Source organism: Gorilla gorilla, chromosome 21 (genome assembly GCF_029281585.2).
Source record: "Gorilla gorilla gorilla isolate KB3781 chromosome 21, NHGRI_mGorGor1-v2.1_pri, whole genome shotgun sequence".
NCBI lineage: Eukaryota > Metazoa > Chordata > Mammalia > Primates > Hominidae > Gorilla > Gorilla gorilla.
This window is the reverse complement of record NC_073245.2, coordinates 57,701,436-57,839,476: the sequence shown is the minus strand read 5'-3', so window position 1 is coordinate 57,839,476 and position 138,041 is coordinate 57,701,436. Positions and strand designations below refer to the sequence as shown.

The window sequence follows — 138,041 nt, the reverse complement described above, 5'->3', positions numbered from 1 at the left end:
AGTTTATTATTTTAATCCATATTCCATTGACCATAATACAGTCATATGGTCCCACATATTTGCAAAGGAGATTGGGAAATGTAATCTAGCTGTTTTCTCAAGAAGAACAGAAAATGGGATTTGGCAAGTACTTGGCAATCTGTGACCTGTCTACTCATGCAAAGCCAGACTCCTCAACACAGACCCAAGACCCTGGCCTCCATTTCACCCTGTCCAATGAAATACATTTAATCAAATTGTTAAAAGCCTGGGTTAAGGAAGGAATTCTGAAAGCAGCAAGAGAAAAGCAACTCATCACATATAAGGGAACCCCCATACAATTATCAGTGGATTTCTCAGCAGATAACTTGCAGGCCAGGAGGGAGTAAGACAACATAATCAAAGTAGTGTGAGAAAAAACTTGCCAACTAAGATTACTATACCTAGCAAAATTATCCTTTAAAAATAAAGTACTGATAAAACATTTCCTAGACAAAAACTGAGGGAGTTTGTCACCACTAGCCTGCCTTATAAGAAATCTTTAGAGGGTTCTTGAAATTGAAATGAAAGGTTGGGCACAGTGGCTCACACCTACAGTCCCAGCACTTTTGGAGGCTGAGGTGGGAGGATTACTTGAGGTTAGGAGTTTGAGACCAGCCTGGCCGACATGGTGAAACCTCATCTCTACTAAAAAAAATACAAAAGTTAGCTGGGTATGATGGTGGGTGCCTGTAATCTCAGCTACTCTGGAGGCTGAGGCAGAAGAATCGCTTGAACCCAGGAAACGGAGTTTGCAGTGAGCTGAGATCGCACCACTGCAGTCCAGCCTGGGCGACAGAGCAAGACTTTGTCTCAGAAAACAAACAAACAAACAAAAACAAATTAAATGAAAAAGCACTGAATAGCAATGCAAAAGCATAAGGAAGCATAAACCTTACTGAGAAAGGTAAATATATAAATACAGAATAATGTAAAACTGTGAAGGTGATGCATGAATTACTTTGAACCTTAATATGAAAGTAAAAGATAAAAATTTGTTAATAAACACACAATATAAAAAGCAGCAAACGCTGACTACAGGTACTCAAAGTGGGTGGTTATGGGAGGAGTCAAAGTAAAGTTTTTGTTTGCAGTTGAAGTTACCAACTTAAAATAGGTGGTTATAACTACAAGATATTTTACACAAGCTGGGAGCTAACCACAAAGAAAATATCCTACAATAGATATAAAAGATAAAGAGAAATGAGTCAAAGCAAATCACTACAGGAAATCATCAAATAACAATGGAAGACAGAAAGAGAGGGAAAAGATAAAACAACCACAACACAGGCAGAATAAGTTCTCACCTTTCAGTAATTAACTTGAATGTAAATGCATTAAATTCTCCAACCAAAAACAGAGTGGCTGAACAATTATCTAAAAAAGATCCATCAATATGCTGTCTAAAATAGACTCACTTCAAATTGGCTAGAAGTAAAGGGATGGAAAAATATATTTCATGTAAATGATAATCAAATGAAAGTAAGGGTGGATATACTAATATCAGACAAAATAGACTTTAATCAAAAACTATCCCTAGAGACAAAGGAAGTCATTATATAATGATAAAAGAGTCAATTCAACAGGAATAAACAATTGTTAAGACATGTGCACTCAACATCAGCTTAAATATAAATATATAAATATATAAAGCAGATATTGACAGATTTCAAAGGAGAAATTGATAGCAATCCTGTAATAGGAAACTTCAATGCCCACTTTCAATGATGAATAGGATTTCCAGACAGGTAATCAATAAAGAAAGAGCTAACTGGAGCAACACTGTTTACCAGATGGACCTAACAGACATATACAGAACATTCTACCCAACAACAGCAGAATACATATTCTTCTCAAGAGCAAACAGATCTTTCTCCAAAATTGATTACATGTTAGATTAGAAAACAAATTTTGACAAATTTAAGAAGATTTAAATTATGTCAAGTGTCTTTTCAGACCACAGTAGAATGAAACTAGAAACCAACAGCAGAAACAAAACTAGAAAACTTTTAAAGATGTGAAAATTAAATAACATTCTCTTGAACAACCATTGCTTCAAGGAGGAATAATAAATACAATTAGAATATACCTTAAGACAAGTGAAAGGGAAAACACAGCATACCAAAACTTATGGAATGCAGCAAAAGCAGTACCAAGAGGGAAATTCATAGTAATAAACATCTACATTTAAAAAAGTACAAAGAGGCAGGGCTTGGTGGCTCATGCCTATAATCCCAGCACTTTGGGAGGCTGAGGTGGGTGGATCACCAGGTCAGGAGATCGAGACCATCCTGGCTAACATGGTGAAACCCTGTCTTTACTAAAAATACAAAAAGTTAGCTGGGCATGGTGGCGGGTGCCTGTAGTCCCAGCTACTCAAGAGGCTGAAGCAGGAGAATGGTGTGAACCTGGGAGGTGGAGCTTGCAGTGAGCTGAGATCACGCCACTGCACCCCAGTCTGGGTGACAGACCGAGACTCTGTCTCAAAAAAAAAAAAAAAGTACAAAGAGCTCAAATCAATAACCTAACTTTATACCTCAAAGAACTAGAAAAAGAAGAAAAACTAAGCCCACAGTTAGCAAAAATGATAAAATCAGAACAGACATAAACAAAATAGAGAATAGAAAAATAGTAAACATAAAGTCAATAAAACTAAGAATTGGATTTTTGAAAAGATAAACAAAATGGACAAATCCTTGGCCAGACTAAAAGAGAAAAAGGTAGAGAACATTCAAATAAGTGAGAAATGAAAGAGGAGACATTACAACTGGTGCCACAGAAATTTTTATTTAAATTGGCTAACCTAGAAGAAATGAATAAATTCTTAGAAACATACAATCCCCCAACAAAGAAAAAAATTCTCAACAAAGAAAAACCCAGAACCAGATGGTTTTACTGAATAATCCTACCAAACATTTAAAGAATAAGGAATATGAATCCTTCTCAACTTCTTCCAAAAAAGCAGAATCAGAGAAAACTTCCAAATTCATTATATGAGGTCAGCATTACCCTGATACCAATGCCAGACAAAGATACTACAAGAAAAGACTACAACCCATATCCCTGGTGAGTATCGATGCAAAAGTCCTTACCAAAATACTAGTAAACCGATTTTAACAGCACATTAAAAGGATTATATGCCACAACCAAGTGGGATTTATCACTGGGTTGCAAAGATAATTCAATACACACAAGTCAATAAATGTAATACACCATATTAATAGAATGAAGAAAAAAAATCATGACTATCATAATAGACATAGGAAAAGTATTTGACAAAATTAAATAACCTTTCCATGATAAAAACATTCAACAATATATTAATAAGAATAGAAAGAATTTCCTCAACATAATAAATTTCATACATGAAAAGCCATAACTAATATCATATGCCATAGTGAAAAACTGAAAGTTTTTTTCTAAGATCAGCAATAAGGCAAGGATGTCCAAACTCAGCACTTTTATTCTACATAGTACTGGAAGTCTTATCCAGAGCAATTAGACAAGGAAAATAAATAGAATGCATCTGAACTGGAAAAGAAGAAGTAGTAAAATTATCTCTGCAGATGACATGGTCTTATATGTAGAAAACTGTATATAAAAAAGACTCCATCAAAAATTATTAGACTAGCAAATTCAGTAAAGTTGCAGAATAGAACAAAATAAACACTCAAAAGTCAGTTGCATTTATATAGTAACAATGAACAATCCAAACAGATTTTTTTAAAATCGCATTTACAATAGTTAGGAATAAACTTAACCAACGACTTGTACACTGAAAACTACAAAACACTGCTGAAAAAAATTAAGAGAGAAAAACAATTGGAAAGATATCTTGTGTTCAAGGATTGGTAGACTTAATATTGTTAAAAATATTTACACTATCCAAAATAATGTACGAACTTAATGCAAACCCTATCAAAATCCAAATGGCATTTATTGTAGAAATAGGAAAAAAATTATAAAGTTCATATGAAATCTTAAAAGACTCCAAATAGCCAAAACAATCTTGAGAAAGAAGAATAAAGCTAGAGGCATCACCCTTCTTGATTTCAAAACATATTTCAAAAGTCACAGTAATCAAAACAGTATAACACTGACATAAAAACAGATATGTAGACTGATAGAACAGAATATAGAGTCCAGAAATAAGCCCTCATATACAAGGTCTAATGATCTTTAATAAGAGTTTCAAAACTGTACGTTGGGGAAAGGGTAGTTGCTTCAATAAATGTTGTTAGTATGGACCCTTATACCATATACAAAAATTAACTCAAAAAAGTTAATTTTTTATAAACATCTATATAACTCCCAGAAGAAAGCAATTAAAAAATCATGACATTGAAAAGGGAAATGGTTTTTTAGATATGATACCAAAGCACAGGCAACAAAAGCAGAAATAGAGAAATAGGGTGACATCAAACTAAAAAACTTATGAAATTGGAGAAAATATTTGCAAGGCAGATATTGGATAAGAGGTTAATATCTAGAATATATTTTAAAACTCCTTTAACTCAATAACAGCCCCCGAATAATAAATAATCAAATTTTAAAAATGAGCAAAGGATTAAACAGACATTTCTCCAAAGAAGATACACAAATGGCCATTTATTTGGAAAAATGCTTAAAATTATTAATCGTCAGGAAAATGCTAATCACAACCACCATGAGATATCATCTCATACATTAGGACTACCACTATTTCACGCACACACACACACACACACACACACACACACACACACACCTCCCATAAAACAAAAACAAAACAGAAGATAACAAGTGTTGGCAAGGACATGGGGAAATGGGAACCCTGTGCACTGTTGGTGGGAATGAAAATGGTGTAGTAGCTCTGGAAAATAGCATAGAGGTTCCAAACAAAATTAAACATAGAATTACCATGTGATTCAGCAGTCCTACTTCTTGATATATATCGATGAGAATTGAAAACAGGATCTTTTTTTTTTTTTCAAATAGTTGCAAATTTATTTAATTTAAATTGTCATTTTGTAAAAGTATTTTTAAACATATTTTTCATATTTTACTATACATGTGACAGTACATGTATAGTAGTTGAATATCTGCTGACATCTTTATTTTTACAAAAATAAATTCTACTTTCATTCAAGTACACAAATATGACCCAATAAATTTTCCTAATGTCTCTTTCTAGTTAATACCTCTCATTAATGAAGCAATCACTTTTCTCATATCTGCACAGTAGTTGTATCTGTTTTTGGAATTAAAACAGTGTGCACTAATTTCTGCCTGGCATCTTTTGGTTCAACATGTGTTTGAGATTAATTGTGTCATTGTGCGTATCAAAAGCTCATTAATTGTTAATTGATGAAAGGTAATCTCTCTTGTGTGATTATTTAAGATAGTCAAAAATTTGAAAAATTCTAAATGTCTGTCAAAGAAAAGTGAAAACAGGATCTTGAAGAGATATTTGTATGCCCCTGTTCATTTAAGCATTATGCAGAAACGCCAAGATGAGGAAGCAAACTAAATGTCCATTGATGGATGCATGGATTTTAAAATATGTGGTAAACACACACCCACATACATACACACTAGACTATTATTCAGCTTTCACCAAGATAGAAATAACAGCTCTATCAGTTGACACAACAAGAATGAACCTGGAGGACATTGTGCTAAGTAAAACAAACCAGATGCAGAAAGACAAATACCGCATGATCTCACTTATTTGTGGGATCTAATATAGTCAAACCCGTTGAAACAGATAGTAGAGTGGTGATAACCAGGAGCTGGAGGGAGGAAGAAGTAGGGAGAAGTTGTCAAAGGGGTATGAAGTTTTAGTTGTGCATAATCAATATTTTTTTGAGATCTAATGAATAGCAATGTGACTATAATTAACAATAATTTATTGTGTAGTTGAACTTTGGTAAGATAATGTATCTTAAGCATTCTCACCAAAAAAAAAAAGGAAAAAAAGCAAGAAAGGAATAAAGGGGAGAAAGAAAATGGTAACTATCTGAGATGATAGACAAATTATTGTGATTATTCCACAGTGTATATGTATATTAAATCATCAAATCGTGTACCTTAAATATATATATATTTAAAATATATACATTTAAATATATACATTTTAAAAAGTCAAATGTGCATTTAAAAATACATTTAAAAACTATATGTGAGGCAGAAACTGATGGAACTGCAAGGAGAAATAGATGAATCCATTACTGTAGTTGGAGACTTCAACATCCCTCAGTTATGAATGGGATCCAGCAGGCAGAAAATTAGTAAGGACACAGTTGAACTCAACAGCACCATCAATCAGTCGGATATACAGGCATACCTCATTTATTGCACCTTGTTTTATTATGCTTCACAGATATTGCATTTTTTAGAAATTGAAGGTTTGTGGCAACCTGCATTGAAGAAGTCTACCTGTGCCATTTTGCCAACAGCATGTCCTCACTTCATGTCTCTGTTTCACATTTTGATAATTCTCACAACAGTTCAAACATATCCATGGTAGTTTTAATAATCTTCCTACAGGGTGAATTCATTTGCAGGCATTGCAAATAAACCCAGGACACAGGTACAATCAGTTGTATACATCATGTCTCATGTCAGAGATGTTTATAATTGTCATTGTTGTGGTCATTTGAGCACTAGCATCCTGCCCTTCTCAGAGCCCAGAAAGTGTGAGACATACTAAAAGTCACACTTGGGACTGCCTTGGACTCTGAGAGTGGAAATACACTTGTCTTTTCTTCAATTATAGCAGATGAGGTGCATCTCATAACCACTTATGCTAATGAGAAACAAACATGGTAAACCCATTCTTTTCTGTTGTTACCAGAGGAGGAGACCCTAGAGAGAGGTTCTGAACCTGGCTAGGAGCAGTGTGGGGATGAAACATGAGTATGGGCCTGATACTGATGGTAAAAATATGATTAGGAAACCAAATGGGAGATTCCATAATTCCAACTGCTTGCTTAACCTTTGTGAACAGGTTAGCATAGGGTGGGAGCAAGACGGTGGAAGGAGAAGCTTGTCTGTGAATCTGAAAACATATTGCCTACTCCTCTTTGCAGAAGAACACAGAGTGTTTCCCAAGGAAAGTGGGAAACAGCGTGAACCGAGCTCCACTCCTAGGAATATACCAGGGGAAGAGCTGGTATGATGGGCTGGATTTGGCTAAATATAGAAACTTTAGTGTAGCTCAGTATAGTATACAGGTACACAAGTTGAGGGTGTTTAGAAAGGCCAGATTCAGGGGGAGAGAGAGAGGGAGAGGGAGGGAGGGAGGGAGAGAGGGAGAGGGAGGGAGGGAGGGAGAGAGGGAGAGAGAGAGAGGGAGAGAGAGAGAGAGAGAGAGAGAGAGGGAGAGAGAGGGAGAGAGAGGGAGAGAGAGGGAGAGAGAGGGAGAGAGAGGGAGAGAGAGGGAGAGAGAGGGAGAGAGAGGGAGAGAGAGGGAGAGGGGGAGAGAGAGAGAGAGAGAGGGGGAGAGAGAGAGAGAGAGGGAGGGAGGGAGAGAGAAGGAGGGAGGGAGAGAGAGGGAGGGAGGGAGAGAGAGAGAGAGAGAGAGAGAGACTGCTTTTACCAGAAGGAAAGCAAAGAGAGAGGCTTGGTGAAAGAAGAGAGAGAGAGGTATAGCAGTCAAAGACAGTGTAATATTTAGGAGAGATAAAGAGATGATTTTTAAGGGAATGTTACCATATGACAGTGATGTAACCTCCTCCTCCTATTTTAATTTTACCATCAGTAAAATTCCCAATATTTATAGAATTGGATTTATGTTTCTTTGTGAGTACAGCGATGTTTAACGGAGGGCCCATAAAAGATATTGTTTGGCACCACTAGGGAATGCCTAGTTGTGTGTAGGTCACACACACATACACACACACACAGACACACACACAGATACACAGACACACACAGAGACACACACACACACACCCCCCCCCCATGCAGATGCACCTACATGGAACATATACACCAAAATGATAACATGATAATTTCAGGGTCATTAAATTGCTGGTAATTTTGTATTTGCTTCTTATTGTTTTTCAGTTTTTGAAAAATTTTCTACAATAAATATGGATTGCTTTTGTAATCATAAAAAGAAAATAATGAGGAGTATATGGAGGAATGGGTAGAAAGCTCAGTCTAGTAGACACAAAAGCCCACAATTCTAAGCTTTCTCCACATGTACCTGCAAACCGTTGCCCCTTGGCCAATGCTTGGGTTCAGGTATATGCACACCAATGACAAGGTCCATTTTTTGGAAGATATACCTTAGGAAAAGCCTGCACAGGTCTGGAGATGGGCTTAGCGCCATTTGGAAAGGGTGTTCTTGGGTACTTGCTACCCATGGTAATCTAGAAGTGGCAGTGCAGTCTCCAGGTGAGCATCCTCTTGGTTCCATAAGCTTTTTGCTCTATGGGGAAATGACAGAGCTAGAGGAGGGGCCCTCAAAGAGAGGGCCTTCTTGTTTTGGTCTATGTGTGGCACAGCCTTCTCCATTTTTCCTCCCTTCTTCCTCACTATTCCAAGAGGCACCCATCACTAAGAGATGCACATATACTTAACATCATAAACCTCTAACTTCTATGACCCCTGGTTTGCTGTGATTCATACTAGATGACCCAAGCCTTGAGACCCCATGGGTGGTAAGGATAGGACCTGAAGGGGGGAGAGAAGGTGGTACATCCAATTTGCCTGGTGCTGAACTCACTGCTTTGATGAGTATTGCACCCTTTTCAAGCTTCATCCACAGACTTCCTTACAGACCACCTTCCAGACCTGTAAGAATTAACCGAGAAAGTTCCAGGAACTTTTGCTTACCTTTCCCCCCCAAAACAAAAGAAAACGTCAGGTCATCTGAAGTTGGGAAGGCTTTGGCATGGTGGGCACTGCCACTCAACTGATGTGTCAAGAGTTTGAGAACCACAAGCAGGCAAATCACTTGAGATCAGAAGTTCAAGACCAGCCTGGCCAACATGGTGAAATACCATCTCTACTAAAAATACAAAAATTAGCCAGGCATGGTGGTGCACGCCTGTAATCCCAGCTACTTGGGAGGCTGAGACAGAAGAATTGCTTGAGCCTGGGAGGTAGAGGTTGCAGTGAGTCAAGATCGAGCCATTGCACTCCAGCCTGGGTGACAGAGCAAGACTCTGTCTAAAACAAAAAGAATCTGAGAACCAGTTGTATGTAGCTTTGATCAATTCCAAGGGAGAAAAAAAATTTACTTATTTCTTAATGCATTCACTCTGTGCTGAAGAAAAGGGAGAAGAAGGTGAAGTCTGGATACTTATGATTTATGACACTAGTAATAGTGGAAAGGTCAAGAAGTTGGAAAGAAGGTTAAAGAAGGACTCTAGAAAGATGACTGGAGTGAGTGATTGACAGTGGAGAGAGAATAAGAGTCAGGGAGAGATAAGATATGGGTGAGAGTCTAGAGGAACTCTCAGGCTCTTTTGGGATCTCGAGTTCTATAAGTATGGATTTCACTGGATGACTTCATTAGAGTTTGGGATGATAAAAGTAGATTTCATTTTGGCCAAGGGGAAATAGGGAAGCTCCAGAGGCCAGCACACTGTGGATCCTGTGGGAGACTGCAGGAGCAGATCAGGCAAAGGGAGTTTAAGCAAACACAGGACTTGGAGAGTACAAAGAGGATGCTTTCTTAAGAAGCAGTTAAATCCATGGATTCTGAAGTCTAGAAGGGTTGTTAAGTTTGAAAAGGGTAGATTCTCAAGGTTCCTCAGCCTGTTGTACATACCTACCTACCCTGACACAATCCCAACAGGTGGATCATTATTCAGACACTTCCAAATGGATTCATATATGGATTTCTACATTGACCAGAGAGAGATGTGCCTGGACTGACAAGTAAATGGCCAAGGTTACCTGGCCTTCTGATCCATCAGTGGGGGATGGGAAAGGAAGAGAGGGAGACAGGGTTACCTCCTTGCTTCACCTGGACCCACTTCCATGGGAGAGAATATCCCTGCCTTGATATTCCAATCAAGCAGACCTAGGATTTCTGCTTCTACTACTCCATCTCCAGCACCCTTAGCTTCCCTCATTAAAGCCATGTACCTGACTCTTCTTTCTGTCCAAGAGCTTTGACTTCTTCACTGACTTCCCATCCCTGCCACTCATCACATAGCCACTTTTTCTCAACCAGGTCCCCAAAGACCTCTCCCTTCTAAATGTACCCAATATCTGTAGGAAGCAACCACCCGTATATGGGCATATTCCCATAACTGATCCACAGGTGCCCTCAACTTGATTCTCTATTTATCCTTACCCTCTTTTTTCCTTTCTTAAGACCATTACTCTGTTTCCTCTAGTTGTCCTTAATTTCATTCATGGAAGGATAGCCTTCAAAGTAGCAGTACTCAAAGGTACTATTACCTATTCCTCGGTTTAAGAAGGATTAGATTTGTCCTTTTTGCCTAGTTGATTTCATTTCCACTAGTGGTCATTTACTCTTTCAGGATCCACATAACCTGTAATAGGCTCATTTTAAAATTTAATAACTTCCATTAAGTAATCAACAGGAGGTTATAAAATTGCTACTGTGTGCCTGGGTTGATACCTCTCTATAGGAAAAGAGACTAGGTATTCATGCACAGATGGATAAGGTAGCTACATGCCTTTCAGCATTATAAGTTTTATAATATAGACAAGTCGAGTCCAGAGTAGAGCATGATAACAAAGCATAAGGGGACTCACAGTCAGTACCTATGAGTTAAGGGGAGAGGGTAGAGAGGAAGTTGATGGTGAGAGGTTCAGAGTAGGGTCCCTGGGGCATGCTAGATGTAAACATGGCCTTGAGAAACAGGAAAGGATTGGGGCCGGACACGGTGGCTCACATCTGTAATCCCAGCACTGTAGGAGGCTGAGGCGGGCAGACCACCTGAGGCCAGGAGTTCGAGACCAGCCTGACCAATATGGTGAAACCTCATCTTTACTAAAATACAAAAAGTAGCCAGGCGTGGTAGTGCATGCTTGTAATCCCAGCTACTTGGGAGGCTGAGGCAAGACAATCACTTGAACCTGGGAGGCGGAAGTTGCAGTGAGCGGAGATTGCGACACTGCACTCCAGCCTGGGTGGCAGAACGAGACTCCGTCTCAAAAAAAAAAAAAAAAAAAAAAGAAGGAATTGGGACACTTTTGAGTGTATATATATTTTTATTCTGGAGGAAATAGACCCAGCCCAGGCTCTCTCTGGACCCTGACAGAGAGGTAAGAAGAGAAGAGAAGGAATGAAATCCTGTTTTCTACTTTGACATCATGTGCTCTCCCTGGTCCCCAGTTCTGACATCACACTGGACTGTGAACTTGGTGTTCAACTTGGAATTTCTGTACTTTCTTTTTTCCTTTTGCTCCCTCTTATAATGGATATAAAAGGTCTGGATTCTTTTCTGGAGTCTAGAATTTCCCCATAGGTTCTTGCTCTGTCTCAAGTCAGAGGATCTCTTCTATTTTCACATAGTGCCCTGAAGAGTCTTTTTAGTCTAGGAGCCCTCCATCTGCAGTACTGTGGATTTTATCAGGAGCATTCCCCAGGGGGGGAAAAAATCTGTTTTGGCTTCTGTGGGAACATAGGAGTTTTTTTGTAATGGATAGATGAAGGTGGGGTAGGGTGTATCCCATGGGTATAGTAGGGGTAAGCAATAGATTTATTAGTTACAACTAACAACTATTGTTCCAAGCAACAACAATTATTAATAGTTGTTCAAAGAAACACTAATCTAGGCTGGTGTGTTTCAACCCAAATAAGCAGCAGCATGGCACCTGTCTCCTGGAACTATTTTGTTCCTTGTCAGTCTGCTCCAGACACTCCCCCTTTGTGCTAAGTGCAGAGGCCAAGAATCCAGAGCATCACTCCATGCCCTATTCCTACCCTCACTCGGATCAACCTCTGCCTAACTTATTGCTTTTGCTACCTGGGACACTGCATCATTGGAACATCACTAATGTCCCATCTGCATGGTTTGTGCCCAAACCAAGATGAGAACAGATCAGCAGTATCTCACATATGAGACATCCAGTGATGCTGTTGCATCAACAGAATAGTTAGGGAGCTGATCTCTGTGCCTAGGCCCTGCTGCTGGGTTTCATGCCAAGCAAAGGCAAGGTTGCTTGTGTCAACAGGGACAAAATGAGAAGGGCTTTCAGAAGTCCCCCCTAACTAAGGACAATTTTCCATTATCTGAATGCCCCACAATTAAAGCTTTATTCATTAGGGTTAATTTATTTATTTTTGAGATGGAGTCTCACTCTGTCGTCCAGGCTGGAGTGCAGTGGCACGATCTCAGCTCACTGCAACCTCTACCTCCCAGGTTCAGGCAATTCTCATGCCTCAGCCTCCCAAGTAGCTGGGATTACACGTGCATGCCACCATGTCTGGCTAATTTTTGTATATTTAGTAGAGATGGGGTTTCACCATGTTAGCCAGGTTGGTCTTCAACTCCTCACCTCAAGTGATCTGCCTGCCTTGGCCTCCCAAAGTGCTGGGTGGGGCCTCCCAGTGGGAATCTCAGTATCCCCAGCCAGGGGTTTATGGATGGGGCACTGATAACCCTGAGAGGACCTCCTAGGAGGAGGGACAGCTGTGGTATTGTGGATCAATTATCTGTCTTTTCTGCCTACTGGCTCTGGAGAGTCAGGGCAGCCCAGATGAGGGCGATTCCCCCAGTGTGGCACACCCTTCAAGGGGCAGAAACACTGCTTATTTAAGCAGGTCTCTGACCCTGCTCCTCCTGACTAAGTGAGACCTCTCAACAGGAGTCTCCACACACCTTATGCAGGAGTGTTTCAGCTGGCATCAGGCCAGTGCCCCTCTAAGACAGAGCTCTCAGAGGAAGGAGCAGCTTGGCATCTTTGCTGGTCTGCAGCCTCCACTGGTGATGACTCCAGGGATGGGAGGGACCCAGGCAAATAGGGACTGGAGTGGACCACAAGCAAACTGCAGCAGCCCTGCAGAAGAGGAGCCTGACTGCTAAAATAAAAGCAAACAGAATGCAACAGCATCAATGAAAAAGGCACCACAAAAAACTCCATTCAAATGTCACCAGCCTCAAAGATCAAAGGTAGATAAACCCATGAAGATGAGAAAAAATGCTGAAAACTCAAAAAGCCAGAGTGCCTCTTCTCCTTCAGAGAGTTGCAAAACGTCTCTAGCAAGGGCACAGAAATGGGCTGAGACTGAGATGGATGAATTGACAGAAGTAGGCTTAGGAAGATGGGTAATAATGAACTTCACCAAGCTAAAGGATTATGTTCTAACTCACAGCAAAGAAGCTAAGAACTATGATAAAACATCACAGGCGCTGTTAATCAGAATAACCACTTTAGAGAGGAACATAAATGATCTGATGGAGCTGAAAAACACAACATGAGAACTTCATAATGCAAACACAAGTATCAATAGCTGAATAGATCAAGTGGAAGAAAGGATATCAGAGCTTGAAGACTATCTTGCCGAAATAAGGCAGGCAGACAAGATTAGAGAAAAAAAGAATGAAAAGGAATGAACAAAACCTCCAAGAACTATGGGACTATGTTAAAAGACTGAACCTACAAATGATGGGGTACCTGAAAGAGACTGGGAGAATGAAACCAAGTAGGAAAATACACTTCAGTGTATCATCCAGGAAAACTCACCCAACCTAGCAAGACAGGCCAACATTCAAATTCAGGAAATCCAGAGAACCCCAGTAAAATACTCCATGAGAAGATCAGCCCTGACCACATAATCATCAGATTCTCCAAGGTCAAAATGAAAAAAAAAATGTTAACGGCAGCCAGAGAGAAGGGCCAGGTTACCTGTAAAGGGAAGCCCATCAGACTAACAGCAGACATCTCAGCAGAAACCCTACAAGCCAGAAGAGATCGGGGGCCAATTTTAAACACCCTTAAAGCAAATAATTTCCAACCTAGAATTTAATATTTGGCCCAGCTGAGCTTCCTAAGTGAAGGAGAAATAAAATCTTTTTCAGACAGCAAATGCTGAGGGAATTTGTCACCACCAGGTCTGCCTTCCAAGAGCTTCTGAAGGAAGCACTAAACATGGAAGGAAAAACCAATACCAGCCACTACAAAAAACACACTGAAACACACAGATGAGTGACACTATGAAGCAAATGCATAAACAGGTCTGCAAAATAACCAACAGGCATCATGATATCAGGATCAAATTCACACATAACAATATTAACTTTAAATGTAAATGGGTTAAATGCCCCCAATTTAAAGACACAGAGTGGCAAGCCAGATAGAGTCAAAATCCACCTGTGTGCTGTATTCAAGAGACTCATTATAATAAAAAAGAAAATAATCAAAATTCCAAAAATAAAAATACAATGATAAAAATAAAATAATCAGTGTATGCTATTTAGAGAAGCCTGGATCCAGCTGAAGAGAGGTTGATCAAACTGAAAGATAAGTTAGCAGAACATATCCAGACTAAAACAGGGAGAGGAAAATAATACTAAAAAGTATAGAAAAGAATGAATGTGACATATAGCATATAGTGAGAGAACTAACATATGTGTAATTGGAGATCCAGAAGGAGAAGAAAGACAGAATAGAGCAAAGAAAGGGAAAATGGCTGAGAATTTGGTAAACTGATATGAGACATCAAGCTACATATTAAAGAAGCCCCCTGAGACCAGTGAACACCTAGGCACATCACAGTAAAACCATATGTAGGTATATCTGTTTTAATTTTACTTGAAGCCAAAGCAAAGAGAAAAATCTTAAAATCTGACAGAAAAAAAGACATGCCTTTTTAAGAATAACAGTAAGACTGATAGCTGTCTTCCCAATGGAAATAATGAAAGGGAGAAGACGATGGAATGATATCTTCAACTTGCTGATGGAAAATAATGCTAACCTAGAATTCTATACCTAAGAAAAAAATCTTTCAAAAATAAGACCAGAACTAAGGTATTTTCAGAGAAAGACTGAGAAAATTCATCACCAGCACTTTCACATGGAAAGAAATATCAGGCCAGGCACAGTGGCTCACACCTGCAATCCCAGCACTTTGGGAGGCCAAGGCGGGTGTATCACTTGAGGTCAGGAGTTCAAGACCAGCCTGGCCAACATGGTGAAACCTCGTCTCTACTAAAATTACAAAAATTAGCTAGGTGTGGTGGCACATGCTTGTAGTCCCAGCTACATGGGAGGATGAGGCAGGAGAATTGCTTGAACCCAGGAGATGGAGGTTGCAGTGAGCCAGGATCACGCCACTGCTCTCCAGCCTGGGTGAGTGAGACTCTGTCTCAAAAAAAAAAAAAGAAAAGAAAAGAAAAGAAATGAAATATCAGAGATTTATGCAGGCAAATGATGAACAAGAAAATGGAAGAAGGAATGAAGAAAAACAGAAAGGGAAAATATGTGGGTAAATCTAATCTGTGGTTCCCAAGTCAGGACAATTGTGCCCACTAGGGGACATTTGGCAATGTTTGAAGACAGTTTTAATTGTCACAACTTGGGGGTTGGTGCTACTGACATCTAGTGGATAGAGACCAAGGATGCTGCTAAACATCCGTAATGCGTGGAACAGCCTTTTACAACAAATAATTATATGGCCCAAAACATCAACAGGGCCAAAACTGAGATATCTTTATTTAAGTTACTATTGATTATACAGTCAATAGTAATTTCCATGGAATTTAGATTTATGTATAATTATAGTACATTAAAAAAAACACAAAAGATGTGAGTACTTGGAAGTAAAATGTTTGAAAATTTTTGCATTGCCTGGGATGCAAATTTTATTTTACACCCTAATAAGGCCAAGATGAATTTCGTAATGTAAAAGAATAAATAACTAACAAGTCAATGATGGGGGCAGTGTTAATGAAATTATAGGAAAAAAGCTTGATTAATCCAAAGTGCAAGAAGGATAAAAAGAAAAATAGAACAGCTCTTGGACAATAGAAATTGCATAGTAATTGGTTGATACAAACCCAAATATATCATTTATTGCATTAAATACAAACAGACCTAATATTCCAAATAAAAGACAAAGACTGTCAGAGTGAATAAACAAAATGAATACAGCTTAAGACATCTATCTTAAATATAAGGTTTGAAAGATCTAACTTAAAGTTTGAAAGTTGAAGGATGTAAGCAAGTATACTATGCAAATGCTAACAAAAGACTGTGAGTATGAATATGTTAATATCAGACAAAGTAGCCTTTAAAGCAAGAAGCATTATTAGAGATAAAACTGGACATTTCATGATGATGAAATTGTCAACCCACCACAAACAAATAGTAGTTTGAAATGTGATTTATCTAGTAATACGGCATCAAATATATTAAGCAAAAATTGGCAGAACAAAAAAAAGAAATAAAAATCACAGTGGAAGTTAGAAGGAAGAAAATAATAAAAAGAAAAAAGTGAATGAAGTAAAAACATACATTTAAAGTATATATTTAAATCTGTAAGTTACACTATAGATTTAAATGTCAAAAATATAACGTAAGATGCTAGAAGATAACACAGAAGAATATCTTCATAACTTTGGGGCAGGAAATCCTTCTTAAGTGGGAAACAAAAATACTAACCATAGGGGAAAAGATGGATAAATTGAACTACATTAAAATAATAATTTCTGTTTATTAAAAAATAAATAAAAGAGAGTGAAAAAGCAAATTACAGAGTGAGAGAAGATATTTGTAATATACATATTTATCAAGGGACTCATATCCAGGGTATATAAGAATGCGTAATAAATAAGAAAAGGGCATAAAATTGAAAAATCAGCAAAAAGATTCAACCAGGCAATTTATAAAAGACAAGATCCAAATGTTCAATAAAAGGTAATAAAAAGGTGCCCAACTTGATTAGTTATCAGGAAAATGCAAATTCAAATCACAAAACACACACATAACAGAAGGGCTAAAATGAAAAAGATTTTTTAAGGCAGGGCGCGGTGGCTCACGCCTATAATCCCAGCACTTTGGGAGGCCGAGGCAGGTGGACCACGAGGTCAAGAGATCGAGACCATCCTGGCTAACATGGTGAAACCCTGTCTCTACTAAAAATACAAAAAATTAGCTGGGTGTGGTGGTGGGTGCCTGTAGTCCCAGCTACTTGGGAGGCTGAGGCAGGAGAATGGCGTGAACCCAGGAGGTGGAGCTTGCAGTGAGCCAAGATCACGCCACTGCACTCCAGCCTGGGCGACAGAGCAAGACTCCATCTAAAAAAAAAAAAAGATATTTTAAGAAACCTAAATGTTGCAGAAAAATCAGCATCACTGGAAGTCTCATATTCTGCTGATGAGAATGTATACTGATATAACCAATTTGGAAAACTGTTTGGCAGATCTCCTAAAACTGAACATATGCATATCCTATGACCCAAAAATTCCACTTCTAGGTATATACCCAACAGGAATATCTATATGTATGCCCAGTGCCATATATAAAAGTGGTCATAGAAACATTCATAAGACTCTAACTTGGAGACAATCCAAATATCTATCAAAAGTGGAATGGATTAAATATTATATTCGATGGAATATTATATAACAATGAAATTGAATGAACAACATCCACAATATAGACGGACTTTCCAAACATGATGTTCAGCAAAAGAAGCCAGACACAAAATAATACACATTATTCCATTTATTATAAATAAATTATATTATATTAATTATATATAAATTATATTATAAATATATTATTCCATTTATATAAAGTTTAAAATAGGCAAATCTAATTGATGGTGATAAAATTTAAAATAGCAATGACCTTTTCTTGGATGAGAGAAGAGGAATATTATTTGGTGATCTCTTTCTTGATCTGGGTGGTGTCTAGATGGGTATGTATGTAGTAAAAATCCACTAATGATTTATGTACTTGTGTGCAGTATACATAAAGAAAACAGTACTTGCTCCCAAAATCATTTTATAGAAAATAAATTATTTCTGCAATATTTGATTAAATGAAAAAAAGTTAGAAACAGCATGTATAATTTGAGGCAAATATGATGAAAAACACATATATATATAGATTATATATGAGTAGAGGTAAAGATTAGATATAAATTTAGATGATATATGTATTGATACAGTAAAAAAATCTGGACATGTAGTAAATTATCAACAGTTATTATCTCTAGGTAAGGAATAATTACTATCTCATTACTTCTCTTTGTTCTTTTCTGTTTTTCAAATGTATATTTTTTCAAATTTCAAAAATTAAAAAAAGTTGTGGAGAATTTATTTCTGGAATGAGAGGAGTATGAGCTATAAGAAAAAGGAAGTACTTTGTGAAAAGCCAGTGCCCACCCAGGGAGTGATGGCCAGAGGAGTGGAGGAGGCAGAACCAGATAAGGTAGTGAGAGTCGAGTCACACATTCTCCAAACTCTTCATCTGGAACCCTTTTCTACCCCCAGCAGAGCCTGGTAAAATCCTGAGTCTCCTGCCAGCTTTACTCAGATGTCCAATTGCTGATACTCCTTGGCATTGTGGTTCTGCCAGTGTCAGGAGAATGGAAAGAAAGAGTTTTTTCCTGTAATGGAATTTTCAGATTACTGTATGTATTCTGGCTGGGCTTCAAAATGAAGAGTGGGTGGAAAACAAAAAGACTTTTCCCAGTCCTATTGCAGAGAGGTGCCAGGGGCTGGCAACATAAAAACACGGCTTTTTAAAAAAGTCAGAATCCCTGAAGAAAACTAAATGTTTAGTTCTCAGGCTTGAGGATCTCCTGATGCTGCAAGTAATGCAATGTTTTTATCTGTGTTTGGGGGACTGTGGTGGCCTCACTGAGTTTTCGTCTAGGAGGACACTTACCAAGGAAGAGCTCCACCAGGTTCAGAGCCTGCATGGAGGGTTCCTAGCTCATAAACTGAGGAGGACATAAACTGAGGAGTTTATGTCCTCAGTTAAGAGTTCCAAAGAGGAACATCAAATCGGGAAAGGACTACTAATTATTTCTTGAAACATGCCCTTTTATTAGGATTGAATATTTCAAAACATTGGGCATAAAAAGGAGAAATAAAATGCATGCTTGATGGAGAGAAGTTTGGAGCCACTGGGATAACAAAAGTGAAATCTTCAGAAGAATTGAAGGTAAGGTGGTGAGTAGATATTGCATGATGAATATGGGTAGGGAAGAGCTGAGTCTTTCAGGGCCATTTCAGCCAGAAGTGGAGAGGTGAAGGTGGAAGGAAAGTTTTTTCCCTACTTTGAGATTCAATTCTTCCCACCCTGTAAAATGGGGGACTAGAAAGTGCCTCAGAACTAGTTGCTCTAAGAACTGAACTCAGGTTCTGTGAGTTTAAATTTCATAGGGGTGAGGTCGTAGCGGCTGAGTTGTTGAAGGGAGGATGATTGGGGACTGGAACTTTACTCCAGAAGCCAACAACAACAACAACAAAAAAGAAAACCACCCAGATCCTTGAGCTGGGGAGAGGAAGAAGGGAAATCAATGGAGTGGGTCCTGGAGCATTGGAGGGGCTGATAATAGTGAGAAACACCCTCCTGGGTGTTACTGCTCATATACTCCTTCTCAATTTTATCAAAGCCAAAACTGAAACACCACACAAAGATTCTCACTGATAGGCAGAACCTTCTGCAAGTTACACTCAGAATCTCAAATTCATCATTAATGCAGTAATGTCTTCTGCGGAAATGTCTGCATGCTTCTTGAAGAAGGTAAGATCTAAGAAGCACCTTTCCCTCTTCATCCAGTTCTCAAAAATTATGGACTCTTAGGTTGTGGGGAGACAGACAGCAGGACGCTATGCCTCCTCAGTCCCAGCCAATCCAATCTGGGGCCTCTGCTTCTTCATCCTATCCCCAGACTCCCCACACTCCTCTTGTAGGTCTGCTTGATTTAGCCAAACCCTAGGAGTTCTGGCATTTATGTCTCTGCTCATTGAACTTAAAACATCCTGGGAGAATCCTTGTGTGGGCATCTCTTGAGCCACAGAAAAACATCCCTGCCCACAGGGTTTGGGAGGATTAGTTATGCTTAAATGGATATGTTTTTACCAGATTGTGTGGCTACTGAATTCCTACCCCTTCTCTCTTCTAGAGAACAGCAAGTTGGACTAGAAAATCAGCAATATGATTTCCTGCATTGAGCCCCGAAACCACCAGTGGGAGTTGGAGGATACCTTGGCAATCTTGGAAGAACCCTACATGATCTCCTGCCCAGCAATTTACTCTTAAAAAGGTGGCTGGAGCTAAAGCCATAGTCAAGGTTAATGCTCCTTTTTCTTTATCCCACATCAGATAGCGTTTAGGCTCTTTTTCATCAAATATAAAAATCCAGCCCAGTTCATGGCTTGTTTGGCAGCAACCCTGAGATGCTTTACAGCCTAGACCCTAAAAGGTCAAAAGGCTGTCTTATTCTCAATATACATTTTATTACCCAATCTGCTCCCGACATTAAATAAAACTCCAAAAATTAAATTCCGGCCCTCAAACTCCACAACAGGACTTAATTAACCTCACCTTCAAGGTGTACAATAATAGAGTAGAGGCAGCCAAGTAACAACGTATTTCTGAGTTGCAATTCCTTGCCTCTACTCTGAGACAAACCCCAGCCACATCTCCAGCACACAAGAACTTCCAAACGCCCAAACCGCAGTGGCCAGGCATTCCTCCAGGCCTGCATCTCCCAGGAGCTTGCTACAAGTGCCAGAAATCTGGCCACCAGGCCAAGGAATGCCGTAGCCCAGGATTCCTCCTAAGCTGTGTACCGTCTGTGCGGGACCCCACTGAAAATCAGACTGTTCAACTCACCTGGCAGCCACTCCCAGAGCCCCTGGAACTCTGGCCCAAGGCTCTCTGACTCCTTCCCAGATCTTCTCGGCTTAGCGACTGAAGACTGACGCTGCCCGATTGCTTCGGAATCCCCATAGACCATCATGGACGCCGAGCTTTAGGTAACTCTCACAGTGGAAGGTAAGTCCGTCCCCGTCTTAATCAATATGGAGGCTACCCACTCCACATTACCTTCTTTTCAAGGGCCTGTTTCCCTTGCCTCCATAACTGCTGTGGGTATTGACAGCCAGGCTTCTAAACCTCTTAAAACTCCCCAACTCTGGTGCCAACTTAGACAATATTTTTTTAAGCACTCTTTTTTAGTTACCCCCAAGTGCCCAGTTCCCTTATTAGGCCGAGATATTTTAACCAAATTATCTGCTTCCCTGACTATTCCTGGACTACAGCCACATCTCATTGCCACCCTTCTCCCCAACCCAAAGCCTCCTTTGCATCTTCCTCTCATATCCGCCCATCTTAACCCACAAGTATAGGACATCTCTACTCCTTCCCTGGCAACTGATCACATGCGCATTACCATCCCATTAAAACCTAATCACCCTTACCCTGCTCAATGCCAATATCCCATCCCACAGCATGCTTTAAAAGGATTAAAGCCTGTTATCACTCACCTGCTACAGCATAGGCTTCTAAAACCTATAAACTCTCCTTACAATCCCCCCATTTTACCTGTCCAAAACCTGAACAAGTCTTACAGATTAGTTCAGGATCTGCGCCTTATCAACCAAATTGTTTTGCCTATCCACCCGTGGTGCCAAACCCATATACTTTCCTATCCTCAATACCTCCCTCCACAACCCGTTATTCTGTTCTGGATCTCAAACATGCTTTCTTTACTATTCCTTTGCACCCTTCATCCCAGCCTCTCTTTGCATTCACTTGGACTGACCCTGACACCCACCAGGCTCAGCAAATTACCTGGGCTGCACTGCCGCAAGCCTTCACAGATAGCCCCCATTACTTCAGTCAAGCCCAAATTTCTTCCTCATCTGTTACCTATCTCAGCGTAATTCTCATAAAAACACACGTGCTCTCCCTGCCGATTGTGTTCAGCTGATCTCTCAAACCCCAACACCTACAAAACAACTCCTTTCCTTCCTAGGCATGGTTAGATACTTTCAACTTTAGATACCTGGTTTTGCCATCCTAACAAAACCATTACATAAACTCACAAAAGGAAAACTAGCTGACCCCATAGATCCTAAATCCTTTCCCCACTCCTCTTTCCGTTCCTTGAAGACAGCTTTAGAGACTGCCCACACCCTAGCTCTCCCTGACTCATCCTAACCCTTTTCATTACCCAAAGCCTAAGTGCAGGGCTGTGCAGTTAGAATTCTTACACAAGAACCAGGACCACGCCCTGTAGCTTTTTGTCCAAACAACTTGACCTTACTGTTTTAGGCTGGCCATCATGTCTCCGTGCAGCAGCTGCTGCCGCCCTAATACTTTTAGAGGCCCTTAAAATCACAAACTATGCTCAACTCACTCTCTACACTTCTCATAACTTCTAGAATCTATTTTCTTTCTCACACCTGACACATATACTTTCTGCTCCCTGGCTCCTTCAGCTGTACTCACTCTTTGTTAAGTCTCCCACAATTACCATTGTTCCTGGCCCGGACTTCAATCCGGCCTCCCACATTATTCCTGGTACCACACCTGACCCCCAGGACTGTATCTCTCTGATCCACCTGACATTTACCCCATTTCCCCATATTTCCTTCTTTCCTGTTCCTCACCCTGATCACATTTGGTTTATTGATGGTAGTTCCACCAGGCCTAATCACCACACACCAGCAAAGGCAGGCTATGCTATAGTACAAGCCACTAGCCCGCCTCTTAGAACCTCTCATTTCCTTTCCATCGTGGAAATCTATCCTCAAGGAAATAACTTCTCAGTGTTCCATCTGCTATTCTACTACTCCTCAGGGATTATTCAGGCCTCCTCCCTTCCCTACACATCAAGCTCGGAGATTTGCCCCTGCCCAGGACTGGCAAATTGGCTTTACTCAACATTCCCTGAGTCAGAAAACAAAAATACCTCTTAGTCTAAGTAGACATTTTCACTAGATAAGTAGAGGCCTTGCCTACAGGGTCTCAGAAGGCCACCGCAGCCATTTCTTCCCTTCTGTCAGACATAATTCCTTGGTTTAGCCTTCCCACCTCTATACAGTCTGATAACGGACCAGCTTTTATTAGTTAAATCAGCCAAGCAGTTTTTCAGGCTCTTGGTATTCAGTGAAACCTTTATATCCCTTACAGTCCTCAGTCTTCAGGAAAAGTAGAACGGACTAAAGGTCTTTTAAAAACACACCTCACCAAGCTCAGCCACTAACTTAAAAAGGACTAGACAATATGTTTACACTGCCGGCTTACACTGTTTATCCAAGCCATCACAGCTGATATCTCCTAGTGCTATCTCCAAACTGCCACTCTTAACTCTTAAAGTAAATAAATAATCTTTGCTGGCAGGACTATGCTGAATCTCCTTATTAGGAGATTCTCTAATTAGATGGCCTGGGTCCTCCCAATTCTTAGTCCTTTAATACCTGTTTTTCTCCTTCTCTTATTCCGTTTAGTTTTTCAATTCATACAAAACTGTATCCAGGCCATCACCAATAATTCTAAATGTTTCTTCTAACAACCCCACAATATCACCCCTTACCACAAAATCTTCCTTCAGCTTAATCTCTCCTACTCTAGGCTCCCACGCCGCCCCTAATGCCGCTCGAAGCAGCCCTGAGAAACATCGCCCATTATCTCTCCATACCACCCCGAAAAATTTTCGCCTTCCCAACCCTTTACCACTATTTTGTTTTATTTTTCTTATTAACATCAGAAGACAGGAATGTCAGGCCTCTGAGCCCAAGCTAAGCCATCATATCCCCTGTGACCTGCACGTACACATCCAGATGGCCTGTTCCTGCCTCAACTGATGACATTCTACCACAAAAGAAGTGAAAATGGCCTGTTCCTGCCTTAACTGATGACATTATCTTGTGAAATTCCTTCTCCTGGCTCATCCTGGCTCAAAAGCTCCCCTACTGAGCAAATTGTGACCCCCACTCCTGCCCGCCAGAGAACAACCCCTCTTTGACTGTAGTTTTCCTTTACCTACCCAAATCTTATAAAATGGCCCCACCCTTATCTCCCTTCGCTGACTCTCTTTTCGGACTCAGCCCGCCTGCATCCAGGTGATTAAAAAGCTTTATTGCTCACACAAAGCCTGTTTGGTGGTCTCTTCACACGGATGCGAGTGAAAGTTCTATCTTCAAATTCACAGATTATTCCTCTATACTCTCTATTTGGCTGTTAAGCTCATCCATTGAGTTTGTATTTCAGTTATACTCTTTTAAAATTTTCTAAAATGTCCATTTGTTTCTTCTTTATATCTTCTATTTCTTTGCTGAGACGTTCTGTTTTAATATCTTTGTTTATAATTGCTCCTTCAAGCTTCTTTATGATGACCTCTTTACAATTTTTATCATATAATTATAACATCTTTGTCATCCCAGTGTTGGCACCTATTAATAATCTTCTGTCGTTTTGTTTGAGATTTTTCTGGTTTTTGATATAACAAATAATTTTGTACTGAAAGTTGGAAACTTTGGGTTTTATTTTATGAGATTCTAGATCTCATTTAAACCTTGATTTCTTCTGTCACCCTTCCAGCAGGGAAGAGTGGAGCACCACCTCATTACTGCCGGATGGGGGTAGAAATCAGGTTCCCCATTGAGTCTTTGTTGACAACTGAGTTAGGGGGAGTGGTTTCCTCTCATTACTTCTGGGCTGGGGTGGGAGGTCTAGCTCCTCAATAAGTTCCACTGATACCTCTCTAGCAGAGAGGGATAGAAGTATCCTTCTGCTCCCCACACGGCCTCCACTGACAGCACACGCATTGGGGGAAGGCAGCATCATTACTGTCTGGTGGTGACCAAAGTCTGGGCTCTTTGCAGGGAGACTGGGGCTCCTCCTTTCAGCTTGGTACAGGCAGAAGTTGAGGCTCCTCTCTCAGCTCTGATGGGGGTGGAACTACGTGTTTGGCTATACTAGTGGTTATTGTTGAATGTTTTCCGTCTTATTAGGCTGCCTCTTTCCCAGTCCTTTGGCAAGAGTGAGCAGGCTGGTTTTTTGTTGTGTTGCATTTTGTTTTGTTTTTGAGGCTTTTATTGTCTCTGTTTCTGTGTTTCTGGGTTTCCAGCTTCTCTAGCACCCAGTCTTGAATATGAGAGGCAAAAAGAAAACTCAGTAATCCCGCTGCCGTGCTGTTCTTCAGGTCCTAAGGTTTCTGGCTCGTCTGCCTTGCCCTTATTACCTTTCAGAGTCTTCTTGTGTATTTAATGTCCAGGATTTTTAGCTGAATTTCATCAGAGGAATAGAGAAAAGTCCATCTAGTTCATTTTCCCAGAAGAGTAGAAATCTCTGTCCTATGTGTCAGATTTTTTTAAATAAGTAACAGGAGAAAAATTAGGAGAATGATCTCATAATCTTAGCATTGGAGAGAACTTCTTAAGCAAGAAATGTAAAAGACATAAAGAAAAATTAATAAGCATTATTGATTACATAACTTTAAATTTTTATAGAACAAAACACGTAATAAATAAAAATCAAACTACGGGCTGAGGGAAATATTTGCAATACATATGACTAGCCAAAAGTTATTTTTTCTAATAAACACATTGATGAGAAAATGACAAACATCTCAATAGAAAAAGATTTGCACAAGCAGTTCACGAAAGAGAAAATTCAAATGGCCGATAATTAAAAGCACTTGAAGATTGCTGAGAGTAGGTTTTAAATGTTTTTATCACAAAAAAATGATAGATATGTGAGGTGATGGAGATGTTAATTAGCTTGATTTAATCATTTCACAATATAAGTATATGTATATGAAAATATCACACTAATATATATAAAATTATTTGTCAATTATAAATTTTTTAACTAAAAAACTTTAAAAAGCAAAGAAGATTAATATCAGTAGTAGTTGGGGATATGCAAATTAAGCAACTCTGCAATTTCCATAAGACTAGCAGAAATTTAAGAGCAGAGATGTTGAACAGAGTGTGGGTATCTATTTAAGGCAATTGTCAATCTACATTTTTATATGGATGGACTTACATGAGGTAGAGTTAAGTGAAAAGAAGCAAGTACAGTAGTAGTGAATGTATACATCATAATTTCATTTTGTTTTCCAAGTATCAGAACCCATATACATACATGATTGTATATATTTGGACACAGAGAAAGATGGTAAGGGTACAAAACAGCCTATTAAAATTGGTTATTAATTATCAACTAAGGCTATTAATATTGAGGGAGTTAGATATGGAGAGATGTGGCTTAGAAATTATTAGCTTTTCTTTATATGTTCTTTGTACTGTTTCACTTATTGGGTATTCGATGTGTGTAATTTTATAATTAAAAATTCATAACTAGGACTCTTAGAAACTATTCCCAGTAAAACACCCCCCCAAAATATTGTCTAAAATACTTAAAATGCATGACTATTTAAATCAATGAGTCAGTTGGCAAGAAAGAGGAATTCTTAAAAGCCAAAAATGATGTGAAGGTCTGACTCCAGAGAGATAAGGAAGTGCTTTAGTTAGAGGCTTCCCTGGGAGTATCTGCCAATGCCTGGTAATCTGTGGTTTGAATTTTAGTGGGCCCCTGGCAAGGGCAAGAAAAAAGAGCTAAGCCCTAAGCAATGTGAAAAGTCAGATCAGAAATCTCACTCACAAGGATTACCAAATGCTGACACCTTAATAAATGGATGAAACAGAAACACACACATGCACGACTGTAGGTAAAGGAACTTGCCTGTCTTGGCTTTGGCTCTGAACAAAACAGGAAAAAAGACTACTCTGGGCTGGGTGCAGTGGGTCATGCCTGTAATCCCAGCACTTTGGGAGGCAGAAGTGGGTGGATCACGAGGCCAGGAGTTCGAGACCGGCCTGACCAACATGGTGAAACCCCATCTCTACTAAAAATACAAAAAAATTAGCCAGGCGTGGTGGTGCGTGTCTGTAATCCCAGCTATTCAGGAGGCTGAGGCAGGCGAATCACTTGAACCCGGGAGACGGAGGTTGCAGTGAGTTGAGATAGTGCCACTGCACTCCAGCCTGGGGAACAGAGCGAGACTGCATCTCAAAAAAAAAAAAACTATTCTGAGAATTTGTAACTGCAACCTTGTTTCCTTTCATAAGAGCAGAGTAGGAAAACTGGCACATGTGCATGGTCTGATAAATCTAAAGCTATGAATTTAATTCAAAATTGCATAAGTTGTTAGGGAAAAATTGAGGACGAGTTGATTCGGAAGAATTCTCCTTTAAACACAGGAATCCAAGAAATTCCACAAAGTATTGTTACATACATAAACTTCCATTAAATATATACTCTCACAATAAAAAAAATCACACAGATCTTAAGAAAACAAGACGAAAAAAATCAAGAAAAACAACCAACAGCAGAGGTCCACAAAGACTTCAGATATTGGAGTTACTGTATTGTATTGTAGCGAGTTATTGTATTGTAGGAAAGGAACATAGAAAAAGGATTCCTGATTCTGTCTTTGGGGTAGGAAGGGCACGTGATAAAAACATTCATTCAAAAGGTAAAAGACAAGCCAATAAGGGTTTTAGAAAATTACCCTTGATCCTGGAAGATGTTCATAATATGTATAACTGAGGAAAGACATGACTCCAGTAGAAATCAGCAAGAAAAAGTCAGACAACCCCAGAGAACAATGAGCAAAACATTTGAAAAGAAAATCAAAGAGAGGATAGCCAAGTGGTTAATAAAGATCTAAAAAGGTGTGCAACCTCATTAGTAGTCAAGAAATTTAAATTAAGTCCACAGTGATGTATTTCCATACTCGTAGCAGGATGGTAAAAATGAAAAGATTGTGACAGTTCTACATACAGCATGGTTATGGAACAATAGGAACTCTCAACTACCAATGGCAAGGCTGTGAATTGGTACAAACTCTTTGGGAAATAATTTGGTATCAGCTTGAGAAGCTGAAGATATGCATACCCTGTAACCCATCATTCCCTATCCTGAATGTATAACCTACAAGAACACCTGCCCACGTGCTCCAGCAAATGCACACAGAGTGTTCATAGCAGCTTTATTCTTTTTTTTACATGAGTAAATTAAAAAAAATTTTTTTGACATTTAAAAACATTTATTAATTCATTTAACATAATAAACTTTTACATGTTGATATAAATAACATTTTTATTTAGAAAATCCTAGTTTTTTATTATACTTTAAGTTCTGGGATACATGTGCAGAACGTATTACATACATGCTAGGTATACACACAGCAGCTTTATTCTTAACAGCTGCAAACTATAAACAACTCAGTAGAGATGTGTGTAGTCATACAATAGATGGCATGGCAATGAAAATTGACAAAATACAGCTACACAAAACAATGTGGATGGAATTCATTAATATAATGTTGAACACAAAAAGCCAGGCACAAAAGAATACATTCCAAGTGACTCCATTGATATAGAACAGAAGCAGACAAAAACAAAAACATATTTAGGGGAATACATATGATCTTGAAAATATGAAAAAGAAAGTCACTACCATTAGCTGCCTTTGAGAGCATAGGACTGGAAAAGAATAAAAAAGGAGCAGAAAGTGTTGGAAATTTTTTACTTGATCTCAGTGATAGTTTAATGAGTGGTCACTTCGTAATAGTTCTTTAGACTGAACATTAATGTTTCATGCATATTTTTATTTTTGTGGTGTTTTTCACAATACATATTTTTACAAAAAGGAAAAGTAGCTCTTCCTTGTTTTGTCTCCTTTTCTTTACTAACTGAACTAGTCAGTCCTAAAGCCATTAGATAGGGCAGAGCAAGGTAGGCGTTTGCCCCAAGGGGAAGGGAGCCACGGCTGGCTCCGTGTGGGCATCAGAGCTGGAACAGGTCAAGGAGGGTGTCTCTGTAGGAGGGCTGCTGGCATGGTGTGCTGGAGCCAGGGGTAGATGAGAATGCCCACTGAAGAGGCAAGAAGCAGCATAGCATGGAGACCAGCCTGCCCATGTTGAGAAAGGCATCCCCCTGGGGCTAGAGGGGCAGACTGGCATAGAATGAGAGCCTGAGTGGGGTGAGCAGAGTGTCCAGGCAGGGGAACAGATGAGGGAGGAGCCTTAGAGCTGGAGCAAAGTGAGGAAGCTGTCTCCATAGGGAAGAGGCCTGATGTGGACTGTCCGAACTGAAGGAGGGTGAGGAGGGTGTCTCTGGGGGTGGGCAGCCAGACATGGAGGGTCAGAGCCCAAGATGATGAGGAAGATACATAGAAGTTAGGGTGGTCGGCTGTGGGGAGTTGGGCCAAGCATAGTGAGGAGGGGTTCCACAGAACAGGGCTGTCTTGTGTCAGGAATCAGAGCCTAAGCAGGGTGAAGAGGGCATCAATGCATCCAGCGATTCTCCTGCCTTAGCCTCCGTAGTAGCTGGGACTACAGGTGTTCGCCACCACGCCCGGCTAAGTTTTGCATTTTTAGTAGAGACGGGGTTTCACCATGTTGGCCAGGCTGGTCTCAAATGCAACCTGATATGGCTGTTGGAGCCCAAGTAGGGTAAGTTGGGCATCTTTGAGTGGCCCAGTGTGGAGGGGCAGAGCCTGAGCAAGGTAAAGTTTGATATTTTAAATTAAACAAGCATATAATATGTATCTAAACATTTTCAAAAAATTAAAACAGGAGTAATAGTGATAGGTTATATTATTATTCACAACTATTCATTCCATCTTTCCTTTAAGAGGACACTCCTGCCCATTACCTTGCAATTTCAGAACGGCCCGTGGAAGGAAGACACATTTCTGTCTCATTGACTTTGGGTTTGCTGTTGGCTGTGCTTTGCCTATTGGAGTATGAGCATATGCATTGTGAGTTTTGCACTGTGAGTTTCTGCCAGCTCCTTTGTGCTTTCTTTCTGCCAGGAGAAGGGGCCTAATCCACATAGAGGCTGCTTCTTTTGTCTTGGTCCCACAGCCTCGAGTAGAGCCCCCACTTGGAACAAAGCAGTAGACAATTTGCCTAGGAAGTCTTTTGTTGTGGCAAGCCATGGAGAGCTCAAAGTTCTTTGTACACCAAAGTAATAAAAATACAGTTGATTCCCATTACTTGGGGGTAGTTATGTTCTGTAAAGTCACTGTGAACACCAGATTAGCAAATACTGAGCCATTGCTCCTAGGGAAAATGCAAGCCTCTGACCACACATTTTCATCATTTGATCAATACATAACCTTGTTTTTATATGTGCTTCTGTCTGAAGACACATGATAGAGATGGTAATTAGAAGGTGCACACAGAAGACTTCTGGGAAGCTGGCTACTTTCTATTTTTTAATCTGTGTGGTTAATTATTAAATAAAACTCTACATAATTTATTTATTTATTTTTATTTATTTTTATTTTTTTTGTTTTGTTTGAGAGGGAATCTCTCTCTGTCCCCCAGGCTGGAGCATAGTGGTGTGATCTCGGCTCTCTGCAACCTCCACCTTCCGGGTTCAAGGGATCCTCCTGCCTTAGCCTCCTGAGTAGTTGGGACTACAGGTGTGCACCACCACGCCAGGCTAATTTTTGTATTTTTAGTAGAGACAGGGTTTCACCGTGTTGGCCAGGCTAGTCTTGAACTCCTGACCACAGGTGATCTGCCTGCCTCAGCCTCCCAAAGTGCTGGGATTACAGGCGTGAGCCACCGCGCTCGCCCTGTCTTTATTTTTTAAACATGTATATAGGCCAGGAGCGGTGGCTCATGCCTGTAATCCCAGCACTTTGGGAGGCTGAGGCAGGCGGATCACTAGGTCAGGAGATTGAGACCATCCTGGCCAACACAGTGAAACCTCATCTCTACTAAAAATACAAAAAATTAGCAGGACGTGGTGGCGGGTGCCCGTAATCCCAGCTACTCGGGAGTCTGATGCAGGAGAATCACTTGAACCCAGAAGGCGGAGGTTGCAGCGAGCCGAGATCGCACTACTGTACTCTAGCCTGGTGACAGAGACTCCATCTCAAAAAAAAAAAAAAAAGACACCTTATGTAATATATATTATTGTTTATTAACATTGAATTGTGGCTGAAAGCCCTGTAACTCATGCCTGAACCAAGCTTATCTGACACAAGTAATTTCTTTGTAAGGCACATTGCAGGCCTCTTGCTCTTAGGACACTTGACAGCACTTTAGTAATTCTTGGCAGCCATTTTAAACAGCAAACTCACCAACAAAAAGCACAAAAATGTGAAAAATGTGACACTAAATAGACTGCAAAAAGGAAGCTTGTTTATAGTAGTAGAAGAGCTTAAACAAGCAGAGCGTTGCCTTGTTTGACTTCAGCTGGGAATGTGTACGTTGGGTGACTCAAATTTTTTGCCATTCTGCACATATCCCTGAATGACCACAAAAGCATCATGAGTATTGATTTTGGGGTAATAAATAAATTTCAGCAAGTAGGCAAATTTGCAAGTACAGAATCTGAATAATGAGGACTGAGAGTAGATAACTTGTAATAAAATTGTAGAAATGAATCCAAATATGTCATTAGTGCCCATAAATGTCAATTAATAGGTAATAATTGCTGGACTGGATTTTTACAATGTAGATTTACACTATTTGAAGGATAAACTTAAAACATAAGTAGAATGGTTGAACGCAAAAGAATGGAAAAAAGACCAGGCAAATGCAAACAAAGAAGAGAAAGTATAGTTTGATTAATATTAGGCAATAGAAAACTCTAAGGCTGGGCACATTGGCTCATGCCTGTAATCCCAACACTTTGGGAGGCCGAGGCAGGCAGATTGCTTGAGGCCAGGAGTTCAAGACCAGCCTAGGCAACATGGAAAGACCCCGTCTCTACTAAAATTACAAAAATTACAGGTGTGGTGGCACATGCCTATAATCCCAGCTACTTGGGAGGCTGAGGCACAAGAATCATTTGAACCCAGGAGAGGGAGGTTGGAGTGAGCCAAGATCGCGCCACTGCACTCAAGCCTGGGAGAAAGACAGTGGGAGACTGTCTGAAAAAAAAAAAAAAGAAAACTCTAAGACGAAGTTTTATCTTTAAGGATAAAGGATGGCTTGCTAGATAATGGTAAAAGACTCAGTTCACCAGGAATACATTTGTATTTACCTAAACCAATCAAATCAGGATATATTAAAGCAAACATTGGCATCATTATAGGCATAAATTGAGAAATCTATGGCTGTATTGAGGGCCCTTGACACACCTTTCTCAATCATTGACAGATCAAAAGGACAAAAAATGTAAAAGATTTAAAATATTTTAGCAGCACAATATGGAGATATATACGGAGTGTTCTGTACTCAATATTTAGAGACAATCCTTCACCGGTATCAGAATGTAGATATCTGACTAGGCAGCATTTAGAAGAAAATATCTTTGGACGAGGCTTACTAATTTACTTACTTACTCAGCCTGAACTTAGGGCAAGGTGTATTAAAGTGACTTATGGAGCTAGTTGTCCTCCTCAAGGTCTGCTTCCTAGTAACTGAGGCTAGAGGCACATATCTGGTTGAGTAGCCTTGCAACAGAACATGCTATGCTATGGGGATGAGGAGGGGTGTGAGCTAGGAGCTCTCAGCCATGGAAACAGGGCCTGGGGCTGGGCAAGCGCCTAACTGGGGAGAACTAGAGGGTAGTGAGATGTAATAGAGTCATAGTGGGCCCTTACCTGTAGTTCCTAAATATTGTAACCTGGGAATTCACACTGTTCCCCCAGCTCCTGGCCATCTGTAGACCTTTCAATTGCAAAATGCTGCTCAGTTTTCTGCAAAGTGCAACCTCTGCTATTTGGGGAAGCTGGGCAAAAAGATAGGTTCTGGGTGGTATGGGCATTTTAACAATATTAATTCTTCTAATCCATATGAAATATGAACATGAAATATCTTTTCATTTATTTATGTCTTCTCCAATTTCTTTCACTAATATTTTGTAGTTTTCAGTGTACAGATCTTTCATATCCTTTGTTAAATTTACTCCTAAGTATTTTTTATGCTATTGTAAATGGGATTGTTTTAATTTGTTTTTCAGGTAGTTTGTTGTTAGTGTATAGAAATGACGCCGATTTTTGTATGTTGATTTTGTATCCTGAAAGTTTAATAAATTGCTTTATCAGTTCTAACAGTTTTTTTGGTGTGGAGTCTTTAGGGTTTTCTATATATAGGATCATGTCATAAGTAAACAGAGGCAATTTCGTCGCTTTCTTTCCTATTTGGATGAATTTTATTTATTTTTCTTGCTAATTGCTCTGGCCAGGACTTTCAGTACTATGTCGATTAAAAGTGGTAAAAATTGGCATTCTTGTCTTGTTCCTGATCTCAGAGAAAAAACTCAGCTTTTCACTGTTGGGTATAAGAGCTGTGGGCTTGTCATATCTGGCCTTTATTGTGTTGATGTACATTCCTTCTATACCTAATTTGTTGAGATTTTTTATCATAAAAATGTTGAATTTTGTCAAATGCATTTTCTGCATCTACTGAGATGATCATATTTATATCACTAATTCTGTTAAGATGGTGTACCACATTGATTGCTTTGAATATGTTGAACCATCCTTGCATCCAAGGGATAAATCCCACTTGATCATGGTGAATGATACTATTTTTTTCTTTTATTTTGAGACAGAGTCTCGCTTTGTCACTCAGGCTAGAGTGCAGTGGCACGATCTTGGTTCACTGCAACCTCTGCCACCCAGGTTCAAGTAATTCTTGTGCCTCAGCCTCTCACGTAGCTGGGATTATGGGGATGTGTCACCATGCCTGGCTAATTTTTTTTGTATTTTTAGTAGATTCAGGGTTTTGCCCTGTTGGCCAGGCTGGTCTCGAACGCCTAGCCTCAAGTGATCTGCCCTCCTTGGCCTCCCAAATTGCTGGGATTACAGGTGTGACCCAGCATGCTTGGCTGTGAATGATCCTTTTAATGTACTGTTGAATACAATTTGCTGATCTTTTTTTTTTTTTGAGAATTTTTGCCTCTGTGTACATCATGGATATTGGCCTGTAATTTTCTTTTCTTGTAGTGTCTTTGCATGGCTTTGGTATTAGAATAATGCTGGCCTCATAAAATGAGTTTGAAAGAATTCCCTCCACTTCAATTTTTTGGAAGCATTTGAGGAGGATTAGCATTAGTTCTTTAAATGTTTGGTAGAAGGAAGTCATGAAGCCATCAGATCCTAGATTTTTCTTCGATAAGAGACTTTTAATTACCAATTAAATCTTCTTACTTGTTGATCTATTTAGTTTTTCTGTTTCTTCATGATTCAGTTTTGGTTGATTATATGCTTCTAGGAATTTCTCAATTTCTTCCAGGTTATTCCACTTGTTAGTGTATAACTTCACAATCCCTACCAAAATTCCAAATGCATTTCTTATAGAAATTTAAAAAATCCTAAAATTTGTATGGAGTCACAAAAGACCCCAAGAATCTCAAGCAATCTTGAACAAAAAGAACACAGCTGGAGGCATCACACTAACTGATTTTAAATATACTACAAAGCTGTAGCAATCAAAACAGCATGGTACTGACATAGAAACAGATACATTGACCAATGGAACTGAATAGAAAGCCCAGAAATAAATCTATACATTTATGGTTAACTGATTTTTCATAAAGGTGCCAAGAACACACAATGGAGACTGTCTCTGATAAATGGAAAGCTGGAAATCCACATGTAGAAAAATAAAATTGAACCCTTATTGCACACCATGCAAAAAAATCAACTCAATGGATAAAGAAAACGTGGTATATATACACCATGGAATACTACTCAGCCATAAAAAATAATGAAATAATGTCTTTTGCAGCAACTTGGATGGAGCTGGAGGCCATTATTCTAAGTGAAGAAACTCAAGAATGGAAAACCAAATACCATATGTTTTTGCTTATAAGTTGAGTTAACCTATGGGTATGCAAAGGTATACAGGTGGTATGATGGACTTTGGAGACTCAGAAGGGCGGAATGTAGGAGGGCAGAGAGGGATAAAACAAACTACATATTGGGTACAATGTACACTACTTGGGGACTGGTGCACTAAAATCTCAGACTTCACCACTATACAATCTATTCATGTAACCAAAAACCATTTGTGCCCCAAAAGCTATTGAAATACAAAATATGCATATATTTTTAAAAAATCAACTCAAAATGGACAAAAGATCTAACTGCAATGGCTGAAACTATAAAACTCTGAGAAGAAAACATAGGGGGAAAGCTCCATTACATGGGTATGGGCAATTATTTCTTGGATATGACGCTAAAATCACAAGAAACAGAAGTAAAACAAAACAAGTGAGATTACATTAAATTACAAAGCGTTTGCGCAGCAAAGAAAATAATCAACAGAGTCAAGAGACAACTCATAGAGTGAGAGAAAATATTTGCAAACCATACTATAATGAGGGGTTAATATTCAAAATATATACAGCACTCCATCTACTTGATAGTAAGAAAACAACTCAATTTAAAAATGGGCAAAGGACTTGAATAGACATTTCTTAAAAGAAGGCATACAAAGGCTGGGCACGGTGGCTTATGCCTGTAATCCCAACACTTTGGGAGGCCAAGGCAGGAAGATCAGTTGAGGCCAGGAGTTCAAGACCAGCCTGGCCAACATGGTGAAACCCTGTCTCCACTAAAACCACAAAAATTAGCTGGGCATGATGGCGCATGCCTGTAGTTCCAGCTACTCGGGAGGCTGAGGCACGAGAATTGCTTGAACCTGGGAGGCAAAGGTTGCAGTGTGCCAAGATCACACCACTGCACTCCAGCCTGGGTGACAGAGCATGACTGTCTTAAAAATAAATAAATAAGTTAGTAAATAAATAAATAAATAAATAAATAAGGCATTCAAATAGCCAATAGGTTTATGAGAAAATGCTCAACATCATTAATCAACAGGGAAATGCAAATTAAAATCACAATGAGGTATCACCTCATGCCTGTTAGAATGTCTGTTATCAAAAAGATTAAACATAACAAGTGTTGATGAGGATGTGGAGAAAAGGGAATTCTTTTTTTTTTTTTTTTTTTTTTTTTTTTGAGATGGAGTCTCACTCTGTCGCCCAGGCTGGAGTGCAGTGGCACGATCTCGGCTCACTGCAAGCTCCACCTCCTGGGTTCACGCCATTCTCCTCCCTCAGCCTCCCGAGTAGCTGGGACTACAGGCACCCGCCACCACGCCCGGCTAATTTTTTGTATTTTTAGTAGAGACGGTGTTTCACTGCGTTAGCCAGGATGGTCTCAATCTCCTGATGAGATCCGCCCGCCTCGGCCTCCCAAAGTGCTGGGATTACAGGTGTGAGCCACCGCGCCTGGCTGAAAAGGGAATTCTTGAACACTGTTGGTGGGAGTATAAATTAGTACAGCCATTATGAAGAATAGTGTGGAGCTTCCTCAAAAATACTAAAAGTAGAATTACTGCATAATCCAGCAATCCCATATTTGGGTATATATCCAAAAGAAATGAAATCAGTATGTTGAAGAGATATTGGCACTGCTATGTTCATTGCAGCATTACTCACAATAGCCCAGATATGGAATCAACCTAAGTGTTCAGCAATGGATAAATGGGTAAAAAAGTGGTATATATACACAATGAACTACTATTCAGCCTTTAAAAAGAAGGAAATTCTGTCATTTGCAACAACATGGATGAAGATGAAGAACATTATACTAAGTGAAACAAGCCAGGCAGAGAAAGACAAATATTGCATGTCTCACTTACATGTGGAATCTAAAAAGTTGAACTTGTAGAAGTAGAGAGTAGATGGTGGTTATCAGAGGCCGTTGCCAGGGGTCAGGGTGGAGTGTATGGGGAAAGGGAAGATGTCGGTTAAGGGGATAAAGTTTCAGTTAGACAAAGGAAAGAAGTCTCTGAGATCTATTGCATAGCATGGTGACTGTAGTTAACAATGTATTGTACATTTCAGAATTGCTACAGAAATGTTCTAATTTAAAAAATGATAAGTATCTGAGGTGATGGATGTGTTAATTACCCTGATATAACCATTCCGCAATGTGTACATACATCAAAACATTAAATTGTAGCACATAAATATAAATAATTATTATTAGTCAATTAAAATAAATTTCTTAAAGTGCAATGAAAGCAGTGATGAAAGAGGTATGTCTCGAATTAAAAATAAAAATGAAAGTAAATTATAGGAAATGAGAAATGGATGAAATTGACCAATGATCCATTTCAAGTTGGAAAAAGAAAGGCAAATAAAATCTAATGAAAACAAAAAGATTGTAGGCAGAGAATCAGACATGGAAAATAAAAAAGGAATAATATTAAACTTAAAATTAACGATTTAAGGACAATAAGGTATGGAAATTATGAAGACTTTTTTTTAAAGTAGGTTCAATGATGGGGCTCTGGAGAAACTCCTACCCAAGCAGGCTCAGAAACCAAGGAACCAACTGGGTTTGAAAGCTGTCCTAGGAGAAGTTGGAAAATACGAAAAATCTTCCCACCAACATTTGAAGTGGCTTAGATTCTTAGAGTTCCACAAATGTAGGCTAATTACTTTCATTTCTCCAAATAGCATGCAGTCTTACCACTGCACATCTATTAGAACGACTAAAATAAAAGCATTTACAATACCAAAGGCTAACAGGTATGTGGAGCAAGTGGAACACTTAGGAGAGTAGTGCATGCATTACTAATGAAAATGCAAAATGATACTGTGACTTTGGAAAGAGTTTGGCAGTTTCTTACAAACATACACTGGTCACATAACCCGGCAATACCACTTCCTGGTATTTATTTAAGAGAAATGAAAACTTAGGTTCATAAAAATACCTCTATACAAATGTTTGTATGGGCTTTATTCATAATTGCCCCAAACTGGAAATAACCCAAATTTCCATGAACTAGAGAAAGGATGAACCTGTTGTATAGCCATAGAATGGACAAAATTCAGCAATAAAAAAGAACAACACACAACATAAATGAATCTCAATGCATTATGTGAACATGTAAATATTAATTTTTTAAACTGCTACATAACTTTTTACAATATATATAATCACTGGGGTAGAAATATCATACTAATTTGATACCCACAAGCATCTATTTAAAATATATGAAAAGCAATTCTTTAACAGTTAGAAAATTTAAAACATTAATTTTTTTCATTGAACTCATATTTTCATTCCTCTTACCCCACAGACTTTCAGTATAATGGAATATAGTCTTATGCTCAGAAGTCTTTTATTCATGCCATTTTTCTTTTTTAATTTAACTTTTAAGTTCATGGGTACGTGTGCAGACTTGTTGTATAGGTAAACTTGTGCCATGGGGGTTTGTTGTACAGATTGTTTTGACACCCATGTATTAAGCCTAGTACTCATTAGTTATTTTTCCTGATCCTCTCCTTCCTCCTACCCTCCACCCTCCCATAGGCCCCAATGTCTGTTGTTCCCTTCTATGTCTCCATGTGTTCTCATCATTTAGCTCCCCCTTATAAGTGAGAACATGCGGTATTTGGTTTTCTGTTCCCGCATTAGTTTGCTAAGGATGATGGCTTCCAGCTCCACCATGTTTCTGCAAAGGACATGATCTCATTCTTTTTCATGGCTGCATAGTATTCCACTGTGTATATGTATCACATTTTCTTTATCCAGTCTACCATTGATGGACATTTAGGTCAATTCTATGTCTTTGCTATTGTGAAGGCGAAAGGACTCCCTATTCAATAAATGGTGCTGGGATAACTGGCTATCCATATGCAGAAGACTGAAACTGGACCCCTTCATTACACAATTTACAAAAATTAACTCAAGATGGATTAAAGACTTAAATTTTAAACCCAAAACTATAAAAATCCTGAAAGACAACCTAGGCAATGCCATTCATGCTATTTTCCTACTGCTATGCAATTAAAAACATATGCATAAATTAAAATTTAAATTATTTACTGTGACCATGAGACTCCAGGAATCAAATTTTTTCTTATGGATTAATTTTTAAAATCCATTTGTGATTTCAATGATATAATAATAATGAACATGTAAATAAACATATTGTAAAAATTGAGAAACACAATTTTATTGATAAATACAGTCTATAGGAATTCATCTTTTAATATGTAAGTGTACAGGGACAAAAAGTTTTAAGTATGACATTTGGTTCTTCGAACTTCTAGTAAGTTGCCAAATATCACATGATACTCATAATCAAAAATTATTTTAACCCTCCTTCTCCTAAAGGGAGAAGGAGGGCAGGTCGAAGATGAAATCCACTGAAGAGGGAAGACCTGGGTCTTTAGCACCCTGTGTGCCAGGCCAGAAGTGGCCCTGTGAAAGGTCATCTGCAGACCCCCTGAAAATCAAGTGGGATTGGATTTGGAAATTCTCAGTAAAGGAAGAGTTAAAGGCTGATGGGACTATAAAGAGATGATGCTAAGTAGCTGATAGATCCTGTAGTTCAACTTGATACCTACATAGAAGCTGGATTCATCTGATACCCGAGAAGTAAAATTTCAAGGCCAAAACCAGATCTGAGTCTTACTGTTTCAGTCTGGACCTCTTCAGTGCTGTAAATTCTAGATGTACAATGGATGATGACTGCATATTTCTTTCATGGACTATTTTCAGCATCTGGAGACCTCACTATCCTATTATGTCTTTGTGTGAAGACATGTTGTTTTGTAATTATGGAGAGTGTCACATTGAACTCTCTGGTTATGCATGGGTCACCATCTGCTCTCACATCTTCTGTGATCAGCATGGCAGTGGTGACTTTTGTGGTTCACCTGCTATCTGTCCTGCCTGCAACAGTACACTTTCCGGAAGGCTAGATATGGTCCGCATTGAATTCAGGAATATAAAGCTATGGTATTGGCTGGATTGTGACTGGAGATAGTGTTGGGCATTAGCTCCCAAGTACTGGCCTTCTAGACATTACATCAGGTGTGTCTCTATCAAGAATACAATTTCAGGAAAGCTGAAGGCCATATGAAACAGATGGAGAAGACATATACTCAGCAAATACAGAGCCAGGATGTTGAATTGACCTCTATGAAAAGGGAGATAAAAAGCTCTGCCTCCCGGGTTCACGCCATTCTCCTGCCTCAGCCTCCCGAATAGCTGGGACTACAGGCGCCCGCCACCACGCCCGGTTAATTTTTTGTATTTTGTTTAGTATAGACGGGATTTCACCGTGTTAGCCAGGATGGTCTCAATCTCCTGACCTCATAATCTGCCCACCTGGGCCTCCCAAAGTGCTGGGATTACAGGTGTGAGCCACCGTGCCCAGCCCATGCCCAGGTGGGTCTTGAACTCCTGGGCTCAAGTGATCCTCCTGTCTTGGCCTCTCAAAGTGCTGAGATTACAAACATGAGCCACCGTGCCCAGAACCTAGTGTGTTATTTATATAGCACATTTGTGTCCGTGTATTCCAGGTCTGTCCTAGTATTCCAGGTCTGTCCTAGTTCTTCAGAGCCCCCACTGAGCAACTCTTGCAATTATGCTCATTTGTTACCTATAAGACCTGTGTTTTGTAGTCTCTTGCCCAAACAAACCCCAGTCCAACCAAAATGGATTCATTCTGTGTCAAAGTTGCCAGATTTAGAAAATAAAAATAGAGGATGACCAATTAAATTTGAATGTCAGATAAACATCAAATAATTTTTTAGTAGAACTAAGTTCCTTATATTGCATGGGATATACTTATGCTAAAATTATAAATGGACATCCTCTATTATGTTTGGCAATTCTATTAATCTGTGTTTCTCCCCTGCCTCCATCCCACGAGATCTGCTTTCTTCTGACTGACTGCAGGCTAATCTGATTAACTGATTCTCAAGACTGGGTTAATAGATGTTTTCAGGTTAGAGGGTAAAATTTCAAACCCATAGAGTGACTTGATAATAAAAATTTAAAGCACCAGAGGGCCTTTTGGCTAATCTTTTAGGGGAACTAAAGGAATGATTTACACAGTCTCTAACTAGGGAACTCAAAAGCTAAAATGGTAATAGGAACATTTGTTGGCATTCACTATTGCCATTCATTATTTGTTAACTGGCTAAAATACAATAAACACTGATTTACAAGCCACTTGTCATGCTTTACAAAAATAGTTCAAGTAATTCTCATGTCTGTGAGGTAGGTGTTATTATTGTTTCCTTTATGACAAATTGAGGCTCAGTGAAGTGAAGTGACTGAACCCAGGCCACACAGCCGATAAGTGGTGGATTCAGGATGTGAACTCAGGTCTAACTATGAATGCTACGTTTCCTACCACTCCATACCACTTCATTAAATCTTCACGCTATCTCATCTTAATCCTCACAATGACAACAAAGCTTCCAGGTTAATTGTATTATTCCCATTTTCCAGATGAGGAAATTGAGGATCCAAGATATGCTGTTATAAGGGATTGAGTGAGGCCCAAAATCAAGATCACTATGTTTGGGGTCATAATTTCCATGACCAGAGAGTACAGGCACTATTGTAAAATTTGAAGAGGATACATGATTAGAACTCCCCCAACAAAAAAGTTTGGGGAGATAAATTGTCACAAGTCTTTACTTTTAGGCAGCCACATGGTATGGCTTCAGGAACTCTGGAAGATACTCTATTCCAAGATACCTTCCTAGCTTTCTCAGTATTGGAAGTTCCACCAGTACAGATGTGTATTTTGGCATAAAGATGTTTTCTCTGTCTCTTGCTTCCTCTTTCTCCCTCTACCCACCTCTTGCATTTTTGAAGTGCATGCACTCTAAGAGTTAATACAGTAAAGGATTATTAGTTTTTCACACCTTAAAATAAAAAATACATAAGGATCATGAAGACACATATGGGAAATGGGGGCTTGAGAAGGCGGGGGAAGCTCATCTGTTCATCTGGTTGTCTGGGAGTATCATAAGATCCTAGGCTTGGATAGTAACAGAAGGAATAAAAGGAATTTCTCTGTTAACCCAAGGTCATCTGAGATTGTTCTTGCTTCTGGTGCACCAAGATCCAGTACAGTGTGCCCAGGCCCCCTGGGAAATCTCATACCATCCATTTCTGTCATCAGTGGAGCAAAGAAAAGATGCTCACTAGTGTCTGGGGTTGCCCCTGGAGTGACTGTGGGCAAACCAGCTCTGCAACTGTTCCAAATAAATCCTTGTGATCATTCAAGTGTGGCCTCTTACCCAGGAACAAGACAATAGGCAAGTGTCTGTGTAGCACAAGGTACGGCACCATGGCAGGGTATGGGGATTGGTCAGGGTCCTGAAACAGAATGTCTTAGACACAACCTAACTCACCATCTGACCTCAGACAGACCCCTTCTCCATGCTGGTGTCAGTCGTCTTACCTGTGAACTAAAGGGACCTGGTGGATCATCTCTAAGGTTCCCCTGCACACACTTTGTGTCTCTCTCTGGATTGTGCTTAACTCCCACCTCTCTTCTCATCCATACAGGCACCTTCCTCTCCATAGCCGCACTTTCTCCTGGAGGAATGTAGCTTTCCTGCTGCTTCTCTCCCTTGCTTTGGAGTGGACTTCTGCAATGCTGACCAAGAAGATCAAACGTGAGTTCAAAAAAGCTGCAGACATTCTTCCTTAGAAAGCATTCTTGGGGATGAGGGTTAGACATGAGGCCAGTGCCAGTGTCAGATGAGGCCCCCTCTGCTGTGGATTTGGGGCCACAGAAAGCTACCCCTGCTCACGACCCTGGCCCTCCACATACTTTCCTTACTTGCTCCCCCCAAATTATTTCCCTAACTTTTCCATATTTTTATATATGGAAAGAGACTATATATATAGTTTGCATCTACTAGGGATGATCCCCAGAGATCTGGTCTCATCTGTCTTATGATATCACTCAACACATAATTCTTGGGTGATCACATTCATTCCCACTGTACACACACACACACACACACAAACATGCAAGTTTAATTGTTTTTTAATTAATGAGTCACTAGGCATGAGCCTGAGGGGAGAGGACCAGTGAGGAGGCTGCTGCAGTAGTTGAGAAGAGACAAGGGGTGAGATCAGGTGCTGATCTGAGGGAGTGGTAGTAAAGAGAGGCAGGAGACAGGGTTTGGAGAGAGGTTTAGGAGACAGAATTGACCCAAGTCCATGACTGATGGGATACTGGGGTGGCGGAGAGGAAGGAGTGAATCTCTGGATTCTAATAACAGACTGGACCTGTTGATGCCAAACGTCAAGATGCGGAATAGAAAGTAAGGTAGTGCTTGGGCATAAGAAGATAATAGTTCTGTTTTAAATATGTTGGAACAGAGGTGCTTCTGAGATGCCCAGATGGTGTTTTTCCCAGGCAGGTTGAAATAAAAGTCTTTAGTTTGGAATAGAGGAAGAGTCTGGAGGAAGAGATGGGAATCATAGTTGGGATCGTGGGAACGAGTGGGATTACCCAGGAAGTATGTGTCAAGTAATGTCAGAAGACAGCTGAGACCAGATCTCTGGGAAGCATCCCCAGTAGATGCAGAGAAACCCATGAGGTGTGCTTATACACACAAGTAAGTGGTTAAGAAGAGCCAACAAGAAACGGAGGAGGGTTTTTATTAATAAGTGAGAGTTAAAGCTGACAATGGGGAAAGGAGCTACAACGACTCAAACCCAGTTTGATTTGCCGTACTCTGTCTCTGCCTAAACCTAGAACAATGGTTCCCAAGTAACAGCCTACCTCCTGGTGCCCACTGCCTGCTTTAGGACCACCTGGGGTTCTTTTTAAAAAGTGGAGTCCCAAGGATGCACTTTCTAGAGATTCTGATTCAGCCTAGAGTCTTTATTTTCTGAAAGATGCGTAGATGATTTTGATGTACACTCCAGATTAGGAACCACATACTCTTCTTAGCTTCAGTCCATTCCTGGAGGGGGTCATTAATGACAAGAAGTATTGTTGGAAAGTACTCAAAGTCTCAGTGGCCAGTCCTCAGGGAAGATGTGGGGCTCCTGAAGTGAGTCCTGGATTGTAAGTCCCAGACTTGCCCCTAATGCATTGTATTATCCTATCTGACCTCATTTCTTTTGATCTATGAAATCAGAAGTTTGGTACCAATGATAAATAGAGTTCTTTCCATTCCAAAGTTCTACAGTTCCAAGACTCAGTAGTATCTGAAAGGATCATGCCTCTCTGGCCAGATTCCACTGGAGGGATGCTCAATCATGGAGACACATTAAGTGCTGTATGAGCTATCCTTTGCTACGTAACAAATTATCTGTGGGTCAGAAGTCTGGCATTGTGCATCTGGGTTCTTTGCTCCGGGTCTTACCAGGCCGAGATTGAAATGTCAGCCAGGGCTGTAGTTCTCATTTGGGATGCAGTGTCCTCTCCCAAGCTCGCTGGTTGTAGCAGAGTCATTTCCTTGGAGTTGTAGGACTGAGGCTCCTTTACTGGCTGTCACTTCTAGATGCCACCCTTATGCCTTGGCACTTGGCCTCAACCATCTTCAAAGCTACGAATAGCATGTTGGATCCTTCTCATCATTTGAATCTCTCTAATCAATTCTTCTCTACCAACCAGAAGAAAACTCTGCTTTTCAAGGACCTAATTGACTAGGTCTGGGCCAGAGATTAGACCTTAAAATTAGAGATAATCTCTAATCTTAAAGTCAACTAACTTGGGTCTTTAATTTTTCTGCAAAATCCCTTCACAGCATTGCCTAGATTAGTGTTTGATTCAATAATCAGAGGATGGGAATCTTGAGGGTGCAACTTTAGATTCTACCTACCACAAGCACTGAAATCAGGAAGCCATGTCTAGCCTTAAAAAGGAAGGAAGCATGGCCATACCACCCTGAAAATGCCTGATCTTGTCTGATCTCAAAAGGTAAGCAGGATCAGACCTGGTTAGTACTTGGATGGGAGACTGACTGGAAACACTAGGTGCTGTAGTTTTTTTCCCCTTGCCTCTTCTAGTTTTTAGTAAAAAAAAAAAAATAAAAAAAGGTAGAAAGCAACGCCATATCTGCCAAGGTCTTACCCCAGGCATTATAGACATCACCCCATTTAACTCTTATAATCAACCTGTAAGGCAGGAATTGTCATTCTCATTTTAAAGATGGAAAATATAACTCAGACGAAGGGAAATACTTTCCCAAGATTATTTAGTTGGTTAGTGTTGGAGCCAGGCTCCCGAGCCAGATCTGCCTGACTACAATGCTTCTTCCACTCCACTGTTTCTTACTCCTTAGAGGTAAATTAAAAATCATACAATGAGTTCAGATTGGTCTTGAGTTTACCAGGAGTCAAGGGTCAGATCAGCCCTCCTGACCTCTACTTCCATGATGTTCCCACCAGTCTTTACTAATTTCTTTTATCAACTGGAGACAAAGGAATTAAGCATTAAAATATTAGGTTTCAAGAAGAGAGAAAATCTTTTGAATTTAGGGAAAGGGCCTTGGTCCCTTTCTAACCCCTTTCCCTGGTATCCAACATTCTTCTCCTTCAGTTCTTCTTGGACACAAATTCCTGATTCAGATCCATTTGAATGAATCTGAGTGCTGAGAAACAGAACTAGCCCCTGAATATAAGCAGAGCAAGAACTAAGAATTGAAGGTAGAGGATAGGGCTGAGAGAATTTCACTACACACCTTTGCCATAGGAGAAAAAGAGCTGAAATTCCAAAAGAATGTGAGTTTGGACATTTCTTTCTTGCAGACAAACCAGGGTTATGTCCCAAAGAGAGGCTCACCTGTACCACTGAACTTCCGGACTCATGCAACACAGATTTTGACTGCAAGGAATACCAGAAGTGCTGCTTTTTTGCCTGTCAGAAGAAGTGCATGGATCCCTTTCAAGGTAGCGATGTCCAGGCTGAGGACAGAGGTTCCCCACTTTTTGCTGTGTCCAAAACTGGCTGAGGGATTCCCTTGGATGGCAGGACAAGGGCCCAGGGCCTGTGCTTTTCTCATTCTGTTATTCAATGCCTAACCCTCAAGTACAAGTCATAAGTCTAGGCATGGTGACCATCAATCACCATAATATTGATGCTGGTCTTCTTGGGTCCAACATTCAATCATTCACAAATAACTAATACTTGTTGCATGCGCACTCTGTTCAAGAGACTGTTATGGCACTGTGACAAAATGAAACCTCAGTCAGCTTAAATGCTGGCATTGTTTTTCAGGCTCTTTGATCTTCAAGGAGGTTTTCTGGTAACTCAATGTATTGGGCATCTATCTAATATGTGCGGGGAACTGTGTGTTTTTTAAAAAGATTCATTTATTCACTCACTCATACATTTATTCATTCAACAAATATCTGTTGTTAATGCCCTTTGAACAAAGACCACCAGAATACACCTGTAGTTGAACAAATTGGGTTTATTACTTATTGAAGTGAGGGAAAAGATTCACCCTAGACAAGTATGAGGCATTTCAGTAAGAAGCTGGTAGAAAGAATCTATTATAGGATTTGGGCTTTGATTGGGTAATTCGGGGGAGGGTCTAAAGAAGTGAGAGTTTTCTCTAGATTGGGTGCTGTCAGAAAGCGGGGGCAATTCTATGACTGGCTATCCCGGGGAATCTTAACAATACAGAATACAGAATAGACTGAGGATAAAGCTGTGATTGATTGGTAGAGAAGCATAAGTCACTCTCGTTAGCTTAGAGGGGGGCGGGTGTTTGGTATTTTGCAGGTTTCACGGTGATCTTGTTTTTGTCTCACTTCATCATGATCTCAGAGTGACGTTGGTTGATACAGATGTTCTAGGAGATTTTTTAAATGTCCAACAGAGAATCCATGTGGCTTAGCTGGGAGTGTCAGATCAGTTTTCAGACATCAGGGGCTGTTTCTTCCTTGGTATTTCATTCCTTCTAGGTACTAGGCACTTTGTTAGGCACTTTGGATGCAAAAGTAATAGCGGTTTTGGACCGTGAATTTTAAATCATTATAACTAGGCTCAAACACATCTTTATTGGCTGGGCACGGTGGCTCACACCTGTAATCCCAACACTTTGGGAGGCCAAGGCAGCCGGATCACCTGATATCAGGAGTTCGACACCAGCCTGACCAACACAGTGAAACCTTGTCTCTACTAAAAATACAAAAATTAGCTGGGCATGTTGGCGGGTGCCTGTAATCCCGGCTACTCAGGAGGCTGAGGCAGGAGAATTGCTTGAACTCGGGAGGCAGAGGTTGCAGTGAGCTGAGATCACACCATTGCACTGCGGCCTGGGTGACACAGCGAGACTCCTCAAAAAACAAAACAAAACAAAAGAAAATAAAGCAAAACACATCTTTATTAATCAAAATAGGAACCATTACAATCAACACATTTTTACCAAAGAGAAATAAGTTTGTTTATTGCTGTAGCATACAAATCCATGCTTCAGGATTTGACGAACTCTTGGAAAGCATTTTCTGCATCCTGTTGTTTGTGGATGTGTTTTCCCTGCAAAAAGTTGTTGAGATGCTTGAAGAAGTGGTAGACGGTTGGCGAGAGGTCAGGTGAACATGGTGGATGAAGCAAAACTTTGTAGCCCAATTCATTCAACTTTTGTGTTGGTTGTGTGACGTGTGGTTGGGCGTTGTGGCAGAGAAGAATTGGCCCTTTCTGTTGATCAGTTGGCACTTTCTGTTGACCAATGCTGGCTGCAGGCACTGCAGTTCTCAGTGCATCTCATTGATTTGCTGAGCATACTTCTCAGATGTAATGGTTTTGCCAGGATTCAGAAAGTTATAGTGGATCAGACTAGCAGCAGACCACCAAACAGTGACCATGACCTTTTTTTGGTGCAAGTTTGGCTTTGGGAAGTGTTTTTGAGCTTCTTCTTGGTCCAGCCACTGAGCTGGTCATCATTGGTTGTCGTGTAAAATCCACTTTTCATTGCACGTCACAATATGATTGAGAAATAGTTTGTTGTTGTTGCATAGAATAAGAGATGACCCTTCAAAACAATATATATTTTTTTATTTTTGCTCAGTTCATGAGGCACCCACCTATCGAGCTTTTTCACCTTTCCAATTTGCTTCAAATGCTGGATGACCATAGAATGGTTGACGTTGAGCTCTTCGGCAACTTCTTATGTAGTTATAAGAGGATCAACTTTGATGTTGCTCTCTGTTGGTCATTGTCAACTTCCAATGGCCAGCCACAATGCTCCTCATCTTCAAAGCCCTTGTCTCCTTTGCAAAACTTCTTGAACCACCACTGCACTGTATATTTCTTAGCAGTTCATGGGCTAAATGTGTTGTTGATGTTGCAAGTTGTCTCTGCTGCTTTACGACCCATTTTCAACTCAAATGAGAAAATCACTCGAATTTGCTTTTTGTCTAACATAATTTATATAGTCTAAAATAAATATAAAATAAACAGCAAATAATAAGTCATTAGCAAAAGTACAGGAAGCAAGAAATGTGCATTAAAAGATATATGATATAACCACATTTATTTAAGAATGTATTCTAATATCAAATGGCAAATTTTAACAATGCAAAAACCACAATTACTTTTGCATCAACCTAATAGTTGCTGAACAAGTCTTGCCCTACCAAAGCTCAGGACAGTGGAGAAGAAAGATCAGCTCCAAAGTACAAGATTCTTATATGCACCTTGTAATATTCTTTGCAAGGAAGGAGTGATGCTCAGAGGTGCCATACAACATAGACTATTAGTAGTAGAACTGGGACCAGAACCTATGCCTTTTTTTTTCCCCTGCCATGGCTCCTTTTATGACTTGGGTGATAACACCAGGAGTTATGAGAAATGCTAGGGAACTGACGCTGTTCTTTTATCTCTACTCTTCATATCCTTCTTTCCTTACTTCCTGACCTCAGAACCCTGCATGCTACCTGTGAGACATGGAAACTGTAATCATGAGGCACAGCGCTGGCATTTTGACTTTAAAAATTACCACTGCACACCCTTCAAATACAGGGGCTGCGAAGGGAATGCCAACAACTTCTTAAGTGAGGATGCCTGCAGAACGGCCTGCATGTTAATTGGTGAGACCTCTATCCTGGAAATCTGAGGGTCTAGTTTAACTAGAAATAGTATACCAGTGAGGTTATAGGCTCAGGATTTGAGGTTAAAGTTCCTTGGTTCAAGACTTAGCTCTGTCATTCACTGGCTGGGAGGTCTTGGGCCAGTTGCCTGCCTTTATAAGCTTCAGTTTCCTTGTCTATAGAATGAGGTTAATAATAGTATTTACCTAATGGAGTGGCTCTGCCAAAAAATGAGATAGCGTATAGAAAATGTTAATAGATCTTGGCCAATGTGACCCGAAAGCCAGGTGTGCCCGCTTGGAAGAAGGTGTTTCCTCATCATAGTAACCTGTTGAGCATCATACTGAGGATTTGCGTAAGAATGAAGTGTAGACAGGCCAGCTCTGGAATCCCATGGAGTAAGTGTCCACACTGGAGGTGGAGAGTAGGGTGGGGTGAAGGTGAAGGCTGTGGATTCATTCCTTAGTATAATGATCATCACCAGCAATGTTGGGAAACAGTGTCCTACCAAACTTAGGAGTCAAATGACCTGAATTTAAATCTGACTTTTCCCACTTGCTGCTTTCTTCATTTCTTTGAATTTCAGTTCCCTCTTCTGTAATTCTGGAGTCACAGCAAACAGCTCATTGAGTTGTTGGCAGGATTATATGTGATTTAAAACACAAAGACTTGATATAGTGGTGGTCCCGTGGTGTGGGTTCACTAAATGGTAACAATTGAGATGGTGACCAGTGATCTTCACAACTGTGTGATTTATGAGGCAGCGTTGTAATTTTGACCTCAGATTCTGTGAGGCAAGCTGAAAAATGTACCATCACTACCACTTTACAGATGGGAGAACAGAGTCAGAGAGGTGAAGTTAGTTGCCTGAGGACCCACAGTTGGTCAGGAGTAGAGGTGGAATTTTAATTCCATGGACCCATGGGCCTGAACGGCCAAGGCAATCCTGGGACCTGACTTGAAACTAGGACCACAAGCTTCCCTTCATGGGAAGCTCTAAGGAATCATGGTGCTGTGGACAAGACCCTTGTCTCCTCTCCCAGGAAGACAAGGAAGAGGAGGCCAGGGAAATGGGCTTGGGCTGGTTTGTGGGAAATTTAGGTTAAGACTCAGAGGCAACCTGATAATACCTCTGAGAGTTCAACACATCATAGCCTGAGCCTGACCTGGGGAAGCCCTTGTAGAATTTGCAGTCAGATGAGGACAAGAGCATACAAGCACAAAACCCCAAATAATTGATTTAAATACCACCTATGTCCTAATGACCCACAAAGTTGTGTCTCCAGCCCTAATCTGACTCCTAAACTCCACTATCTGCTCTACATCTCCACCTGGACCTCACAAACATCTCATGTTGAACTTGCTTAAACAGAACCTCGGGCCAGGCACAGTAGCTTACACCTATAATCCCAGCACTTTGGGAGGCTGAGGCAAGAGGATCACTTGAGCCCAGGAGTTTGAGACCAGCCTAGGCAGCATAGTGAGACCCAATTTCTACAAACAACAACAACAAAACAAAAAACAAAAAAACACAACAGCAAAAAAACAGGCATGGTGTCACGCGCCTATGGTCCCAGCTACTCAGGAGGCTGGGAAGATCACTTGAGGAGGTATTCCCACCTCCTCAAAGATCACTTGAGCTGGGGAAATTGAGGCCTAGTTGAGTGACAGTGGGAAACCCTATCTCAAAAAAAAGAAAAATAAGCTCAACATAAACATAAACCAGTACCTCTTACCATCACTCCCCTAACGCAAACCGGTTCTATCCATGCTTCTCATCTTGGTTGAAAAACTTCACAATCACAGTTGATGCCTCTCTTTATCAATTAACATCCATTAAGTTAGGAAATAATTTTAGTTCTACCTTGGAAGTAGATCCTAAATCTGGTAAAACCTTACCACCTCCGCAGCTGCCACCCTGATCTGAGGAGCCATCTTCTTACTTGGATTACCCCAACAGCCTCTTAAAAGGTCTCCCTGCTTCTATCCTCCTTACAATCTATTATTAACACAGTAGTCACAATGACCCTTTCAAAACATAAGTCAGGCCATATCACTTCTCTAGTGAGAACAGTGTAATGGATCCCCATTTCATTGTAAGTAAAACCAAATACCCTAAAATGGCTTACACTGATTTGTGTAGATTTCACATAATTATCCTCATTTTATAGAGAAGGAAACTCACTAAGTAGCAGGACTGGGACTTTACCATGGGGCTTAAGGCACCAAGCCCAGCATGCTCTCTACCATATCCCATGATATGATGAGACATTTCATTCTTCCACAGCCTACTGGAGATGGATAGGGTAGGGTGAACCAAGCTGCAGAAAGGGATACTAGCTTTGAAGAGAAGGAAAGGCTCTTTGAAGGGTGGTGGGATGGGGGTGGGGTTTTAAGAAGCTCACATCTGCTCTTATTTTAGTTAAGGATGGACAATGCCCACTCTTCCCTTTCACTGAACGTAAGGAGTGTCCACCTTCATGTCACAGTGACATCGATTGTCCCCAGACAGACAAATGTTGTGAATCCAGGTGTGGCTTTGTTTGTGCCAGGGCCTGGACAGGTAAGGATTGGGGATATACCTCCCAAATCTATTGGGCATGTGCCAAGGATGCCATGCTGTCCCCATGGAGTGGGGGGTGTCTTGAGCCTCGGATGCCCCTTGGGCTCATCTTTGAGGATCTTTGGGAACCCCTTTTAATGCCCAACAAGTTATATTGACCTCTTGACCTCTGAAGACTATTGTGCTGTTCTTCAAAGCCAGTAATTCATAGTATTGCTCTCTATTCTTCCCCAAGAAAACTTATTTTTTCTGAGACTCATTCCTCAATGACTTGCAAGGTGACAATATTCACCGATTCATAAAAAATTCATAACCATGAGGTGTATTCCTAATAAGCCCTCATGTCTGCACAGAACTTCAAAGCATGCACATCATATTCATATCCTGTAAGATGGGCTGGGGAAAACATTAGTAGCAAATGATGTTGGATAGAAGCCAACTTTCCTGCCTCCTCTAAGGCAGGTGTTTACTCCCCCATGTAGTCCCAGGGATTGTCCAGGTGTGGCTTTAAGGTTCTAAGGTTCAGTATAGTGTGGTGGCAGGAGTCAAAGGCTTTTCAACCTACTTCAACTTTTCTACTGGCTTTCTATGTGGCATTGGGCAACTCATTTCCCTCTAAATACTCCTCAATGCCTACAATTTGTAAAACAAGAAGGTTCTGTGTGCTAATACTCCTGCCACCAGTGGTACTCTGGGGTTATATAACCCAGATCCATTAATTCTGTAGGAGCAGACAGGAATCCTATCAGATGGTACAAGTCAGAGATGGTAAGACTTTTCTTGATGCTCCTCAAGTTATTAGTCATAGAAAGTTGATACTCTGCCTCCTCCAGTCTATTGTCACTGTAGGGGGAAAGGTAAGAAGCTTAATCAGAATAAAACCTTGTTTGAGATTCCCAAGATTCCCCAAATTTGTCTCAAATTATGACCAAGTATTTCAAGGTCAAGTGTTTTCTTTTACCCCATAAAGTCAAAAAAGGTTTCTGCCCACGCAAGCCCTTGCTATGTACCAAGATTGATAAACCCAAGTGCCTGCAGGATGAGGAGTGCCCATTGGTGGAAAAGTGCTGCTCACATTGTGGACTGAAATGTATGGACCCCAGACGTTGAATAGTAAGTAGAAAATATTATCATCAAAATCATTAATTATGAGTAGCATGATAAAGAGCTGTCAGTTTTGTCTTGTATCCAACTTGCCAAATTATCTTAAGTATCACAATATTGAATCATGTTACTTTGATTTTATATATAATCCCATCATCTGAAAGTGATGATATATTTGGCTTTTTTTCAACTTCATGACTTTATTTTCTTGTCTTCTTGTATTGTGTAGAACCTCCAAAATGATAATGAAAATAAAGGCAATGGCATCCATCCTTGTCTAGTTCCTTATTTTAAAGTCAATGGCTCCTGCAATATAAAAAGATATTTGTTGTTGAATTTGGAATACATAAGTTTTATTGCACTTAAATTATTTTCTTTTTCCTTTTCTTTCTTTCTTTTTTTTTTTTTTTTTTTTTGAGACGGAGTTTTGCTCTTGTTGCCCAGGCGCGATCTTGGCTCACTGCAACCTCTGCTTCCCGGCTTCAAGTGATTCTCCTGCCTCAGCCTCCCAAGTAGCTGGGATTACAGGTGCCCACCATCATGCCTGGCTAATTTTTTGTATTTTTAGTAGAGATGGGGTTTTACCATGTTGGCCAGGCTGGTCGCAAACTCCTGACCTCAGGTGATCCACCCACCTCAGCCTCCCAAAGTGCTGGGATCACAGGTGGGAGCCACTGTGCCTGGCCAGTTATTTCCTTTTTAAGCCTATTTCCTATCCATTTATAGCTACTACTGAAAATGACTACTGAATTTTATCAAATACCTTTTAAGCATACAGTCACATAATGATTTTTCTCTTCTAATTTGTTGGCATAATAAATTACTAAATTTTCTTGAGCCATCCTTGCATTCTTAATAAACTTAATTGCAGACTGTTGTATCAATATATTATTGGTTCTTTTTAGCTAATAGTATAGTTTGAATTTTCACATCTATAGTCAAAAGAAAAATAGGTCTTTTTAAATTTGTTTTTTCTATTTGGGTCATATTACTTTCAAAAAATGAGTATGGGAACTAATTGGGAAACCTAACTACTTTTTCTATGCTCTGAAATATTTTACATAATATAGCAATTCAGCATTTTTTGAAGGCTACCAAAATTCAGCTCCAAAAGCATCTAGGTCAGGTTCTTTCTAGTGGTATATTTTAGTAATTTTTAAATATTTCGTCTTATAGTCTGCAGGTTTTCTACCTCCTCTTCTGCAAATTTTGGTCTTTTGTATTTTGGTAAAATTGATCCATTTTTCCTATATTTTCACATGTATTACTTTAGAGTAGCATAAATTGTTCTCTATATAATTCTTTTATATCTTTAACTTTGGTTAATGCTTTCATTTGTACATTCATGTTTCCACCCATTTACTCACTAACCATTCAATCCCTTTACTCACCTATCCATTCACTCAACACATATGCAAATACCCAATCCCCACTCACCTATCCCTCCCTTCCTTCCACTGACACACTTTTCAACTTAGCTATTTGCCTACTCCATATGTCTATCCACTTACTTTTCTTACTCATCTTTCTTCTACAGACCCACTTGCCCATCTAGCCTTTAATTCATCTTCCTATTATTGACCTCTCTCTTCCCCCTTTCTCTGCACACACACACATGCACACACTCTTTCATACCCATCAAAATACATATTCACCATTTCTGTACCTAACTCCCTCCATCCCCCTACCAATGCACTCATCCACCTTTCATTCAAACAGCCTCCATCAATAGGCCCACATATCCCATCACTACCCCATCCATCTTTATATTCAATCCAATCCACTTATTCACCCAATCATCCACCCATCCATAATCCCTGCATTCATGTACCCAAATATACATGCTTTCCTCACTAATCCCTCTCCCTGCTCAACCATCTTCCCACTTATCGCACTCTACCAGCCACCCATCCATCCACATAGCTACCTACCTATTCACACACCTACCAATCCCCCCCACCTACCTTGCTCTTCCAGCAAGATGTACTGAGTGTTTATTTGGGGCCTATTCGTGTTTTAAGCACTGCGTTCTAGACACAGACCTGTTTAACGGAGTTCAGAGCTTACTTGGGGGAGCAAACATGTAACTTAGTAATAGAGTTAGAGGCAGAGGGAACAACATAGGAAGCCAGTGACAGAGAATCAGTCCATGTGACAGATCTTGGGCTAATGAAAAAGCAGGAGGTGCCAGGTAGAGGCTGGTCTTGTTGGTTCTCATTGGAGTCCCCTGTTCTGAGCACAGGATTGTTCCTTGGGAGAGAACTGGCCTGGAGGCAGAGGTAGGTCACCATGCCCCTCAATGAGAAAGGATGAAGAAAGGAGAGGCAAAACCCCAGGTGGGTCCTTACCCAGCCTTCTCCAAGAAATTATTGCAGAGAAGGGGCCAAAACCATGATTTATCCCAAGTCCCAAAGACATAAATTTTATTTCACCTGCTTGGAAAGTGAGATGCTTGGATGGGCCTGAAAATTAGGCAAGACAGAATGGAATGAAACAACCAGAAAGATAGTTAATTTATTTTCAGTAAAATTTATGAAAAAATGCAGCCTTAATTGGGGACCCTGGGTACCATTTAGAAATTTACTGACTTTGGTGAGCCAAGTTTGCGCCACTGCACTCCAGCCTGGGCGACAGAGTGAGACTCCATTTCAAAAAAAAAAAAGAAATTTACTGACTTTCACTTTGTGGGTGTTCAGCCTCTGTCTCCACTAAAGACATTACTTCATTCCTTTAGACTCACCCTTCCTCTCTACCTTCAACTCTACAAGAAAATATTATATCCACACCAACATCAAAACATGCCCTGGTGTCCTCTGGCAAGAACTTGTATGCTCAGCTCCCTCTTAATCTTATTTCTGACACTCACTTGCTGGGTGACATTTAGTCAGCATCCTCACTTCTCTGGGCCTTATGATTCCCATCTATAAAATGAGAAATAGGGCTTGATGATCCCTCAGAGCCCTTCCACTTAGATATTCCAGTTTTCACTCTCTCCTGGGCTGAGTTTGTGAGAATATGGGAAATGAAATGAGTGAAACAGCACTGCTTAGGACGTCTTACTCGTTCATTAGAAATTCTAGGCAGGCACGGTGGCTCATGCCTGTAATCCCAACACTTTGGGAGGCTTAGGTGGGCAAATTGCTTGAGGCCAGGAGGTGGAGACCAGCCTGGCCAAGGGCGATACCTCATCTCTACTAAAAATACAAAAATTAGCGGTGCATGGTGGTGCATGCCTATAATCCCAGCTACTTGGGAGGCTGAGGCACGAATTGCTTGAACTGGGAAGGTGGAGGTTGCAGTGAGCCGAGATTGTGCCACTGCACTCCAGCCTGGATGACAGAACAAGAATGTTTTAAAGAAAAGAAAAGAAAAGAGAAAAGAAAAGAAAGGAAAGGAAAGGAGAAGAGAAGAGAAGAGGAAAGGAAAGGAAAAGAAAAAAGAAAAGAAAGGAAGAAAAAAGAAAAGAAAAATTCGATTAGGTACTCTCTTCAAGTGAGATTGTCAAGTTGGTGGCATGGGATTCTTACGGGGGCTCTGTCTGTGATCCTCAATTTTGTGACCATATAGTCACTCTCTGATAATAAGGCTTTGTCTGGCCTCTGTCTGTCATGTAGGAAAATTTGGAGAACAAACTTGGCCCAAAAGGGTAACTCCTAGTTAGAGAAGAAAACGAGAGCCCTCGGGATAACATTTACTCTGTAAAGAGTGTCTCTTCTTCCCAGGACTGGCTGAGTGGCCGGTGTAGATTCCATGGCTATAGGAAAGGAAAGCTGTCCAAGTTCCCCAGCACCTCTTTCCCACAGCTCCTCTACCAGCCCAGTTAGAATCCCCAAAGTCTGCTGTGTTACTGAACTTTATTCCACTGCAGTCTCCCAGGCAAGTCCCTTCACTTCATAGTTCCTCAGACATCAAGGAGCTGGCATTGATGATAAAGGCTCCGTCTAAGCTCTGATATCCTCTCTTGCTCTCAGAGCAACAAAATTTTGAGAAACATTCTCTGAAGACTCTGCTATCAGCTTGATTCCTCCCCTACACCCTGCTCTGTGGCAAATCTGTATTCTTTGGCCTTAGTCAACGAATATGAGTGAACCAAAGATACAATAAAAGACAGAAGGATGGGAGGAAACTGTGGGAGAGGGAGAAAGGAACACAGAGACCATGGGGAAAGAGAAACAGTAGACTTAGGCACAGAGAGGCACAGATAAACAATGAGATACCAAGACTGACAGAGACACATTGTCAGAGACAAGCAGAAGGGGTGTGCTAGTAAGTGTGCACGTATGATGGAAAATGAATGAAGAATGAGGACACTCCACCACTCTCCAAGTTATCAAGATGAAGACCCAAGATGGTGGCATTCACTCTGAAGGTAGCCTGGAAAGTGGGAGACACGCTTTGCCCACTCCCTGGGGTTGACTAGAGCCCCCAGCCCAGTGCAGCCTAGGGGTGTAAGGATCAAGATCCATTCAATAAGAGACCCTTCCTCCCAAGCTGTGAGCTGTGGGTGCCAGTTAGTCCCATTTGTGACCTTGGGAACTTAGTGTTCCCAGCAAGAAAGGGGGTGGCTGGCTTGTCTCCAGTTCTTATATCCAAGGTGCAGCAGCTGAGCATTCCAAATTCGGGAACCACCAGAAAGGCTGGCCTCTCTTCAACATGGGATCTTCTGGACTTTTGAGCCTCCTGGTGCTATTCGTCCTCTTAGTGAATGTCCAGGGACCTGGTCTGACTGATTGGTTATTTCCCAGTAAGTATTGGCCTCAGCCCTTACCCTAGAGAGAGGGGAGTTTGCTGGGAGGAAGGAACAGGGAAGAACTCTTCAGATGTGGGTTGCTTTCCAGCATCTTAGCCCAGGTCCCAGGTTGGGAGAGGAGAGAGATATTTGTAAGATCCCTCCTGTGGAAGATCCCTTCTGGGAATGCAGTAACCCCGACTTAGGCAATCCTCACTTTCAGCCCCTTTGAAGTGGAGGGTCTTTATCAAGGAGGTGGAGGAGAGTCACAGGATCTAGCTTTCAGGGGAGTCGCTACAGGAATCCGGGAAACCAAGGGACCTTCTCCTTACCCCATAAGCAAAAGAGGCCCCTTCCTTGAGGCATCATCTCTATCCACTCCTGGTTCTTTCAAATGTAGTCCCATAAAATGTCCCTGTATCCCTAGGGGTTACCTAACTTTGAGATAAAGGACAGCATCCAGAAGTCCCTTTAAACTGAAGACACTAATATTCCATGACTATAATGTAACAATGATCATTGGTATCATTTGCTGAACACTCAGGAAGTAAGGATTTCTGAAAAGGGATTTCTAAAACAACAGAGGGATCTGGAATCAGACTTAGTGGGTTCAAATCTTGGTAGCCCTGTAATCTTGGGCAAGTTACTTAGATTTCATGGGTCTCAGTTTCCGCATCTGTAAAATGGGGATATTAATAGAACTTCCTTCATAGAGCGATTATAAAGATTAAATGAGATCATACATTTAAAATGATTAGAAGAGTGCTCGGCTTATGGTAAATACTTAGCAAATGTTAGATAATATGACTGCGCATCAGTTACTTTGATTAGGGCTTTATATACTTTGTCGCATTGTTTTCTCACAAGTCTGTAAGGGCAAAATGATTTTACAGATGATGAAACCACGGTTCAGAGAGGGTCAGAATTCAGATCAAGAGTCAGAATTCAAAATCTAAACTGGCTCCGGGGTAAGTGATACTAATTGCTGTATAATACTACCACCTAGAGGAACTTCCAAACATGGATTCCTCAACAAGGCCAAAAAGACCGCATCGGCTTGCATCAGTGGCCCACAATGGTGCGATTTTGCCTTCCAGGGGACCTTTGCAGTGCCTGGAGATATTTTCGGTTGTTACAATCAGGGGGTGCTACTGGAGTCTGATGGGAAGAGGCCTGGGATGCTGCTAAACATCCTACAATCCCCAGTTCAGCCCCCCAAACAAAGAATTATCCAGCCCAAATATCACCGGTGGTTGAGAAATTCTGCCTTAGATGGGATGGAGCTGGGGGTGGGAATAGAGGGATGAGAGGTCAGTGAGGAGTTGGGGGTGTGTAGGCAGTAGGGAAGTGAGTGAGGCTGCCCTGAAGAAAAGAACTCCTGGGGGCAAGCAAACTGAAAGCAAACTTCCCTGATTCTCTAGAATTGCCTTGTGTCTGGCAAAGTGGGGAGACACTATGCTCTCTAAGGCACATGGATGTAAAACTGCTCCTTCCCTAGGGAGATGTCCCAAAATCAGAGAAGAATGTGAATTCCAAGAAAGGGATGTGTGTACAAAGGACAGACAATGCCAGGACAACAAGAAGTGTTGTGTCTTCAGCTGCGGAAAAAAATGTTTAGATCTCAAACAAGGTAATATTCAGAGCCGCAGAATAACCAACCCCTCCTCCCCCTGTCCTCACCTTCTGCCTTCCTGGACTGGCTTTGTGCCCTGATCGCTGAGGGCTGGTCTCTGGCAAAACTGCTGGACTTGGGAGACCTGCGATTTAGATTCATTACTGTGCCAAATATGGTGTGTGCCATTAGGAATGACCTCGTCCTATCAGGTAATGTCTGAGACTCAGTTTCCCAGAACAAATCATTGGTGAATCAGTGGCATTGAATCAGATTCTTTTGGCTATTTGGATACCTGTCACTCTTATAATTTTTTGAGCTCCCAGGTGGCCATTGTTGCCCTAACATATGCTGCAAGTGATAAATTAAGCAATTTATATTTCCTAACTTTTTTGCTATGGAGTGACCACCTCTCTGCCTACACAAATCCAACTTTGCACCAAAACACCTCTCCTGACTGCTCCAGAACAGAGGGTTTTTCCTTTCTGTTGCATCTTAGTTTCATGCCCTTCTCCCTGGGATGCAAAAAGACTATCAAAGATTCTGTTTTTATTCATTCAACAAATACTGATTGAGTGCCTCTGAGACCCACAATAGGATTTGGTCTGCACAGTGTGGTCAGGGGGGTTGGGATTGCCTTCTCTGAAAAAGCAAATCTAGAGTTGAGTTGAGAAAGATGGGTAATGTTTTAGGCAAAAAGTGGGTGGAGGGGTTTTCCAGGCACAGGCAGTAGCATGCACAAAGGCTCAGTGGTGGGGCCTTGGGAGTCCAGAATGCAGAGTGAGCACGAGCATGGTACAAGGAAAACAGATTCTGGGTGGGCAGAGATCAAACAATTCAGGTATGGTGGGCCAGATTAAAGAGTCTTGCCTGGATCCCAAGGGCCATGGCAATCCACCGAGGCGGGGCATCACATGACCAGGTTCATACTACATCTATCGAGTTTAAAATAGGAGGAATAGAGTATCTTAAAGGACTTCAAGATGATAGAAATGGTGGCCGGAACTAGAGGTAGCTGAGGGGATGAAGAAGAGTAGGACGTGCTTGAAAGAAAGAGTAGGACATAGGAGGCGAAGTGAACAGGACTTGACAGAGAAGTAGAGTGGGCAGGTTAGGGGGCTGAGTCACTCATATGCCAGCAGGTAAGGATTCTGAATTCAGCCATCCTGAGTTCAACTCTTACCTCCAGTTTTTACGAGCCTTTTTGTCTTGGATAAATTAACAACTTTCCCTCACTGTGAGTCAGTTTCCTCAGAAAATAAAAGGATCAGTGTAAAAGATTATTTTGAGGATCCAATTGATCTGCATGATGTGCTTAGAGTAATGCCTGGCACACAGTAGCCACCTGATACCTATTCGCTTATTTGTAATTCTTGGCTAAGGGCTCCTAAATAGCAAAGATCATGCCTTTTCTCTGTTCCTTGAAGCATTGAGCACATAATAGGTGCTCAATGAATAATTTATTCAGTTCAGATCAGGATACATTTCGTTTATCCTCAACGTTCCATAAGGTTCTGTACTGTGCCAGGCTACCTGTTAGGAATTGGGATGCCAAGATGAAAGCAGATACACTAGAAACTCACTCCCTGCTCACTAGAAACTCACAGCCTCAGGGATGAGACTGAAGATATAACAAATGAAAAATGAATGCACAAGACTCTGAAGCAAGGTGTGGCAGTGAGGAATGTAGAATGGAGTCAAGAGAGACATCACAGCAGTTGATGTCTGAGAAAGGTTTTGAAGGAAGAAGAGTGTCACTGTGAGCAGTGCAAAGGGATGGAGGTATAGAGGTAGCACGGTGTGTTGAATATTGCTGGGGCATGTGGCTCAAAGGGGTTCTGCGGCAGGAGAGGAGGCCAGTGTCACAGTAGGAGCCAGACAATGAAGGGCCTTGTGGGTCATGGGAGGACATTGTCATAGAGTGAAGGTAGGTCTTATCTGTGCAATGACATGATAAGCCTGGCTCTCAGATCCATCAGATCCTTCTCTCTGGTGGGAAGCATGAAGGATTGATTGGAGGGGCCAGGAATGGAGGCAGGGGGATCAATCTGAGGTTACCTCAACAGTCCAGGCATGAGACACTGAGGCTTATATTAAAGAGACTGGCAGAGAGGTGAGCTATTAGGAGGTAAAAATCAACAGGACCTAATTGTTTAGCAGTGGAGATTTACCCAAATGGAACTGTGTAAGCGTTACTTAGTTGGGACCTGCATTTGTTTGGTAGAGTTGCTATAACAAAGTACCACTGACTGGGAGTCTTAAATAACAGAAATGTATTGTCTCACAGTTCCTCAGGCTAGAAGTCTGAGATCAAGGTATCAGCACGGTTGGTTCCTTGTCAGGGTTATGGGGAAGAAGCATGTTCCATTCCTCTCCCCTGGCTTCTGGTGCTTTGCTGGCAATCTTTGGTGTTCTTTGGCTTGTAGACACATCACCCCAATCTCTGCCTTCACATTCATATGGTGTTCTCACAGTGTGTGTGCCTCTGTCCAAATTAACCTGTTTGTATAAGGACACCAGTCATATTGGTATAGGGGACCACCCTATTTTTGTCTGACCTCATTTTAGCTAATTACACCTGCAACAACCCTATCTCCAGGGATGCAGATGCCCACTCTGGGGTCTCCTTGCAAATGTGTGCAATATGTCAGTGGAGCTGTGCTCCTGCCATGTGATAAGGGAAAAGGAGCCTATTCCAGTTTCATCTATAGTAGTTTCCAGGGAGAATAATAACAACTGTTTATTTCTGGAGTGGGCACACTGAGTTTTCAACTCTGAAGTCTCTCTGCAGATGTATGTGAAATGCCAAAAGAAACTGGGCCCTGCCTGGCTTATTTTCTTCGTTGGTGGTATGACAAGAAAAACAATAGTTGCTCCATGTTTGTCTATGGTGGCTGCCAGGGAAACAATAACAACTTCCAATCCAAAGCCAACTGCCTGAACACCTGCAGGAATAAACGTAAGTCCTAGGGGCCCCAGTCTTTCATCCTCTCCAGTCCCATGCTGGGAGGTCTGGGTGTTGGCTGGTCCATTCCAGGACAGCTACATCTTTGGCAGACCTGGTGCTGACAGAACCAGCTCTGATCAGGAGGTAAGAATGCACCTGGCAAAAGGCTAGACAAAGTTACTTTCTGAGTATGAGGAACTGAGGATGAGAAGGGATGTAGAAGTAATCAATGCTGGCAAGTATGAGGGGAATTAGGAGGGGTGAAGGAAGGGTGTAGAAGTGCTGAAATCTCAGAGATGAATTGCAGAAGAGGCACAGGATGCTAAACTTAAGACACGCTGACCAACCAACCCTTCTAAGCCATCAATGTCTCAACACAACTCTTTGGCAGCGATTCACTCCTATTTGTTTTTCCTTGAAGGAGATGGAGAGCTCCCCAAAGCAAACCCAATACTTTTTAGTGTGTTTCTGTGCAAAGATGTATAAACATAACTTCAAGCTCCAAAGATGAGCTGAACCCAAGATGCTCAGCTGTTTCTGTCCTACGTTCTCTACAGGCTTTCCCTGATTGGATAAGGATGCACTGGAAGAACTGCCAGAATGTGGCTCATGCTCTGAGGACTGTTCCTGTACCTGACTGATGCTCCAGACTGGCTTCCAGTTTCACTGTCAGCATTCCAAGATCTTAGCCCTTCCCAGAATAGAATGCTTGCTTCTACCTCTTCTTCCTCCATCTTTGGTTCTTTTGATGCACAATATCCACCCGTTTTGATTTCATCTTTATGCCCCCTTTATCTCCAACGTCTAGAACTCCCAGTTTATACCTGTGTCACTCTCAATTTTTTCCAGTAAAGTACTTGATGTAGTCCTGTGCCTTGAGGCTGAGTGATTGACATCTTTTTGGCACATTACACTTTGCAGAGTAAGGGATCATTGAGGCTTCTGGTGACATCATTCAAGGGAGTGAAGACAATCAGAACTTTGAGAGTTCAGAGTTCCAGGAATATTGTTATTGTTATCTTCCTCTGTTTCTACAAAAGATTGTAAAACCCTTTTTAGGCAAGGGCCCAAGGACAGTGCCTTAGTTTGGATCCTCTAGAAACTAACCCTGGGAAAAGGGCATGGGTGCAGGTAGTTTGTTTGAGAGATCTCCCAAGACATACAAGATGGGGAGTGAGATGAGTAATTCAGGGAAGAGAAGGGAAGAGAGAAGAGTCTATTATGAGCTGGTTACTACTGTGGCTCAGTCCTATTGGGGACCTTTTAAAGAATCATGTAAAACAGGCTTACAAATTTTCTTTTTAAAAATATTTTATTTTATTTTACGTTCTGGGATACATGTGCAGGACCTGCAGGTTTGTTACATAGGTAAGCCTGTGCCATGGTGGTTTGCTGCACCTATCAACCCATTACCTGGGTATTAAGCCCCGCATGCATTAGCTATTCATCCTGATGCTTTCCCTCCCCCTGCCCCCTCAACAGTCCACAGTGTGTGTTGTTCCCCTCCCGATGTCCACGTGTTCTCATTGTTCGTCTCCCACTTACAAGTGAGAACATGCGGTATTTACTTTTGTTCCTGCGTTACTTTGCTGAGGATAATGGCTTCCAGCTTCATCCATGTCCCTGCAAAGGACGTGATCTCATGTCTTTTTATGGCTGCATAGTATTCCATGGCATATATGTACCACATTTTCTTTATCCAGCCTATCGTTGATGGATATTTGGGTTGACTCCATGTTTTTGCTATTGTAAATAGTGCTGCAGTGAACATACACATGCATGTATCTTTATAAAAGAATGATTTATATTCCTTTGAGTGTATACCCAGTAATGGGATTGCTGGGTCAAATGGTATTTCTGGTTCTAGATCTTTCAGGAATTGGCACACTCTCTTCCACAATGGTTGAACTAATTTACATTCCCACCAACAGTGTAAAAGCATTCGTGTTTCTCCACAGCTTTACCAGCATCTGTTGTTTCTGGACTTTTTAATAATCACCATTCTGACTGGCATGAGATGGTATCTCATTGTGGTTTTGATTTGCATTTCTCTGATGATCACTGGTGTTGAGCTTTTTTTCATATGTCTGTTGGCCGCATAAATGTCTTCTTTTGAGAAGTGTCTGTTCATGTCCTTTGCCGACTTTTCAATGGGGTTGTTTGTTTTTTTTCTTGTAAATTTGTTTAAGTTCCTTCTAGATTCTGGATATCAGACCACAAATTTTCTTAACCTGTCTCCAGTGATGGGGAAGCTAAGCTATTTTTCCACTGATTCCCAATGCCCACTGGATGCCAGGGATACTAAATCCCTTGCTCTTTCAAACTGTTATGCTTGCAAGCTATACAAGCTCCCTGGGGGCCAGAGAAAACCCACAGCAGAAAAGTAGGGACTGATGCTAGAGGTAGGAGGCTGTCAATGTGCATTGGGTATTATTAGGCCATAAAAAGGAATGAACTTCTCACTCACCACTGATGACATGCCTTGCTGCACACACACCCTGCTGCCACCCTGCAGAAATGCTTCCATTACCCACAGTCCTTTGCCAGATGGGACTGATGCCCAAGTAACTGGCTCCTCACCTCCTTCGGGCTTATACCAAGGATATAAAACTTGGTACAGATGCTCCAGCCTTAATGCTTCAGGGTGTGACTTTTAATCCAATGCTGTAGCTGTGACAACAGGGAAAAACGGAGAACAGAGTTGGAGAAGTCCCAAAGTAATGAAATAAGTTATTGATTGTTGCAAAATCAAACGACTTAAAGGATAAATGTAACTGATCTTTACATACAAAAGAAGAGAGAGGGAAGTGAAGGGCGGGGAGAAAGAGACTCAGACAGACAGAGACTCCCTGAGAAAAAGACAGGCACAGAGTAAAAGACATACAGATGCACAGAAAAGAGAAGAAACAGAGTGAGAAAAATAAAACATAAGAATAGACATGTCAGGAGAAGAGTGAAATTAGAAAGAAGGAAGAGAGCTAGCATACTGTTAACCTGCAAACTCCCCCTGGGAAATGGAAGACTCTGGAGTTAAACCTCCCCTTCTGCTAAGGGAGCCTGGAAAGCCCAAGACAAGATGTGCCCTCTTTCCCTGGTAGACCAGAAAGCCTCAGATTGCTGAGGATTAGGAGCCGCCTATCCCCCAGGGTAGGTACCAGGTAGTCCCACTGATGGCCTCAGGGATCTGGTGTTCCTGATGGGGGAGTCTGGCTGGCTTGTCTCCAGGGCTGTCTCTTAGAGTGCTGGGCCACACCAGTGCAGGCAAAGTGCAGATGTAGGAGCTGCTGAGGAGCAGTTCTTAGTTTTGGTGCCATCAACCAGGCCAGTACTTCCTAAAATGAGACTCTCAGGACTTCTGCCAATCCTGGTACCATTCATCCTTTTGGGGGACATCCAGGAACCTGGGCACGCTGAAGGCATCCTTGGCAGTAAGTATTGGGAACTCCGTCCTTGCAATGGGGAAAGGAAACTCAGTGGGGAGGAAGGAACAAAGAATAATTTTGCAGCTGAGAAATTATTTTCTCCACCTCTGCCTGGAATTCCAGGTGGGAAAGAGGGGAGCTATTTGAAGTCTCTTGGTAAGAGACTCCCTTGGTGAATACAGGCATCCAAATCTGTGGCAAGTGACTCCTTGCTGCCATTCCAAAGAGTTCTTCCTGCAGGTGCCTGGACCTAGAGCTCATGAAATGAACTAAGAAGGAGTAGTAAGCCCAAGGAAGTCTCCCACAAGAAAAACAGGCTGCTCCCCACAACACCACCTGTGTCAGCTTCCAAATGTTCTCATTGCAGCCCCCACACCCATACCCACAGGGGACCCTGGTCTTTGGGTTAAAGAATGGTCTCCAGAAGTCCCTTGGAATGCTGAAATGTGAAGACTCACAATTAGCAGCTAACTGTACTGGGCACTGAAAATTAGTGGTTGAAAGTGAGCACTCAGGAGCCACACATTGTAGGTTCAAACCTGGCTCCACCCCTGAGTAGCTGTGTGATCTTGGGCTAATTCACATAATCTCCTTATGCTTCCAATTCTTCTGTTTACAAAATGTGAATATTAAGAGTACTTACCCATAGATTTGTAATGAGGATTAAGGAGAAAAGGCAGCTCACAGTAAGTGCTTCATCCATATTACTCATTGTTACGTTACGTTGCCCCAGGCAGTTTGACGATGGCTTGTCAAACTGTGTTGCTGGTTAGTCTTCAAAGCAACCCTATGGGCAAATGAGGAAATCAAGGCTCAGAGAGAGTGCCTGGCACACCAAGGGTCTCACAGAATTCAAAAGCCCAGCTATCTGATGCCAGAAATGTTAATCTCAATCATCGAGAGCCACAGCGCCTCCTGGGGGAGCAACCAAGCACAGCAAGGCTGAGTGACCAGAATAGTCTTAGAGGAATGCGTCTTTCTCTCAGGAATCTCATAGATGGTGCGGGTAGGGGGTAGGGGTTGGTTTAGGCATCCGATGGTGAGTTGTTATGGGGTTGGGGATGTGAGCAGTGTTGTGAAATTCCTGAGCCCCCTGAGGGCCACTACCTTCTGGGGACAGGTGAAGTGGAAACAAGGTTCTCTAACTCTGCAGGGGTGCCCTGGGCTCGGGGAGGGGGAGCACTGGCTCCTTTAAGGCCTCAAGGGAATATATCTTCCCCTCTCTTAGAGCCGTGTCCCAAAATCAAAGTGGAATGCGAAGTGGAAGAAATAGACCAGCGTACCAAACCCAGAGATTGCCCAGAAAACATGAAGTGTTGCCTGTTCAGCCATGGAAAGAAATGTTTAGACTTCAGAAAGGTAACTCAGATGCTTCCTAAATTACCCAGTGCCCTCACCTCCTATCTCCACCTGCACTGCACTAACTCTGTCTCCTGGTTCACTGATGGCTGGTCTCTGACCAAGAGTTTAGGTACATCTTCTACTTGACACAAATCTGCCAGTCCTGGACTTGGGAGACATGGATTTTATTTCATTTCTTCCTCTATTTTGGTAAGTGATGTGAACAATGTAGTTTTCCTTTCTGGGCCTCAGTTTCCCTTTCCATAAATAAGACAGGTGTGGATATTGGACCACATGGTCTCTTGGCTACTCTTCAGTGATTCTCGAGATGCCAAGTAGTCACCAAAGTCTCATCAAATGCCAACATTGTGTCAGGTTATATGATAGCTATAAGAGACAGGTATATAATCTGTATTTCCTGGCTTTTTTCTCTAGGCCTCTCTGTCTACATAAATCCAGGATGCCTTCCCTGACCACCTTAGACCGCCTACACTCTTCTCTGCCCATATTATTGAGCTCTAAAGAAGATCATCAAGGACCATTCATTCATTCTATTCATTCAACAAATATTGATTGGTGCCTCTGACACCCATGATGGGTTCCACTTGCTCATTGTGGCCAGGAAGGTCAGAAAAGTTTTTCTGGGAAAGAGATCCACGATTTAAGATCTGAAAGATGAGTACTTAGACCAAAAATGGGAAGAAATAGCCTTTCAGGCCAGGTAATAGGATGTGCAAAGGCTCTGTGGCAGGAGGCAGGATATTCAGGCCTAGAAAGGCTAGAAAGCAGAGAGTGAGCAAGAGACAAGAAAGAGGAAACTGGTAGTGTATATTCAGGGCAACTTGAATCTGTATTCCCAAGTGGCCATCCTCAAGTTTTGGGGTCAAATAAATGCCCTACTTAATGATATTTTCTGAATCTTGTTACTTTAGGTTGACATACCTTTCAAGACAATAACTAGGTTTTCAGTGCTTTGATAAAACCTCAAATGTGTGGCCTTCCAGCCAGGCATCTGTGGTTTCATATTGTTCAAGCATTTGTTGCATCCCTATGGATTGCAGCTCTCTATAGGTTGGCTGTTGCTGAACCAAGAAATAAGGCATACACAGATTTCTAGAGAAATTGTAATTCTATAACAGATTTTCAGGAGATGAGGAAGGCTGGTATCTTTCAGAGTGCAAAGTGAATTTGGAATTGAAAGAATTTCTTTGGGTTAAAGTTTGTCACTGACTTGTGTTCCTGAACCATGAAGCATGAATATGTGGGCTGAGAAATAGTTTCTCTTGATAAATAAACAAGTAACAAATTTTAAAAAGAGAGGAAGATGAAGCTGGGCTAGATGGGGGAAGGAGAGCTGGTAAGGGATCTGGTCTTGATCCTAACAGCAATGGATTAAACTATGTTCAAATCCCTTACCATCTGTGTGGCCTCAAGAAAGTTATTTAGCCTCTCTAAACCTTAGTTTCCTCATCTGCATAATGAGAACAATGAGAGGACCTACTTTACAAGATTAAATGTTAATAGATGTCAACTACTAAGAACACTAATCAATGCTATAATTGTTGTTTTGTCGTGCTGACACTAATCAATGCTACAATTGTTGTTTTGTCGTGCTTCAGACCTGAGGTTCTAAAGAACTCTATTTGTACCTCATAGCACTATGGGCAAAATAATTGCTCAATAAATGCTTAAGATCAGGGTAGATTTGAGTTTGGGGTTTTTTTTTTCTGTGAATACTCCTGAAGCATCCTCTCTATGCCAAATTACCTGCTAGAAACTGCTGTATCAAGATGGCATAAGATGCAATCCCCTCTCAAAAACCTCACATTCTCATGGAGGAATCAGAAAATATGAACAAGAAAGTAAATGGAAATGATAAATGTGTGTGCAAGACTGAGAAGCAACGAAGAAAAGCAAGGAGTAAAGAATGAATCCAGGAAAGACTGCATAAAAGAGTCAATGTCCGGAAAGGGTTTTAAAGAATGAACAAGAGTTCACTTAGCAAGAGGGGGCTGGATATGTCAGGCATGTGCAAAGGCACGGGGTGTGTAAGAAAGTGCTATTTTTAGAGCATAAGTTTGGGAAGTTGGGTGTTGGGGCAGCATAAGAAATAAAGCTGGAGAGGAGAAGGAGAAAATGGATTCTGAAGTCCCTCTGGGTTTGGTAGAACTTTATCCTGTGCCCAGCAGATCGGCCATTCTGGAAACCAATGTTTAGCAGATTGGAGAAGTCTTGGAGATCAGCTGGTGGCCTTTCATGGAAGTCCTTGCAAAAGATAATGATGCTTGAATTAAGAAAGCAGCTGAAAGGAAATAAAGGAGAGCTATTTAGGAGGCAAAATCAGCCAGATTTAGTGTTCAGATGTTGGGGAGGCAAGGAAAAAGAAGCCATGTGATGTCACAGCTGCTCCTTCCAACAGCCCTGTTAGGCGAGCAGGTTGGGATTTTGTATTCTCATCTTACAGATGAGGAAGTCAAGGACCAGAGAGGTAAAATGAGTGGTCAGGGTTCACACTGAATTGGGAACAGAGCCCTGAGGCAAATTTGCTTCTCGGTGGAGACAAAGGGAATGGTGGCCAGAGAAAGGGAGAGATGGACATTCTCCAGGGAGACAGGCACCCAAACAGCTCTGTTCTACGATCTCCCTGCAGATATATGCAGTTTGCCACAGGAGGCTGGCCCCTGCCTGGCCGCCATACCACGCTGGTGGTACAATTAAAAAAACTAAGATCTGCTCCGAATTCATCTGTGACGGTAGCCAGGGGAACAATAACAACTTCCAAACTGAAGCTATCTGTCTGGTCACCTGCAAAAAATACCATAAGTCCCAGAGGTCCTGGTCTCCTGTGCTCACCAAGGCCACACTGGGAGGTCTGGGTGTTGGCTGGTCTATTCCAAGACCTGGGTGGCCCTGGGGATGACAAAACCAGCTCCAATGCAGAAGTATAAGTAGAAGGATATTTTGGGAAAGAGGGTGGGAAGGGAGGGATTAGTCAAAGGGATATTGGCAAGTATGAGGTGAGTAGTGGGTGTAGAGAGAAAACAGAAGTGGTGGAGTATCCCAGACTAGGTCAGACGGAAGCCCGGTAAACCCAGCCCAGCCCTGGGCACCATTCATCAGCCAATCATTATAGTCCTTTACTTCTCACCAAACCTTGTTGCTACTTCTCTTCTTTTAAAGGTTATTTCTAACCAGGGCAACCACATACTTTATTGGCCAAACCAAATCACTTTTGAAAGTGTCTCAAGGTGAGGTGCCATTAATTATTACACTGAGACAACAGGCATAAACTGGGACTCTACTGGACAAGTCAGAACTCATGATCATTCAAGGAGCCCCCAAAATCACCTTCATTCCATTCCTGCCCAAAGATGTAAAAATGATCCCACCTCCTTTTTCCCATTAGGTGCAAGATTTGGTTCCTAATGTGGTCAGGGTCCAAGCATCTCACCCTTTATTCTTCTGCTTCACAGGTCAGCCTTACTTTATACCATAAGGAGGAGCTTGAATAACCTCCAGGATTTGGCTCATAATCCAGGCCTCTCTCCACATGTGCCTGATTGATGCTCCAAATTGGCTTCCATGGGCCAAACCTTGGCTGTTCCAGAAACTGAACCCCAGGAATTGCTTACACACTTTCTTCCAGCGTAGCGTCTCTTCAAACACAATGCTCTTCCCCTTGACCACTTCTCAGTATGAAATTCTATGTCTTCAACTTTCAGACCCCCCATTTATTTGTATGAAGGCTTCAGTTGCCTTAATAAAGTCCTCTGTGGGGTCCGATCTCTTTGAGGCTGAATAATTCACATCTGCAATATGCTGATATTGACATATACTCACATCTCTCTATATGCAATTTTCAGAGAACAAAAAGCCATTGCATTTTCTGGTGACACCAAAAAAGGGAGAGAGTATGAAAATCCTGCAAATTGAGAATGCTAGTGACATTGTTACTTTGGTAAAGTTGTCGTTAAGATGCTGAAGAATGGAGCCAGTGCAGATCCAGATTTTGTATGGTCTAAACCTGATAAATGAGGAGCTCCTTTAGAAACCAAGCACAGGCTGGGCATGGTGGCTCATGCCTGTAATCCCAGCACTTTGGGAGGCCGAGGCGGGCGGATCACCTGAGGTCGGGAGTTCAAGACCAGCTTGACCAACATGGAGAAACACCATCTCTACTAAAAATACAAAATTAGCCAGGCGTGGTGGTGCATGCCTGTAATCCCAACTACTCGGGAGGCTGAGGCAGGAGAATTGTTTGAACCCAGGAGGCAAAAGTTGCAGTGAGCCGAGATTGCACCATTGCACTCCAGCCTGGGCAATAAGAACAAAACTCAAAAAAAAAAAGAAAGAAAGAAAAGAAAAAAGAAAGAAACCAAGCACAAATGAGTACAAAAGAGAATATTATTTCAAATGAGGAGGGAAATTGCAACCAACTGCACATTTTTAAAGGCTGACAAACACTAAAAATTGCACAAAACCTATATAAATAATTCATTGTTTACATTTATGACCTCAATTCTGTAAAGCACTATTTCTGTGGAGAGAATGGAAAGATAACTAAGTCTTTTATTTAATGTGTGGATCAAAATATGATATTTTAATTTTTATTATAGGTGAATTGGATAAAACATGTACCTGAATGCTTGAAGCCATGCTTAATGTCTGCAGTTCTGTTACAGGTTTGTGTCCTAGAAACACAGGAATTTTAATAAATTATCTTTTGTACAATTCTATTAAAAAAAGAAAAAATGCATGGTACATTTAAAATTGTACATATTGAATTATCAGGTATATGCTTACTACAAAAGAACTTCTGAACAGGCTTCCATAAGAGCTGATTTTTTTTTCTAATTAAAATGTGATGTATCTGACCAGACTCAGTGGTTCATGCCTGTAATCCCAGCACTTTGGGAGGCCGAAAGGGGCAGATCACCTGATGTCAAGAGTTCAAGACCAGACTGGCCAACGTGGTGAAACCCCATCTCTACTAAAAATACAAGAAATTAGCCAGGTGTGGTGGTGCGCACTTGTAGCCCCAGCTACTCAGGAGGCTGAGGCAGGAGAATTGCTTGAACCCGGGAGGTGGAGGTTGCAGTGAGCCAAGATCGTGCCACTGCACTCCAGCCTGGGCGGTGGAGTGAGACTCCATCTCAAAAAAAAAAAAATTGATGTATCTGATATTTGAAAGAATGCTACACAGGCTTGTTTTCCTGGCTCCATACATTTCAAAACTTGTTTCTCCTCTACCACCCGCAACCTTCTTGGGCTAAGAACATTCATTTTACAGTGCAACCTCTAGTCCCATAACTTAGTGTCATAACGTCAAGGGAATAGGCCCAGTAGAAAACGGGAGTATTATTTGCAGCTGCTTCTCCACCAGGACAGCTAGCAGCAACTTCCTACACATAGAAATGACAGCTAACGACCTAAATATATTCTACTAACTCCAAAATAAATATATCCCCAACTCAACTTCCTTTTAATTTGCATGCCTAAAATGCTGGCAGTCACCCCAACACCACCTGACCTAGGAGAAGTGTGACAGAGGGAAAGGTCAGAGTGGAAAGGGAAGGTGGACTGGCGATTATGGTTAGAATATCTTACTTTTGCAGATATTACAAGTCATCTGACCATGTAAACATATAGCTAGAAGCACTCCCAGAATCTTAAAAGGGGCTCGCTCAAGCGAGGACCCTGAGGCTTGGCTCCATCAACCTCATGGTAAGTCCGTCTCTGAAAGGGCTCATGGACTTGTTTTCTGGAGTTGTAGTAAAGGAGACAGTTCCATAGTATGGTGCAGAAACTCCAAAATTGAAAATAGCTGGAGAGGCATGAAAGGGGGAGATGGAGGAAAGCAGAGAAGAGTTAAAGAGGAAGGGAGAAGAAAGGGGTAAAGGAGGAAAAGACACTGGATGGTGTGACTGTTTTAAAGCAAGATCCTAAAATTCTTTCACTCACCTTCCACCTAGAAGTGGGATCTATGTCCCCTCCTTTTGAATCTGAGAAAACTCTGTGACTGCTTTGACCAAGAGAATAAAGCAAAAATGATGCTATGTGACCTCCAAGGCTAAGCTAGAATAAGTGCAAGTCCCACTTGATCCTCTTAGGTAGCTTGTTTGGGGGCAGTGGGAAACTGCCATGTAAGATGTCCAACTACTCTGAGAGAGGCCCATGCTAGAGAGACCCATATGGGTGCTGTGATCAACAGGCCCAGATAAGCTCTGACTGATAGCCAGCATCAATTTCAGCCATGCAAATGAGCTGCCCAACCCAAAAGAGCCTTCAGATGGCTGCAGCCCCAGCAGACATCTGACTGCAACCATGGGAAAGACCCTATAAAAGAACCACCAAGCAGATTGCTTCCCAGATGGCTGACCCACAATATAAAATGGTTGCTTTAAAGTGCTAAGTTTTAAGAAAATTTATTCACAGAATAGGTGATCAAAGATGGAAAGGGTCTAGGAGCAGTGGCTCACAGCTGTAATCCCAGGCACTTTGGGAGTCCAAGGCAGGCAGATAACTTGAAGTCAGAAGTTCGAGACCAGCCTGGCCAAAACGGCAAAACCCTGTCTCTACTAAAAATACAAAAATTAGCCGGACATAGTGGCGGGCACCTGTAATACCACCTACTCGGGAGGCTGGGGCAGGAGAATCTCTTCAGCCCGGGAGGCGGAGGTTGCAGTGAGCTGAGACTGCGCCACTGCACTCCAGAGCGAGACTTGGTCTCAAAAAAAAAAAAAAAAAAAAAAAAGATGAAAAGGGAGTAGAAGGAAGGATAGGGAGAGAGAAAGAAGAAAGAGATGCCCAGGGGACTGGGCAAGATAAGAGGATGCCAGGCTTGAGAAGGGAACCTCACAACGGGCAGCTTGTCATCACAGCACACCAAGACTTGCTATCTCTTGTCAAATAAGTTTGTTGTTTAATATAACTTGGATAAAGGGGCTCTAAAGAGGCTGGAATTCATTTGCTGTTAATGCTGTTGCCATCTCTGCTTCCCTCTCTTTAGAAAGGGCTGGTAAAACTGATTGTAGAAAACTCTAAGGGCACTGCAAAAAAAGGTTAGAATTAATAAACAAATTTATTAAAGTTACAGGATACAAAATCAACATACAAAAATCAATAGCAATTTTATGCACCAAGAACAATCTCATTTCCATTAGCGGCAACAACAACAAAACACTCAGTAATTAACTCAACTAAAGAAGTGAAAAACTTATGCATTGACAATTATAAAACTTCGATGAAGGAAATTTAAAAGACACAAATAAATGAAAAGACATCCATGCTCATAGATTAGAAGAATCAATGTTGTCAATATGTCCACACTACCCAAAGCAATCTACAGAGCACATGCAATTTCTGCCAAAATGCCAATGGCATTTTTTACAGAAACATAAAAAGCAATGCTAAAATTCATATGGAACCACAAAAGACCCCAAATTGCCAAAGGAATTTTGAAAAAGAACAGAGCTGTAAGCACCACATTTCCTGATGTCAAATTACATTGCAAAGCTAGAGTAATCAAAAGAGTGTGGTACTGGCATAAAAACAGAAAAGCAGACATACAGGCCAATGGAACAGAATAGAGAAGCCAGAACTAAGCCCACCCATTTGTGGTCAATTGATCTTTGACGAGGGTGTCAAAAACACACAATAGGCAACAGAAGATCTCTTTAACAAATGGTGCTGGGAAAGCGAGATATTCACATGCAAAAGAATGAAATTGGACCCCTATCCAATACCATATACAAAAGTCAACCTAAAATAGATTAAAGTCTTAAACATAAGACCTGAAACTAAAATTCTTTAAAAAGTCTTGAAGAGACATCTGCACTTCCAAGTTCACTGAAGCATTATTCATAATAGCAAAGATATGAAAAAAACCTAAATGTCATCAGCAGATAAATGAATTAAAAACGTGTGTACACACACGTTATACACATATATACAACGTATATATACATATACAATATATGTATACATTATATGTGTACACACACACACAATAGTATTCATCCTTTAAAAAGTAGGAAATCCTGTCATTTGCCACAACACAGATGAATCCAAAGGACATCATGCTAAGTGAATTAAGCTGGACACAAAAAGACAAATATTGCCTGATCTTACTTATATGTGGAATCTAAGATAGCCAAACTTGGGCTAGGAGTGATGACTCATGCCTGTAATCCCAGCACATTGGGAGGCTGAGGCAGGAGGATTGCTTGACGCCAGGAGTTTGAGGCTACAGCCTGGGTGACAGAGTGAGTTCCTGTCAAATAAATAAATAAATAAATAAATAAATAAATAAATAAATAAATAAAATAGTCAAACTCATAGAAGCAGTGAGTAGAATGGTAATTACAAGGAGGATGGGGTGATGGGGTGGGGGAAGGAGAAAAATGAGAAAATATTGGTCAAAGGGTACAAAGTTTCCATTTCAGTTATGCAAGATAAATTAGTTCTGGAACCTAATGTACAGTATGGTGACTGCAATTAACAATACTATATTGCATACCTGAAATTTGCTAAGAGGGTGGATCTTCAGTGTTCTCATCACACAAGAAAAGGTTAACTATGTAAGATGGTGTATATGTTAATTCACTTGAGTGTGGTGATCATTTTATACATTATCAATATAGGAAGTTGCACACCTTAAATATATACAATTCCTATTCGTCAATTATACCTCAATAAAGCTAGGGGGAGAAAAATAAAAACTTTTAGAAAAAGATACAAGAAAAAATCATCTTTACATTGATTTTGGCAATTTTTTTTTGGACATGACATCAAAATTACAAGCAACAAAAGCAAAAATAGACAAGTGGGATTATATCAAACTAAAATCTTCTGCACAGCAAAGGAAACAATCAACAAAATGAAAAGGCAAGCTACTGAGTAGGAAAAAATGTTCGCAAGCCATATATGCTGTAAAGAATTAATATCCAAAATACATAAATAACTCACACGACTACTATTCAAGAATACATATCAAGAATACAAGTAACCTGATTAACAAATGGACATCCAACAATTTTTGGGAAGCTGAAAAAAAATGGGCAAGGAACCTAAATAGCCATTTCTCAAAAGAAAAAATTTAAATGGTCAACAGGTATATAAAAATGTGCTCAAGATCTCTAATCATCAGGAAAATGCAAATTAAAACTACAGTGAGATGTCACCACACCCCTGTTAAGATGGCTATTGTAAAAAAGACAAAAAGTTGAGTGTTGTCAAGAATTTAGAAAAAGGGCACCCTTGGACACTATTGGTGGTGAGAACGTACGTTGGTACAGCTACTTATGGAAAACAATATGGAAGATCCCAAAAAAATTAAAACTAAAACTACCATATGATCCAGAAATCCCCCCCAAAGGAATTGAAGTCAGGACTGAGAAGAGAAAGCTGTGCTCCCATGTTCACTGTGCGTTATTCACGGCAAGTCCAGAAACGACCTGAATGTCTGTTGACAGATGAAGGCAAACTATCGCAAGGACAAAAAACCAAACACTGCATGTTCTCACTCATAGGTGGGAATTGAACAATGAGAACATACGGACACAGGAAGGGGAACATCACACACCGGGGACTGTTGTGGGGTTTGGGGAGTGGGGAGGGATAGCATTAGGAGATATACCTAATGCTAAATGACGAGTTAATGGGTGCAGCACACCAACATGGCACATGTATACATATGTAACAAACCTGCATGTTGTGCACATGTACCCTAAAACTTAAAGTATAATAATAATGAAATTTAAAAAAAAAAAGAGGAAAAAAAAAAAAAAAAAGGCTGGGCATGGTGGCTCTCGCCTGTAATCCCAGCAATTTGGGAGGCCAAGGTGGGAGGATTGCTTGAGCCCAGGAGCTTGAGACCAGCCTGGGCAACATAGAAAGACCCCCATCCCTACAACAAATTTAAAAAATTAGCTGGGCATAGTGGCACGTGTCTGTAGTCCCAGTTACTTGAGAGGCTGAGGCAGAACGATTGTTTGAGCCCAGGAGCCCCTAGGCTACAGTGAGCTATCATTGCGCCACTGCACTCCAGCCTGGGTGACAGAACAAAATTCTGTCTCAAAATAAAATAAAATAAAATAAAATAAAATAAAATAAAATAAAATAAAATAAAATATACACATACATATTCAATGGGATAATATCAGCCTTAAAAAATAAAAAGGAAATGTTCCCATTTGGCACAGCATGAATGAACTGCAGGACGTTATGATATGTGAAATAAGCAAGACAAAGAAAGAGAAATACTACATGATCTCACTTATATGTAGAATTTTTAAAAATTTACATTAAATTGACAGATAAAATTGTATGTATTTATTGTGTACAACATGATTTTTTCCCCTACATACTGCTTTTTCAAATAACATGTTTTGATACACACACACACACACACAAGCATGCACACATTGTGGAATGGCTAAATCTAGCTAATTAACATATGCATTACGTCACTAAGTTATTTCTGTGACAAGAACATTTAAAATCTACTCTCTTAGCATTTTTTAATAATACAGCTCCTAGATGCAGAGAGTAGGATGATGGTTGCCAGGGGCTGGTGGGAGGGGGAAATGGGGTAATCTTGATCAAAGGGGATAAAGTTTCAATCATACGACATGAATAAATTCTAGAGATACAATGTGTGGCATGGTAAGGATTGCTAACAATACTGTCTTGTATACTTAAATTTACCAAGAGAGTAGATCTTAAATCTTCTCAACACACACGTACACATACATGGTTAACTATGTAGAGATTATAGATATGCTAATTAGCTGGAATGTGGTGATCATTTCATAATGTATATGTATATCAAAACACCAAGTGGTACACCTTAAATGTATACTTTTTTATATGTCAATGATATTTTAATAAATCTGTTAAAAATTTTACAGCTAAGTCCAAATAATTACTGAGAAAAATGAGGTGGTTTTTTTTCTTTCTTTTTTTTTTTTTTTTTGAGACAGAGTCTCACTCTGTCACCAAGGGTGGAGTGCAATGGTGCGATCTTGGCTCACTGCAACTTCCGCCTCCCGGGTTCAAGCAATTCTCCTGTCTCAGCCTCCTGAGTAACTAGGATAACAGGCTTGTGCCACCATGCCTGGCTAATTTTTGTGTTTTTAGTAGAGATGCAGTCTTACCATGTTGGTCAGGCTGGTCTTGAACTCCTGACCTCGTGATCCGCCCACCTCAGCCTCCCAAAGTGTTGGGATTACAGGTGTGAGCCACCGCGCTAGGCCGAAAATGAGGTTTAATGCAATTGTTAGAAAGTAACTCCCCAAATAGACAAGACATAATGTTTTTAAAGTGTTTGCCACAGTATGAAAGAAGATCAATAGTATTCTGGAATTAATATTCTGAGTGATTACAATAAAATTGTGCCAAATGTCTTGCCATTAACAAAAGAAGTCTATGGTGCCTGTTTCTGGTGTAGAAGGAGAGTAGGTGAATATGTTAGAATCCTTGGAAGTGGGAGGATCAGGTCAGGGTCGTGATGAAGACCCTGAAAAGGCTGCTCATTTGGCAGTTTTGCAAAGTGTCTGTCCAGCCACATTGTCCCCATGTGTGGTATCTCCCCATGTTGACACTTGCTCTTGCCTCCATACCTCTGTGAGAATTGTTCTCTGCTCCCAGGAAGCCTATCCCAGTCCTGTGCATCCTTAAGATTCAGACCAAATTACTAACCAGTCGTCTTTGGTCTGCATCCTATGGGAAGAGCACGTGTCTGGGAATAAAGAGATCCAAATCTGAATCCCAGCTTTACCCCTGGTTGAATGTATGCTGTGGTTGGAACAGGATAGGGTGGAGGGATGCTCCTCTCGGGGCCTCAGTTTTGCATTTCTAAGATGAAGATGATGGACTAATGATGTCAAAGTGTATTTCTAAATTTGAGAAAATACAGCAGCTCAAGGACTCTGCCAAATCTGATAAGCACCTAGTGCTTGTCCTTCTCACCGGCACTCTTCAATCCTTGATTGGGGTTGACATACATGAATGAATGGAACAGAATCATTCTGTCCCCGACACCCATGGACCAAAGAGGCCCTTGGAAATGTTCAGAATGTGCCGTGTGGTGAACAGTATCTGATCACTGCTCTGCTCAAGAATGAACTCAAAGCCCTCAGGGCTGAGCACTGAGAACCCCTGCCTTGCAAGACCTCAGTGGGGCTGGAGTACGTTGGGTCTCTTTATCACTGACTGTTTGCTCATGACTCTGCCCATTAGATCCCAGAAGACATCTCAAGTGGAATCTTCAGGTGTTTCCCATGGTACCACACATATCCAGGACCTCTAGTCTTCTCCTCCTTCTTATTCTCTCTTTGGAGCTGTCTCCAGAGCCAGAAATGCCCAGAGGAAGCTTAAATCATTCGGAAATGCAGGGAGTGTCTAAGCCGAGGGGCCTAGAAAACTCCAGCAGCCCCAATCCCTCTCTTTTTAAAAACACATACACAAATGGAAGCTTCTAGTAGGGGAAATGGACTTGTCTAAAATCACACAGCAAATGAGTAACAAAACTGGAGCTAACCAGGTCTGAAGGGTGGCAAAGTGTTGCCAGATCCCACAGATTAGTTGGAAATCAGGATGGATATAGTGACTATTTGTGATTTCGATTTTTAATATTCAGTACCTAAATCTAATTCCAACTAGGACTTCCTACTAGGGAAGTCTTGGTGGGAGTTAAAACCAGTATTCCCAGTATAAGAACTGAAAGAGCCAAGCTTTCACTCAGAGAGGATTTAATACTGAGAATTGGTTACATGAATATTAGAATCCCTCACTCCTAGATTTGGGAGTATAAAAGATTTGGGGTTACCAGAACCCAGGAGTTAAGACAAGGGGCCCAGGCACACATAGTGCTCACACCTCTGGGGGAACAGAGAGGTGGGAGCTGTGTGACTGGCACTCTTCTTCTAAAATTTCTGCAGCCAGGGTTGAGACCTCTGAGGGATCAAATGGTACTTGGTCCACTAGGTGGGGAGGCATGGCCAGCTGCATCTCTGAGGAGGTACCATGCAGCTGGCTTGAAGAATAAGAAGCATCCAGAGCCTGGATGGGTAACTGCTTCCCCCACCACAGACTTGCCTGTGGCACTTCCTTGGCTCTCATCCCCCCAACCCCAGGGACTTTCATAAAGATATCAGTGGTGGTAGCAATGAGGATTGGGGGAAGTTGTCTTACCCAGAAGAACAGAAGATCCAGCAAAACACTGTAGACCACACCCCTCTCAGGATCCAATTCCTTGCCAACACCTGCCTCTTGTCAGACCAGCTGCACTCCACAGCTGAGACATGGGGAAGCGAGAACTGAGCCCACCTAATTGTCATCGAGACCTGCGTTTTGTGTTTGGAGGGAAATTTCTACCCCCATTCAGTGAGCTTTACATTTCAAAATCAACAAGTACTGCTACCTGGGCTGTCCTAAGATATCTCAGATGTCATATAACAACAGCAGACGCTGAAGAAAATGGGCATGCATTTCAGTACTTGTTTAATACATTGTCTATCATTGATAAGCCACGGATTTCTTTTTTTAGACAAATCACCTGAGGCAGTAGCTCACTAGTACCAGTACACCAAGAATTCAGATTCTAGAGCCTTCCCAAAAAACTAAACTTATAAATAAATAAAGCTCCCAAGGTAAGTCTTTTTTGTAAATTCTATATAATGTTCCTTTTTTAAAAAAATTTACTGTGTATATTTAAAGTATACAACATGATTTTATAAGATCCAAGGTAATTCTGATGCCGTGTGAGTTTGGGAACTACTGGTCTAATACTCCTGATTTAATATCACATTCCTGAAAAGTATTATTAAATGTAGGTCACAACACTTCTGATTCATCATAATTTTGCACATTCTTGCTTCCTTCTGCTATTAACTTTTGTTCTAAAGACCCATCCTTCTTAATTTGCTATTTCTGCTAAGTATTGTCCAGTAGAGAGTGCATCATTCATGATTCATCATTTCTGTCCTTTTGCACAATTTTCTCTCCCTGCTACTGATTTCCTCTTTACTGCCTACTTTAGCATATTAATTCATCAAGCAAAATGAGCACATCTTCGGTGTTCTTTCAATTCAGCAGTAAAGTAAAAGGAGGACATGGAGAGGCCAAAAGTATGTTTAACTCCAATGTACTTTACTTTTTATGTCTAAGGAGTCTCCTCTTTTTCCCACAACTCCCTCCCCAAAGCTAATTCACTGAGAAACCTTGTCAAGTCAAGCTTCTCTCCCCTCATCTACTGTGTCAGCTTTGCTGGTTTTATTTCAGTTTCTTAAATGCACTGAGCTCCTTACTGCCCCCAAAGCACTCACATGTGCTGGTCCACATGTGTGGATTCCCTTCACCTCAAATCTTCATCGCAGATCTTGTACTTAACTCTGTCATAGCTTTTATCATAATCTGTAGGTATGTATTTAATTGTGACATTATTCAATGTTTCTCTCCCCTCTAGGCATTAGGCTCTATAAGGAAAAAGCATTGTGCCTTTTTCTTACTAGTGCCTGACACAGGAGAGGTCTTCAATGGATATTTGTTGAATGAATGGAAATGCATCGTACAATAAAACACCCCTTAATGTGAAGGACCAAGGGGAAGGGCTGGTTACTGGAACAGAGATCTATATGGAAGGGGTATCCTGAAAGGACAAGTTGAGGCATCCATGCAGACTGTGGAGACACAACCAGAGGAAGCTGGGGAATAAATACCCAAACCTTAGTCCCAGTCTTTCCTCTAATCTCCCTCTGTGCCCCATGGGCTTGTTCCAAAGAGAAGCCAGAAAGCAAGATGACCGTTGATACAACCCATACGTTTGGTTTTCTGAGGTATAAAGCAGGGCGCAGAAGAGGGTAAGTAGGTTCAAAAGGGGTAAGAAAGAAATTCAAATCCATCCCTCAACATTCACTCTTGGGTTCTGTCCGCATGAAAAGTCCATGTCCCATTACGGGGTTGCATGAGTCCCCCTGGTCACCAAATCATTGTGGGTGTCAGTTGGTCACATACCCAAAAGCTAAAATGCTAGCCATCACCAATGTTCCTCATATTCAATTGTGGAAGAAGGGAGGAAAGAGACAACTAACATAAAACAGCGACTACAGACCCCATCTGTGTGGCTGGTCATGAAGTTCAAGGTGATAACCATAGCTGCCTTCTCCTGGCATCCTTTCTATGTTTCCATTACCTTCTGCCAGTCAGATGGAGTGCTTCACCTGACGAGGTGATCCAAACTTTCATTCCTGTGCAGTCTGAGCCCTTCACGATCTTTCCTTTATGCGGTTCCCACAGTTTTTCATTGATCAAGACTATTGTACAAAGGAGTTCTAAGAGGTGCCAATGAATCCCTTGGGTTCTAGGTTGTGATGGTTAATCTTATGCATCAACTTGACTGGGCCACAAAATATCCAGATTAAACATCATGTCTGCGTTTGTCTGTGAGGGTGTTTCCGGATGAGATGAGCATTTGGATTGGTGGACTCAGTAAAGTAGACGGCCCTCCTGAAAGTGGATGGGCATCATCCAATCCACTGAGGCCTGAATAAAGCAAAAGATGGAAGAAAGAAAAATTTGTCCTGTCTTTCTGCCTCATTTCTTGAACTGGGACATCTCATGTCATCTTCTCCTGCCCTAGAACAAAGATTCACACCCTTGTCTCAGGTCTTCAGACTCAGACTAAATTACACCACCAACTTCCAACTTTCCTGGGTCTCCAGTTTGCAGATGACAGATCATGGGACTTTCTGATCTCCAGCCTACATAATTGCATGAGCCAATTACACACACACACACACACACACACACACACACACACACACATAATCTTATATTGGCTCTGTTTCTCAGGAGAACTAGTATATAGACAAGCTTCCTTACCTCCACTGTATAGCAGCAACCCAATTTCCCCTTGGTTATCAGGATTAACCACCCATCTTGTGCAGTGACACCCTCCCCTTTCTCTCTTTTGATTAAGTGGTATGAAGAGCCAAAAATATCCAAGGGGCAGTGTTTGCTCTTAATTCTGCAAAATCCCAACAGTATTTTCCTGTGGAAGCATTCCTCTCTTGAGCACTAAGACCACCAATCCCACTAAGCCCAGGATTGGGAAGATGAGAGGCAAACATTCCTCTAGTGGGTTATTATTAGATGTGAAAGTCAGAGGAGAATCACTCTTAATCCTGGGCTAAAATTAGAATCATTTGGGGAGCTTTTAAAAAATATTGATGGGCAGGGTGTGGGCATGGGAAAGGGGGTGGGGAGGGAGGGAAAGAGGAAGGTAAGACAACAGATAAGGACGACTTCCATCAGGGACAGGTCAGTGTTTTGTTCTTACTAGAATAGATACTTACTCTGAACACTAATCTGCCCTCCCTGCATGGAACGCTTCTGCCAGAACTACCATCTGTAGACTTATGGAATGCCTTATCCACTGTCATAGTATTTCACACAGTGTTGTTTCTTATCAAGGAACTGATGTCACAGTAAAAAAAAAAAATTACAGCAATAGGCCCGTGCTCATGGAATTCACTGATCTTATTGTATTTCCCAGCATCCTGAAGCAGCTGGTTTGATAGTACCTTGCAGGACGGGGGGCAAGGTTTTCCTGCAGGCTGTAGATGCTCTGAATCAGCCTCCAATATATGGTACCCTTTCTCCCATAGTCAGGATTCATGTGCCCAGGAATAAAAGAGTGGAAATGGGAGTGGGCATTACTCACTATTATCCCTGGTGACCCACTAGCAAAATTTTTGCTTCCTATTCCCATGATCTTATCCTATGCTTCCCTAGAAGTCTTAGTTCCAAAAGGAGGCCTGCTTTCACAAAGAGAACCAACAATGATTCCATTGAACTGAAAGTTAAGACTGTCATCTGGCCACTTTGGGCTCCTCCTGCCTCTGAATCAATAGGCAAAGAAAGGCATTACTATGTTGGCTGGGGTTATTGATCCAGACTACCAAGGGGGAAATTGAAGTACTGCACAATAGAGGTAAAGGAAGAGTGTGTCCGGAATATGGAAGATTCCTTGGGGCAACTCTTAATATTACCATGCCCTTTGATTAAGGCCAATGGAAAACTACAACACAACCCAGGCAGGACCATTAGCAAATGGCCCAAAGCCTTCAAGAATGAAAGTTTGGGTCACTTCCCCAGGTAAAGAACAATGACCAGATGAGGTGCTTGCTGAAGGCAAAGGCAATACAGAATGGGTAGTGGGGAAAATAGTTATAAATACCAGCTATGACCACGTGACCATTACAGAAACAAAAACTGTAATTGTCATGAGTATTCCTCCTTATTTTGTTATGAATATGGGTGTGTATTAAGCAAATATCTTTGTTTTCTTCCCTTTCCTATTTCCTTATTATGCAGCATAAGATGTATTGACTTTATTTCATAGTACTTAAGTATTGTTCATTTTACATCATAGAATTTTAAGCTATGAGATCTGAAGAGGAGTAAACGTCACTCAAAAACTATGTTCTCTTTGGGAAAGGGGTTGGTGTATTTCCATTGTCTGCAGGATAATTTTATCATGTTAGGTGGGATTATAACCTTGTAATAGTCTTTATTTTAAGATTAAGTATAGTCTAACGAGATATGTATGGGTGCCAGGTTGACAAGTAATGGACTTGGGATGGCTAATTTTATGTATCATCTTGACTGGGCCATGGGGTGCCCAGATATTTGGTTAAACATTATCTCTGGGTTTGTCTGTAAGCATGTTTCTGGATGACATTGACATTTGAATTGGTAGACTGAGTAAAGCAGATTGCTCTCCCCAGTGTGGATGGGCCTTGACCAGTCTGTTGCAGGCCTGAATGAAATAAAAGTCTGAGTAAGAAATATATATTTTTTCTGCCTACCTGCCTTCAAGCTGAAACACTGGTTGTCTCCACACTCAGACTTGAACTGGAACTTATGCCATTGGCTCTCCTGGTTCTCAGGTCCTCAGACTCAGACTAGAGCTTGCATCATTGGCTCTCCCAGTTCTTAATCCCATGGACTTGTACTGGTGCTGTGCCATTGGTTTTCCTGGGTCTCCACCTTTCTGACTGCAGATCTTAGACTTATCATCCTCCATAATCATGTGAGCCAATTCCTTATAGTAAAAAGAATTTATATATATGTGTGTGTGTGTATATACATATCCCATTTTCAAAATGTTACCATTAGGGGAAACTAGGGAAACATTTCAAAATGTTAACATTAGGGGAAACCATATTATTTCTTACACCTGTACGTGAATTTATAATTATCTCAATAAAAATTTGAATTAAAGAAAATATAGGCAAAATAAAGACTTTCCCATATAAACAAAAACTGAGAGGAGGTGATGCTTCTCATGGACTAGACTTTTTCCTTAAGGCTGAAAGGATATGAGCCCAGATGGTAATTTGGATCCACAGGAAGGAATGAAAAACACCAGAAATGGTAAGTATGTAAATATAAAAGTGTAAATATAAAAGTGTGTATATGTGTATATAAGGGCATGTGTGTGTGTGTGTGTGTATGTGGTCTTCTCTTGATTATAACAATGCTATAATAGACATAAATGTAATATATATGACAACAAAAGCACAAAGGAGGGGCAGGAAATAGAGCTATACTGGTGCAACGTTACTATATTTTACCAGAATTAAATGAATTGCCTGACATATGCTGCTCATAAGATGTTAGTCCCCTTCTTCCTTCTAGAAAAGAGAAAGGTCATTTGGAGGTTAGAACCTGAAGGGCGAAACTTTATTCTTTCAAAATCCCACCCTTATTTACTTCCTCCTTCCTTAAACCAGCCAAATTAATGGGTCTCAATCAAAAGTAAGTTAACTGGGGCCGGGCGCGGTGGCGCTAGCCTGTAATCCCAGCACTTTGGGAGGCCGAGCTGGGTGGATCACTTGAGGTCAGGAGTTCAGCATCAGCCTGGCCAACATGGTGAAAGCCCGTCTCTACTAAAAATACAAAAATTAGCCAGGCGTGGTGGCGCACGTCTGTAATCCCAGCTACTCGGGAGGCTGAGGCGGGAGAATCTCTTGAACCCAGGAGGTGGAGGCTGCAGTGAGCCAAGATCACGCCACTGAACTCCAGACTTCCAGACTGGGTGACAGAGCAAGACTCCATCTCAAAAAAAAAAGAAAAGTAGTAAGTGAATTGGAAGTGGAGCGGGGTTGAAATATTACCTATGGTGTACAGTATTCACTCTTCAGGCCCAGGCTTCACCACTGTGCAATATGTCCATGTAACAAACCTGCACATGTAGCTCCTGAATTTATTAAAGTTTTTTAAAAAATAATGTAATGATTTTTCACATACATGCACACACATATGGTTGACATAAGGTTAGTAAGATTCCTGTAATGAATATAAGTGCTAGATAACTAGCTAGGGCTGCCTTCTAGCTGCTCTAACGTGTTTTTAATAAATCTTACACTTGCCCTCCCCTTTCTGGAATTACAATAACACTGCCACCCAGATCTCCTGAGAAAGAGCCAATTCACTGAGTCATGACCAAAGATCCCCAGGGCAACCTGAGTACAGAATGCGCTTTTCAAGGGCCAGGTCCTGTTGCACCTTCCCACAAGGCCTGTTTGGCCAAACGAGTACAGACACACCTCATCAGGCACGGCCCCTCACTGCACTGGATCCTTATCATGCTGTTAATGTTGGAAATATTACTATAATTTTTTTAAAAAGTGTTTGTATCTATTGCTCTTCTGCAGGGTTTCCTAACCTTGGCATGATTAAAATTTGATGCCAAATGTGAGGGCTGTCCTGAGCAGTATAGGATGTTTAGCAATATCTCTGCCTCAACACACTAGAAGCCAGTAGATGTCCCCAATCAAAAATGTCTCTAGACATTGCTGAGTGTCCTTGGGGGCAGTATCACTCCCTCCCCTGCTTTCCTGAATAGGACGTTTAAAGGCAGCTTCTCACTTCCTGATCCATTGCCCCAGAGGAGGCAACACTGCAGGAAGCTCTCAGCCAAGGATCATCAATAGGCGCCCCCCGCCTTTCCTCTGCCTGCACAACAAGTGACAGTCTATTTATTTCTTCCTTCTATCATTATTTTGTTTTCTGATGAACAGATTTGATCACCCAAGAGGGCTAAGAAAGGCGATATCAAGGATAATGCTGGTGGACCCCTCAAAGTGCAAAAGAAGTTGTACCAAAGAGATGTTGCAATGTAGGCTTCAGAAGTGCCTTCAAGGAAATAAATGTGGGGTAAACAGCAAAGATCAATAGATAATGAGAGGGTCGACCAACAATTGTATAAGCTATAGTTAGAGAAAGCAATGGCCAAGGAATGAGTATCATGGTTCTAGGGAATTTAAAGAAAAGGAAGAGCTATAACTAACGTGCAAAGATGGGGAAAACATTTCTGTAGCAACTAAGTATGCTGCTGATCCAGTTAGCACCCCCATTTTCAAAAAGGCGTCATTGCCACACACACACACACATCCCTTGCAAAAGACATGTACCTGTGTGTGCATTCACAATGTGTGAGGCATTTGAATATTTATTGAACACTTGCACCAATTCTGGGAAGTATGCTAAAGCAACATAACTAACCCCAATTTATAGATGAGAAAACTGAGGCTGGAAGAGGTTAAATGACTTGCCCAGGTCAAGAGTAGCTGGACTTAAATCAACCCAAGTGTCCATCACTGGATGGATACAGAAAATGTGGTACGTATACACAATGGAATACTACTCAGCCTTTAAAAAGAAGGAAATCCTGACATTTGTGACAACGTGGATGAACCTGCAGGTTACGTGAAATAAGCCAGGAACAGAAAGACAAATACCAGCTGATCTCACTTACATGTGGAATCTAAAAAAGTTGAAGTCACAGAAGCAGAGAATAGAATGGTGGATACCCGGGGCTGGGGGTGGGAAGTATTGGGAAGATGCTGGTCAAAGGGTACAAAATTTCAGTTAGACAGAAGGAATAAGTTGTGAAGACCTATTGCACACAGCATGGTGACTGTAGTTAATAACATATTGTACACTTGAAAATTGCTAAGAGAGAAAATTGCTCTCTCTCTATATATACACACATATATTTCAAAACATCATATTGTACCTCATAAATATATAATGTTTCTCAACTTATGATGAGATTATAGCCTAATAAACCTATCCTAAGTTGAAGATGTCAGAGGTTGAAATGCATTTAATACACCTAACCTACCAAACATCATAGCTTAGCCTTACCTACGTTAAACTTGCTCAGAACACTTACACTAGTCTACAGTTGGGCAAAATCATCTAACACAAAGCCCCTTTTATAATGAAGTGTTGAATATCTAATGTAACTTATTGAATAGTGTTCTAAAAGTGAACTCAGAATGGTTGTATGGATATTCCAAGTACTGTTTTTACTGACTGTGCATTGTGTTTGCACCATCATAAAGTCAAACACTGTAAGTCAAACCATTGTAAATTGGGGACTGCCTTTATACAATTTTTATTTCTTAATTAAAACTAAATAATAATAAATATATGATAGAATGCTTCTTGAAAAAGAATAGCTGGACCCATCACAACCTCAAATTTTAAATCTGAGGCTCACTAAATCTCCCTAAAGCATGCTGGCTTTGTCTTTCAAAAAAAAATGGATCTCTAGAGAGTCAAGGAAAGGAGACAGGAGGAATGTGCTGGATTCTGGGGTGTGTCTCTAGAGATCATGACCCTCTGAAGAAAACAAAGCTGGGCCCTCCTTCTACATGGTGCTTTTGATATTTCTATTAAAATATAATGAATCTGCTCCTCCTCCAAGTAGGTGACTGTTTCTGACTCCCAATGTGTCTGTGTGTGTTGTTGCCATAATTTCCTGGGAGCACCCAGATGGGATGGAGGCAGCATCTAATACTTTGCCTGGTGCAGTGTGGGTACTTGATGAATGTTTGTTGAATGAATGAGTGAGTGATACGAGGGCACTGAAGCAGACAGACCGGGGTCTCAGTCTTGTTTCTGAAACTTGCTGTCCGTGTAACAATGGTCAAAGTAGCATAACCTCCTCTCATCTACAAAATGGGAGTTTTAAGTGTTGTGGGATTCCCGTGTAGACTTAAGGGAAGCAATGTATGAAAACTATTTTGCATGGTGCCTGGAAAAGAAAAGGTACTCAAAAATGGCTGCTGTCTTTTTATTATTGTGAAAAGGGCTTCCACCCTGAAGTGGTACTAAAGTAGCCTGGGTGGCCAGATCAGATAAGGCCAGGAGGAGAGAGGTGAAGCTGTGCTTTGGCTGAACACTCTGTTCCTGGGGCAGCCCAGCCCCATGAAAAGCCTGAGTTAAGGGTGAATGAGCTGGATGTGGGGCCAGGCTCCTCCCCTTGGTCCCTTTTCTCCCTAAAATGGCAATCCCAGGCTGAGCCACTGGCTGAGTGGCACCATGCAGCTTCAGGCCTCTCTCTCATTTCTCCTGATTCTCACTCTCTGCCTAGAGCTTCGATCAGAACTAGCACGAGGTTGGTATGAAATGTGGGATCTCAAAGAGTAGACTGGGAATCAGGCTGGGGGGCGGGGTGGTGGGGGAGGTGATGCAGCACAAACAGAGCCCATTTCTTACCTTACCGGATTGAGAGTCAATTCAGTTCAATTCACTTCATCAGATATATGTTGGGCACATAGTATGTGCCAGGCACTGTCCTAGGTGCTGAGGTTAAAGCAACGAGCCTAAGACCCTGCCTTTGTGAAATTAAGATGCTAATGGGAGAGAGACATACAATACCTAATACACATGATAGATGATCAAAGTGCTATCGAAAATGAAATAAGTAAAGCAGGAAAAGGGGCCTTCAGTGTCTGGGGTGGGGCTGGTGGCAGGCAAGGAGAGGTTGAGAAAAGGAGATCAGAGCCAGAATTTGAGAGTGAGGGACTTAGCCAAGTTAGATGCACTTGTCAGAAAAGGCTCCTTCCTGGACCGCTTTCTCTGTGGAAGCTTGGAATCTGCAAATGGAAGTGGGGAGATGAAGTGCAGTTATAGCTAAGATAATCTGCTGGAAATGGGGATGGTAGGCAGCAGTTTCCAAGATTTTTAAGCAGCCAGTAGGATTCCCTGTATAAAAATGCATATTAGAATACACAAAAGGGTAAGAAAGAAGGTAAAAAATTATCGAAATCTTACCCTCTGGAGATTATCACTGTCAATGTGCCAGTGAACATTCTTGCATGTGCAAGCATAGTTCTCTGCATGTATGTACATGGAGCTATTAATGATAGATTCTTAGATATAAATGGCACTCTAAACCTCCCAATAACCTTATAGATGAGTGGTTCTCGAGTTTGTCCCCTAGTCTGACAGCAATAGCAGCAGCAGTATCAACTGGAAACATGCTAGTTCCCAGTCCCACCTGATCAGAAACTGTGGAGGTGGGTCTCTCTAACAAGCCTTCTAGATGATTCTGATGCATACTCGAGTTTGAAAATGTCTGCCATAAGTAAGAAGAATGTAGTGGTTTAGAGTATGAGCATTCCTGGAGTCAGACACACCTGGGTTCTGGTCCGGGCTCCTCTACTTACAAACTCTGTGCCTCAGGAACATCATTTATAGCCTCTCTGAGCATCAGTTTCTTCTTCTATAAAAAAAGATTAACCATCTTTTCTGCTTTATTAATCAAATAGTCTGATGTATGTCAAGCTCTCAGTATAACTTAGCTCTTAATAGATTCTTGTAAAGCACTTAGAACAGCTTCTGTCACACTCAAAACACACACACATGGTGTCATTATCTACTTTACATAAAAAAGAAACAAGTCAAGTGATTTTCCTTTGGTTTAATGGAATGGAAGAGCAGAGAAGCAAGACTGAGAAAATTAAGAGCAGATGGGACTCCAGCCCCTACAGAGTCTGTAAGGGTCTAAGGGCCAATGCTGCAGTGACTAGGATGTCTTAAGAACATGCCCCTCCACCTCCCACCTTGATCGAATAAGCTATTCTGCCTCTTCCCCATTCTCCTGCACCCTTAGCGTCAGCCTTGCAGGTAGGAGGATAAGACAGAGTCTGAACCTTTCCAAGCCCTCGGCTGCTGCCTGAAGTTCCACCATAGGTGTGATCATTCATCTGTGCATTCACTCATTTTACAACAACCAAGATGGATGGAGAACCTGCAAGCCTTTGCGGTCGAACCATGCTGGGTTTGATTCTTGGTCCTACTGCTTCCTAGCCTGACGTTAGGACAGGTACTTCATTTATCTGGCCTTAGTTTCTTCACATAATGTTGGAAATTCTACTAGCTACCACAAAGAGTAAAACTGCCCACATGGTGACAGAAACATAAAAGGAGGGTACAAAGAAACTTTTAATCCTGCCCCAGAGGGGCTCAGTGGGGTGGTGGTGGTGGTTTTCTATTAACAAATATTTGCTAAGAACTGAGAACTAGGCCTGTGTTAGGCACTAAGGCTGCAGAAATGAGTACAATGAGGTCCCTCTTCTCAAGAGTCTTATTGGTTAAGAAATAGAATGATTAAGAGCAGCTACTATTTATTGATTTATTTTCTATTTATCAATGCTTTTCACTGGTAATCTCTAACCCTGCAATAAACCAAAAATGTGGATATTACACCTGCATTTTTGCAATGAAGGAAATTGAATGTCAAGGAGATAAGTCATTTGTCCAAGATCACATAGCTAGAAGATAATTGAGACAAGTTTGAACCCTCTCAGATTCAATCTTGCTCTCAGATTCAAAGTCTGTCCTCCTTCTCTCATAGGATATTGATTCTAGAATTGATTATGAGACAGGAGGTAGGAACCTGAGGATCTTTATTATCAAATCCTATAAAAGTAGATCTGGAAGGGAACTCAGAGATGATGTGGTTCAACTCCTTGATTTTACAAATGAAGAAATGGAGACATGAAGAAGTTAGGTTTATACAACGTCACACAGTAGCAAGTGGCTGCGCGAGGATCTCAATCCACTTGAGTTAGATTCTCAAGCCTGTGATTCTCACCACATCAGGCTACTCTCAGAAGTGAAAATGTCAACTTCTGTGTAGACAGATCAGACCATAGCTGGGTAGAAAGATGTACAGAGCACAGCCATTGTGGATGGCCTCACAATTGTGCCCAGGGCTGTCACAGCCCCTGGCATATGAGGCAAACAAGGAGAAGGTGATGGGTTTGGTCTCCTTCAACCACTTTCTCTCTTCAGACACTATCAAGGATCTCCTCCCAAATGTATGCGCTTTTCCTATGGAAAAGGGCCCTTGTCGAACCTACATGACGCGATGGTTTTTCAACTTTGAAACTGGTGAATGTGAGTTATTTGCTTACGGAGGCTGCGGAGGCAACAGCAACAACTTTTCAAGGAAAGAAAAATGTGAGAAATTCTGCAAGTTCACCTGATTTTCTAACAAGAACACAGCCCTCCATGGATTCGGGATCTCTCTGAGGGCCATAGAAGGCATTTGCGTGTGTGTGTGTGTGAACAAGAGGTTCATTCCTCTACCCCCACATTTATTCTCCCTGATGTGCTCCTACAAATGCTTCGTCTCTGTGCCTGAAATTCTATAAATGTTGCAATCATGTTTACAATCTCAAGACATATGTTTTACGTAAAACATATACGTAAGTACGTGTATGTTTTAATACACGTACTTACAAATACACTGGGGAAATTTAGAGCAATCATTCACACCTTAGTATGAATTACTGCTTACCCCACTGGGAGATAAAGGTTTTGAAGGACAGAGAGGGTGGATTTGGAAATTCGGGTACGACATTGGAAGGGCCTACATTGGACAAGGAGGGGATTTCTGGTCTTGTGAAATAAGAAACAAGGAAACAACAGAAACCAGGGAAGAAAGGGGAGCTGGGGAGAAACTGAAGATGTTAAGGACACTTTTAATTAAAAAAAAAAAAAAAAGTAGTGGGCTGGGCGTGGTGGCTCACACCTATAATCCCAGAACTTTGAGAGGCTGAGTGAGGCAAGTGGATCACGAAGTCAAGAGATCGAGACCATCCTGGCCAACATGGTGAAACCACGTCTCTACTAAAAACACAAGAATTAGCTGGGTGTGGTGGCGCATGCTACTACACTACATAGTTCCAGCTACTCGGGAGGCTGAGGCAGGACAATTGCTTGAACCCAGGAGGCAGAGGTTGCAGTAAGCCGAGACCGTGCCATTGCACTCCAGCCTGGTGACAGAGTGAGACTTGGTCTCAAAAAAAAAGAAAAAGTGAATTTTTATGAAAGCTGTTATCTACTAAGGCTCAACCACATCTTCCTACCAAGGGCTACATGGGGAGAGGAGTGAAGAGCCCTGGTCCTAGAGTCTTTTGGTTTGCCTTAAGCAACACCAATTACAACAACTTGGAGAGAGAAGAGAAAAACACAGGAATCATTTCTTTCATTTATTTCAAGAGGGCCCATAGATGCGGAGGGACTTCTTTAAGATCACAGGGTGGGAACGAAACAGAGGCATCCTTGGTCCCACCAAAAGGCCTTTTCCATTGCATTGTAATCCCCCCAATCCATAATTTTTCCAGACTTCCTCTGGGATGGAGGGCAGAATTGAAGAGGGGGCATTCATGTGGGCACTGTCCCTTATTTACCGCTCTGATTCAGGGTCCTCCCCCAAAGTCCAAGTCAGCTGCTTCCCATTGCCCGAGGAACAATAACTCCAAGCCATTGTGCCAGGCTCCATGCTAAGCTCTTCATAAATAATACACATAAACCTCAGGGTAACCCTAAAAATCAGATTACTACTCAAGGCATGCTCCAGGAACAGGCAGCTTCCAGGTCACCTGAGAACTTGTTAGAAATGCGGAATCTCATGACCAGCCTTGTAACAAGATTCCTAGGTGATTTGTGGACACACTCAAGTTTAGGAAGCAGTGGTAGATGAGGAACCAAGGATAAAACAGAGCAGTAATGTTTCCAGGGCCACACAGCTGGAAAGTGGCAGAGCTGGTCATTGAGCTCGTGTCAGTATATTTGCAAAGTCCCTGGTTATAATGGCTATGCTTCACTCTGTCATGGATCTCAGAATTTCCCCCATGGGGCTGATTTCCAGTTAAAGGTTTTATCAGAAAAATTTTAAAACACCAAGTTATGCTGGCAAGGCAACAAACACATCTCCCTTTTGTGGAGAACACCGGGAAGCAGGATTCCTGGATCATCTCTGGGAAGAACCTGAGACAAAATCCTAAATGTCTCCCATGGCCGCTGTCTTCTTTTTCCAGGTTGGAGAGCAGTAGTCACACCAACCTACTGAGGACTTCCACAAAAGAGAGATTGCCTCATTCCTAGCCCCAGGCTCCATTCCACCCACCCTCACTCTCTCTTCCCTTCTCAACATTTCACAAGAGGGAGCATTCTCCATGGCTAACACCAATCAGATATTCTGTCTTACCAAAATGTCCTAGAAATTCCTGAATTGCTCAACACCTAAATCACTGGCTTTAAGCTCTGTCTCCTACTCATGAAACACCAGAACTATCTGGCCTTGAGATTCAGAAAATGTGATCATTGTCTCTATAATTCAATTGTATCTGCATTAACCACCCAATCTTGTCATAGAATCCGAAATTCAGGCTCTTGTACCGAACGTACAGCTGATGCCAACACTGACACACAGGTGCTTGGAAATAGAGAAAGGTTTATTTAATTTGGCCAAAGCAAGAAGGCAGGAGGGCAAGATCTCTCCGATTTACCTTAAGAAAAAGAAGCAGAGAGTTATGTGGCTGCAGAGTAAGAGAGGGGGAGTTTCAGGAAACCAAGGGAAAAGTCTGTGTTTCTTCACTCTCAGATAACACCTGAAACAACCAGACTTCTAGGAGTCAGCAGCTTGTCACAACATCCTTAAAGACATTTATTTCTTCTTGGATACTTTTTTTGTGACCCTGAAGTTAACTCCCACTGCTTGACAGAGAAACAGTACATCAGCAGTTTATCATTATGTTGTGGGAACAAGGAATATTGGGCAAAAAGCAAGTTCAAGCAAACAAGGGCCTGATCAGAATTTTCATTATTTCAGTCACTAAAAATGCTTGGATGCTGAGATCTCAAGGGGCCGTGTTACAAATCCCCACTGCCTTTTTCCATTCCTCATTCATGTAGGAAAAGGGGTGTCATTCTTTTCTAGCTAATTCCTGCTGAAAAAGGGGCAAAGGTGTGGAAACTGAAGAGCAGAACCTATCCACTTGAAGTTGAAAGTATTTCCAGGGGCCGGGCCCATATCCTGCATACTGCAATTCCATTATCTGGGTACTGTTACCTATTATAGTCTTGGAGCAGCATCTTAATCTATATTTGATGATGACATTAACAAAAACATAACTTACAATAACGATAAGAGAAATAAGCCAAATGTAACGATACCAGAAAATACAGATTGGATCCCTTGTGAGATCCAAGAAAACAATCCAGAATACCAATCACCTAATCCTTGTTAATCTTCTTTTTATCCGTTGCCACCATGAAGTTTGCTCTCTTATTTTATCTACATGCATTTCAACTTCAGCCAAGGTGTTAATATAAGAGAAACAGGAGGAGTTGGCCTTGTTCAGCCAGCAGGTAATCTAATGCTATCCCATTATCTAAACAACTTTAGCTAGAGAATCCAAAGACTTGTTGTGCTGTGATAGCAGCACCTCTCTTTAGCTCTAATCCTTAAAGTAATGGACACGTTTCTAAGCACGTGGTGATAAGCAGCCACTCCCCACCATGGGAGCAAAGTATATCTGAAGAGGTACCCTGTGTCATCAGGAATCCTGGCAAATCCACTTCAGAGACCACCCTGTCCCCGACAGACAGAATCTCCTTCCAAAATTCCTTGGGAGACCCTGGGCAACAGTTTTAGGGAACTTGTCCGGTGTTCGGTAACACTTTCATTGTGTACTGAGAAAGTTGTCACTGAGTATCCTAATAAACGTTGTCCATGATCTCCCCTCCTAATGCACCTACAGGCCCAGGGTTGGTTTTCCTGACTGCAGATCAAAACATATCCCTCAGGAGCAGGCCGGGTATGGTGGCTCACATCTGTAATCCCAGCACTTTGGGAGGCCAAGATGAGTGGGTCAGTTGAAGTCAGGAGTTCAAGACCACCCTGGCCAACACAGCAAAACCATGTCTCTACTAAAAATACAAAAATTAGCTGGCTATGGTGGTGAATGCCTGTAATCCCAGCTACTCAGGAGGCTGAGTCATGAGAATCGCTTGAACCCAGGAGGTGGAGGTTGCAGTGAACTGAGACAGTGCCACTGCACTCCAGCCTGGATAACAGAGGGAAACTCTGTCAAGAAAGAAAGAAAGGAAGAAAGGAAGAAGGGAAGGAGGGAAGGGAAGGGAAGGGAAAGAGAAAAGAAACATATTCCTCAGGAGCACAGGGCACAGTGTCAGTAGTTGAGGCGGTCATTAAAGCCACATTCCCTAGCCCTGGATCTGTTAGACAGTTGCCACACTCAGGTAAGGCTGGGCCTATCCGTTGTCCTTCCTGTGCTATGAAACTGGGGTCAAATGGGGTGCTATCCAGATCACTATCCAGTGAGAATTGTCACAAAGGTCGTGGTGACTCACCCAGGAAATGCAAATCCAAAAGTACACCAAAGTCAGGTACATGTCTTCACTCCAAGCGAGCATTGCACCAAAAGTGGTCACCACTGGCAGGAAAGGAACCAGTGAGGGGTGTTCCCCAGGCAAGGTGCCTAGGCAGCTTTGGGGACTCCCTGTGCACGCAGATCCTGGCTGGGACTGCCCAGCCATGGGCACAAGGTTCTTCCATGGTCGCCAGAATTGTCATAGAACCCCAGATTCAGGCTTGTGTACCCAATGGGCAGCTGATGCCAACATTGATGCATGGGTGTTTGGAGATGGAGAAATGTTTATTCAATGTAACCAAAGCAAGAAGGCAGAAGGGTAAGAGCTCTCAATTCCACCTTAACAACAATAACAAAGTGGGCTTTTAATGTGGCTGGGGAGTAGGGGAGGGGAAGTTTCAGGGAACAAAGGGGAAAAGCCTGTGTTTCTTCTGTCTCAGGTAACACCTGGAACAACTAGACCTCTGGGAGTCAGCAGCTAGTCACAACGTCCTTAAAGTCTTTCATTTCTTCTTGCAAACCTTTTCGTGACCCTGAAGTTATCTTTCCGTTTAACAAGGAAACAGCACATCAGCAACTGTTTGTTTGCAACAAATAATTTTGTTGTGGAAACAAGGAATATTGGGCAAAAAGCAAGTGCAAAACATTTTCATTATTTTAGTCACTAAAAATGCTGGGGTGCTGAAATCTCAAGGGGCCTGGTTACAGTCTCATGACTAAAATTGCATCATTCTATCAATACTCAACAGCTTCAGACAAGACAAACCTTCAGCACAGGTGGAGATAGACAAGTTAGTCCACACGCTCACACAACACTTATCTGCTGTTCACCCACCCTTTAGTGGTCCATCTATCATCCATTTTTTAAAACGGAAATGGCCTCCCAACTGGTCTCAGGGCTTTAGTCCTTGCTTTCTGCAGTTTATTCTTAAAAGAACAGCCAGAAAGATTCTTTATGTCCTGATACTCTGCTATTAGCAATCCTTCATTGACTTTTCATCTAACTCAGAGCAAAAGCCAAAATTCATATGAGTACAGTAGTTCCCCCATATTTTCAGTATCACTGTCTGTGGTTTCAGTTACCCTTGGCCCAAAAATATTAAATGGAAAATTCCAGAAATAAACAATTCATAAGTTTTAAATTGCACATTGTTATTGGGGTGAAATCTTGTGCCATCCTGCTCACGATGTGAATCATCCCTTTGTCCAGTGTACCTACCCTGCACACGCTACCAGCCCATTAGTCATTTAGAAACCAACTCAGTTATCAGATCGGCTGTCACAGTATTGTAGTGTTTGTGTTCAAGTAACCCTTATTTTACTTAATGCCCAAAAAATGCAAGATAAGTGATGCTGGAGTATTGTTATAATTGTTCTGTTTTGTTATTATTGTTGTTAATCTCTTACTATGCCTAATTTATAAATTAAACTTTATTATAACTATATATGTATAGGACACATAGTGTATAGGGTTCAATACTATTCGTGGTTTCAGGCATCCATTGAGGGTCTCAGAACACATGCCCCACGGATAAGGGCGGACTACTGAACTTGCCTCAGGTTCCTACCCAAAGGTTTCTGGCAGGTGCTGTGGACAGCACCCATATTTCCTTTCAGGAATGAAGTGCCTATTACCCCAGCTGGGAGTTTGGTAGCTGATGGTTCTTAGCTGAGTTCCTCTCCTCTATGGAAACCAAAAGAGTCCAGGTACTACCTCTCTCTTCTGATTGGCTGCTTGAGTGCGAGTGTGTGACATGAACTTAGCCAGTCAGTTGCTCCTGCCCTGGACTTTGGATCTGGAGGGAATGATGCAAAGACCCAACAACTGTTGAGAAAATTTTTCTAATTGTGATGGAGATGGTGAAAGTCTGGAGGTCAAAGAGCATTGAGTACCTGGCAGTGAAGTGCAATTTGTAGCTAGAATGAAACTCTACTACAAACTCAGATATGCTCAAAATGTCTTTTAAAAAATTGTAATTGGCAGCTGGGCACTGTGGTTTATGCCTGTAATCCCAGTACTTTGGGAGGCCGAGGTGGGCGGATCACCTGAGGTCGGAAGTTCGAGACCAGCCTGACCAACATGGAGAAACCCCGTCTCTACTAAAAATACAAAATTAGCCGGGCGTGGTGGCACATGCCTGTAATCCCAGCTACCTGGGAGGCTGAAGCAGGAGAATCGCTTGAACCTGGGAGGCGGAGGTTGAGGTGAGTCGAGATTGCACCTTTGCACTCCAGCCTGGGCAACAAGAGCGAAACTGTGTCTCAAAAAAATTAAAAAAAAAATTGTAATTTCCATTTTGATCTTCCATTTAACCAGGTAATGGAAATTAATTTCTGTCATTTCATTAGTTTGACGGCCACATACCCCTAAGTGTTGCTTCTACATTCCAGTGCATTGGCTTAATTCCAAGGCATCCAATGGGAAGTGTGCTTGATTCTTGGTCACTATCATATATACACACTGTTTTATTCCTGCCAGATATTTTTCTGGCAGGTAACTGTTGCATCCTCCTCATTTGATGAGAGCTCACTCAGTGACTTATATGCCCCATAGAACTCAAGAAATACCTCACTGCTGCTCCTTAGAGCTCAAGAAATACCTCACTGCTCTGTACCACCTGGGACTATAGGAAACTCAAACGGACCCTCTAAAAACCCTATGCATAGACCTCCCATGTTCCAATTTCTGATCTACCCTGCAAGGGTTCTCAGTTCTAACTAGTGGTTCCTCAATTCATACTTCCTAGTTGTGGAAGTATACCCTGGCTCTGGTCATTTCTCTTGATTCCCAAATATACCTGGTACCCTATTGGCCTAAGAACCCCCTTCTCAGGATCCCAAACCACCATTCATTTCCTCTGGTTCCCTTCTAACTCTCTTCTTTAAACCTCCAATGGGGAGAATTTTATACATGGCGGGGAGCAGAAAGGAAGCAAGGGGTTGTTAAAACCTGATTCTGGTTTTTCATATATTCTTTCATCTCGTGATCTGCATTCACTCTGATGTAATTAAAACACTTTCTTCCCAAAATTAAGGTTCTAGCTCCGATGGTCTAATGATCTCTAAGATCCCTGATACCCTTAATTGCTCAGTTATCTCCAAATAAGCCCTTTGTCTTAGATCTGAACCTTCTCTTTTGAACTCTACAAGCCAAGAATTTAAATATTCTGTGAGCTGTATAATGCTGTCCTGTCTCCTCCCCAGGCATGAAGTAGAATGCCTAGGTGCCAGGAGTGAGGGAAAGACCAAAGAGAAGTAGATCTACAGGAATAAAGCTCCAATTAGCATCTCAAAGTAATATCCTCTCCATATGCTTTTAATTACTTTATATATGTATATAAAGTATATATACTTTATATACAGTATATAATGCTATATATTTTTGTATAAATTTATATACGCTATTTATAAATGTTTATATATATGAAAATAGTGAAAATAGTACTCATACAATAAGTATATACTCTCTCTATATAGTGTGTGTGTATATATATATATATATATATAGAGAGAGAGAGAGAGAGAGAGAGAAGGAGGGAGAGACAGTGTGTACTATTTTCATTATTTTCTACCAGCATTTTTTTTTCTACCAAGACTTTTACTTAGCATTATATTATAAACTTTTTCCCAGGTGGGTGAATATTCTCTGGTGTCATTGTTAATGGCTACATAATATTCTGACCTACCAAGCATTGTAATTTACTTAGTTTACTTGGTTTCCAATGGTTCATTATTATAAAATAGCACAAGGTTAAACACAAGCACAGACACCCTTTGAAAATAACATCCTGTGAAGAAACAAATTCCCAAAGAGAAGGCAGTTCTGTTGCAGTGGGGGCAGACTGGATACACCATTCTGTACCACCAGGGCAGGAATTCAGGGGAACTCTCACAGGAGGTGAGGGAAGAGGCAGGACACAATGACTACGGAACTAGTCCTGTGGATAAGGGTCTTCTACAGGGATGAAGTCTAATCGTTGGCTGGCTGGGGCTCAACTAGGGAAGCATGTACTTCCAAGCCCACTTATATGGTTGCTGGCAGGATTCAGTTGCTTGCAGGTCACTTCCAGTTCGTTGGTCAGTGGGTCCTTCCAGAGAGCAGCTCATAACCTACAGATTGCTTTATCAGAGTGAGCAAGCAAGAAGCTCCAGAGAGACTGAATAGAAGGTAGAAGTCACAGTCTTTTGTTTTTAGATGGAGTCTCACTCACTCTGTCACCCAGGCTAGAGTGTAGTGGTGCAATCTCGGTTCACTGCAACCTCCACCTTCCAGGTTCAAGCGATTCTCCTGCCTCAGCCTCCCGAGTAGCTGGGATTACAGGCATGTGCCACCACGCCTGGCTAACTTTTGTATTTTTAGTAGAGACAGGGTTTCACCATGTTAACCAGGGTGGTCTCGAACACCTGACCTCAGGTGATCCACCCGCCTCGGCGTCCCAAAGTGCTGGGATTACAGGTGTAAGCCACCAAGCCCAGCCAGTCTTTTTTTATCGATACATAATTGTTATACATATTTATGGGGGGCATGTGATATTTTGATATATGCACGCAATGTATAATAATCAAATCAGAATAACTGGCATATCCATCACCCAAGGCAGTTATCATTTCTTTGTGTTGGGAACATTCCAAAGTTTTTCTTCTAGCTATTTTGAAATATACAATAAGTTATTGTAGTCACAGTCTTTTGTAACCTAATCTCAGAAGTGACGTCCCAACATTTTCCATGACATCACTACTCATTAGAATCAAGTCACTAGGTTCAGTCCACACTCGAGGAGGAGAACACACAAAGGCATAAAAACCAGGAAGTGGAGGTCATTGGAGTCATCTTAGAAGTCTGACTGCCACCAGGAGCAACTTGCCCAGAGTCAAATGCAGTGAGAGCTTAAAGTCTCAGTTCTTGGCTGGGAGTGGTGGCTCACACCTGTAATCTCAGCACTTTGGGAGGCAAATGTGGGCAGATCACTTGAGGCCAAGAGTTCAAGACCAGCCTGGCCAACATGGTGAAACCTAGTAAAAATACAAAAAAGTTATCCAGGTGTGGTGGTGCACACCTGTAATGCCAGCTACTTGGGTGGCTGAGGCATGAGAGTCACTTGAACCCAGAAGCGGAGGTTGCAGTAAGCCAAATTCGTGCCACTGCACTCCAGCTTGAGAGACAAAGTGAGACTCTGTCTCAAAAAAAAAAAAAAAAAAAAAAAAAGTCTCAGTTCTAGAATTGGGAAGATTTGTTTAGAGAAACAGGGTGGGCAGCTTTACCATCATCTGGTTATGATGGATTGTGAGCTTGGACAGAGGTAGTGGCATTGAGAATTCAAAGCAAAAAATAATAACTAATAAAAACACCCTGCTTTGCTTCCAAAAAAGTTTTGCAGCTTCACATCTCTTCTCTTTAAATCAATAAAAAGGCCACACTGTGGGGAGAAAATGTCAATTCTTTGGTCTCTTCCCTCTCCTCTCCTTCTTCCCTGAGATTTATTCACAGGTGAAAGCTCAAGGCTCATAGTGCCTGGTCCCTATCAGTACAAAAACCCAGTAGTTCTAAATCACCATGTCTGGATTCTGAGAGCTGTTGTGTTATAAAAGTTGCTGGCATGCAAAGACAAACAGATAAACTTAACTCTCACAAAGTGTACCAGAGGCTAGTGTGTGCCAGATATGCTACATGAGCACTGGGAAGAACCCTCCTGACATAATATTGAGGCCCCATTAAATTTTTTAATTCACACTTGCTAGAGAAAAATCTTCCAAATGCCCCTTGGGGCAGTGGCAAGCTCCTCAAGTCCTTTAAAAATGTTTCTGGGAAGAATGAAAGAATATATGGGATAGAGAACAGTTTAAGAATATATATTAATGCAGATTCACAGATTTACCCAGTTGACAATATGAGGTAAAGATTTTCTTGTATCATTAAATATTCTGTAACATAATTGCTAATATGTGTAGAGCTTTACTTGCATAAAGAGATCACCATTTATTTAAACAAGCTTCAATGGTTACATGTTAATGTTAAATGTTAAAGGTTGTTGAAGTTTTCTCGATATAATAAGTAATCACTATGGGTATTTCTGGTTGTTTACTCATGATAGATTCTAAGTGGAATTTCTGGGTCAACTGTGGACATGCATTTGAAAAGCTTTTGACACATAATACCTTCCTTTAAGATTTTAATAACTACTATTTATGAAACACTTAGGATATGTCAGGAACCAACCTAAGTGCTTTGCATGCATTATCTCATTTAATATTCGCAACAGCCCTGAGAAGAAGATTCTATTAATATCTGTATCTTACAAATGAAAAAGTTGAAGGTCAGAAAGATAAATTACTTGCCCAGAATAACAAATTAGGAAGGAATGAAGATGGTGTTGGAATGAAAGTCTAATTCTAGAGCCAATGCTTTTTAATCAGTTTGCTATCATTAAAGTTCAGCTCTGCCATGACCTATTTACCTCCCCATCCCATAAAATCCCCTGGACCTCTCCATGTAGACTACACAGAGATATTCCAGGCCTGCCTGCTTCTACTCTTCATGTTTACAGCTTGTGGGTTCTTGAAAGCAGTGACTTTGCCTTACACATTTCTTCTCTACAGTGAGCCAAGCAAAACGGTATGCACAGAATAAGTACTCAACAAGTACTTGTAGATTAGTTTTGTAGACATGATACCATGGAGGAAAAGAGGGACCTGGGATTTCTTTTTTAGAGTTAAAGTGTTAAGCTATGAGTCAGAGCCATGATTCTCATAATCTCTGAATTATGGAAGGAAGGAAGGAGAGAAAGAAAGATGGTGGGAAAGTGAAGCTTAATGCCCTCTCGGGAGTAAGACACTCCATTAACTAATGGAGTAAACCCTGGCTTAAGACATTTAACCCAAACCTCAGAGAGATCAGAGCCCCAAACCTCCCCTACCCGCATCGTGTCCACAGGCTCGGAAGAGTAGATGGAACACATCAAAATGTCACATCGTAGGCAAGGATAGGAAGCCAAAAAGGGCTCAGTAAAGGTAGACAAGGGGTCAAGGATAGAATTAGAAAATCATCATTTAACAGCTGGGCACGATGGTTCACACATGTAATCCCAGCACTTTGGGATGCTGAGGTGGGAGGAACTCTTGAGGCTGGGAGTTCAAGACAAGCCTGAGCAATATAACGAGACCGTCTCTACAAAAAACATAAATAAAAGAAAAAAATAAAAGGAAAACATCATCTAGCAACCATTAAGTAATCATTGATTTAGGCAAGAATCATCAATGTATGCTAAAACTAGTGGGTAAAATTTTGAGAAGTAATAAGATTTTTGCATAGACCCAAAGTATCTTCCCACAAATACTTATTTATTGCAAATGGGAAAATAGGCAGCCACCATCTTACTCAAGTAATCAAAGTTAACACCATCAGTAACAAAACAAATCAACAGCATGTGCCTCATGGTATGATCCACCACAAAGAACACAGTATCTTTTCTATAGTATTCCTGCCAGAAACGCATAACATGAATTTAATTGTGAAGAAATAGCAGATAAACTCAACTGAGAGACAGTCTGTAAAATACATGGCCTTTAATCGTCCAAAATGTTAATGTCATGAAACACAAAAAAAGATTGAGAACCTTTTCCAGATGAAAGAAGATTAAAGGAAGATCTGCTCCTGAACTAAGTAATTTTAAAAAGGAAAAAGAAAGAAGATTAAAGAGGTGTGACAGCTAAATGCAACACAGGATCCAAGATTTTCTTTTGTTGTAAAGGACATTATTGAGACAATTTGTAGAATCCGAATAAGGTCTAGAGATGGGCTTTGTAGGCATGCACCCAAATCACACAGGGCCCTGGACACAGAAGGACCCTGCACCCAGGATGTAATTCCCTGTGGTCATTGTCTTAAAATTCTCAGTTATTTAAATTTGTGTTTGTAAGTGAAGGTTAATTAGACGATGGTGCATGCTCCAGGAGCTAGGCGTCTGGACTCAAGAGCAGTGCCACCTCTTGCTGCCTCCCTGGGATGGGTTCTCAGCAACTCGCCCTCCACCCACTGACACCATGGCTCTGCTCAGCCCGCCCCTTTCCACCTTTGCCCCCTGACTGCTGCTATGCAGATGACAGTTGAATCACATTGGCAAGCGGAGGCTCATGTTCTACCGTTGCCAACCACTCCCAGTGGGGGCTTGGGAAAGGGTGCAGGAAGGGTCAGAGTTAGGTGTGCACATCCTGTGGCATTTCAGGGAATGCCAATTACTGTCCCAGTCCCGGGCTGGCAGCAGCACAGTACATTCAACCGGTGACTTGGCAGGAGCCAGCCTCTCACCTATCCTGATCCTGTACTGAGCATGTCTCAGCACAGAGGTTGCAATCGCTTGGGGACTGCCCATCCATGGGTTGGTGCAATGGACCTATGGACAGGGAAGATTGATTTCCCACCCCTAGCTGGGTCACAGAGCTTCAGTCTGGCAGCTGGCGTGAGGAGGAATTTGGCAGCAAGAGGAATCCTCCAGGACACACCACCAAGTAGCGGTCAGGGACCCTAGGTAGTTCTGAGGGTCTGCACTGCTCCACAACTATCCCCGTGCCTGAGGGAGAGTGACAGAAACAATAAATAAAAAGCTCCATGAGAGGTCTAGAGACAGAGAGACTCTGCAAGAAAGAAAAAAGTCTTTTATTTGAGTACCTTTAGTGATATGTTTTCCCCTGTTTCTTTGAACAAGGAGCTCCACATTTTTACTTTGCACTGGGCACCCCTACAATTATGTAGCCAGTTTTGCCTGTAGATCAGATAATAGTACTGTATTAATGCTCATTTCCTGAATGTGACTATTGTACTGAGGCTATTTTAAAGAATACCTTTATTTTAGAAAATTCATTGAAGTATTTAAGATGTCTGCAACTTATTCCCATATGCTATGAACAAACATAATATGTGGGGTATATGTGTGTGTGTGTGTGTGTGTGTGTGTGTGTCAGAGAAAGACAGACACAGAGAGGATTAAGAAAAATGTTGTAAAATGTTTGTGTTTCGGGAATGTGGGTGAAGGGTATACAGGAAATCTTGGTACTATTTTTGCAACTTTTCTTTCTTTTTGTTTTTATGAGACAGGGTCTCGCTCTGTTTGTCAGGCTGGAGTGCAGTGGCTTGATCACAGTTCACTGCCGCCTGAAACTTCTGGGCTCAAGAGATCCTCTTGCCTCATCCTCCTGAAGAGCTGGGATCACAAGTGTGTGCCACCATGCTGGGCAAATTTTTTAATTTTTTTGTAGTGACGGGGTCTCTCCACATTGCCCAAGCTGGTCTCAAACTCCTGAGCTCAAGTGATCCTCTTGCCCCAGCCTTCCGAAGTGCTGGGATTATAGGCGTGAGCCACTGTGCTCAGCCATGTAACTTTAAGTCTGAAATTATGTCAAAATTAAACACTGAAAGAAAAGAATAAAACATAAAGAAAACAGTGAAGGGGAAGTCACCACAGTGGTATACAGTGGTATCCTATGAAATCATAGAGAAAAGTATAAGAAATGACAGTGACTCTGCTAATCTGCCACAGCTGAATGGGAATCCCCCAGGATGGATGGAGAACTGTCCTTCTGATAAGCATGTACTCACCTAAGTTATATATTAAGAAGTCAAGAGATTTCTATTATTTCAAACCAGAGTCTCTGGCCCTACAACGTAGATCATGAATGAGCCAGTCTAGGGTTTTCTGTACTCCAACCACTCAACCAACCCAGGCACCTATCATGAGGCTGCAGAGCTCACCGGGTTTTTTGTTTTGTTTTGTTTTTTTGAGACAAGGTCTTGCTCTGTCGCTGAGGCTGGAGTGCAGTAGCACTATCATGGCTCACTGCAGCCTTGACCTCCTGGGCTCAAGTGGTCCTCCCACCTCAGCCTCCCGAGTAGCTGGGACTACAAGCATGCACCACCATGCCTGGCTGTTTTTTGTATTTTTTGTAGAAACCAGCTCAGGCTGGTCTTAAACTCCTTGGATCAAGCAATCCTCCCGCCTCCATCTCCCAAAGTGCTGGGATTATAGGCATGAACTACCACGCCCGACCAACATTGGGGTCTTGTTTGAAGTAGATCCTGTGGTGCCACCTAGCTTCACAGAGCTCTGCTTGCTGAGGAAACCACAAACCTTCCCATTTGTATTTACTTTGAGATTGATGGAAGAGGGCAGTTGCCTTCATTGTCTATCCCCCAGGTGGTGCAAAAGCCCTAACCCTAACCCATAATAAACCACAGGCTGTGGATTGTTCATCCAGGGAGAAATCCTCTGAGGGGAGTTCAAGATGTGAAGGCCATAAACACTAGGGCAGAGCAGCCCCAGGGGTCCCATCTCTTGCAAATTCACCAAGTTTTTATGTAATGAGCTCATCCCAACATGTCTGGTGTGGCTGGGCCCTGGACATTTGGGAGTTAAAGTCTCAGCTGGGGAGGGGGATATACAACTTCTGTGTCTAAGACCTGTATGCTCTGCAGGCAGGATTTACTAATGCTATGCTGTTCTGTGGAAAAAGTCAGCGTGCTGCCGGGCGACATGGCTCACGCCTGTAATCCCAGCACTTTGAGAGGCCAAGGCAGGTGGATCACTTGAGGTCAGGAGTTCGAGACCAGCCTGGCCAACAGGGTGAAACCCCATCTCTACTAAAATACAAAAATTTGCCAGGCTTGGTGGCAGTGCCTATAATCCCAGCTACTCGGGAGGCTGAGGCAGAAGAATCGCCTGAACCTAAAGGCGGAGGTTGCAGTGAGCCAAGACCGCACCATTGCACTCCAGCCTGGGTAACAGAGCCAGACTCTGCCTCAAAAAAAAAAAAAAAAAAAAAAAAAAGTCGGCGGGAGTGGGGTGGTGCATGCTATAGCTCCTCCAAGCACCACCTCTACTAGCTAAGCTAAGCAGATCCCTATCTCCTGGCCAACAGGCTGCAGCAATGACTAGAGGGCTCATTTTGTTTGTTTGTTTGTGTTTGTTTGTTTTGTCTGCCATCACTCCAATTGTACTTTTTCCACACCCTCTCTCTTTGCCATGACCTTAAGGTGAATTATGAACTGGGTAAACACAGTGATGAGGTGGGAAAGGAGGAGGATTTTTTTGCCATTCGCTTATTTTTCAAGTTGGTGTTTCCAAAGGCTGCATCAATGGACAGGACAAGTGGAACCATGCAGCAGTCACAGCACCAGCAGGAGCAAAAGTGAAGAAGGGAAAGCTCGAGCCATTACAGCTGGTATGGGGCTGTGGGACTTGGTGCTGCAGAAGCACTGGGGCTGGTAGAGTGGGGCGGATGGATGATAGTAGCACTAGGGTGAAGGGTGAGGGCCAGGCTGGGGGCAAGAATTTCCAAGACTGGCAGTAGGCAGGAAAGGGTAGCATTACTAGATCCTAGCTGTACCACAATTTCTGTCTTAATAGCATGGATTGCATTTAATAGCGTAACCGAGCAGCTTGGCTTCAAACCACATTTTAAAACTTTGTTTTCTTGCCTCCTTTCTCCCCAGTCTCAAGATATAACTTTGAGACAAACTGCATATGTGTTTCCTTTCATCTCGAAACACAGCTTTGGAATATGCTGTAAACCTCCACTCCCTTTCTTTTCCCATTCTGTGCTCCCACACCTTTCGCACATGTATTTACCTAGATGCTTGTTAAACACACATCACACTCACTTATCTGGTCAATATGTTGCCTTAGAAGCTTCAGGGGCCAGATCCTGATACGGACCAGACACTTTCAGCCACAATGGTGCTGGCCCCTTCACCAGATGGAACAATAATTCAAGACAACCCATTGGAGTGGGTCACCCCACCTGACACCTTCTAGCCCCCTGCCTCTTCTGCATTCTGAACCCTGTCTTTAAAAGACCCCGTGTTTCCTCTACAAATCACAAAGTGGAAATCTTTGGAAAGAATTACATCCACTTCTCCTCTATCTAGCATGGATAATAAAATCTTGCTCTCTTTTTTATCACACTTCATTCTCATTATACTGGCTTCTTTTTACAAGTGGCAAGCAGCCAAACCCTTTTGCCAGTTACAGTAACGGGCAGCCTCTTCCCTTCCCTGCCCAAGAAGAGTGTATTTTGGGCTCCAAGATCCCTGCACTGGTCTGTGATTGAATCCAATAATTAGCTCCTCTGACTCTTCTGGACACCATGTTCTGCTGGGGTGGTCCCTGTAAGGACTTAAGCTCATTTGCAAATAATGGGTGTTAGGACACCTCAAAATCCGGAAGAGATCTTGTCTTACTCTTGACCTCTCCTCATTTAAACCAAGCCCTAGGTTGGACACTACATAAATGGAATTGGACCGGGTTTGAGGCTTAGAGAAATGAACGTTTAAATCATATAGCAGTTGCATTTACTGCAATATGATCAGATGATGCATTTTCAGAAAAGCATTACAGAGGACATAAGATTGGGGGGATTTTCAATGAGTGTTGCTTCTCTAACCTTCCAGTTTCCTCACAAGGAATATTTTGGGTTGGTGCAATCCTACTAGATAGAGGAAATCCCACATGGGGGTTACCAAGTTTCTTACATTTGCAACATATCACCCTGATATGTTGTAAAAATGTGAAGCAATCTTCACCATCTTGATCTAATATCCAGGTTATAAACACAGTTTCTTACCGCACAATTAGTACCATCTTCCTACAGAAGCTATGTGAAACTGAGACAGCACACTTGCACAGTCCCATTGTGACAATGTAATAATGGCCAGTATCCAGTATGACAACATATAGAATTAGCTATTTACTGGGCTTCAAAGCCAAAGAGGAACTGAGCCCAGGAGATGGGCCAAGACCTCCCTCAATGTCCCGCAGGCACTTCACAAAAGCTACAAGAGAAGCTCTTGTAATCACTTAGAGAGGATGACACCCCCATAGATGTCAGTCAGCCTGTCTCCCTGGCCACCCTAGTGCTTGCTCAGGGGGCTCATGAACAAAGCACCATGTGACAGTGGTAGGGACTAAGCCTGGGGCCAATGACATGGACTTCCCACTTAGCAAGGCTGATTGGCCTACTGACACTTATGGTATACAGCAGTGTACTCCAGCAGTGAGCCTGCTAGCGTGGTGGCCAATCTAAGCCCTGATATGGTGCCGTTAACCAGAGAAAATGAACCAGCTATTTGGTGACAGGTACATGAGACCCCTTCAAAAGCATGGAGGCAGGGGTGATTGGCCCTCACTGGAATAGATATTCTGAATTTGAATTTTATTTCCTTGCCTTCCATGCCTGTGCCAGTACTGGTACCCATGGATTTGTGGAATTTCTTAATCACAGTGACTGTATCCCATATAATATTGCTTCTAGAAAAGAACTCCTCATTCATTCATTCAATTAACATATATTTATTGAGTGCCTACTATATGCCAAACACAAAACGGACAAAACAATAATCTTTTCCTTTCCCCTTCTTGATCACAAACACTCTGAGTGGGGCAAAGATAATAAATATTATATTCAGGGTGGGGCCCAGAAAATAAACAATAAGCATAATATATAATGTAATTATATAGACTAATAGTAGTACAAGGTGCTATGGGGGAAAAGTGAGTAGAATAAGGGGAACTGGGGATGCAGAGATATGCAGTTTTAATGAGGATGGTCATAGTGGGCCTTTTTGAGAAGGTTACACTTAAGAAAAGTCTTGAATGAGGTGAGTGAAGGTTAACCATACAGACATCTAGGAAGAGTGCTACAGTAAAAGAAAGAAAGAAAGGGCCTGTTATTCATGGGATTCACCAGTTTTATCATGTTCTCCATCACCCAGAAGCAGCCGGACTTGTGGAATGGTGGGATGTCCTGCAGGTGTGACATTAACAACTTGGAAATAAAACTTCGAGTGGGTAAGGTTCTATCTCGCAGGATACTGTACATGCTCTCAATCAGCAACCAACATATGGTGCCTTTTCTCCCACAGCCAGAATAAATGGATCAGAGCAACCAAAGCATATCTTGTTATTAAACGTAATAACTGTGGTAGATTGAGTTACTGGCTCCAATTCATCACCCTCCCTATATCCACAATCAAAGAGTCTGCAGTTTCTTCCACTAGAGGCAGAGTATATTTCTCTGCCCCTTAACTTCGGGGTTGGTATGTGACTTATTTTGGCTAATGATGCTAACAGACATGATGAAAGCACAGACTTGGAATCTGTGCTTATCCTTCTACCAACCCTATGAGAATGTGTTTTTGTTTTGTTTTGAGACCAAGTTTTGCTTTTTTTTTTTTTTTTTGAGACAGAGTCTTGCTCTGTCACCCAGGCTAGAGTGCAGTGGCGTGATCTCGGCTCACTGCAACCTCCACCTCCTGGGTTCAAGTAATTCTCCTGCCTCAGCCTCCCGAGTAGCTGGGATTACAGGTGCCCACCACCGCGCCCGGCTAATTTTTGTGTTTTTAGTAGAGATGGGGTTTCACCATCTTGGCCAGGCTGGTCTCGAACTTCTGACCTCGTGACCCACCCGCTTCGGCCTCCCAAAGTGCTGAGATTACAGGCGTGAGCCACTGCGCCCAGCCTGAGACCGAGTTTCACTCTTGTCACCCAGGCTGGAGTGCAATGGCTTGATCTCCACTCACTGCAATTTCCGCCTCCTGGGTTCAAGTGATTCTCCTCCTTCAGCCTCCTGAGTAGCTGGGATTACAGGCGTCCGCCACCATTCTTGGCTAATTTTTTTCATATTTTTAGTAGAGACAGGGTTTCACCATGTTGGCCAGGCTGGTCTGGAACTCCTGACCTCAGGTGACCCAGGGAATACATTTTATGGAACCTGCTGGTTCAAGAAGAACCAGCTGAGCCCAGCCTAGATCAGCTGAACCCCAGCAGACCCACAGATATGGGAGTGAGAGCAAATGATTGTTGCCTTAAGTCACTGAATTTTGAGTTGGCTTGTAATTCAGCATTACTATGATTATGTTAAATGTTGTGTCTCAGGGCTCTGTAGTGTTTTAGAAACCAAGGAAGGAATACTTCCAATAAGGGAAACAATAAAGTTTTGTTTAAGGAAGCCAAGATTTCTACCTGACAGTGTGGGGGGCCTCATACCACTGGATGAAGAGTTTTTTGTTGTTTGTTTTTTGAGACGGAGTCTCGCTCTGTCCCCCAGGCTGGAGTGCAGTGGCGCCATCTTGGCTCACTGCAACCTCTGCCTCCCGGGTTCAAGCAATTCTCCTGCCTCAGCCTCCCAGGTAGCTGGGATTACAGGCACGCACCACCACACCCGGCTAATTTTTTTGTATTTTAGTAGAGACGGGGTTTCACCATGTTGGCCAGGCTGGTCTTGAACTCCTGACGTCGTGATCTGCCAGCCTTGGCCTCTCAAAGTGCTGGGATTACAGATGTGAGCCCCCATGCCCAGCCTGAAGCATTTTTTTAAGCCAGCTTTTGCCTGTCCTGTTGCAGTGACCTACCTGCCCTCCCTGGTTCTGCATCTCCCCTGTAGTATTCACAACACAGCAGCCAGAAGGATCCTTTTCCAACTGAAGTCATACGTCATTCTTCTGCTCAAACTCCTCCAGTGGCTCCCAAATTTGCTCCAAATAAAAGGCAAAATCCTTGCAATGAGCCACAAGGCCCTTATTCTCTGTGCCCATGCTACCTCTCTGACTTCAACTCACCTCAGGCTCCTGACCACTCATTCACCCCAGCCATGCCAGCCTCCTGGATGATCCCCAACACCCTGAGAACACTCTGACCTCAGGTCCTTTGTTCTGGAACTCTCTTCTCTCTAAATTCCTCTTCTCATGGGTTGTCACGCAGCTCATGTCCTCCTTCACTGAGTTCACTACTTGAATAATACTTTAAGACCTTCCCTGACTACTCTGCAAAGTAATCACCCCCATCTCTACCCCACCCCGACTCACTATTCCTCTTACCTAACTGTGTATCTCTCCATAACTTTTCCTCCACCTAACATGTTATATATGTGTTAGTTCATTTATTTATTGGCTATCCTCTCCACCACACACACACACACACACACACACACACTCCTTTCCTTCATATCAAATCCCCACCACCTAGAATAGAACACATAGTAAGTGCTTTATAAATATTGAATGAGTGAATGCCTCTGCTGATGTTGTTTCTGGGGCAGGACCTTCCCCTCCCTGACTGGTCTGTCTTTAGAACTTTATTTTCTAAGCTCCAGCTCACTCATGTAACTTCTTACTATCGCTCCAACCCCAAACCTGCACTTTCCTGCAGAGAAGATGTCTGTTTCCATGTAGGTATTACCATACATGGCTTCCTGGGCTGGGGATGGCCTTTAGAGGCATCTGCAAAGCAGTTTGCCATCGGAAATGGGAGAAAATAAGTGCGGGAAGAAGCCCAGCCCTGACGTCTGGAGGGGCAGCTGGGCTGAGTGGTTCTGTGAGGGGCCTTGAGGTTGGCTGTCCCACCTCGATCCACCTGTTTACTGGGATTCCTGGGCCCTGGGAGCTGTTCTCCTGGCCAAAACTAAGCTTTGCTGTGGTCTGCCTATATCAAGTGTGGCCCATCAAGGCCTGGAAGAGGGGGAAGAGACCAGTCTGGGACCCTGTCCTTTTTCCTTCCCCCTTTCCAATCACAAATCTTCAGAGTCCCCAACCTACAGCATTCACTTGGCTTCAAAAGTTGATCAAAGAATGATTGTAGGGCTTCCGCCTTTCCTGGCTCCCCTTGCACGCTGCAGGTCTGTGTCAAGCCATGGACACAGCTCTGTTCCGGAGGATGGAGTGTGTTAAAATTGTTAAGAGTAAGGCCTACTTTAAGAGATACAGATGACATTTCGAAGACCAGTGGGTTAAACTGATTACTATACTCAGACACACTTGGTAATCCAGGATGAAAATAAGTAGAACACACCAAAATTCAGGATAGTTCATGCAACTAACAGAGAGATCATTTGTCATATGGTTTTTGCCCATACAGAAGGGAATATGATCGTCTGCACAGCATATGTTCATGAATGTCTAAAGTGTAGCATGAAGGTTGGCTGGCCAGATTATGATGCAGCACATTGTACTGGCCTGTGCTGACCCGAAGGCCCCTCAATAGGCTTGGCATGGACAACACCTGTGAAGGTCAAGTGGAGGTGAGCAGAGATGGGTATCACATGGGAAGCATTGATGGTTACTTGGTGCCTTCACTTGCTACTTGCCAGAACTACCAACGGAAATAAAGGTAGGGGGGCCCTGAAGGGAGGTGCGGATTGAGGTTTTCTATCCCTCACAGTTACCAAACAATTCCCTGGTTCCAATTCAGAAAGCAGGGAGTTCAATGCAGAAGCACATCCTGGGTCAGAAGATCGCAGATTATATGCATTACCCAATGTAAGAAGATGAAGATATTTACAAGAAACAATTCTCTCAATACATAAAGAACAACATAACCCCAGTCATGACGGAGAGACATGTAAGAAAGCTCATGATGCTGAACAAGAGAATCCAGTTCACAAGAAGAAGCCTGGGGAAGAAGTTAAGAAAAGGTGGAACCATCCCAAGACGTCCCCTGTCCAGAAGAAAGATTGAGTAGCTCAGAAGGCAAGTTTTCTAAGAGCTCAGGAGCAGGCTGCTGAGCGCTAAGCCAAACAACTATTTTCTTGTCTTTTCTTTTTCGTTTTTCTTTTTTTTTTCAGAGACAGAGTCTTGCTCTGTCACCCAAGTCAGAGTGCAGTGGCACAATCATAGCTCACTGTAGTCTCCAACTCCTGGGCTCAAGCAATCCTCCCCCACTTGGCCTTCCAAGTACTTGGGAATATAGGCACGTTCCACCACGCCTGGCAAATAGTCATTTTCTATAAGATTATTCAGATAAAAACAATAAACTTATTGACCAAGCAGCTTAAAAAAGAAAATTAAAGGAAGGGTCTCAGCCAGAGGTTCTGCCTCGTCTAACCCACCCCTGCTTTCTTACCTGCCCCATCCCACCTCTCAGTCCTCCTTCCCTGGTAGGTTCTTCCTGTGCATTACTGAGATCCCTGGCAACTTCCACCTCATCTTCTGCAGGAGGCCTCTGGGCTAGGGACCCCTTGAAAAAGCTTTACCCCCTCTTAAGCTTCTGGTGGAGGGCCTGAGGTCCCATCTCCTTCGGACCCCTGCTCAGGGTCCCCTGTGCAGTCTTCTTACTCAGTAAAACCTCAACTGCCAGGTCTGACTTTTCACCATTAGCATTTTATTTCTTGAGTTAAATCAGGGGTAGCAAATCTATCTGTCAACCCCAATCAATGGGCAGCTGTAGCAGCTGCCTGGAGCCCTGTGCTGAGGGCTCTGTGGCCACACATGGGCTAATGGAAAGGAGCAGCAATCATGTGATATGGGTGCTGGTGGAAGAAATGATGGCATGTGGACACCTTTGCCATCCCTGGGTTAGACATCACCCTGCCTGGGCCACTCTTTCAGAATGCAAACCTGTAGAAGGACAGGAGAAAGTGGAGCTAGTGGTAGTCACACACCGAGTTCCCAGCAACTCTTCCCAACCCATCACTGGATGCCTCTGTTTCTGCCTAAAAGGTTGGGGAATCCCGAGCATGGACAAAGATAGAAATCAGAAAGTGGGGAGCTGGAAAAATCTACACTGCCATCTCTGGCCAAGGGGCTATCATATGCACAAAGCATCCCCACTCCCACCAGGAGGCTCTATTAGTTTGTGCCCCTGGGAGTGAATGGAGATGCCCTGGGGCCTTGTCTGGTCCCTGGTCCCTGGTCCCACAAGAAGATGAGGAAGATAAGGCCTGATAGACACCAAGCCAGGCTGGCCAGATATTCCAGACAATGTCACTGAAACTTTCCAGATCTCTCATGTTCCACAGTGGGTAGAGAAGAAGGGAAGGACATGAAGGCTGTTCCTGGGGGGCCAGAGTCACTGACATTACTCCCTTATTCTCCTTCTCCCTCACCCCAAAGGGTAAGCATACACCCCAGGATTAAAGTAAGAAATCATTGTGTCAGAGGCCTTCCAACCAGAGTGACTCCATCTTGAATAGGGGCTGGATAAAATAAGGGTGAGACCTGCTTGGCTACATTCCCAGAGGGTTAGGCATTCTTAGTCACAGGATGAGATAGGAGGTTGGCACAAGATACAGGTCACAGACCCTGCTAATAAATCAGGATGTGGTAAAGAACCCAGCCGAAACCCACTGAAACCAAGATGGCAATGAAAGTGACCTCTGGTCATCCTCAATGCTCATTCTATGCTAATCATAATGCATTAGCATGCTAAAAGACACTCCTATCAGTGCCATGACAATTTACAAACACCGTGGCAACACTCAGAAGTTATCCTATATAGACTAAAAAGGGGAGGGATCCTCAGTTCTGGGAAATCTCTTCCCCTCTCCATGAAAACTCATGAATAATCCACCCCTGTTTTAGCATATAATCAAGAAATAACCACAAAAATCTTGAACCAGCAACCCTTGGGGCTGCTCTGCCCATGGAGTAGCCACTCTTTTTCCCTTTCCTTTACTTTCTTAATAAACTTGCTTTCTCACTTTATTCTATGGACTTGCTTTGATTTCTTTCTTGTGTGAGATCTGAGAACCCTCTCTTGGGGTCTGGATCCGGACTCCTTTCTGGTACCATCTTCCTGGCCACCATGAAGGGACTATACTGAAGAGACTTCTGACCCAAAGAAAAAGACTGCAGCACCAATTGGCCAACTCTGGATACGTGGTGGGGTACATTTTACCTGGGTAAAGGATGGGATTGGGTTAGAAGCCCAACTTAGGAGAGTTAGAGTCCCTCCTAAGACAAAGAGGCTTAAAGGCCCCTGTTAATAAAAAGCAACGACGCTTGACCAAACCTGGGTTAAAGGCTTAGAAAAATTAGAGTCCGTTCTAAGCCATAGGGGGTGGCTGGGCACGGTGGCTCATGCCTGTAATCCCAGCACTTTGGGAGGCCAAGGCGGGCGGATCACCTGAGATCAGGAGTTCGAGACCAGCCTGGCCAACATGGTAACCCCACCTCTACTAAAAATACAAAATTAGCCGGGTGTGGTGGTATGTGCCTGTAATCCCAGCTACTCGGGAGGCTGAGGCAGGAGAATTGCTTGAACCTGGGAGGCAGAGGTTGTAGTGAGCCGAGATCGCACCACTGCACTCCAGCCTGGGCGACAGAGTGAAACTCCATCTCAAACAAACAAACAAACAAACAAACAAAAATCCTGGCCGGCGGGGTGGCTCATGCCTATAATCCCAGCACCTTGGGAGGCCAAGGCGGTGGGTCAGGAGATCAAGACCATCCTGGCTAACACCGTGAAACCCCGTCTCTACTAAAAATACAAAAAATTAGCCGGGCGTGGTGGTGGGCGCCTGTAGTCCCAGCTACTGTGGAGGCTGAGGCAGGAGAATGGCGTGAACCCGAGAGGCGGAGGTTGCAGTGAGCCGAGATTGCGCCACTGCACTCCAGCCTGGGCGACAGAGCGAGACTCTGTCTCAAAAAAAAAAAAAAAAAAAAGTATTTACCTTACATACAGGTAATGCGTGTATAAACACATACGCAAATAACACCTCTGAGGCCCGCAGGTCACTGCCACCTCTAACGGCCCCATTGGACTGTGAATTCCAGTGGGCCCAGCCATTCTCCCTCAGCCATGACTGGATCTGCAGGTCCCAACACAAGCCTCTCATCCAGCAGGCGCTCAACAAACACTCAAGTAACCCATCAGGCCCAGTTTTTGGAGAAGCCTGGGACTCACCTTGAGGGAAAGGATGTCCTCTGCGCGGATGACGAGCTCGTCCCGCTCACGGAAGTTGCCCTCTCCGCCACTCTCGTCAGCCTTCTAGTCAGTCTCTCCACACACTGCCGCCGTCTCCTGCTTCTTGGCCAGGTGCAGAGGCCAGGTGTCCGGCAGCTCAGGGTCCTCGGGAGATGGGAGGGCGGGCTCCTCTGGAGGGGCAGCCGGTGGGGCAGCGGCTGGCGGGGGTGGCAGTGGAGGCGAGGGCATAGCTGGTGGAGGTGGCGGCGGCGGTGGCGGTGGTGAGCTGGACGTGGGGGCCACCAGCGGGGGTGGTGAGGGCAGGGCTGGCTGTGGCGGCGGAGCGGGTGGCAGAGGCTGAGGAGTCGGGGCTGGAGGTGGAGTGGGTGGAGATTTCTCCTCCAGCAGAGGGGGCTCTTTCTGTATTTTGTAAATTTTTCTTTCTGTATTTTTCTGTCATAAAAAGGGGTACCTTAGGATGAAACACAACTCCAGCCTGGGCAACAGAGCAAAAAACTCCATCTCAAAAAGAAGAAAGAGAGAAAGAGAAAAAAAGAAAGAAAAGAGAAAGACAGTGGTTAGAAAGAAAAGAAAGAGAAAGACAGTGGGTCAGAGGTCCCCCTCAGTAACATCCCTCTTGGTTAGAAATGGATTTGGCACTATGAAATGTTAACTGCTATTCTCTGGATTAATCTGCCTTGCACTGTTTGCTGATGGCTACAGGTGACTGGATTAGGCATGTACAGGATCTTGGAACATGGGGAACTTTTTTCTCCCCAGAGGGGGCAACTTGAGAGCTGATGGGACTGCTGGAAAAGATCCCTTTGTGACTGACAAGTACCTGCCTGAACTTTTGATTCAGTGTTGCTGCAATGGGTGGGTATTCCTCTGGTCTCCCTGAGCTCCCCGCTTCCCCACCCTGCCTCAGACCAGGTTTCTCTCTCTTACTCTCTCTTTCTCTCCTTTTCTTTTCCTATCGTTTCTGTTACTTGAGACTACCTGCTCTTCCATCTTGCCCAGAGACCACATGTTGAAATTCCAGGTCGGAGGTCACTCCACCCCACTTTGAATGGATTAAAGATGACAAGGCCCAACCGGGGGCAAGTTTGAGCCTTGCCAGTTAGATATTGGGTGCTAAGCAGAGCGGCTAATGTCTATGTTTTGTCACACGTATTTTGCTCTGGCTGGAATGGAAAATGTGAATTTGGTTACCCCATGCAACCCACTGGGCAGCATCTTACAAAATTGAGATTTTTTTTTTTTTTTTAATTTTGTGTTGCAGCTTGGCCCCCAGGGCTATGATGCAGCAAGTAGATTCGCTAGGGCCACTCAGGGAAAGGGAACCCAGAAACCTGGCATGCCAGCAAAAGGGTAAGAATTTCTTACCAGTCAGACTTCTGGCCTCTCTCTGTGCGCGCCGACTGTAGGAATGGTAAAAATCACTGCCTCCTCTGCAAAGTTTCAATTAGTGAAACAAAAGCCTTCATGTGGCTAGTCTTAAGCTGTAGCAAATCTGGTGTAATTTGTGCTATGAATTTGTCTTTCTGTATTTTTCTGTCATAAAGAGAGGTACCTTAGGATAGAATATGGGCTTAGGACCCCGTAAGCTTGCTGTTCAAGCCAGTCCGGCACACTGGTCAGTTACAAACTTTGCGGCAGGTCCCTGAAACAAACAAAAAACTGAGTGAAGTTTTCCTCTTGTCTTATGCCCTTGGAAGCTTGACCTTGTAACCGCATGGTGGTATACCTTCTTAGTCTCCAGCATCCAGAGGACAGGAATTTTGAGGTTCACGTCATAGCCCTAAAAATTGTCTTGAGCAGTTAAAAGCCTTTGCAAGCTCAAAATTGGCTGCCTCTAGGGTCCTTCTAAGAAAAGAAATGGAAACTGCCCAATGCTGAAGCTTAGTAGCTAAGGATTTGTCTTTTCACAATGGCAGCCCACATTCAGGGTTCAATTCCCAGCTCAGGGAATTAGTCCTTTCTGGTTTGATATCTACGTGAGCTTTGCCATTTGTTGATTCTCTGCCCCTCCTTGAACAACATCTGGCTTTCCTTTTTGAATTTTCCCTTCTCTAAGCTGCCTTTGTAGATTCTAAATCTTGTAAAAACTGCTTACCACCTGTTTGAAAATACTTCGTACACCTGTGGTTAAGTCATAACCTTAGTTAAGGCTTATTGGTTTCACCTGGGAGATTACCTTTGGTAAAGTTTAAAGGCCATAAATATTGGCTGTTTGTCCCGGCTAGAGTCTGGTAATAAGAGATTTTGTTAAAAGTTAGCTTAATTAAAAGCAGATATCCAAGCTATACGTATATTTAAAAGGTCTTTATGTTTTTTTCTCTTCTTGGATCTTATTCTTCTGAAGAAAAAAGTATTTTTTTTACAAGGGGAAAACAAGGGGAAAAAAAGGTATTTTTTTTTTCACAGTCGACTGAATTGTTTCTCTGTTTTGCCTTCTTGCCACTCTTGATGCACATGTGAGAGGACCTAAGATAATTTCTAATAGCCTTGGACTCCTTGAGAAAAACAGAGGAGGTGCCACAGACCCCGTTTTAGGGAAAACATCTGTTTTCCTCATTAAACCCCAGGGATTGGAAGCAGATAGATCTCTCTCAAAAGCTAAGGCTCTGTTCTGTTTTGCATTGCGTTATCTGACATTTTTTACTTTTTAGAGTATCAGAAATTACTTCACATTATGAGTGAGCTTTGGTGTGTAATAACTAGGTAGCAAATATACTTTTGGGCATGGCCAGTGGCAGTTATGGCGGGATACTTGGCTCTCTGCACGTTTGGATCAGAGAGGCGTGCTCTCAGCCACCTGGAAGGTATGGAAACGTCCCCATCCCCCACCCCACCACTGAGATAAGGTTTCCATGGGGGATAGGCTGATCACAGAATGGGCTGATTGACTCTGGGTTGTCTTGCAATGAAACTCACAGTAAGATCATTCATTGTCTTGTTCTGTAGTATTTCTTTTTTGGGAATTCAGGATCCGGTATAAAAATAGGACCCTGAATTTTGGGGGATCTGTTTTGCTTTTCATCTGTATCTGCTTATTAAGCCCTAGAAACGGCATGTTTTCCTAACCCTGTTCCTCAAAGGACCCCACCCTGAAGCCAGTAATCCAATTAAGAAACTTAAAAACTGCCAAATGAAAAATCCTAACAACTACTGGATCTTCTGCTGTCTGTATATTTATATGTGTTGTGTGTGTGACATTTATATATGAAGGAGCTCTGATCAATTGGCTTAAAAATAAGCGCTTAAGTATTTTGTCAGGAAAATAAAAACTAATGCCTTTTAGTTCACGTGACTTTAGTAAGCTTTGGAAGACAAGGACAGTTTAAAAAATTATTGGTAAAATAAAGACATTTGGTCTACATTAGGTCAGATAATTAGGTTTGCTAAACGCTTTAAGATCATGAACTGCTTCTTTGACTTTTGAAAAGTCAAAGAAGAGCTATTCTTTGAGCTATTAGATTCTAGGTAAGGCCTGTGGACATGTGGAGTTAGGGATGCCCCCTCGCTATGATGGAAGGATACCTTATCTGCATTTTTGTCTCGTATCTTAGACTCCACACCTGCTACAAAATTAAAAATCACTCACTTATCAGGTTTTTCAGCAACAACAAAAGTTGCTAAGAGTTAACAGTGTAACATGCAATTGAGACTACTACAGAAACGTTTTACATGCAAGATGTGTCAGGAAAGTGAAATGTGTTTTTGGTAAAAGATTATAAGAAGGCATGGAAATGTGGGAGTTTTTTGGCTACACTAGTTTAGAGGGTTAAAGGTTTTAACTAAGATAGCATAAAGCTGAAGGTTTGAGCAAGTTGTGATAGGTTTGTGAAACATTAATCTGGTAAAAGAAATTCTATATGTGAACATATTGGCTAAAGCTAAAGTGACATTATTCGGTTTTTCTGTAAATTGAACATTGGAATCAAAGCACAAAAGGGTTTCCTTGGAGCACTGATCTGCTCTTTAACAAAAATTTGTAAAGGGTCATAAGATTTATAAGAATCTTACCTTAGGGACAAACATTAAAATTGAAGAGATTTGTCTAAGGTTCTATGAAGAATTGGGTTTGATATTAATAGTACACTAATGCAAAGGTGAAATTTGGCTTTCTCTTGAACAAGATTTTCCATGAATAAAGTTTTTTGCCTTTTTAAAATTTTTGAGTTATTTTGGCTAGATGACTTATGGTGGCCTATGATTCTCTTCTATAATATCAAGTGTTTTAAACCTTTGATAGTAACAAACTTTCCAAAACCAAATTATAAATTATGTCTTTTTCTGACCTAATTAATCTTATAGCTATTAGGTCCCCTAAAGTCCAAAAATGACATATTTGGCTTATTTGGTATAAAAATCATACAGGAAGCATTGTCAAATATGAAATGGTGTTTGGCTTTCTTTGGGCTGTATTTGTATAAATATGTTATTAGTATATGTTCCAAAATTACTGGAAAGTCCTGTAATTCTGATATGGCTTAGTGTATGTAATTAATAATTATAATTGTTGTGTAAAATTGTATGCCACAGAAGTAACCAAAATTGTCAAATGTGGCTTTAGTAGTGGCTGTCCTAAGACTTTGTGTCACCCACAATTATTGTCTTGTTTTGATTCTCTTCAAAAGGTGGTTTATAATCAGCTATAGGACTTTGACAGGTGCTCTTGAATGCAGGTTTCTGATAACTTTGGAGATTGTGACATTAGAATCGAGGAAAAAACTTTCAGGACTCTCATGGAGAGCTGAAATGTTTATGAATATCAAGTAGAACAGGTGTTAACTGCATAGACTGAACTAATAGAAGACTAAAATAACCCTTCTATGACTTTTTACTTAAAACGTTGCTGATCTTTGTTTTTCAGAGCCAAGAAAACTTTTATTTGTAACTTTAAAAAATAAAAATAAAAATAAGATGGAGTCTCTCTCTGTTGCCCAGGTTGGAGTGCAGTCATGTGATCTGAGCTCATTCCACCTCCGCCTTCCGGGTTCAAGCAGTTCTCCTGCCTCAGCCTCCCAAGTAGCTGGGATTACAGGTGCATGCCACCATGCCTGGCTAATTTTTGTATTTTTAGTAGAGATGGGGTTTGGCCATGTTGGCCAGGCTGGTCTCAAACTCCTGATCTCAGGTGAGCCACCTGCCTCGGCCTCCCAAAGTGCTGGGATTACAGGCGTGAGCCACTGCACCCGGCCCAGTGATCATTTTACAGAGACAGTTTAACCACTACCTGACCATCACCTTATCGTCACCTGACATTCCTGGGCATGTGAGGGGGGAGCCCTCTCCTGTCCTGCTCATGTCTAACTACCTACTCTAACAGATGGAAAGAGATGATAGAGATAGGGAGTGGGGAGAGAAGTAGAAGGGGACACTATGGAGAGAGAGGAAAGTACATAGAGAGAGGGGCATTAAGAGAGGGAGTATGGAGAGAGGGGAGGATGGAGAGGAAGGAACAGAGGAGAGAGAAAGAGAATAGAGTGAGGCATAGAGGGGGAATAGAAAGGAAAAGAGGAAGAAATAGAGAAGGGAGCGAGAAAGAGAATAGAGTGAGGCATAGAGGGGGAATAGAAAGGAAAAGAGGAAGAAATAGAGAAGGGAGAGAGAAAGAGAATAGAGTGAGGCATAGAGGGGGAATAGAAAGGAAAAGAGGAAGAAATAGAGAAGGGAGAGAGAAAGGATTGAGAGCTGGGGATACATATCTGAAAAGAAACCCAAGAAACTGAGAACATTTTTTGTCTTTATAGAAAACAACTTGGTGGCTGGGGTGGAAGGTGGAGACAGGGGGTAAAGGGTGAAAGACACTTTTCATTGTATATCTTTTTTAAATCTTTTGAGTTTGGATGCATATGACTATGTTACTTATATAAAATAAAACTTTGACTTAAAGTATCAACAAGAGAGGATCCTGGATTGCCATCTTTCTGTGTGGCCACTGGCAAGTAACCTCATGGAGTCCAGGTCTATGACAGGGGTATGTTGTTAACTACTCTGGGGATTGTTTTGAGGACCCAGAGGATCTCATAAGCAAACCTCCCAGCACCGTGTCTGGCACCTGGTGCATGCCGCTGCTTATCAGCAGCCCCAGCAATGAATCTGAGTGACTTTGGAAGCATCCCACCACCTGTCTGAGCCTCGTTTTTCTCATCCATCCCCCTGGAGGAATAATGACCAGATTCATAGGGTTGATGCAAGGATCCACCAGGAGAATGCTAACACCTACCAGATGATCCTTCTCTGGACTTCATGCCTGGATGATCTGGTCACACCCTTAACACTTGCCCACCCACCTCAACCCAAGTCAGGGGAGACAGAGACAGAACGTGCTGAAAGTGGTTACTTTATTGGTTGGGAAAGGGAGAAGCTGTGGTCAGCCCAAGAGGGAATACAGAGTCCCGAAAAAGGAGAGGGCTGGTGGGCTGGAACCAGATGCAGGGCCAGGCAGAAACTTTCTCTCCTCACTGCTCAGCCTGGTGGTGGCTGGAGCTGGAGGAAGAAAATTATAACAATACCATCAACAATATCCATTAGACTAGGCAGGAGTACCTGCAGCTTAAATCCTAGACCAGCTCCTTGACCCCACCCCATCCCACACACCCACGCAGCAAAGCCTCACCTTCTGGGAGCTCTGCTTGCATTTTCTACAGGTTCTAGACATACTCTTCTCCTTCAGACCATCCCTAGCAGGCACCTGGGTATACTGTGGTCAGACCATCCCTAGCAGGCACCTGGGTATACTGTGGTCCCAGATGTCCACTGTGGCCTTCCTGAGGGGCCATGGCCATTTCTCTCCCCAAGAATCCCTCTACTACTATTAGGAAGTTCTGCCATGTCTTCTTCCTTAAGTTAAAATGGGATTATCTGATCAATTAGATCTTATTTAGCTACATTTTATAAGCGAGATAACTGTGACTCAGGGAGGTGAGAAGGCTAGGTAAGTGTCAAAGCTAACATTTGAACTGGGGTCTTCTTGACTGCAAAGCCTATCCATGCAGTTGGCATCTGAGAGCCCTGGCTCCAGGGAGACTATAGCTTAGTTTAGAGAAACCATAGTTCCCTCTTGGGCACCAAGAGCACATCCCCTCTCTAGATTTCAGTTGCTCATCTCTGCACTATTGGATTCTATCAGTTATCTTCAGGTTACTTTGCTGAGAAATTGTTAAAAGTAGCACATGACAACCACGAGATTTCAACCCAAGGGTACCACCAAGCTGTTTTTTGTTTGTTTGTTTGTTTTTAATTTGAGACGGAGTTTCGCTCTTGTTGTCCAGGCTGGAGTGCAATGGCGTGATCTCAGCTCACCACAACCTCTGTCTCCCAGGTTCAAGCAATTCTCCTGCCTCAGCCTCCTGAGTAGCGGGTGGGTGGCACCCGCCACCACACCCATTAAATTTTTTTTTTTTTTTTGGTATTTTTAGTAGAGACAGGGTTTCTCCATGTTGGTCAGGCTGGTAATGAACTCCCGACCTCAGGTGATCCGCACACCTCAGCCTCCCAAAGTGCTGGGATTATAGGCATGAGCCACCACACCCAGCCAAGCTCTTGCTTATTCTGTTCCCTCTGCCTGAGACAGCCTCCCCACTGCAGCTCATCAGACTACCCACGTTTCACTCTTCTTTTAGAACAGGCTGAGGGTCACCCCACTGGTATACCTTTCCCAACTGTCCCTGCAACTAACCTCCCTTCACCTCCGCCTGGGTGACGTTTTCTCCTGTTTCCCACAACACCTGGCCATCAATGCACTTTCTCTTTCCCGTTCACTTACCTCAGAAATTGGGAGTGACACAGGACACCTTCCCACAGCCATTGCGGCAGCATTTCATCTGGCCAGGACACTGGCTGTCCACCTGGCACTGGTCCCGACAGAGGCCGAGCTGGGGAAAGTTAATGTTCACCTGGGGGCAGGAACCCTCCTTATCTGGGTAGAAAAAGGAGTAAGGGTAAGTGGGCAGAGGGTAAGTACCTGCAGCATGGCCCCCCCACTGCCCCTCACTGGGCTGCCCCTCACAGCAGAGCTGCCTGCCTGAGTCCATCTTGGGCACCTGAGCTGCTCTCAGGAGGCCCAGGAAGATCACCTGCAAATCCCTCCTCCTGCTCCCAAATGGAATCACAGGACCTCAGCTTGAGTCCCAAGTGGGCCTTCGTGGCCTAGGGCCAGAAATCTCCCAGAGCCTCCATGTCTTTAGGTGCCAGTGGAACAGTGCTAATTACAACATAGGGTTGTTGTGAAAGCAGTGGAAACAAACATATATTATTTCTTCCTGAAATATCAAACTACTCTGTAGTTATGAGAAATTATAACAGTGAACACTTAATTAGCTCTTATTACATGCCAGGTATCAAGCCCCTAACATATATTAACTCTTCTAATTCTCACAATAATCCTAAAAGAAGGGGAGGGATCTGTTAATATTTCCTTGTGTTATAAGTGAGGAAACTGAGGCACTGAGAAGTTAAGTAATTTGCCTAAGGTCACACAGAATTGAGGCAGAATTTGAACCCCAAGAAATCCAGCTGCAGAGTCTATGTGTTAACTGCTGCTGCCATGGTTAAGCACTATGCTGCCACTTAAAGTGTAAAGTACAGTACACATGTGAGGGGTTACACACTTATAATCTTCACTCATACCCACAGACCGAATCCCAGTTGCAGTCTCTCAGCACCATGACCCTCCAAATACACTCATTCATCCATGCAGAGAGAAACCACACGTCCTTCCACTAACACACACACACACACAATCACACTCCACTTCCCAGGTTAGATAGAGGGGAGCCAGGCCCAGCCAAATCCATTCATCAACTGAGGTACATCATGGTTGCTTCCAACTTTCGGCAATTATAAATAAAGCTGCTATAAATATGTGCAGGTTTTTGTGTGTAAAACACAGGCACAGAACTGGGTGATTAGCTGTAGAGGACAAGGAAAGTGGCTGACAGATCACCGGGTGCAGTGGCTCGCGCCTGTAATCCCACACTTTGGGAGGCTGAGGCGGGTGGGATCATCAGAGGTCAGGACTCGAGAACCCCCTCTCTACTAAAAATACAAAAAAGTTAACTGGGCGTGGTGGCATGCACCGGTAATCCCAGCTACTTGGAAGGCTGAGGCGGGAGAATCGCTTGCACCTGGGAGACGGAGGTTGTAGTGAGCTGAGATCATGCCACTGCACTCCAGCCTGGGCAACGGAGCGAGACTCCGTCTCAAAAAAAAAAAAAGATTTAGGTTCAGCTTTCAAGATGGCCGAATAGTAACAGCTCCAGTCTGCAGCTCCCAGTGAATCAATGCAGAAGGCAGGTGATTTCTGCATTTTCAAATGAGGTACGTGGCTCATCTCATTGGGACTGGTTAGACAGTGGGTGCAGCCCATGGGGGGCGAGCAGAAGTAGGGTAGGGCATCACCTCACCTGGGAAGCACAAGAGGTCAGGGAACTCCCTCCCCTAGCCAAGGGAAGCCATGAGGGACTGTGCCGTGAGGAACAGTGCACTCTGGAGCAGATACTACACTTTTCCCACGGTCTTCACAACCCACAGACCAAGAGATTCCTTCGGGTGCCTACACCACCAGGGCCCTGGGTTTCAAGCACAAAACTAGGTGGCCATTTGGGCAGACACTGAGCTAGCTGCAGGATTTTTTTTTTTCATACCCCAGTGGTGCCTGGAATGCCAGTGAGACAGAACCATTCACGCCCCTGGAAAGGGGGCTGAAGCCAGGGAGACAAGTGGTCTAGCTCAGCGGATCCCACCCCCATGGAGCCCAGCAAGCTAACATCCACTGGCTTGAAATTCTCGCTGCCAGCACAGCAGTCTGAAGTTGACCTGGAACTCTCAAGCTTGGTAGGGGGAGGGGCATCCACCATTACTGAGGCTTGAGTAGGCGGTTTTCCCCTCACAGAGTAAACAAAGCCACCAGGAAGTTCAAACTGGGCAGAGCCCAACGCAGCTCGGCAAAGCCGCTGTAGCCAGACTGCCTCTCCAGATTCCTCCTCTCTGGGCAGGGCATCTCTGAAAAAAAAGGCAGCAGCCCTAGTCAGGGGCTTATAGGTAAAACTCCCATCTCCCTGGGACAGAGCACCTGGGGGAAGGGGCAGCTGTGGATGTGGCTTCAGCCTGCCTGCCGGTTCTGAAGAGAGCAGCAGATCTCCCAGCACAGCATTCGAGCTCTGCTAAGGGTCAGACTGCCTCCTCAAGTGAGTCCCTGACTTCCGTGTTTCCTGACTGGGAGACACCTTCCAGCAGGGGCTGACAGACACCTCATACAGGAGAGCTCTGGCTGGCATCTGGCGGGTGCCCCTCTGGGACAAAGCTTCTAGAGGAAGGAACAGGCAGCAATCTTTGCTGTTCTGCAGCCTCTGCTGGTGATAGCCAGGCAAACAGGGTCTGGAGTGGACCTCCAGCAAACTCCAACAGACCTGCAGCCAAGGGGCCTGATTGTTAGAAGGGAAACTAACAGAAAGGAATAGCATCAACATCAACAAAAAGGACGGCCACTCAGAAGGCCCATCCAAAGATCATCAGCATCAAAGACCAAAGGTAGATAAATCCACGAAGATGGGGAGAAACCAGCAAAAAAAGGCTGAAAATTCCAAAAACCAGAACACCTCTTCTCCTCCAAAGGATCACAATTCCTTGCCAGCAAGGGAACAAAACTGGACAGAGAATGAGTTTGACAAATTGACAGAAGTAGGCTTCAGAAGGTGGGTAATAACAAACTCCTCCAAGCTAAAGGAGCATGTTCTAATCCCAATGCAAGAAAGCTAAGAACCTTGAAAAAAGGTTACAGGAATTGCTAACTAGATTAACCAGTTTAGAGAAGAACATAAATGACCTGATGGAGCTGAAAAACACAGCACGAGAACTTCATGAAGCCTATACAAGTATCAGTAGCCGAATTGATCAAGCAGAAGAAGGATATCAGAGATTGAAGATCAACTTAATGAAATAAAGAATGAAGACGAGATTAGAGAAAAAATAATGAAAAGGAATGAATGAACAAAGCCTCCAAGAAATATGGGACTATGTGAAAAGACCAAACCTATGTTTGATTGATGTACCTGAAAGTGATGGGGAGAATGGAACCAAGTTGGAAAACACTGTTCAGGATATTATACAGGAGAACTTCCCCAACCTAGCAAGAAAGCCCAACATTCAAATTCAGGAAATACAGAGAACAGCTCAAAGATACTCCTTGAGAAGAATAACCCCAAGACACATAATCATCAGATTCACCAAGGTTGAAATGAAGAAAAAAATGTTAAGGGCACCCAGAGAGAAAGGTTGGGTTACCCACTATGGGAGGCCCTTCAGACTAACAGCAGATCTCTCTGCAGAAACCCTGCAAACCAGAAGACAGTGGGGGCCAATATTCAATATTCTTAAAGAATTTTCAACCCAGAATTTCATATCCAGCCAAAGTAAGCTTCATACATGAAGGAGAAATAAAATCCTTTATAGACAAACAAATGCTGAGGGATTTTTCTCATCAACAGGCCTGCCTTACAAGGTCTCCTGAAAGGAGCACTAAACATAGAAAGGAACAACTGGAATCAGCAACTGCAAAAACATACCAAATTGTAAAGACCATCGACACTATGAAGAAACTGCATTAACTAATAGACAAAATAACCAGCTAGCATCATAATGACAGGATCAAACTCACACATAACAATATTAACCTTAAATGTAAACAGGCTAAATGCCCCAATTAAAAGACAAAGACTGGCAAATTGGATAAAGAGTCAAGACCCATTGGTGTGCTGTATTCAGGAGACCCATCTCAAGTGCAAAGACACATAGGCTCAAAATAAAGGGATGGAGGAATATTTACCAAGCAAGTGGAAAGCAAAAAAAAATCAGGGGTTGCAATTCTATTCTCTGATAAAACAGACTTTAAACCAACAAAGATCAAAAGAGACAAAGAAGGGCATTACACAATGGTAAAGGGATCAATGCAACAAGAAGAGCTAATTATGCTAAATATATATGCACCTAATACAGGAGCACCCTGATTCATAAAGCAAGTTCTTAGAGACCTACAAAGAGACTTAGACTCCGACATAATAATAGTGGGAAACTTTAACCCCCACTGTCAATATTAGACAGATCAATGAGACGGAAAATTAACAAAGATATCCAAGACTTGAACTCAGCTCTGGACCAAGCAGACCTAATAGACATCTACAGAACTCTCCACCCCAAATCAACAGAATATACATTCTCCTCAGCACCACATCACACTTATTCTAAAACTGACCACATAATTGGAAGTAAAACACTACTTAGCAAATGCAAAAGAACGGAAATCCCAACAGTCTCTCAGACCACAGTGCCATCAAATTAGAACTCAGGATTAAGAAACTCACTCAAAACCGCATAACCTTACATGGAAACTGAACAACCTGCCCCTGAATGACTACTAGGTAAATAACAAAATCAAGGCAGAAATAAATAGGTTCTTTGAAACCAATGAGAACAAAGATATAACATACCAGAATCTCTGAGACACAGCTAAAGCAGTGCTTAGAAGGAAATTTATAGCACTAAATGCCCACAAGGGAAAGCAGGAAAGATCCAAAATTGACACCCTAACATCACAATTAAAAGAACTAGAGAAGCAAGAACAAACAAATTCAAAAGCTAGCAGAAGACAAGAAATAACTAAGATCAGAGAGAACTAAAGGAGATAGAGACATGAAAAACCCTTCAAAAAAAAAGCAATGAATTCACGAGCTGGGTTTTTGAAAAACATCAACAAAATAGTCTGACTGCTAGCCGGACTAATAAAGAAAAGAAAAGAATCAAATAGACACGATAAAAAATGACAAAGGGGATATCACCACTGATCCCACAGAAATACAATCTACCATCAGAGAATACTATAAACACCTCTACGCAAATAAACTAGAAAACCTAGAAGAAATGGATAAATTCCTGGACACATACACCCTCCCAAGTCTAAACCAGGAAGAAGTCGAATCCCTGAATCGACCAATAACAAGTTCCAAAATTGAGGCAGTAATTAATAGCCTACCAACCAAAAAAAGTCTGGGAACAGACGGATTCACAGCCGAATTCTACCAGAGGTACAAAGAGGAGTTGCTGGTACCATTCCTTCTGAAACTATTCCAAACAATAGAAAAAGAGAGACTCCTCCCTAATTCATTTTATGAGGCCAGCATCATCCTGATACTAAAACCTGGCAGAGACACAACAACAAAAAAATTTCAGGTTAATATCCCTGATGAACATCAATGCGAAAATCCGTAATAAAATACTGGCAAACCAAATCCAGCAGCACATCAAAAAGCTTATCCACCATGATCAAGTTGGCTTCGTCCCTGGGATGCAAGGCTGGTTCAACATACACAAATCAATAAACGTAATCCATCACATAAGCAAAATCAATGACAAAAACCACATGATTATCTCAATAGATGCAGAAAAGGCCTTTGATAAAATTCAACACCCTTCATGCTAAAACACTCAATAAACTAGGTATTGATGGAAGGTATCTCAAAGTAATAAGAGCTATTTATGACAAACCCACAGCCAATATCATACTGAATGGGCAAAAGCTGGAAGCATTCCCTTTGAAAACTGGCCCAAGACAAGCATGCTCTCTCTCACCACCCCTATTCAACACAGCATTAGAAATTCTGGCCAGGGCAATCAGTCAAGAGAAAGAAAAAAAGGGTATTCAATTAGGAAAAGAGGAAGTCAAATTGTCCCTGTTTGCAGATGAAATGATTGTATATTTAGAACACCCCATTATCTCAGCCCAAAATCTCCTTAAGCTGATAAGAAACTTCAGTAAAGTCTCAGGACACAAATCAATGTACAAAAATCACAAGTATTCCTATACACCAATAATAGCCAAATCATGAGTGAATTCCCATTCACAATTGCTACAAAGAGAATAAAATACCTAGGAATACAACTTACAAGGGAGGTGAAGGACCTCTTCAAGGAGAACTACAAACCACTGCTCAACGAAATAAGAGAGGATACAAACAAATGGAAAAACAATCCATGCTCATGGATAAGAAGAATCAATATCGTGAAAATGGCTATACTGCCCAAAGTAATTTATAGATTCAATGCTATCCCCATCAAGCTACCACTGACTTTCTTCACAGAATTAGAAAAAACGACTTTAAATTTCATATGGAACCAAATAAAAGCCCACATAGCCAAGACAATCCTAAGCAAAAAGAACAAAGCTGGAGGCATCACGCTAACTGACTTCAAGCTATACTACAAGGCTACAGTAACCAAAACAGCACGGTACTGGTACCAAAACAGATATATAGACCAATAGAACAGAACAGAGGCCTCAGAAATAACACTACACATCTACAGCCATCTGATCTTTGACAAACATGACAAAAACAAGCAATGGGGAAAGGATTCCCTATTTAATAAATGGTGTTGGGAAAACTGGCTAGCCATATGCAGAAAACTGAAACTGGACCCCTTTCCTTACACCTTATGCAAAAATTATTTCAAGATGGATTAAAGACTTAAATGTAAGACCTAAAACCATAAAAACCCTAGAAGAAAACCTAGGCAATACCATTCAGGACATAGGCATGGGCAAAGACTTCATGACTGAAACAGCAAAAGCAATGGCAACAAAAGCCAAAATTGACAAATGGGATCCAATTAAACTACAGAGCTTCTGCACAGCAAAAGAAACTATCATCAGAGTGAACAGGCAGCCTACAGAATGGGAGAAAATTTTTGCACTCTATCCATCTGACAAAGGGCTAATATACAGAATCTACAAGGAACTCAAACAAATTTACAAGAAAAAACCCCCACCAAAACGTGGGCGAAGGATATGAACAGATGCTTCTCAAAAGAAGACATTTATGCAGCCAACAAACATGAAAAATGCTCATCATCACTGGTCATTAGAGAAATGCAAATCAAAACCACAATGAGATAACATCTCACACCAGTTAGAATGGAGATCCTTAAAAAGTCAGGAAACAACAGATGCTGGAGAGGATGTGGAGAAATAGGAATACTTTTACACTGTTCGTGGGAGTGTAAATTAGTTCAACCATTGTGGAAGAGAGTGTGGCCATTCCTCAAGGATCTAGAACAAGAAATACCATTTGACCCAGCAATCCCTTTACTGGGTATATACCCAAAGGATTATAAATCATTCTACAATAAAGACACGTGCACACATAGGTTTATTGCAGCACTGTTCACAATAGCAAAGACTTGGAACCAACCCAAATGCCCATCAGTGATGGACTGGATAAAGGAAATGTGGCACATCTACACCATGGAATACTATGCAGCCATAACAAATGATGAGTTAATGTCCTTTGCAGAGACATGGATGAAGCTGGAAACCATCATTCTCAGCAAACTAACACAAGAACAGAAAACCAAATACCGCATGTTCTCACTCATAAGTAGGAGTTGAACAATGAGAACACATGGACACAGGGAGGGGAACATCACACACCAGGGCCTGTCAGGGGGTTGGGAATTAGGGGAGGCATAGCATTAGGAGAAACACCTAATGTAGATGACGGGTTGATGGGTGAAGCAAACCACCATGGCACATGTATACCTATGTAACAAACCTGCACGTTCTGCACGTGTACCCCAGAACTTAAAGCATAATACAAAAAAAAAAATGTTGTTAAGTTGCCAACAGTCTTGACTTCCTAATACAAAGAAATTCATTCTCTTGAAAGGAGTAGGAACCTCTAATATTGGGCTGCCCTGGAAATAAATAGGGAACCATTTATGATCAAAACAAGCCACTGTGTATGGAGTATCTTCTCACTAATAGACACTTTAGATGCATTATTTCATTTAGTCCTCATGCCAATCCTATAGAGTTTGGAATTATTCCCATTTTAGAGCAGAGGCTCAGAGAGGTAAAGCAACATGCTCAGGATCACACAACTAGAAAATGGCAGAACTAGGATTCAAACCTCCAGGCTCCCTCCCTGGCTCAGGAGGCCATCTGACCTTGTCCCTCTTCCTACCTCAGTCTGTCCATCTGAGATAAGGGAACAAATTCTTCATCCATCAAACAGCAAAGACTCCCTCCTTTGCTCCTCCACCTCTCTCATCTGCCTGCTGCCTGCTTTCTCTCCAAATCTTCGTCTCTCCTTCTGGTCCTCCTCTCCCTGGCCCAGAGGAGGGGACTCATGACCTTGAAGCTGTCCTTGGTGGGCTGCCAGTCCCCCTCCACTTACCACCTCCCTGCTGATCGGTGTCTTGGGTCACTGTATTACAAAACCTTCCCAGCCTGTGCTGGCATCTTCAAGGAAATAACAGAGAGGAAAAGTCACAGGGGCTGTATTCTGGATAAAGAACATCATTACAGTACCTTGGTTCTCTCCAGGTCCTATCCCTGCCTCTAATCCTCAGCATTTTCCTCTGGAGAACGAAAAGCTGAGATTCCATGCTGTTTAAGCCACCCCCTGTTCTGATAGCCTGGTGGAGACTGCAGCTCCAGCAAGCACCTTTGAGAGAGTCCCCAGCTCGCGCTCACTCAATCCTTAGAGTGGAAGAGATTGACTGAAAGACGACGAAGGGCGATACAGTGTCCAGGGAGGATTCCTCACTTTCTTCGAATCACTCAGCCAGTTGGCCTGAAAGGCAAAAGCTGAACCCTCACTACGACTCCAGCAGCCATGGGATGGCGGTGTGACCTTGGGCAAGAACATTTTTTTCTCACCGATGCTCCCTTACACATCTTTAAGATGAGCGGGGCATTTTCCTAAATCTGTAAAGTTCCTTTCCGCCTGGACAGAGGAATTGGGGAAAATCTTGCCAGGCCAGGCTCTCCCAGTCTTTCCCCAGGGCTGGGGGAGGCCCCCAGGGAGGGACTCCGAGAGGAGAGGTGAGCGCCCCAGGCTCCGGGCTTTCCCGCAGGGCAGGCTTCGGCCGGTTCGAGAAGGAAACTGCGGCCCCGGGTCCCCAGGCCGCGGGAACAATGTCCCGGCTGTGCGTGCCCGGAAGCCCGTCATGCACCAGAGACTCGAATCCAGCTAGGGGTGGGGACCCCCCCTTGGCTGCGTTTCAACGACGCCTTTGTCTACCCCGGGGCCGTGCGAGGGAGAGCACTAACGGATCTGGTTTCATCCGCCTTGACTTTCCCGGGGGTCCCCGGGTCCGGGGGCGCCCCTGTTCCCGGAACCCGGGCCCTCCCGCCTCCTCGCAGCCCAGCGCGGCCCCGCCCCGTTCCCGCTCGGCCGCCGTGGGGTTACCATTGGGCAGAGAGCAGAAGGTGGCACAGCCCGCGCTGCAGCACTTGAGGTTGTCGGCGCATTCGCTGTCCGAGACGCACTCTTGCGTGCAGTTCTGGTCAGCCTGGAGCTCGGGGCACACGCCAGTCTTCTCTGCTCCTGTGCCTGGGAGGGGAGGCCCGGGACAGTCGAGGGTGGGGCGTAGCGCCAGCCCCAGAGGATGCCCACCTCCTGCTCCAAACCTTAACCCCAAGGAATTCTCAGTCTCTGGCCCTAGGAGTCCCCTTACAGCCCCCAGGGACTCCTTCTTCCAGACCAGGAGTCCCTGACCTCTGGGAGTACGAGAGCTCCCTAACCCTTGGCGTCGGGGCCCTCAGATCTCAGCCCTAGGGGACCCCGCACAGCTGAGTGTCTAGGAGCTTCCGAGGTCGAGAAAGAGCAGCCCCCACCCCCAGCCCACTGCAGCCACGGAGTGTCCGCGTTCAGCACAGAATCCTCCCAAATTTCAGCCATCAGTGGTCTCTCCACCTCCAGCACATTGGACCCCACACCCTAGGCTCCAAGGGTCCCCGCCACTTCCGCCCCAGGAATTCCCACTTCCCCAGCCTCCAGAGGCTACGCCTCCGCCTGGCTCCATCCTGGCGCTCGTGGCTCGGCCCCTCTAGGCGCCGGGCCTCTCCCCGCCCCACTCACCTGAGACTAGGGTAAAGCCGAACAGCAGCAGGCTGAGGAGGAGGGCGGCGGCTAGCGGGCCTAGGCGACAGGCAGGCATGGTGCTATGCCCGGGCGGGGTGCAGGTGTGAGCCGATGCTCAGGTGCGGGGATTTAACCGCGCGCGCGGGAGGGGGCGTGGGGTAGGGGTGGAGCCGAGCGGGGAAGGGGAGGGTGGAGGGCTTTGCGGGCACCGCGGGCGGGCTGCCACATGAGGTCATTTCACAATCCCCCAGGATCAGGTATCACTCTTGGCCCCGGTGGGAACCAGGAACTTAAGCAGCTTCCAGGACGGGACCAGCTACGGCCGGACCCTTGTCCACGCCTCCCTCCTGACCTTCCTCCTGGGGCCTGAGGGCCAAGGCTCAGGGCTCCTGGGTTTCTATTCCAAGACTCCGAAGTTTCTCCAGAGTGTCCCCAGTGGGCGGTTGAGGAGGATAAGGCAGGGCCCGCAGGGAGGCAGTAGAGCATGCGGGTTAAAGGGTTCGATTTGGGGTCAGCCAGATGAGAGGGCAGATCCCTCTTGATGGAGGGCTAGGGTAGTGATACAGAGCACATAGTAGGGGCTACAGAAATAGCACTTACTATTAATAAACAAACCCTCCTCCTCAGAAACAGGCCCAGGAAGGTGAAGCACCTAGCAGTCTCAAGCCGTTTGGGTGTGTGTTTCTGTCTCCCTCTCTTTGTCCTACCGGCCCCTGATCAGGGCTGACTGTGCCATGCTCTGTGCTCCTTGTCTCAAGGAATTGTTGCCGGTCCTCTGACCGGGGAGTTACTGTTATCAGCTGTATATGACAAAGGAACTGAGTGTTTAGGGATTTAGGACTGCACCTCCACCACAAGGTCCCCTGCAAAGCTGTACAAATAAGGTTTTGAACCCAGGTCTCTCCCTCCAGGCCCTTGTTTTTTCCATTCCATCATAAATATTCACTGGGTGCCTACTGTGTGACATATGCAGGGCAAGACGCTTGGTGAAGAGAAAGTCGTCAGAAGGGGCCCTCCAGCACTGGTCTTGAAGGGGTGACAGGGTCTGGGGTCTGACTCCCACCTCCACCACTTCCCACCTCCACCACTTCCCACCTGAGGGCCCTGGAATGAATCCTTTCCTGGATCTGAGCTGCCACGTCATCAGTGAAAATGACACCTATATGGGACTTCAGTGAGAACACAAATGCAATGTTCCTGCCACGGAACAACGATGTACTCACTGGGAGCATTGAGAGTAGATCCACACTGATTGACACAGGGACTCCAGGCCTGACCCATGATAGGTACTGGATACATGGCCATGAGTGCTCCACAAATAAGTGTCTCCTGTGACGAAGGAGACCAATAAGTATAAATCAAGCTTTAGAATCCAGGGGGTTAAGTGCCAAAACAGAGTTACCCAGGGAGTTAGCTAAGAAGTGCCTTCAAACATCTTTCCTGCTCCAATGATCTGAGGTTCTAGAAGCCCCAGGAGGTCTTTGCTGCTGGAGGCTAGAGGGGCCCTGGGGCAGTGAACACTGGGATGATAGTGACAGGTGAGTAGGGTTTGGTGATGTGAGTACATCTGGCCACTGTCCCCAAAATGGATGCTGAGAACACCTCCCCCACCTTCTCATGCTCAACTTGGGGACTGGGGACGTTATTGGGAGGGGCCAGGGCTATTTACTCTGAGCTCAGTCAACAATGAGGGCAGGAGCCAGGTGGAGACACAGCCCATAACAGGCTAGTGAAACCCAGTCTAGGGCACAAAGAGAACACTGGGGTGAGCAGCCAGTTTTTAGCCCGTGGACTCAGCTGGCTACTGTACATTCAGCCCCAGGCACTGCTGCCAACTGCTTTCTTCCGGGCCCTATTCAGCTCCCTGGGCCAGGTAACTGCCCAGCCTTGCTCCTCCCAGGCCCTTATGAGCGCCCTGTTGATTGGCTCTCTCTTACAGGAATGCAGACTGAGGGAGGGTGGCAGGGCCAGGCAGAAGGATGGGGAAGGAATTTTCATCAGTCAATGGCATAAGATGTTTAGCTTTTGTGGTGCCAAGTTCTGTGCTAGGTATAGTTATATATATTCTCTTTACATCATTTAAAAGGGCAGAGGCTTTAGAACCAAATGCATCCATGCCCAATCAGGGACAATCCGTGGCCACTTTCTGGCTATGTGACTTAGAGAAACGCTTCATGTTTTGGGCCTGCATCTTCTTCCTGCATAAACTGTGTATCATCCTAACAGTCTTGGATGATTATTATAAGGGTTTTATAAGATTATTATAAGGGTTAAAGGAAAAAGCATAAATCAGAGGTTGCAAATCTGGCTAGAGCACATACATTATTAACTACACAGTATGTTTTAAATTTTTAAATTAGTTGCCAAGATTTAAAAGTAGGGAATTTCATGTAAAAATAAACCTCTAGCTTCTCTTGGAAAAAGTAAATGATCTGGCAACACAGTCCTGCAATCTTAGATATAACAACCATCAGCTAGAGCACCAGGTCTCAAAATTGACCATGCGTCAGAATCATTTTTTTTGTTGTTTTTGTTTTTTTGAGACTGAGTTTTGCTCTGTCCCCCAGGCTTCCCTCCCCTCCCCTCCCCTCCCCTCCCATCTCCTCCCCTTCCCTTCCCTTCCCCTGCCTCCTGGGTTCAAGTGATTCTCCTGCCTCAGTCTCCCAAGTAGCTGCGATTACAAGCGCCACTACACCCGGCTAATTTTTGTATTTTTAGTAGGGACGGGGTTTCACCATGTTGGCCAGGTTGGTCTCGAACTCCTGACCTCAGGTGATCTGCCCGCCTTGGCCTCTCAAAGTGCTGGGATTACAGGTGTGAGCCACAGCGCCCAGCCTAAGCATGCATCAGAATCACTTGGAAGACTTATTAAAATACAGATTGCAGGATCCCCATCCCCAGAGTTTTGATTAGTAGGTCTGGAACCTGAGAATTTGCATTTCTAACAGGTTTCCAGGTGATGCCAATGCTGCAGGGCTAGGGACCATACTTTGAAAACCAGAACCTAAGTACAGCTACTCTTTTTCTATGAGGGAAGCATTCCCTCCAGTTTCCCATAATCCCCACCACCACCATGCTCCCTCTCTGCAACTAGTTCCATTCACAGTGCTCACCTGACCCCAGGAGGACACTTAAATTTGTGACCTCTGGAGTGGGCACATAGTAAGTGTTTGGTGAAAGATAGCTTATATTTATTTAACAATCTTATGGATTAAGTATTATTACTCCCATTTTACACGTTAAGAAACTGAGATTCAGCTAAGCAAAGTGACTTGCTGGAGGAAACACAGCCAGTAAATCAGAGGGAAGACTCTTGCCAAATTACTTGTGTTGTCCCAGTTATTTCAATATTATACACATTCACACAGATCTATCTGAGGTTAACGTAGATGATGCATCCAAAGTTTTGGACA

At 42.5% G+C, this 138,041-nt stretch overlaps 5 protein-coding genes and 1 long non-coding RNA gene across 9 annotated transcripts; 4 read left to right on the top strand and 2 right to left on the bottom strand.

Annotated features, from left to right (window-relative positions):
* The first annotated feature begins 29,008 nt into the window (after positions 1–29,008).
* WFDC8 (WAP four-disulfide core domain 8) lies at positions 29,009–53,321 on the top strand. The gene is made up of 7 exons (XM_063702511.1): positions 29,009–29,071; positions 42,280–42,389; positions 45,487–45,627; positions 48,607–48,774; positions 51,197–51,337; positions 52,308–52,450; positions 52,861–53,321. The coding sequence occupies exons 1-6, from the start codon at positions 29,046–29,048 to the stop codon at positions 52,445–52,447; spliced, it is 726 nt and encodes a 241-aa protein (XP_063558581.1). The 5' UTR covers positions 29,009–29,045; the 3' UTR covers positions 52,448–52,450; positions 52,861–53,321.
* A 3,229-nt stretch (positions 53,322–56,550) lies between these two features.
* On the top strand, positions 56,551–63,853 carry EPPIN (epididymal peptidase inhibitor). Of its 3 annotated transcripts, XM_055373068.2 has the most exons (5): positions 56,698–56,810; positions 57,022–57,185; positions 58,669–58,800; positions 61,574–61,741; positions 62,287–63,853. In XM_055373068.2, exons 2-5 carry the CDS (start codon positions 57,095–57,097, stop codon positions 62,295–62,297), a joined length of 402 nt encoding a protein of 133 aa, XP_055229043.1. In that variant the 5' UTR covers positions 56,698–56,810; positions 57,022–57,094; the 3' UTR covers positions 62,298–63,853. The 3 variants fall into 3 exon arrangements, with proteins under 3 accessions (XP_004062305.1, XP_055229043.1, XP_018872256.3); XM_004062257.5 differs by having other exon boundaries at positions 56,551–57,185; XM_019016711.4 differs by lacking the exons at positions 56,698–56,810; positions 62,287–63,853 and having other exon boundaries at positions 56,948–57,185; positions 61,563–61,736.
* A 366-nt stretch (positions 63,854–64,219) lies between these two features.
* Positions 64,220–117,217, bottom strand: LOC129529137 (uncharacterized). The gene is made up of 3 exons (XR_008674567.2): positions 116,702–117,217; positions 65,795–65,938; positions 64,220–64,399 (listed from the first exon to the last, which is right to left on the bottom strand). It is a non-coding gene; the product is annotated as an uncharacterized lncRNA (long non-coding RNA).
* Positions 64,893–70,275, top strand: WFDC6 (WAP four-disulfide core domain 6). The gene is made up of 3 exons (XM_063702050.1): positions 64,893–65,157; positions 66,380–66,510; positions 69,966–70,275. The coding sequence occupies exons 1-3, from the start codon at positions 65,067–65,069 to the stop codon at positions 70,002–70,004; spliced, it is 261 nt and encodes an 86-aa protein (XP_063558120.1). The 5' UTR covers positions 64,893–65,066; the 3' UTR covers positions 70,005–70,275.
* On the top strand, positions 88,877–92,026 carry SPINT3 (serine peptidase inhibitor, Kunitz type 3). Its single transcript, XM_004062255.3, has 2 exons — positions 88,877–88,966; positions 91,651–92,026. Exons 1-2 carry the CDS (start codon positions 88,891–88,893, stop codon positions 91,842–91,844), a joined length of 270 nt encoding a protein of 89 aa, XP_004062303.1. The 5' UTR covers positions 88,877–88,890; the 3' UTR covers positions 91,845–92,026.
* A 5,820-nt stretch (positions 117,218–123,037) lies between the features above and the next one.
* WFDC2 (WAP four-disulfide core domain 2) lies at positions 123,038–135,034 on the bottom strand. 2 transcript variants are annotated; one of them, XM_004062254.4, is made up of 4 exons: positions 134,626–135,034; positions 133,954–134,097; positions 124,479–124,631; positions 123,038–123,199 (listed from the first exon to the last, which is right to left on the bottom strand). In XM_004062254.4, exons 1-3 carry the CDS (start codon positions 134,702–134,704, stop codon positions 124,480–124,482), a joined length of 375 nt encoding a protein of 124 aa, XP_004062302.1. In that variant the 5' UTR covers positions 134,705–135,034; the 3' UTR covers positions 123,038–123,199; position 124,479. The 2 variants fall into 2 exon arrangements, with proteins under 2 accessions (XP_004062302.1, XP_018873126.1); XM_019017581.3 differs by lacking the exon at positions 123,038–123,199 and adding an exon at positions 132,937–133,001 and having other exon boundaries at positions 124,553–124,631; positions 134,626–134,985.
* Between the last annotated feature and the right edge of the window lie 3,007 nt (positions 135,035–138,041).

Excerpts from the sequence above, each read along its gene's own strand:
- EPPIN (XM_004062257.5), top strand. The coding sequence starts at position 57,095 with ATGGGATCTTCTGGACTTTTGAGCCTCCTGGTGCTATTCGTCCTCTTA. Across the intron at positions 57,186-58,668 it reads GACTGATTGGTTATTTCCCA|GGAGATGTCCCAAAATCAGA; the intron begins GTAAGTATTGGC and ends CTCCTTCCCTAG. Across the intron at positions 58,801-61,573 it reads ATGTTTAGATCTCAAACAAG|ATGTATGTGAAATGCCAAAA; the intron begins GTAATATTCAGA and ends GTCTCTCTGCAG.
- WFDC6 (XM_063702050.1), top strand. The coding sequence starts at position 65,067 with ATGAGACTCTCAGGACTTCTGCCAATCCTGGTACCATTCATCCTTTTG. Across the intron at positions 65,158-66,379 it reads CGCTGAAGGCATCCTTGGCA|AGCCGTGTCCCAAAATCAAA; the intron begins GTAAGTATTGGG and ends CCCCTCTCTTAG. Across the intron at positions 66,511-69,965 it reads AATGTTTAGACTTCAGAAAG|GTCAGCCTTACTTTATACCA; the intron begins GTAACTCAGATG and ends TCTGCTTCACAG.
- WFDC8 (XM_063702511.1), top strand. The coding sequence starts at position 29,046 with ATGTGGACTGTCCGAACTGAAGGAGG. Across the intron at positions 42,390-45,486 it reads GCTGACCAAGAAGATCAAAC|ACAAACCAGGGTTATGTCCC; the intron begins GTGAGTTCAAAA and ends TCTTTCTTGCAG. Across the intron at positions 48,775-51,196 it reads AACGGCCTGCATGTTAATTG|TTAAGGATGGACAATGCCCA; the intron begins GTGAGACCTCTA and ends CTCTTATTTTAG.
- SPINT3 (XM_004062255.3), top strand. The coding sequence starts at position 88,891 with ATGCAGCTTCAGGCCTCTCTCTCATTTCTCCTGATTCTCACTCTCTGC. Across the intron at positions 88,967-91,650 it reads TCGATCAGAACTAGCACGAG|ACACTATCAAGGATCTCCTC; the intron begins GTTGGTATGAAA and ends TTCTCTCTTCAG.
- WFDC2 (XM_004062254.4), bottom strand. The coding sequence starts at position 134,704 with ATGCCTGCCTGTCGCCTAGGCCCGCTAGCCGCCGCCCTCCTCCTCAGC. Across the intron at positions 134,098-134,625 it reads CGGCTTTACCCTAGTCTCAG|GCACAGGAGCAGAGAAGACT; the intron begins GTGAGTGGGGCG and ends CTCCCCTCCCAG. Across the intron at positions 124,632-133,953 it reads CTTCTGCTCTCTGCCCAATG|ATAAGGAGGGTTCCTGCCCC; the intron begins GTAACCCCACGG and ends TTTTCTACCCAG.